Raw genomic sequence first — 134,354 nt, 5'->3', positions numbered from 1 at the left:
GGGGCAGCCCTGGTTCCCGCCCACCCCGCAGGAGCAGGCAACAGCGTGGGCGCCGGGAGGGCTCCGTCCTCAGGAGCGGGACGAGCCTGGTGTGGCAGAGGAGACGATGCCTGCCCACGCCGGGTGGCCACGTAGGCGTGCTCCCCGCCCCGGGGCAGGTCAGTGTCCCTGCCACGATGCCCGCGCAGTCACGTGGCTCAGGGAAGAGGGGACAAGCCAGGCAGGGGTGCTGTGTCTTCTTGTCGGCCCCCTCCTGCTGCCCTGGCCAGTGGGACCAGAGCCGTGATGGGCCAGGCAGGTAGAGGGGAGCCACGGCCCAGGCAGCCCCACAGGAACCTCTGCCCCTAACAGAGGAGCCTCTCCTGGATCCATCTGCGAGGCAGCATGCAAACTGTCAACTCACAGCAGCCTGGGGGAGGGGGGAGGGGGGAGGGCAGGGGCCTGTGCACCTGTAGTCCCAGCAGCCTGGGGGAGTGGGGAGTGGGGAGGAGGGCAGGGGCCTGTGTACCTGTAGTCCCAGCAGCCTGGGTGATGGGGGAGGGGGGAGGAGGGCAGGGGCCTGTGCACCTGTAGTCCCAGCAGCCTGGGTGATGGGGGAGGGGGGGAAGGGCAGGGGCCTGTGCACCTGTAGTCCCAGCAGCCTGGGTGACAGGGAGGGGGGAGGAGGGCAGGGCCCTGTGCACCTGTAGTCCCAGCAGCCTGGGTGATGGGGGGAGGGGTGGGGAGGGCAGGAGCCTGTGCACCTGTAGTCCCAGCAGCCTGGGTATGGCAGGGGTGGGGAGGGCAGGGCCCTGTGCACCTGTAGTCCCAGCAGCCTGGGTATGGCAGGGATGGGGAGGGCAGGGGCCTGTGCACCTGTTGCTGCTTCCTTTGCTGTAAGTTGGTCCCTTGGCCCTGTGGTCAGGGCTGGGCAGTAGGGAGCAAGTTCGCCAATCATTGACGGTCTTGGCACAAAGCAGACAGGTTGCATCCGGAATAAGTGTGTTACCATGGGGACAGCCCCCAGCAGTGGGGCCCAGTAGGACCAACCTGCCTTGGGGGCTTGTGTCCCCCTCCCGTAAAGAGCGCCATACTGGGGGCTAAGCCCTGGGCCCTGTGACCACCACATCGGCCCAGGTCACTGGTGTTGGCCGGTTCTGCATGGCTGACCCCTGGGCCCCACGCGTCCTCCCATGCAGCTCTGGGAATTGTTCCACAAAGGAGGTGCAGCCGGCCGGGGCAAGGAGTGGCCAGCGTCCACGGGGTCCCCGGTACGTGTGACGTGTAACCCCAGTGAAACGTGGGAGAAGGAGACCACACTTAGGCAACCTTCGGGACAACGCCTAGTTATCTGTCACCTGTGACTCAGCAGGGAGGGGCCGTGAAAGCGACAGCGCAGCGCCCAGGATTTTTCTAAATCTCCAATCTCGGGCACCGAAAGGCCCGGAAACAGCAGAGGAAACACGACAAAACAGGGCAAGGCCCGCGAGAGTGGATGCGGGGAGACGGATGGGGGTGGGGACGGAGGGCAGCACTCACGCGAGCACTCTGCCGGGAGGAACTTTCCAGAAACAGGAGGGCGGCCACGGGCTCTGCGTGAAGGGCCGATGTGATTTCAAGGCCTCCCCTGGGCATCGGAAGCCCCCAGAGGAAACAAAAGCGAAGAGGCAGAATTCTAACATACAGGAAAGCAGCGAGAGGAAAGCAAAGGTCGGATCGTCCACATCGCGAGCGAAGTGGCCAACTCTGACCGCGCTCGCCATGCATCCCACGTCCACTGGGAGCCGGCGCCTGGGCCGTGGTTCAAGTCCTGGCGCCCTGGGAGGCAGCAGGTGTGGCCCCTATGTGTTCGCGTCCGCCACTCCACGGGAAACCCGTGACGTCTGGATCCAGTGGCTCCCGGGCTGCAGAAGGGTACAAGCACAGCGGCGTCTCCCTCCGTCCACAGAAGCCTGCTGTGCTGCCCGGCGCCACTCGGAGCCAGCGGGCGGCCCTGAGCACGAAGGGTCCTGAGGCAGGAGCCGCAGAGGGAGAGCCGCAGCAGGCGCAGGTGGACCAAGGCGCAGACCCGCTGTGCGGGCCGCGGGGCTCCTCACACGGGGCAGGGCCGGCGTCTGAAGGAGGAGCCGCGCAGCCTGCTCTGCGGAGCCACCGTGGAGCGAGCGACTTGGCAGAAGCAGCAGGGAGGAGGCGACACCGCGACAGCCCCCACCCCGGTGCTGAGAACCGCGCTGGAGAGGAACCCGACGCCACCGGCACCGGCACCGGCACAGGCGGGAAGCAGCGGCTGCTCGCAGCAACGGTGCAGGCCTCCGCCCAGACGCCCCTGCCCAGCAAGAACAGCTTTTTGCCGGCGCCGTGGCTCCACAGGCTAATCCTCCGCCTTGCGGCGCCGGCACACCGGGTTCTAGTCCCGGTCAGGGCACCGATCCTGTCCCGGTTGCCCCTCTTCCAGGCCAGCTCTCTGCTGTGGCCAGGGAGTGCAGTGGAGGATGGCCCAAGTCCTTGGGCTCTGCACCCCATGGGAGACCAGGAGAAGCACCTGGCTCCTGCCATCGGAACAGCGCGGTGCGCCGGCCGCAGCGCGCTACCGCGGCGGCCATTGGAGGGTGAACCAACGGCAAAAGGAAGACCTTTCTCTCTGTCTCTCTCTCACTGTCCACTCTGCCTGTCAAAAAAAAAAAAAAAAAAAAAAAAAGAACAGCTTTTTAAAGATTGATTTTCAGAGTTACAGGGAGAGGGAGAGGAAGAGGGGGAGGTCTTCCCTCTGCTGGTTCACTCCCGAAAGATGGCCGCAATGGCCAGGGCTGGGCCAGGCCGGAGCCAGGAGCTTCTTCCAGGTCTCCCATGCGGGTGCAGGGGCCCAAGCACTTGGGCCATCCTCCACTGCTTTCCCAGGCCACAGCAGAGAGCTGGATAGGAAGTGGAGCAGCCAGGACTCGAACCGGCGCCCTCAGGGGATGCCAAGCTGCAGGCCGTGGCTTCGCCCACTCCGCCACAGCGCCCACCCAGGAATGTGTTTCAGATGGCAAAACGCAGGCGTTTTCAGAGACGGAAGCTGACAGAATGAGTCCGCCATGCAGGTGGTGCTGGCCCCGCTCCCGCAGAGGTCGGCGACACCGGCACACACCTGGATCCCAGACCTGGCAGAGGGGACTGTGGACCCGAAGCAAAGCAATGGCGCCTCCCGGGGCTGCGAAAGCCCAGACAGCTACGCGGTCAAGTTCTCAGGCCGCGTGAGGGCCAGTGTCCTGTAAAGGCAGACGGACAAGCTGGGCACGCAGGCTACACACTAAGGCAGCCATGAGACAGCCTGCCAAACCCAGCAAAGCAGGGGGCAGTGGCATAAAATGGAGACCCCTCAACCGGGAGATGTCGGGGCACGGGGACAGCACGCAGTGGACAAGCGGACGGCACGCAGCGCACCGGGGACGGTCCCGGCACCCCGGTCACGAAGCGGAGATCGTCAGCGTGGCCACAAGGCGGGGCCCAGCCACGCCGGTGCCTGTGCAGACCCAGCCGGGCCAGGCGGGGAGGCTCACGGGGCAGAGGAGGCCCAGCGACTGCTCCGTGTCTGAGCGGACCGCGAGCCCGTCGCACAAGGTCATCTCCTGACGAGGGAGCCGGCTCACCAGCGCGGGGACAAAGCAGGCCAAATATTCATGTGCCCAAAACGGAGCTTCCAAATGCATCCAGCAAAGGCAGGCAGGATTGCAAGCGCAAACAGAGCAGGCCGCGCGATCGCACCGCGGGACTTAAGCACTCTTCCCCGGCAGCAGGGCAAATACGCAGGGGCCCCCAGGGACGCAGCCGGCGGGCAAAGCCGGCTGCAGGCGCGGCTGCTGGGTGTTTGCACAGCGGCGCTGCCAATAATAGCCGAGCACACGAGGTTTGCCGGGACGGTGGACGCTCTGCGCAGATCGCAAGCCGCAGTGAATTTTAAGCGATTCAAGTGCTATAAACTCGGCTCGCTAATAAAGGCAAACAAATCTGATATCAATACAAGCTATGTATCTGAAAAAAATAAGGAAGCATTCATATGTTCAGAAAAATCCTCAAATATTTGGAAGCTAATTGCATATCTAAATAACAGTAGGTCAAAGAAAATATCAAAAGGGAAATTGAGAAGTGTTTTGCATGCAATGAAAATGAGAACGCGAGGGGCAGGCGCTGCGCTGCGCGCCGACTCCGGCCCCGGCCGCTCCGCTTCCAGGGCAGCTCCCTGCTACCGCACCGGGAAGCAGGCGGCGGCTCCCTGCTTGGGCCCCGTCACCCCTGCCCCTGCGGGAGACCTGGACGGGGCTCCCGGCCCCTGGCTCCGGCTCGGCCCAGCTCTGACTGTGCAGCCGTCTGGGGAGTGACCAGCAGATGGGAGAGCCATCTCTGTCCCTGTCTCTCTGACTTTCAATTAAAATATAAAAAAAAAGGATCTTTAAATAAAAATTTGATATATCCAACTCCGTGAGACGCAGCTAAGGCAGAACTCGGGGAAAGGAGCCTCCGGCACCGAGTGCGGGCGGCAGCAGCCCCCCCCCCCGACAAACCCAGGACAAACCCCGCAGGCACTCGGGCGCGGAGGGCCCAGACGGCCAGGACAGCTGGGAGGGGACAAAGCTTGTGACTGACGGTTGCCGGGACCCACAGGCAGGGGGCTGCCGAGGGCCTCCTCCTGCTCTCCGCCGGCCGCCTCCCCGTCCCACAAGGCCACAGTCCTATCATACTGGGGCTCCCCTGAGGACCCCACGCAGCCCCAGTCGGCCCCGGCGGCCCCTGGGGTGAGGGCTCAGGCTGTGATGGGGGGAGGGGCACAGTTCCATCCATGGTCTCGGCATCAGAATCAATGAGGCCAGAAGTCCACGGTGCGTGCGGCCCAGCCGGCTTTTCCAGAAGTGCCGAGCGAGTGGGGGGAGGGGACCCTCAGCAGGCAGCGCTGGGACACCTGGGCCCGCAGGTGGGAAAACGAACTTGGCCACACGTCTCACCTCGTGGCTTTAAAACAGACAGCACACGCTAATGTGTAATCTACACTCCTGGAAATTTTAGAGAAAAATTGTGATATTCAGGTAGGTAAAGTTTTTTGTTTTTTTTTTTTTTTTGTTTTTTTTTAAAGATTTGTTTGAAGGCAGAGTTACAGAGAGAGAGAAGGAGAGAGAGGTCTTCTGTCTGCTGGTTCACTCCCCAAATGGCCACAACAGCTGGAGCTGGGCCAGGCTGAAGCCAGGAGCCAGGAGCCAGGAGCTTCTTCCAGGTCTCCCACGCAGGTGCAGGGCCCCAAGCACTTGGGCCATCCTCCACTGCTGTCCCAGGCCATTAGCAGGGAGCTGGATGGGAAGTGGAGTAGCCAGGACTCGAACCTGCGCCCATATGGTATGCCGGCATCATAGGCAGTGGCTTTACCTGCTACGTCACAGCGCCGGCCCCAGGAAGGATTTCTTCAATGCAACACTAAAGGTAGGGTCTATAAAAAGAAACATTGATATACCAGACTTTATCAAAATTCACAACTCCTGCTCCTCAAAACACCACCTACCGGGGGCGGGAGTGTGGTGCAGTGGGTAAGCCGGCACGAGGGACACCTGCGTCCCGTGCCAGGAAGTCTGGCTCTAGTCCTGGTCCACTGCGGAGCTCAGCTTCCTGCTGGTGCACACCCGGGGGCAGGGGGGCCTGATGGTTCAAGTACTTGGGACCCTGCTGTGCACACGGGAGACCCCACCAGCCCTGGGCTCCTGGCTTTGGGCTGGCCCAGCCCTGGCTGTTAGATGGATTTGGAGAACGAACCAGTGGATGGAAAAATCTCTCCCATGCCTTAAATAATTTTTTTAAAGAAAAGAAAAATAGGGGCCAGTGTTGTGGCACAGTGGGTTAAGCTGCCACCTGCAGTGCCAGCATCCCATATGGGCACCGGTTCTAGTCCCAGCTGCTCCTCTTCCGATCCAGCTCTCTGCTATGGCCTGGGAAAGCAGCAGAAGATGGCCCAAGGCCTTGGGCCCCTGCACCCACGTGGGAGACCTGGAGGAAGCTCCTGGCTCCTGGCTTCAGATCGGCGCAGCTCCAGCTGTTGCGGCCATCTGGGGAGTGAACCAGCGGATGAAGGATCTCTCTCTGTCTCTGTCTCTACTTCACTCTGTAACTCTGTCTTTCAAATAAATAAAATAAATCTTGAAAAAAAAAAAAATCCCAGATCCGGGGAAGGAACCAGGAGTCAGGAGGCGAGTGCAGCCTGGCTTTTGTTGTCCGTGGCCTCCGGGCATTGCTGTTGGGAGCAGGGAGATAGATCCGAAGTGGGGCGGTGCTGCAGTCCTGGGGCCCCTGCAGCCGCCTGGGAGACCCCGGCGGAGCTCCAGGCTCCTGGCCTGGGCCTGGACCATCCTGGTTGTTGCGGCCATTTGGGGAGTGACCCATCAAATGGAAGCACCGGCTCTCTCCCTCCCTCCCTCTCCCTCTCCATAACTCTGCCTTTCAAGTAAACAAATAAACCTTTAAAAAATATCAGCCACGGATTCAGCTGGTGAGCGCTGCAGCTACACAGGGTCCCTGACCCCAGGAGCTGGCGCACCTGCTCACTTGCCCACCCCCCGCCCATGGGTGTGGCTGGAGGGGCCGAGGTCCTGAGACCCCCAGGCAGCCCCTGAGGAGGGAGGCGCCTGCGCTGGGTCGTTGTGCCCAGGACGTGCGGGGCCTCTCGCAGCGCGGCTGCGGGCCACCCTGCGGCCGCTAGGTCGGGCGCCCGGGCCGCCGCGGACAGAATCTGCAGCTGGGACCGCCCCGGCGGGTCTCCAGGGAGCCGTTGGGAACGCGGGTTCTCAGCCCTCGGGACCCCCCAGGTGAGGCCGGGTCCCACAGAGATCCCAGAGCACCTGGGACGGCCCGGGTCCCGGCGAGCCCCCCGCGCGCACCCTGGGCCGAGACCCGGTCTCGCAGAGACCCCTGCGCATGCAGGGCCTGGCCCGGGTCCCGCACTTGCGGACACGGAATTGATTTCGGCGAGTGTTCAGAGCCGCTCTGGGTCCTGGCGGCCGCAGACCCTCCCTGCCCCGTGCCCGGGACGAGCGGGAAGATGCCACGTTCCAGAACCTTCCTTCCTATCCGCGGTCTCGCGCTCTGTGCCCTCCTAGACCTGGGACCGGCGTGGCGTCGGCGAGCCTAGACCTGGGACCGGCGTGGCGTCGGCGAGGCCACTGTTTTCTCCTTCCCCAGCTCTCCAGGGTCTGACGCGAGCACCTGGGACGTCGCAGTGCAGAGACCAAGCCAGGGGTGGGGGTGGAGGCGGTGCAGGCCCAGGGGACCAGGCGGCGGGGACGGCTCGTGGGGGGGGGGGGCTGGAGTCCTGGGGGCCGCCACGCGGGAAGGGACAGCAGCTCCCCGCCCCTGGCTGGGCAGTCGGGCACCGGCGCCTGCGCCCCGGCAGCTGAGACCCCCCCTGCCCCTCTGGAGAGGCCCAGGCGCGCCCCAGCCCCCAGGACCTCAGTGCGCGCCCCGCCGCCTCGCCCCTCCTCCGCTCGCCGGCCCGCAGGGCATTTTGCTGGGCAGTCGTGGTCCTGAGGGCTTGGCTGGGCAGTCGCGGTCCTGAGGGCTTGGCTGGGCAGTCGCGGTCCTGAGGGCTTGGCTGGGCAGTCGCGGTCCTGAGGGCTTGGCTGGGCAGTCGCGGTCCTGAGGGCTTGGCTGGGCGCTGCGGGCCTGGGTTCTGGCAGATGCTGAGCGGACGCTGAGCCGCATTCCAGACTGGGGACACAATGCGGAGTGACCTCGCTGAGCCCCTGGCTGTACCGGGTGGCTCTGAAAGGCCTGGAATTAGCGCGGCTTGGCCTCCGTGTCTGGTGTCCCCGCCGGCCCCTGGGGTGGCCCTCCCAAAGTGTGCCCTGGCCAGGTCGGTGTGTGCACTCCCGCAGGGCAGCTGATGCACAACCAGCGCCAAACAGCGAGACCGACGATGGCTCTCCTGGTCTGTGCATAGGAAAGCAGCCAGGGAGAAAACAGGCAATCGTTAAAGAAAAGCATATCCTGGAGTCTGGTGTTGAGGAGCCTGGGTTCAGCTACTGCTTGCGAAGCCAGCATCCCACACCCCACACCCGAGCCCAGAGCCAGCATCCCACACCCCACACCCGAGCCCGGAGCCAGCATCCCACACCCCACACCCGAGCCCGGAGCCAGCATCCCACACCCCACACCCGAGCCCGGAGCCAGCATCCCACACCCCACACCGGAGCCCGGAGCCAGCATCCCACACCCCACACCCGAGCCCGGAGCCAGCATCCCACACCCCACACCCGAGCCCGGAGCCAGCATCCCACACCTGAGCCTGGAGCCAGCATCCCACACCAGAGCCCGGAGCCAGCATCCCACACCGGAGCCCAGAGCCAGCATCCCACACCCCACACCAGAGCCCGGAGCCAGCATCCCACACCGGAGCCCAGAGCCAGCATCCCACACCCCACACCGGAGCCCGGAGCCAGCATCCCACACCCCACACCGGAGCCCGGAGCCAGCATCCCACACCCCACACCGGAGCCCGGAGCCAGCATCCCACACCCCACACCGGAGCCAGCATCCCACACCCCACACCGGAGCCCAGAGCCAGCATCCCACATCTCACACCGGAGCCCGGAGCCAGCATCCCACACCCCACACCTGAGCCCGGAGCCAGCATCCCACACCCCACACCTGAGCCCGGAGCCAGCATCCCACACCCCACACCGGAGCCCGGAGCCAGCATCCCACACCGGAGCCCGCACTCTGCTTCCGTCCAGCTTCCTGTGAAGGGCCTGGGTAAGCAGAGGAAGGTGACCCAGGTGCTCGGGTCTTTGTCACCCACGTGGGAGATGTGGATGGAGCCCCTGGCTTCTGACTTCAGCCTGGCCCAGCCCCAGCTGTTGGAGCATTTGGGGAGAGAACCAGCGAATAGCAGACCTCTCTCTCTCTCTCTCTCTCTCTCTCTCTCCCTTTCAAATAAATGAAAACAAATGAAAATAAGTAACAGAGATCTTGCCTGGATCGGAAGCTCCGGGTGCATCAGAGACGAGGGATCTCAGCGTGGCTGCAGGGTTGAAGCCACTTGGAGGTCTGGCGGCAGAAGCAGTGGAGGCGAGGCATGGCTAGATCACAGGGCGGGGGTCCCGGCTCTGCCCCCTCAGCTCCCCAGGCTCCTGGACAAAAGGCGTTCCTCCCTCCTCCCCTGTGGGTTTGGGCACTGCTGTGGGGATGTGGTGTCGGCATCAACCCAGCAGACAGGACCGATGGCAGGGCAGATCCCGAGGGCTTGCAGCCGGTCTGCGGGGTGGGAGGAGTGCACCCACAGCCCTGGGCCCCACCCTCCTGCGGCCTCTGCCTCACCGCCCCCCGCAGAGCCGGTGGGGGACCACACCAGCCAGCAGAAGAACCAGGACGGGAGCAGCCTGCCCTTACAGGGTCAGGAGGGAGCCCAGGGCCTCCTGGGGGTAGGCGCGGGAGGGCACAGGAGCCCAGCACTGCCCACTGCGGCCGGCCCTGTCCCCACACTCCCGGCCCGGCGCTGACCCATCACCCTGTGTCCGTCCTCACCTCCACAGTCCCTGCACCCCAGGACAGAAGCCACCCTTACCTGCAGGCCTAGGGTGGGCTGACCACGTGAGGCCAGAGGGGCCAGCTCCAGGGCAGCCCGGATCGCCCTGACCATGCCATGTTGCCTGGCCACACCACTGAGCAGTCAGGGTCGGAGCCCCCTCCCACCGTCCTGTGATGGCACAGGCAGGGGGCGGCTGGGGGAGCTTTCTGACAACCACGCCCCCAAACCGCCTGACCCCAAACACAGCTTCTGGGGGCTCACGCAGAACCTGCGCTACTGCCCCCAGCCTCAGCCTCCGGGGGGGTTCTGCAGCTGAGGCCTGACCCCAGCACACAGCCCCCATCCTCTGGAAGGTGGGGGGAGCACACGGGCCTCCCAGTGGGCGGTGCCCAGCGTGGGGCCCCCACACAGCAGCAGCCGGCAGCCACAGGCTGTCCATCCGCGGCTCTGGGCCAACACGGCCAGGCAGCAGTGCCCGGGATACGGCTGGCTTGGCATTTAGGCCCAAGTTCCCGGCAAGCAGAGGTCGGCCGTCCAGTCAGCTTTAATCAGCTCACAGCCACCCTGGATCCGCCTGAGCAGGCCCAGGGAGGGTCCCGTGCTGGGAGGACGGAGACCCAGGGGTCTGGGGCTCTGTGTCTGTCACCTGGAGGCCCTGCGGCCATCCGAGAATGCCCACGGCTCCTTCGCCCTGGGAAAGGGGCCGGCAGAAGTCAGGGTGGCGGCGGGCGGTCCCCTCTGGCCTGCCAGCTGCAGGAGCGGGGTCATGCGTGGCATGCCTGGCCGGCGCACTGCCTGCCTGCGTGTTGCACGTGTGTCCCTTCCCCCCTCAGCCCTGCCCTGCACTCCTGCTCGGCTCCCAGCCCCTCTGCGCGCCTTTTTTTCGCAGAAGTACAGCCACCAGCCCTCGCCCCCCATCGGAACGAGTGCCGAGCCACCCGCAGGCCTTTCCCTTGGCCGATGCTGTTGCGGGCTCCTGGCGGCCTCACTCCATGCCAGTGGGCGCCTTTCAGAGTCCAGGGCACGTGGTCATAGACCCACCTATGACAGCCGCCCCACGTGACAGCGTCAGGAGGTAGGCGCTCGGGGCCACGGACGCAGGAAGCTCCCGGAAGCTGCCCCTCAGCGCGCACGGAATCTTGCGCCTTGGACCTCGGGCTGCAGACGGTGAGAACCAAACGCGGTCTTAGCCCCGGTGCGTGTTTCATGGCGGCCCGGTGGACGGAGAGGCCCCGTGACCACCCCCTCCTTTCTGCTCCTTCTCAGCCTGAGCAGCTCCGGGGTTTAGGCAGCGGCCAGCCCTGGGCAGCAGCCGGGACGTGGGCACCGGCGGGAGGAGCAGGGAGGCCACGGGGGCGGGGCACAGCGGGAGTGGGGAGTCCGAGGCCCTGGCGCCAGGAGCGTGAAGGGACACTTTCCCTGCTTGTTGCACAGGGGTGCAGGCCGGGCTGACGGCCGCGGGGCCAGGGATCCTTCCAGCCTCGAGGGCCCACGGGCAGTGGGAAAGCAAAGGGTATGGGGTGGCGGAGGGCAGGTGGCTGCGTGGGTTTGCTCACCTCCCCAGCGGCTGCGCTGGACCTGGGCTTCCTGCGTCTTGCCTGGGTCTCCACCCAGGGAGGTGCGCGTCCCCTTGGCCTCCCACCCGCAGCCCCTTGGCTCCCAGCGGTGCACACCGGAGGTGGCCACGGACAGTGGGGCCCGCAGTCCCTTGGCTCCCAGCGGTGCACACCGGAGGTGGCCACGGACGGGGGGCTCGCTCCTCACCCTGACGCTGTGGAGGCCCCGGCCCTACCCGCGGGCCTGCGCACCACCAGGTACCCACGTCTCTGCAGTCAGCGTGCCTGCGGACAGCGGGTACCTGGTGACCCTGAGACCCCGGGCGCCTGACAAGAGGCATGGCGGAACAGTGGGGTCCAGAGACCCGGGTCGCAGCCACAGGGCTGGGGTGCGGCCGGGACACCACTGCTGTCCCCCGGCGCGGCCCGCCGGCAGGGGTGGAGTGGAGGGATATTGTCCTGTGTGCGAGGCGGCTGCAGGGAAGGGAACGGCGGGGGAAGGGGTCGGTGCAGCCGCGGGGACAGCGAGGAGGGTGACCGGCTGGGGCTCTGCCCGGCGGGATCCGGCGCCGTTCCCCGCGCTCCCTACGGGGTCTCCAAGTCCCGGGCTTTGCTCGGACGCTTGCGCCCTGGACCCCCCGAAGGCCAGAGCCTGTGTGCCGGGCGGAGGTGGTGGAGACCCAGACTGTTCCCGCCTGGAAAGCGCCCAGCTCGGCCGTGAGGGTCCGGACGCAGGGGCCACCGCAGCCTCCCAGCGCTCCGGGTGCCCGGAGCGGGTTGCGGGGCGCGGCCCGGGGCGGGGCGGAGGCGGAGCCAGGGCGGAGGGGCGCCCCCGACGGCGGGCGGGGCGGACCCCGCGACCTGATAAGAGCCCAAGCGGCGACCGCGCAGCCCGGTCGAGCCAGAGCCAGCGGAGGCTTCGCGGAGCTCAGCGCCTGCAGCGTCGCGGTCGGGCGGGCAGGTAAAGCCGGGCGCTCCCTCCGAGGTCTCCGTGCCTCGCCGCCCCCTCGCAGACCCGGGCTAAGGCTGAGGCGCCCCGGGTGGGGGCTGCAGCCGTCGGAGGCGCAGTCTCCGAAAGTCGTCGGGAGTCGGGGTGCGCGGGGCCGACCGCAGCCGAGGTCGGCGCCCGAGCGAGGGTGCAGCGCGGGCCCTCGGCCGCCGCCGCCGCTGTCGGCGAGCCCGGCCGCTCCTTGCCGGACCCGGCGCGGCTGGGGAGCGCCCCAGATGCGGCCGGGATGATTTTCCCTCTGAGGGGTTTCACGTCCGGTGTTGAGCAAGCGCGGGGCGCGGTGGTGGGCTCAGCGCTTCCAGGCTCGAGGCGAGGAGGGGCGAGGAGGGTCCCGGGCCAACGCCCGCGCCGCCTTCTGCACCTGCTCAGGCGCCTGGGGCGCGTGGGGTGAGCGGGGCACGCCTTGGAGGGCCAAGCGGTGGGGGAAGCCTGGGGTTTGCCGCTCCTTCCTCCCCCGGACCCCGCAGACCGGCCCCAGCGCTGCCGTGAGAACTTGGGGTCGCCACTAGCGGTGAACAGGCAAGAGAGCTGTGAGGCCGAGGGAAGGGACCCGTGCGAGCTGCTGCTTCCCATGGGGTGTGTGCGTGTGTGTGCACACCTGTGTGCACATGTGTGTGCGCGTAGCAAGAACAGCGCTGCTGGAGTCCAAAGCCGCCATTCTGTAAATCCACCTGCTGCTTTCCCCGCCCCCACACTGTGCTGCCCCGGCGTCGTGACAGTGACCCGGAAGCAGGTGGCCTGCTCGGGTGGCCAGTGCAGGAGGCGGCCTGTGCCGCAGGTGAGCGCCTGCCACAGTGCTGCATCCACGCCCGCAGGTGGGCCCCTGGGCTGCGGGGATGTGATTGTACGGGCGTTCTTTGAAGAGAGCGTTGTGACGGTCGTTTGTATAGACTGTCAAGGCGGCTGGGTTTGGTTCTGCAACGTGGCTCTCATTCCTGAGTGTGGAGAGACCTGAGCCCGCGGTCCAGCCTCGCGAGCGCGGCTCCTTGAGCGCAAAGCCACACCCTGGAAGCGCCATCTGCGGTCATTGCCGAGCAAGCATCGCAGGGTGTGGGGTGAGGGCGCCGGGCTCCGTGGGCCATCCCAGCCCCCATGAGAACTGGCGTCTCCGGCTGCCCTTGGCCCTGGCTCTGAGTCCCAGGAACAGTTTCTTCCCCACAGGGGAAGGAAGTGCCGGGGCCTCTGCTCCTGGCGCAGCACCGAGGGCCGGGCTGCTAAGGCTCTGCTTTCTCTGTTTCTTTCCCGCGTGGGCTGCCGACCAAGAGGGAAGAGCTGTGGAATCCTGGGACCGCAGGTCGGCCATGAGTAAGAGCAAGTGCTCCGTGGCACCGGTGTCAGCCGCGGTGGCCCCAGCTAAGGAGCCCAATGCCACGGGCCCTCGGGGCGTGGAGCTCACACTTGTCAAGGAGCGCAATGGGGTGCAGCTCACCAACTCCACCCTCATCGGGCCGCCGCGCATGGAGGCTCCGGAGCGCGAGACCTGGAGCAAGAAGATCGACTTCCTCCTCTCCGTCATCGGCTTCGCCGTGGACTTGGCCAACGTCTGGCGGTTTCCCTACCTGTGCTACAAAAACGGCGGAGGTGAGTGCCCCTGGACCCCAGGTGTGCGGCGGCGGGGCTGGGCAGCTGTCCCCGCGTGGGCGTCCTGGTTCTGGGCCTGCATTATAGCCAGGTTGGGAGCCAGGAAGCCGGGACACGTGGGTGCGGGCAGAGGCGCCCCAGCTCCCCTGTTTCCAGAGCTGCTCCCACTTTGGAAGGAAAATTCTCAGGGAACGGTGGCCCCCGGGGCCCCAGTTTGCACAGGGTGCCAGCTGCCTGGGACTGCGCCGCTGCCCGGCCCCCGCCCCTGCCGGAGCTCAGCCAGTTCTGCAGCTGTGGCTGCGCTGGGGCCGAAAGCTGAGGTGACGGGCAGCGTCCCCTGAAGAGCTCCGTCCGTCCGGAAGCCATGTGAATGGGAGCTCATTTCCCGCCTCACCTGGGTCCTCCCATCCCCCGCCCGGTCCCCGCAGTCACCCAGGGGATCCCAGCGGAGAGAGGAGACTGAGGCCTCCGTGCCCAAAGAGAGCTGAGGGGTCTCCATGCCTCCCCTCCCCACCCCAGAACAGAGGTGTGTCTGTCCAGTTAGGGGGATTCGGAGACTGAACACAGAGACCCCCAGCTGTGCCGGGGGAGGGGCAGGAATAAGAGGAGCAGAGCCCCCCCCCCGCCCCCCCCCCGCAGCAGCCACTGCCAGCGAACAGCTCCTGCCGTGGGGGCTGCTCTGCAGGCTGAGACCTGGGGAGTGGGGGCCAGGCTGCCCCCATCACAGACCCGGGGGATACGGAGGGAGGGCAGCCCCCGGGGCCAGGCCGAGGGGCGGGGCGTCCATGCGTCCTCACTGGGGTGTCAGGAGGAACACGGGGCCCTGCCGTGGGGGCTGCGCACCCAGCCTGGGCTCCTGCTGGAGGGTGGCAGCTGGGCCCGAGCCACGTGAGGAGAGGCAGCCCCTGAGCGCCGGGCGCTGCTGTGCCCACAGGTGCCTTCCTGGTGCCCTACCTGCTGTTCATGGTGATCGCCGGGACGCCGCTGTTTTACATGGAGCTGGCCCTGGGGCAGTTCAACAGGGAAGGGGCTGCTGGCGTCTGGAAGATCTGCCCCCTTCTGAAAGGTAACCTGGCAGGGATGTGGCCCCCAGGCCTCGGGCGCCGGCCGCGACCTCCCCACGCTGCTGCCCGGGGCCCTCCCTAGTGGCCTGCAGAGTCCAGGACTGGGGCACACTGCCCCGCCCCCAGGTGAGGCCGTCCCGAGGCTCACCTGTGGTGCTGCCTTGTCGGGGAGTCCAAGCGCTGGATGAGGTAGCGTTCCATCTGTCCGTCAGTCTGGGATCCGTCCGTCACCTGTCCATCATCCATCCGTCTGTGTGCCTTGTCTTTCTGCCCATCCATCACCTGCCTGTCACTCGTGTCTCTGTCACCATCCATGTATACGTTATCTACCATCTGTCATCCACCCATCAGCTGTCAGTCACTCGTCCATCTTACTAGTTATTCATTGAGCCCTCGAGGCCACTAATGCCAGGCAGCGGCACTGGAGAGCCCAGGTGCCCGCCTAGCACTGACCCCTTCCAGGTGTTCTCCCTCCGTCCTCACGGGGGCCTGGGAGCGCCATGTGCCATCTCTGTTGAGGGCCCAGCCCCGGGGGTGTCAGGGCCCAAGCAAGCCACCTGGCAGGGAGCACAGTGGGCTTGGATCCCAGAGCTCGGCATCTGCCCCTGAGCCAACACCGCGCCCTGGAGGCAATGGCTCAGGGTCCTGGGCGGGACCCACCCGACAACCAGCACTCAGTGAGATGACCCTGGGGCCCGCCCAGATCTCCCCAGAGCCCTAGACAGTCATTGTGGTGTCTGGAATAGAGTGCGTGTCCAGTGGTCTCCCCAGATGTGGTCAGTGTCAGTGCTGGGAGGGGCAACGCTGCCCAGAGAAGGGCGTCCTGGAGCCGGGGGGGCCTGGCTCTGCTCGCTGGCCTGCTGGGCAGGGCTGAGGCTCGGGCAGAGTCCAGGGGGCCACATTGTGCTGGGGGAGGTCAGTGCTCGAGGACTCGCCTGGACGCTGTGCCAGTCGCTCATCCCAGCACAGAGAGCCGTGGTCGTTAAAGGCGCTGGGGTCTCTGGTCGCCGGTGCCAGACCAGATGCGTCACCTCTCCTTGCATGCGGCTCTGGCTCGGCCACACGAACCTAGCTCGCTGTTGGAGACACGGATACATAAGCCGTGTCCTCTCGGCTCTGCCTGCGGGCCCCAACTCATTCTGGAAGTCGCTGCTGCGAGAGCTTTGACCAGGGCTGTGGTCGGGGTGGCCACGGGGGCTCGGACCCTGCGGTGAGGAGCGGACGGGGAGGGGGTAGGAGAGGAATGGCCCTGTGGTAGCCCCAGCCATGGCGACGCCTCCTGCATGTGGCCCCTGGCCCGCTCTGGAGCCCTGCGTCTCGCCTGACTCGGCCCCACGCCCAGCCCCAGGATGTGGACCTCTCCAAGCAGGGACTGGGCTGGGGCCGGCAGGAGGGAGGGGGACACGGGGAGCCCAGCGCGCCGTCCGGCTGTCCCCAAGCCGCCAGGTGCCGACGGAGTCCCTGGGTGAACCAGGGGCACGACGTTACTGCCCGGCCTGCAGGCAGTGGGCAGCTGTGAGGGGCCTCGGCTCCAGTCCGAGACGGGTCTGTGTGTGGGGGCCAGCATGGGGCCCCCAGGGCGGAATCTGGTCAGAGCCGCCCAGGCTGCTCCGCGTCGGTCAGTGAGCGGCCAGCAGAGCCAAGAGAAGCCACCAGGAGGCCGGGTTCGCCCTCTGTGTCTGTGTGGACGGGGCCGCGATTCCTGGATGACGGCTTCCTGCCTGGTGCGGTTCTGTGTCGTCTGCGTGATGCTGATTTCCAGGGAGACTGTGCGTGAGGCGGGCGGGCCCTTGGCCTGGCAGCTGCGTCCCACACTGGGGTGCCTGCGTCCAATCCCAGCGCCCCGCGATGACGGCTGAGCATTTGGGCCCCTGCCACCCACGGGAAGACCTGATGGAGCTCCTGGCCCAGCATCTGGGGAGTGAGCCAGCAGGCGGGAGTGCTCTGTCTGTCCACAGCTCTTCTTCCTTACTGTCTCTGGTTTGAGTGCACACACACACGCACACGCACGCACACACGCACGCACAGTCCAGGCAGGCACCAAGGACGCCCACACCAGCAGGGGAGGAATTCTCTCCTGCCCTTCGCGGGGACCAGAAGGGCTGCTCCACGGGGGCCGCCCTGGGTGCTGCTGTGTGGACGGCAGAGGGGGCCGCGGAGCACATGGCTTGGCAGGACTTCCTCCCTAGGCGGTTTCATGGCCAAAGACGAGCTGCGTGTTCCGTGTGCGCTGTGGGCGCCACCGCCTGTCGCGTTGCATGAAAAGCAGTTACGATGTTTTGCAGGTTTGTAGATGTTTGGCGTGGTCTGGGACACTCTCCTTCCTACAAAGGTGACTTAGACACACACAGGACCAGCACGAAGAAACAGAGCGTGCCGCGTGCCGCTCTGAGCTTCCTGGGAAGCAGGCGAGGAGAGACATTCCGTTTGTCACTAATGTTAGCTTCAAATTTTGTGGAGTTGAGAGACAGATCTTCCATCTGCTGGTTCACTGCCCAAATGCCTCCAACATCCAGAGCTGGGCCCGGCCAAAGCTGGAGCCCAGAACTCACTCTGTCCAGGTCTCCCGCGTGGGTGGCCCTCACCTGCTGCCTCCCAGGGAGCGGGAAGCTGAGGTCGGGCCGAGATGGGACCTGCACCCAGGCACTCTCGTAGGGGACGCCGGGGTCCCACGTGGCGTCTTCTCCCCTGCACCCAGTGCCACTCCCGTGCCCGGTATCACAGGAAACAGGGGAGTTGGCTTCCTGCACCCCGTGTTGCAGCAGGTGTCGGGGAGCTCTGTGGGGCGCGCCCGTGCTGTGATGAGCAGAGACCATGTGACGGATAGGAAGCTGGCCTGCGGGGCTGGGTCTCGCGGTGTCGCAGGAGCTCCCATGGACAGTGCGTGTCGGGCTCCAGAGCAGGTGCGGGCGGCCAGGGCCAGCTGCAGCAGGGGTGTGGCAGGTGCCACACCTTCGCCGACCGTGGCTGGGCTGGAACTTGGGTGACTGCATCCTGCACGGCCCCTACCTGGACAGGCTCACCCCTGGTTCACATGTCAGGCTGGAGAGTGGCCCTAGGCAGGCTGATGGGCGGTGGCTTCCCGTGAGTGAGACCCCACGCACGTCGCTGGGGTTTGCGGCCATGCCAGAGGACGCCGGCGGGGCTCCTGAGGGGCCAGTCCAGCAGCTTCTGAGGCCCTGGAGAGCCCAGGACCCCACAAATGAGACGCTCGCAGCCACCCTGCCGGGGAGCCCTCTCCTCACCAGGCACACGGGCAGCATCACGGGGAGGGGCCTCGGCCCCACCTCGGAGCCACGGTGGCTCTGCTGGGGAGGAGGCAAAGCCTGGCCCGGCTGCGGACACAGCACAGGGTCCAGGGGGACCAGCGCAAAGCCCGCCGCTCCTCCCGGAGCCGGGTCCAGGCCGCCGGCATCCCATCAGAACTCCCGAGAGGCTGAGCACGCGCACACAAAGCTTTCCCACGGGCCGCCGTGGTCAGCCCGAGGCTTCCCTCGACACCCAGGGACTCTGGAGAGTCACCACGCGTGGTCGTTCCCGGCTGGCTGCTGGCAGGTCCCCCACGGCGCCGGGGCTGTCCCCCCGGCATCTTCTCCAAGGCCGGGCACCTGCACTCCTGGTCCCCTGGTCTGACACGAACACCGTGCAGCACCCCCTCGCCCTCAGGGTGGAAAATGGCTTCTCCGAAGCTCGAAGAGCAAGAAGACCCACCTGACCCCGCCCTCCCCCACCCTTCCCTACCTGACCCTGCTCACCCCTCCCCTCCCCTCCCCTCCCCCACCCTCCCACACCCTCCCCACCTGACCCGTCTGACCCTGCCTGCCCCCGCCCACCCCCACCCTCCCCACATGACCCTGCTCACCCCCACCTGACCCCACCTGACCCTGCCCGCCCCTGCCCTCCCCCACCTAACCCTGCCCGCCTCCACCCTACCCCACCTGACCCTGCCCGCCCCGTCCTCCCCCACCTGACCCTGCTCATCCCCACTCTCCCACCTGACCCTGCCCACTCCCACCCTCCCCACATGACCCTGCCCACCTCCACCCTCCTTCACCCACCTCCACCCTCCCTCACCCACCTCCACCTGATCCTGCCCACCCCCACCTGACCCCACCTGACCTCACCTGACCCTGCCCGCCCCCACCCACCCCTACCCACCCCCACCTGACCCTGCCCACCCCCAACCTCCCTCCCCCACCTGACCCTGTTCAATCTCACCCACTCCCACCTGACCCCACCTGACCCTGCCCACCCCCACCTGACCCCAGCTAACCCTGCTCACCTCCAGCCTCTCCCACCCTCCCCCACCTGACCCTGCTTGCCCCACCCAAGCCCAGCACTCACTACAGGATCTGTGCCTAACAGCCTGTCGTAACCAAACTCCTGCCCAAACTCCCACCTCCGCTGTGGTGGTCTTATGTGGCCCTGGGAGTCCTAGATGCTTGGGTGTGGTTGGGGTGGCCTTGAGTGCCATGAGTGGCCCCAGATGGTGCTGTTGCTGTGGCCTTGGGGGCGTGGCAACAGATGGTGCTGTTGCCTGTGTGTCCTTGGGAGCATGGCGACAGATGTGCTGTTGCCTGTGTGTCCTTGGGGGCGTGGTGACAGATGGTGCTGTTGTCTGTGGTCCTGGGGCGTGGCTACAGAGGGTACTGTTGCCTGTGTGGTTCTGGGACGTGGCGACAGATGGTGCTGTTGCCTGTGTGGTCCTGGGGCGTGGCGACAGATGGTGCTGTTGCCTGTGTGGTCCTGGGGCGTGGTGACAGATGGTGCTGTTGCCTGTGTGGTCCTGGGGCGTGGTGACAGATGGTGCTGTTGCCTGTGTGGTCCTGGGGCGTGGGTACAGATGGTGCTGTTGTCTGTGGACCTGGGGCGTGGCGACAGAGGGTGCTGTTGCTGTGGCCTTGGGGGCGTGGTGACAGATGGTGCTGTTGCCTGTGTGGTCCTGGGGCGTGGTGACAGAGGGTGCTGTTGCTGTGGCCTTGGGGGCGTGGTGACAGATGGTGCTGTTGCCTGTGTGGACCTGGGGTGTGGTGACAGATGGTACTGTTGCCTGTGTGGTCCTGGGGGCGTGGTGACAGATGGTGCCGTTGCTGTGGTCCTGGGGGCGTGGTGACAGATGGTGCTGTTGCCTGTGTGTCCTTGGGAGCATGGTGACAGATGGTGCTGTTGCCTGTGTGGTCTTGGGGCGTGGCGACAGATGGTGCTGTTGCTGTGGCCTTGGGGGCGTGGTGACAGATGGTGCCGTTGCTGTGGTCCTGGGGGCGTGGGCAGCTACAGAGGGCCATGATGGCCCCAGCGTCTCTGGGTGGCACAGGTGGCCTGGGCAGTCACAGTGGCTTTTTCTGGGTCTCGTGGTTTTGCCTGGGCCCAGTCGTCCCTGACCGCCTGGGTTAGGTCATCCTGGGGGGCCCACAACACCCCCAAGTGACTTGACCTGGCGGAGCCTCCGTGGCTGCGTTGGCAGTGGTGACCTTGGCGTCCCTGGGTGACCCCGGTGCACAGGCGGCCCCTCAGAGGTGCCCTGCAGCCTCGGGGAAGGGGCGGGGGCCCCTCCCCTGAGCGGCCCCTCTCGCCCCAGGCGTGGGCTTCACGGTGATCCTGATCTCGCTGTACGTGGGCTTCTTCTACAACGTCATCATCGCCTGGGCGCTACACTACCTCTTCTCCTCCTTCGCGGCCGAGCTGCCCTGGACCCACTGCAACAACACCTGGAACAGCCCCAGCTGCTCCGACGCCCGCCACGGCAGCGCTGGCCACGGCAATGCCAGCCACGGCAGTGCCGGCCACGACGCCAGCCTCAACCACACCTTTGGGACCACGCCTGCGGCCGAGTACTTCGAGTAAGTTGGCCTGGGGGCCGGGCCTGTGGTCAGCACCCTCCCCCGCTGCCCCGGGCCCTGTCTCTCCCCTGTTTCTCTCTTCTCGTTCCCTCTTGGGAGCTAAGCTGAAGCGTCGTGTTGTCTAAATTATCGGTGACTGCCCACGACACGCGTCCTTAGCTTGTCCTTGTCACAGGCGGCCGCCGAGTGCCGCCAGAGCTCCAGGCAGAGTGCTGACGGCCGCGCGGCCCCCCCTGTGCTGCTGTGGAGTCTGTGCCCCCCCAGCACAGGCCCCGAGCTGCTGCCGCTGTTTTTGCCACAAGTAGAAACGGGGTCCTCAACAGCAGTGGCGCTGGGCTGGCCGGGTCACCGTCTTAGGCGCTCCCCGAGCCTCTGCCGCCTGCTGTCGCTTCTCTTCCAACCCAAGACTTTCCTTGCGGTCTAGCCCTGCCTCTGTTTCCTCCCTATTGTGCCTTTGGGGACATTTTTACTGTGGTAAGCACAGGGGACGTGGGGTCGACTGAGCCATTTACAAGGGCCGAGTCAGGGCATCAGTGCGGCCACGCTGGGGAGCAGCCCTCACCACCACTCCCAGAGTGCTCGCATGGCGCTGCCTGAGCCGACCTTGGTCCTGTGGCAGTGCCCGTCCGCACCCTGGCGCCCGACCCTGCCCCGGAGCCCATCCCCCGCCCACAGTGCCTGTGCCCTTGACTGCTCGCGGCTCCTGCTCAGCCTCCCCTCGCCGTGTCACCTGTGTCCGGTTCCTCTTTGGCGCCCCCACCTTGTGGATTGCGCGCCCTGAGCGCGTCCCCTCGCCGTTTGCTGTGCGCTTGCCCCACGCCTGTGGGACATCCGGCCAGGGCTCCGGCTCCCAGGCAGCCCTTACGTCTCCACCGGGGGCTTTCTGGTACACAGCAGCCCCCCCCACCGCCACACTGCCTGGCCTGCATCCCCCGGCCGCGGCCTGGCGTCCAGCAGGCTCCGTGTTCTCACCCAGGGGACAGGGTCCTCACAGTCCTGCCCCTGCTCACCACGACTCGGGCCCGGGAAGTCCAGGTGGGGAGGTCGGGCTCAGCAGGTGTTGGTCCAGGGAGACCTTTCTGTCATTGGTGGAAAGAAGCCCCAGGTGGCCGGGACTGGCCAGGAGAGCAGAGCGTGGGCCAGGTGCGAGGCGAGAAGGGGAGACCCAGGCGGTGGGACGGGGGGGCACGCAGGGACGCCCTGCCTGCCACCCCACACCTTGCCTCTGTGAGAGCAACTTGTGCTCAAAAGGACGAGGGTGGTGGTGATGGCTTCATGTGGGAGTTGCCTGCCCGGCCAGGCTGTGGCTGGCGCCTGGGACCCTGCCCGACCCCTCTCCAGGCAGCAGGTGGCCGGCAGGGCCTCTGGTGCTGGAGTCTGGAGAGACCCAGGCCCCTCCAGGCCCTTCGCTGCCTGGGACTGTTGTGGAAGGAGGTGGTGGTTGTCTCCAGGGCCCCCGGCTGACCCACGATCAGCAAACTTGGGTGCCAGGACCCCTTTCTTGTTCTGCTTCTTAAGGTTTATTTATTTTGAAAGAGTTAGGGAGCAAGAGAGCAAGCCTCCATCCACTGGCTCACTCCCCCGTGGCTGCAATGGCTGAGGCTCGCCAGGCCAAAGCCAGGAGCTTCTCCCAGGTCTCCCACGTGGGTGCAGGGACCGAAGCTCTTGGGCCGTCTTCTACTGCTTTCCCAGGCCGTTAGCAGGGAGCTGGATCAGAAGAGGAGCAGCCGGGACTAGAACCAGTGCCCAGATGGGATGGCGGCACCGCAGGCTGTAGCTTTCCCTGCTACACCACAGCGCCACCCCAACACCTACGCTCCAGGGCAGAGCATGGCCTTCACGGTCAGCCTGGCTCCAGGTCCATCCTGCGATGTGACAGGCGTCTGTCAGTCACCCCACTTCCTCCAGGCCACCAGAGCTCGGCTGCTGCTGTCAGCTGCACGCCCTCCGTACTTTGCGTCCTGTTCTGCCCTGGAGGGTGGACCCCTCAGACCGAGAGCAGGGGCCGCCCGTGGCTCCCCTTGGGAGCCAGGACAGAGCCTGGGCCCACAGTGTAGCCCTCCGTGTGGCTGAGCTGGGCCTCAGTGTGCAGGAGTGCAGGCACCTGTGTGCCTGCCATGCTGCTCGGAGCCAGCCCCACCTGCCTGCCAGGGCTCCCGGCTCTGCCCCTGGGTCTGCCATGCTGCTCGGAGCCAGCCCCACATGCCTGCCAGGGCTCCCGGCTCTGCCCCTCGGCGGCAGGTGCCCAGAGCTGGGCAGCTTCCACCAGACCTCTCCACGCAAGACCCAGGGTGCCCATTCGTGCTGTGTGCAAGGGCAGGGGCCGGGGCCGGGCTTTCTGTGGGGCCCGGCAGGCCACAGCTGGCTTCTCTGCCCATCCCCCGGGCAGCCCTACGTCTCCACCGGGGGCTTCCTGGAGCGGCCGGGCGGGAGCTCCCTCTCCAGAGTCCCCCCGCCCTCTCGGCAGGCGCGGGGTGCTGCACCTGCACCAGAGCCACGGCATCGACGACCTGGGCCCCCCGCGCTGGGAGCTCACGGCCTGCCTGGTGCTGGTCATCGCGCTGCTCTACTTCAGCCTGTGGAAGGGCGTGAAGACCTCGGGGAAGGTGAGTGCGGGCTGCCCGGCGGACACCTGCTCTGTCGGGGGGTGGGGTGAGCCTGCGGGTCACGGTGGGGTCGTGCAGTGGACCCATGGCCACGGCTGGGCTGGAGGGGGCCGTGGGGGCAGGGCGTCCAGAGGCAGGAAGACCTGCACAGCGTGGCTTTTTGCTGAGAGTGTTGTTAAATGCTCGCCAAGGCCACTCTGACCGGGACGGGTCCCCCACGTGTGTGGCCGGGTGGTGCGCGCCTGCAGGGCGGTGCCTCCTCTCCCAGACCCCATGGTCAAGGGCACCTTTGCGTCGGCGTAGATTCCCTTGTGATTCACGCCAGAGAGCAGCTTCCAGTCGGCTTCATACGAAATACAGAAAAGGATCTCGTTCCTCCCATTTTAATTCCCGAGAGGGGGCCTGGGAGGGCAGGCACGTCACGGGTCACTCCTGTGAGACCCTGGGCTGCTGGGGTGCTGGCGCCCTGGTCAGAGCCCCCAAGTCCCTGCCGCCATTGCCTGTGCTGGCCGGTGACGCTGCCCCCCCACAGGTTGTGTGGATCACAGCCACCATGCCCTATGTGGTCCTCACGGCCCTGCTCCTGCGTGGCCTCACCCTGCCCGGAGCCCTGGACGGCATCAGAGCGTACCTGAGCGTGGACTTCCGTCGGCTGTGCGAGGCGTCCGTGAGTACACGGCCGTGTCCCCGGGGCGGAGGCCACAGGGACAGCAGCATGGCAGGAACTTGTTCTCCCCTTCGAACACAGCCCGGCCCCTGCCCCTGCTCAGTGGGGAGCCCGAGTGGACAGAGTGAGGCCCCTCCGCAGGCAGGCAGCGGGCAGTCTGAGCACCCCCCTCGGCCGCCCTGAGCCCATCCCTCCCGGAGGGGTGCACCTGCATCCCTCAGAGAAGTGCCCCGGGCCTGGCCAGTGTGTGCCGTGAGTGTGCTGTGTGGCGCTCTGCCCGCTGCCCAGGGGTGACGATCCGGGCTCCCGAGTGCCCCCGGCCACGTGAGAGTGGCCGAAACCAGACCGCGCCGGCGCCTCGCGTGCGGTGAGCTACAGGTCTCCTCGGCCCAGGGAGGGCGACGCTGGGCCACAGGGCTGGAGAAAGCCTGGCCAGGAGAGGCGCCGGGCTGGCTGTGGGAGACGGCCCCCAGGGAGGGCACAGCAGTCTCGGGCCACCTCTGGAAAGCGGCCCAGGGTGCAGGTGGCCCCGGGGGGGGGGGCCGCGGGGGAAGCAGCAGTGTTCAGCCAGAGTGACTGCTGTCCAGGCACTGGGCCTCCCGGGGAGGCCGGGGTGGGGTGGGGAGCTCGGTGGGTCGGGTCTGGGAGCGGAGGGGGCTTGGAAGGCTCTGACCCCCGGCCCGGCTCCCTTTGAACACCCTGTTCCCAGCACTTGAGTGACCTGAGGCACTGGGCTTGCGGCCCAGGACACACAGGTGTGTGCAGCCGAAGGCTCCTGCAGCCTGGGGCCACGGCCCCCCACCCCGTGCCTCCAGCCTCCTGGCATGAGCTTCTGGTGGCACTGCCTTGGCATCCTGGACACACAGGGTCAGCCGGGCGGCAGGTGCAGCTCCAAGGGCTCCCCAGCTGGCCCCTCTCACAGGACAGCATGGGGGCGCTGCCTGGGCTCCAGCAGGCTGGGCCGACTTGGAAGGGTTGGGTTGGGCTGTTGGCCACACCCCTCACGTGTCCAGGGCGGCCTGCCCATCACCAGTGTCCAGCACAAGACAGGAAGCAGGGTTTGTGAGAGTGGGTGTGGCCGAGGCAGGCACCAGGGGGCCTTGGTAAGCAGTGCCCTTCGGGGGCCTCCCCTCCCCCCCACCTAGGTCTGGATAGACGCGGCCACCCAGGTGTGCTTCTCCCTGGGCGTGGGGTTCGGGGTGCTGATCGCCTTCTCCAGCTACAATAAGTTCACCAACAACTGCTACAGGTAGGCCCTGAGCCCCGGCGCCGCAGAGGGTGGGAGAACCAGTGTGGACTCGGGGGCAGGGAAGCCGGGCGCCCGCAGAGCCGTTCGGCAATGAGCACCTTCAGTACCGCGCTGTCTACTGGCTGGGGAGGACAGAGGCCTTCCGCCTGCGGCTTCCCGGCCCAGGTGCCCGCACCAGCCGGGGCTGGGCCGGCTGAAGCCCGGAGCAGGAACTCCCCTGCCTCCCACGTGGGTGGCAGGGGCCCAAGCACGGGAGCCAGGACTGCCACCAGTGCGTGCTCTGGCAGGAAGCTGGAGGCGGGAGCCAGAGCCAGGCCTTGACCGCAGGTGCTGATGTGGGACGCGTGCCCCCCCCCCCCCCGGGGCTGCTCAAACAGGAATCCAGTGGGGCAGCTGGCAGCAGGCACAGACTCACAGGCTGTGTGTGTCACCTTCCGAGGGAACCTTCTAGACTGGACATGCAGCCACATGCCCCCCGCCCAGGGCCTCTGGACGGCAACACGGAGCCCCTCCCCCAGGACAGCCCCTCCTCCCACCCTGGCACGCTGCCTGCCTGCCCCTGGGTCAGGGTCTCTGCACTCCCGAGACCCCGCCTCGGGGAACTTCCTGGGCGCTCCCCCTGCCCTGAGCGAGACCTGGCTGGGCTCCCAGGGCCCCAGACCTCCTAGAAACAGGAGCAGCGTTTAGCCTGAGGCCCTCTGACGCTGCAGCGGTTTGCTGTCACACCAGGGGGTCAAAATGTGGTGAACACAGGCAGCAGTGCAGCAAGTAGCCAGAGAGACCTCGGCGGCCCCGCTGGCCCCTCCCAGAGCCCTCCACAGGCCAGCACGCGGGCCCTTCCACCGGCTCTGCCCCCGACTCCTCAGTGCCCACTCTGGGGCCCCTGGCCCACCTCCCCACGCCCCAAAGGGGTCACGGGGAAGGCAGCACCAGGGCCCCCCAGAACCTGCCTGGTGATGAGGCCCCGGGAGCCCAGCCTGGTGCACACCACACGGTCGGTCGCCTGTGCCTCCCACCTCCCACACAGCAGCCAGAGCCTGGCTCAGCCAGGGGCAGAGGGAGCCCCTCCCCAGACACAGGAAATTGCGAATAATGGCTGGAAATTGCAGCTGCGGCTCGGCCGGCGCTGGCACAGCTCGTCTCGTTCCCGCAGGGACGCGCTCGTCACCACCGCCATCAACTCCCTCACCAGCTTCTCCTCCGGCTTCGTGGTCTTCTCCTTCCTGGGGTACATGGCGCAGAAGCACAGCGTGCCCATCCGGGACGTGGCCAAGGACGGTGAGTGCCCTCCCGCCAGGCCACACGTGGTGTCACGCGTCGCCCACAGCAGGAGGGAAGGGCACGTGGATGTGTGTGCTGCCAGCCATGGCCAGAGCCAGCGTCTGTTCCGGGGAAGGAAGGACTGAGCCGTCCCCCGAGCATGGCTGCAGGCCCACGGCTCTGCACCCCACGTGGCCTTCTGGGAAGGCACCAGCAGCCTGACTCTCCCCAGCAGAGATGTGACATGCTGAGAGGGGAGAGGGGGTCTGAGTGACAGTCCCAGAGCCCCTGGGGTTTCCAACCCTGGTCTCCCATGGCTCACCTGCACACCTGGGAGCTTCGTGGGGGGGTGGGGTGGGAAACAGCTGTGTGGAGGGGGCTGCTGTCACAGCGACCAGCCCAGGCCCGTGAGCTCCCACTCGCTCCCTGGGGACCTGATCAGTCTCGGGAGACTCTAGCCCTTCCCCAGGGCAGAGCCCCCGCACCTCTCCCAGCCATCACCCTGGCCGCTGAGCATGGATCTAGGCAGCGACAGGCCACAGCACATGGGCGGCCTTCAGCCTCGGGGGGCAGTGTTGGACATGGGTGGGGGTGCCGCGGGACGAGGCCTGGGGTGCCGTGCCTGCGTCCCCAGCTCTGGTCTTGGGTCAGCCCAGAGCTGCAGGTCCCCTGGGAGTTATGGGCATCCTGCCGTCCATGGAGCCCCTCGCCTGCCTTCAGCCATGGGGCAGCCCCGGGTCAGGGCAGGCTCCGTCCTGGGTCCAGTCCTGGCCTCCTCCAGACCTCTCCTCCTGGGGCAGTGACCGCTGCCCCTCTCACTCAGGCTCTCACTCGGGGTTCAGCGTCGCCTGTGTCCCCAGCTCCTTGCCGCTCGGCCTCCATGGCACCAGCAGTTCTTGGAGAGCGGCTCCTCCCTGGGACCTAAGGGCCGCTCATAGCAAGAAGCAAGGGGGCTATGGGCGAGCTGCCACCCAGCCCTGCTCTTTCCGGGGTGCAGGAGGAGCTCAGAGCAAACACGTGGGCGCGAGCGGCTTCTGTTGCATTCACGCCCCCTCCTCTCTCTGCCCTCAGCTGCAATAGACGGCAGTGTCTGGGACACGCCACTGGCCCCGGGTGAAGTCCCCGTGCCTTTCGTGGCAGCAAAGCAAACGCCTCCCATCACTGCTCAGCTCCGGGGAGCTCGGGGAGCCGTCAGCTCGGGCGGATGCTGCCTCTGCGTCCCCCAGGCCGTGACCGCTCCCCCGCCGTGCTGACACAGGGCCCCAGGAGACTTCTGGGAGATGGGCCTTCTCTGGTCCTTCACGCTTTCAGACTGCCGGTACCGGTGCTCCAGGGTGGAGCCGCAGGCGTCTGCCGAAGACGGGCACCAGGACCACGGCCAGCTCCGTGTCCACGGCTCAGGGCCACAGCAGTGGGTGGAGGAACTCTTCCTTTTTTTTTTAAGATTTATTTTTATTTATTTGAAAGACAGAATTACAGAGAGAGAGGTAGAGAGAGAGAAAAAAAGGAGGTTTTCCATCCGCTGGTTCACTCCCCAAATGGCCACCACGGCCAGAGCTGAGCCAGTCTGAAGCCAGGAGCTTCTTCCAGGTCTCCCACACGAGTGCAGGGGCCCAAGGACTTGGGCCATCTTCTACTGCTTTCCCAAGCCATTACCAGGGAACTGGATCAGAAGTGGAGCAGCCAGGACTTGAACCAGTGCCTATATGGGATGCTGGCACTGCAGGCCAGGGCGTTAACCCACTGCGCCACAGCGCCAGTCCCGGAGCTCCTCTTTGAAAGTAGCTCAGAAGCCACCGACTGTCACCGGGGAGATGGTGTGTTTTGGCATCGTTTAAGACCCAGTTTGGTTGAGTCTTGGTTGAGTGCTAGGTCTTAGCTTGTGGTGGGCCGGGCTGCTGCAGGGCGACAGGTGAGTGATGGGTTTGCGTCTTGATGTTGAGCTGGGCTGGGCTGGGCTGGGCCGATTGTGCTGTAGACAACCCACTGCCTCGGTGCCTTAGAGCCATGGAGGCCTGTGTCTGTCTGTCTGTCTGTCTGTCTGCCTGTCGTGCCCGGATGCCCCGAGCCTGTCGGATGGGTGCTCTGCTCCCGGGAGCCCCTCAGGGCCCTGCTGGCTGGGCCATCTCCATGTGGGCCTCCAGGAGCCCTGTTGCAGGGGCAGTGGGTGGTGTGCGCCCCACACCCACCTAGGAAGGGTCCCCCTGGGGGCGGGGCTCACCTGACCTCAAGGGGGGAGGGTCCAGTCTTAGGGTCTCCGCGGAGGTCAGAAGTGCATTCCTGTGTGGAGCTGTTTCGGGATTGGGCTGCCACGTGTGCCTGTGCGTGTTCAGGGGCACGTGCTCCGTGCATCACCTGATCTGCACAGGGAGAAGCCAGCCAGGCGGGCAGGCAGGGATGAAGGCGGGGTTGGCGCTGGGGCCCTCCCTGCCCCCTCCTGGTTTTGCTCCCTTCCCCTCCCCGAGACCCTGCAGCTGACATGCACTGAGTGAGGCGGGCACCGGTGCCGGGTTGTGGGGTGGACGCCGCCGTCCTGTGGGCTCTGGGTTCCTGTAGGATCCTGGGCCCGGGGTCACTGAGGAGTGAGGAAGTGGGGCCCCAGGCCTGGACGGGGCTCACGTGCCCCTGGCGGGCAGGTGAGCGTGGTGCGCTGTGGTTCCAGGGCCGGGGCTCATCTTCATCATCTACCCGGAGGCCATCGCCACGCTGCCGCTCTCCTCGGCCTGGGCCGTGCTGTTCTTCACCATGCTGCTGGCCCTGGGCATCGACAGTGCCGTGAGTGACCGGGGCCCTGAGCCCCACGGGCTCTGCACAGCCTTTCCTGGGGGCTCCTCAGGTTCCGATCCCACACCCGGCAGCCCCGAGCGTGGCTGAGAGCCAGGGGGTGGTGGGGCCCTGGGGAGCACAGAGGGTCCCCCCAGTCCGTGGCCCCATCTGACCCCTTCACTCCACCACAAGGAATGGAGATGATGCTGGTGTGGACAATGGGAAACAGCCCAGGCCTGGGTGAGCCCGGTGCCCTGGGTGAGCCCGGAGCCCTGGGTGAGCCCGGAGCCCTGGGTGCGCCCAGTGCCCTGGGTGAGCCCGGAGCCCTGGAGCCCTGGGTGAGCCCAGTGCCCTGGGTGAGCCCGGAGCCCTGGGTGCGCCTGGTGCCCTGGGTGCGCCCGGTGCCCTGGGTGAGCCCAGTGCCCTGGGTGAGCCCGGAGCCCTGGGTGAGCCTGGAGCCCTGGGTGCGCCCGGTGCCCTGGGTGAGCCCGGAGCCCTGGGTGAGCCCGGAGCCCTGGGTGCGCCTGGTGCCCTGGGTGCGCCCGGAGCCCTGGGTGAGCCCGGTGCCCTGGGTGAGCCTGGAGCCCTGGGTGAGCCCGGAGCCCTGGGTGCGCCTGGTGCCCTGGGTGCGCCCGGAGCCCTGGGTGAGCCCGGTGCCCTGGGTGCGCCCGGAGCCCTGGGTGAGCCTGGGTGACCCCAGGTGCCCAGTGCATCATGGTCCTAAGCCTGTAGCAGTTTCCCAGGCTCTGCTTTTCCCATCGGCTGCTGAGACCCGGGGGCACCGAGTTGGCTGGGGGTACCTTGTCCGTCACCCCGTGCCACCTGCCCACCCTCACAGAGCTTGGCACACTCTCCCTGAGAAGCACATTGACCTGAGGGTCCCTTCCTGCTATACACGGATCATGTGCCACCACCGCTCCGTGTCTCCCCCCAGCCATGTCTCCTCCCGCCCACCCAGCCTCCCCCTGCCCGCCCATGTCCCCCATCCATCCCTCCCCCCCAACCTGGGTCTCCTCCCAGCTCGGTCGCAGGCCACTGGGTACACTGTGGGCCTCATGTCCCTGCCCGTGTGTCCATGGTGGGAGGAGGTGGTCGCCACCAGGCAGGGATCTGCTATGCTCGTGGGGGACATTTGCGTAGGAGGGCCTGGCCCCGCCGAGCCTGCTTCCTGTTCACCCGTCCCCCCCCACCCACCGCGTGGCAGGGGACTGTACAGGCCCTCCTGCAGGCCCCTTGAGGGTCACAAGAGAAGCCCCACCCCCAGGGCTGTCTGTCTTCCGGGGGAGTCCTGCACTCAGGACTGCCACCTGGGTCCCTATTCCGTGAGCACCCCCGGGCGCTGTGTGAGCCCTGAGCGACAGCAGGTCCCAGGGCAGGCGCCGAGCGTCCTGTGCTCTGTCGGTGCAGATGGGGGGGATGGAGTCGGTGATCACCGGGCTGGTCGACGAGTTCCGGCTGCTGCACAGGCACCGAGAGCTCTTCACTCTCTTCATCGTCCTGGCCACCTTCCTGCTCTCCCTCTTCTGTGTCACCAACGTACGTACAGCAGCTCTCAGCTCTGCCGGGAGGGGCCTGTTACACCCCGGGCGGCGCCGGCAGGCCCACGGCAGCCCAGAACTCTGAGGAGCCGCTCCCACCCCAGCCCAGGCAGCCGCCAGAGCTGCTTCAGCACCTGGACAGCTCCCCGGGAGCGCCTCCCCGGAGTGGGCGGGCACTCGTTCTCGGCCACTTCCCACTGCACCTGCAGCCCAGGGCGGGAAGGGAGAGTGTTCTGGCTTCTGCCTGAGACAAGAGGCCTGGGTCTGGTGACCGTGGTTGGACGTGGAGCCTCCACAGCAACACCGGGGCCGGGTTTACCTGCGGGAGGAGGCTCTCGGTGGCCAGGCAGGCACAGCCTGAGCGCGGCTGCACTCCCGTCTTCCAGGGCGGCATCTACGTCTTCACGCTGCTGGACCACTTCGCGGCTGGCACGTCCATCCTCTTTGGGGTGCTCATCGAGGCCATCGGGGTGGCCTGGTTCTACGGTGAGTCCAGGCGGGCACCAGGCACTGTGCCATCCTTGACAGCCCAGTCCCGCCTCCCCCTGTCCTCTGCTTCCTTCATGGCAAAGCTGCCTTGAGGAGAGGTGGGTTTGAGCTTTGGGAAGTCTGCGATGCAGTTGCCATGGCGACGGTGCATCCCTGGCTCCGTGGAGACAGTGGGCTTACCGATGAGCAGAGGCCATGGGCATGTGCCAAGTGCAGGCTCTCGCCCCCAGCGGGGCCCTCGAAGCTGCTGAGACCATTAGCTTCCCCCAGGCAGGGAAAGCGGCCAGGTCGTCCCCCCGGGCACACGGCCAGATAACGCTGCCGGCTTAGGCACACGAGGCGATGGTTGTGTTCAGAAGGTGTCATGGGTGGGACTGGGCCCTCAGACACACCAGAGGCTGACTCATGAATCAGCTGTGGGTCCTGGAAGGTGACAGGTGGCCCACAGCTGACGTACTGCTCCTGAGGGTGTGGACCGCTGTGTCCAGGGATGTCCAACTGGAGTCTAAACAGCAGCAGGATAGCCAAGGTCGGACCCCTCCCTGCCTCCTGGCCAGGCCGGGTCAAGCCCCTACTTTCTCTTCTGTGAAATGGAGCCACAGGGCCAGCTCAGCTCACCTGGCCAGGTTTCTTTAAGGAAATTAGTGGCACGGATTGGGAAAAGCATTTGTCTGCACAGTGCCAGTTTGGGGAGCACCTGGCTCACCTGCAGCCGAGGGGTCACATTCTCTGCCCCCGAACCCAGAAATCAGCCCTTGGGAGAGCCCCCTGGCACTGAGGCTGAGGCTGGCGGCGGCTCCCAGCCCGAGGGCACTGCCCTGCTAAGAGGGGGAGGGGAGGCTCCGGGACCCTCGCGTTGTCACTTTACATGGCAGGGGCTCACTGGGAAGCGGCGACGGTGACGCCAACACCCCCCACAGCCAGCCGTGCTCATGGGAGGCCACGTCCCCGGGGCCTCAGGGGACAGCCCCACCCCCGCTGCCTTTGGCCCCCACCCCATTCCCTTTCCCCTTGCCCCAAGTGCCCCTCTGTAGGCCCAGGTCCTGATGAGGGGTCCTGGGGGCTCCCGGTAGCGCACTGGGAGCTGATCGCCTCACTGTGCTGTGCCCGTCAGGCACCAGGCCAGGCTGGGCTGGGGCAGGTGATGGCCATGAAGGGGACGGCGGGCGGGGAGGTCACCTCTATGTGAGGCACGGTTTGCCCCCCGTGTTTGAAAAGTGACCCCAGACTGCCAATGGTCACAGAGAGGAGATGGGGACCCGCGCTGGGAGGTGTCCAGGGCAGGGCCCTGGGCGAGGTGGGCGGGACACGGTGGGCGGGCAGCGCTGGAGGCCACCTTGGCTCCCACTTGCTGCCTCTTCAGGCCTGAGCTAGCACACAGGCCCCTGAGTGGTGGGGGAGGGGCCTGGCCACCTCTGCGGGGGGCTGGGTGTGCTGGGGCCCCTGGGGCGGGACCCGGCACACTTCCGGCCTCAGAGGAACGTGCCAGGCCTGACGGGGCCTGTGGCCACTGCTTCCGCCCGCAGGCGTGGGACAGTTCAGCGATGACATCAAGCAGATGACCGGGCAGCGCCCCAGCCTGTACTGGCGGCTGTGCTGGAAGCTGGTCAGCCCCTGCTTCCTCCTGGTAAGGGACAGTGGGGCTGCGTGCCCCCCCCCCGTGCCCTGCCCCCACCGTGCAGCCGCAGCTGGGAGTGGGACGGGCCCCTGGACACCCCCAGGGCAGGCGGGCTGCACTGCGCCGGTGGTCTCTGGCTTGGCCTTGACGTGGGCAGGGTCAGGAGAGCTGATTCGGCTCCCAGGGGTCTTCCACCTCCCCTTCTAGACCCCCGAGAACCTCGCGGGTGACCCCAGCTGGCCTTGGAGCCCTGTGAGTCCTGCCCTGGGGCTGCAGCGGTGTGTTAGGGCAGAGGCTGAGCCAGATGCCCGCCTGGGGGCACAGAGGGGTCAGAGGACACTGAGCCCCCAGGAGCAGGAGTGACCCGGCCTCCAGGCCGCTTCAGACTCGGGTCCTGCGCCGCAGCTGCGCGTGGCCTGGTTCTGTTGGAACGTGGCTGCACCGACCGTGGGTTGGCCAAGGCTGCTTCCTCGCCGTGTGGCAGATAGGGAGACGGCACCAAAGCTGTGGCTGCAGCCTGGCAGCCACTGTCCCCACAAGGGCCATGCACCCCTGCGTCCAGAGGTCACGAGGGCAGGTGTGCCGGGCGTGGGCAGGGGGCCGGTGTGTGTGTAGACCCCTCGTCATCCACACCCGGCGGGCACAGGTGGAGAGGTCGCCTGGGTCTGGGAAGCAGGGAGAGGCAGTGGCCCCTCAGCCTGTGTCCAGGTCAGGGGTGTGGCCGCGTGGATGAAGGAGCCTGGGCCCTCAGGGCAGCCCCCAAAGGGGCCTCACGACACCAGGCCCTGGGCGTCAGCTGCCCCGTGCGCCCTGGTCCCAGGCCACCCCGGCCGCCCATCCCTCGCCCCAGTCTGAATCTGAAGCTGCTTCCCCCACCAGCGGCCCCTCCCCCTGCTCTCCGGAGGCGCAGGTTTCCGTGGGTAATGAGCCAAACGCTGGGCACGTCACAGGGAACCGTGCCCGTGGACAGGAACTACCCCGCGCTGAGCGCACTCCCCCCGCCACCGTGCTGGGCGCGATGGCTGCGCCGCTGGGCTCCATCTCACACTTGACCTGGAGCCCGTCTCCCAGGGAGCTGGCCTGGAGCAGGAAGCCCGTCCCACGCCACCTCGCTCTCCGCGGCGCAGAGCGGCGCTGCCCTCGGCCGTGGACGCCCGCGGCGTGTTCTCCTGACTTCAGTGCTTACGAGTCCGTTCACTCCAGACCCCACTGACGGAGAGCGGGCGCTGGCAGACGCTCCTACGTGGTTTCTAGCTAGCAGCGGAGAGCACAGGGAAACACCCCCCGTGTCACGTGTCACGTGTCACGTGTCCAGAACTGACACACCAGGGAAGCCTGGCTTTGAGACCGCACCCAGGCAGCTGTGTCCAGGGGCCTCCTGCCACTTGCTTGGTCCGGGAGCCTCCCAGCCCCCTCTCCTCCTGGGCCCCATGCCCAGAGTTCACACAACGTGCATAGCAGGAGCTGTTGCGTGAGACACGCGAAGACTTGTGTGTCCGAGGACGCCTTCTCAGACGGGCACAGGAATGCTGTGTGTGACCGTCTGCTTTTCCAGCATGAACCACACCCGTGCGGCTTAACCATCCCCCTGGGAGGCACCCGGTCAGCCAGCCACAAACACGTGTACGTGTGCAGTATACCTGCAGGTACACGGTAGGCGTGCAGGGACACAGGACGCATGTGGGAATGCAGCATACACAAGGTGCACAATGCATGTTGAGAAATACGGGACGAGTTTGTTGAATGAATGAATGAATGGATGGATGAACTGTAAGAAGAGAACTCTCCAGAGACTGGGAAACTGTCCCCCCCCCCCACCGTGTGCAGTTCACGTGTGAGAGGAGGATCTGAGGAGTCACCGTGTGAGAGGGGTCCGGGGGGTGTGAGGGCCCCCGGGGGGTGAGGTCTGGGGTGTGCGAGGGTGGCCATTGGGTGAGGTCCGGGGTGTTTTTGGGTGGCCATGGGGTGAGGTCTGGGGTGTGTGAGGGTGGCCATGGGCTGAGGTCCGGGATGTGCGAGGGTGGCGTGGGCTGAGGTCTGGGGTGTGCGAGGGTGGCGTGGGGTGAGGTCTGGGGTGTGCGAGGGTGGCGTGGGGTGAGGTCTGGGGTGTGTGAGGGCGGCCATGGGGTGAGGTCTGGGGTGTGCGAGGGTGGCGTGGGGTGAGGCCCGGGGTGTGCGAGGGCGGCCGTGGGCTAAGGTCCGGGATGTGCGAGGGTGGCGTGGGGTGAAGTCTGGGGTGTGCGAGGGTGGCGTGGGGTGAGGTCTGGGGTGTGTGAGGGCGGCCATGGGGTGAGGCCCGGGGTGTGCGAGGGCGGCCGTGGGCTAAGGTCCGGGATGTGCAAGGGTGGCGTGGGGTGAGGTCTGGGGTGTGCAAGGGTGGCCGTGGGCTGAGGTCTGGGGTGTGCGAGGGTGGCGTTGGGTGAGGTCTGGGGTGTGTGAGGGTGGCGTGGGGTGAGGTCTGGGGTGTGCGAGGGTGGCCGTAGGCTGAGGTCCGGGGTGTGCGAGGGCGGCTGTGGGCTGTGGTCTGGGGTGTGTGAGGGTGGCGTGGGGTGAGGTCTGGGGTGTGCAAGGGTGGCCGTGGGCTGAGGTCTGGGGTGTGCGAGGGCGGCCGTGGGGTGAGGTCTGGGGTGTGCGAGGGTGGTGTGGGGTGAGGTCTGGGGTGTGTGAGGGTGGCGTGGGGTGAGGTCTGGGGTGTGCGAGGGTGGCCGTAGGCTGAGGTCCGGGGTGTGCGAGGGCGGCCGTGGGCTGAGGTCTGGGGTGTGTGAGGGTGGCGTGGGGTGAGGTCTGGGGTGTGCGAGGGTGGCCGTGGGGTGAGGTCTGGGGTGTGCGAGGGCGGCTGTGGGCTGAGGTCCGGGATGTGCGAGGGCGGCCGTGGGGTGAGGTCTGGGGTGTGCGAGGGCGGCCATGGGCAGGTGTGTGAAGGGTCACTGTGAGAGACCGGTCAGAGTCAGGCCCCTGAGTTTCACCTTGTCCAGGAATGGGGACCGTCAGACCACGCCAGTGCGCACAGGGTGGCTCCGGAGTGTGGTCCATGGGAGCTGAGTGCTGCCAGCTCCGGTTTGTTTTGTTTTTGAAAAAAGAGCAGAGCAGGGGCCAGCGCTGTGGCGTAGCAGGTAAAACCCCGGCCTGCAGTGCCGGCATCCCATATGGGCACCGGTTCAGGACCCGGCTGCTCCACTTCTGATCCAGCTCTCTGCTGTGGCCTGGGAAAGCAGTGGAGGATGGCCCAGGTCCTTGGACCCCTCCACCCACATGGGAGACCTGGAGGAAGCTCCTGGCTCCTGGCTTCAGATCGGCGCAGCTTTGGCCATTGCAGCCATTTGGGGAGTGAACCAGCAGATGGAAGACCTCCCCTCTCTCTCTCTCTCTCTCTCTCTATATATATATATATATATATATATATATATGGACTATGGACTGTGGTCAGGCAGCAAGGCAGCAGGTCCCTGCCCCAGCCGCCCATCACTGATGCGCTCCGCCATGAATCGCTCGTGGTCTCCCACTTTGTCCCCGCACCTCACTTGCCATTGACTTCCCTGTGTCTGTTGGTTTCAGTTTGTGGTTGTGGTCAGCATCGTGACCTTCAGGCCGCCCCGCTACGGAGCCTACATCTTCCCTGACTGGGCCAACGTGCTGGGCTGGGCCATTGCCATGTCCTCCATGGCGATGGTGCCCATCTACGCGGCCTACAAGTTCTGCAGCCTGCCTGGATCCTTCCGAGAGGTGGGTATGGGCCCAGGGCCCCCTCATCCTGATGGGGAAAGGCTTGGGGGGGGGTCCACAGCCCAGTTCTGCTCCTGCCTGGCTCATCTGTGACCACAGGGGGTGGTGACCACCACAAAGACAAGGAGGGTGGTGACCGTGGCGTGTGCTAGAGAAAGAGGTGTGTGTCTGCGGGCCTGGGTGTATGTGAGCATGTTCATGTGTGTCCGTGGGCCTCTGTGTCTGTGTGTGCCCAGGCATGTCCTTGTGCATCCACAGCCCTGGTGTGTCTGTGTGCACTCATGTGTGTGTGAGCATGTTCATGTGTGTCCGTGGGCCTGTGTGTGTGTGCACTCATGTGTGTGTGAGCATGTTCATGTGTGTCCGTGGGCCTCTGTGTGTGTGTGCCCAGGCATGTCCTTGTGCATCCACAGCCCTGGTGTGTCTGTGTGCCCCCTGGAGCGTCTGGGCACGCCACAGGCCTGTGCGTGTCTGTGCGTGTCCGTGGGCCTGTGTGTCTCTGTGTCTCAGTCTGTCCACCTGCCGTAACAATACACCTGGTCTGTGTGGCGACCACCAGCAGCATCCGTTGCTCAGGGTTCTGGATAGATAAGGCCAAGGCACCCACGGAGCCTGTGTCTGATGAGGGCTGGGTCCCAGACAGCGCCTTGTCCCTGCGTCCTCACACAGAGGAAGGGACGAGGGGCTTCCTGGGGTCCCTGGGACGAGGCCCTTGACCCCTCAAGAGGGCCCTGCCCTAATGACCTGATCGCCTACGCTCATGGAGATACAAACATGTGGGGCGCTGCTGCAGCCTGTGTCTGTGCACGTGTGTCTGCGTGTGATTTGTGTGCCTATGCGTGTGTCACAGTGTCTGCGCCCAGGTGTCTCTGTATGTGCACCTGTGGGTGCCGCGTGCACCACAGATGTGGTGAGGATGGAAAGAGAAGTGTCCAGGCATGGGGGGTGAGGGGGCCAGCCCCCAGGGGATTCCAGCCCCTTGGCCGGGCAGGGGTCCTCCTCTCTGCCTGGGTTCTGAGGGGGAGGCAGGTGAGTGGGCCAGGGCTCCTGCTTAAGCTCCTGCGGTGACTCCTGGGAGGGGTGAGGCCCAGTCCTGCCCAGGAGGGGCATCCGTGCCCAAGGCTTGCTGGGCCTTCTCAGAGTCTCTGTCCCTGGGTCTTGGGTACTGTGGTGTGCCCCCAAGGTTGGCACCCAGACAGGGGTGGCAGTGTGGCCAGGCCAGGCCTGGGGCAGGCCGTGCACAGCATGAGGGAGGGACACAGAGCCCTGGGCGCCCGCCCTGCAGTGGGCCTGGCAGAAGTCTTCAGGCCTCCTGCAAAGCAGCAGGTTCCCTACCCTCGCCGGCGGCCCTGGTCTGACCACAAAGGCTCAGTGTGACAGTGGACCGGGCAGCACCCAGGCCCAGGAGGGGTGAGTCAGAGACCGCAGGCTCCCCCCAGAGGTCACCTGCCCCAGGGGACTTGCGACGTCCAGCTCTGCGAGCCCTGCGGGAAGCCGAACGGCTGCTCTCCCGGGAGCCCTGGCCTCTGCCCACCGGGCTGTCCAGGGGTCACCTGGATGCAGAACCCCTCCAGCCAGCATCGTGCTCCTTGTGGGGGGTTGGGCCCCTGTGGCCTTGCCCTAGAGTTTCGGAGTCTAAGGGGCAGCAGCTTCCAAGCCACCACGCGTCAGCGGGTAGTGGTCTCGTTCCCTTGTAGAAACTGGCCCACGCCATCGCGCCCGAGAAGGACCGTGCGCTCGTGGACAGAGGGGAGGTGCGCCAGTTCACGGTGAGTCTGCTGCCCCGCGGGGCCCTCAGGCCAAGGCTGAGGGTGGTGCCAAGAGCCGTGTCCTACAGAAGCCACAGGTTGAACACAAAACAGCGCTTGTTGTACACACGTGCCCTGCAGGCACCAGGGGCTGCCACGTACCAGGTATGGCCAGAGATCTCTCTGAGGCCGTGCTCTGGGGACAGGGCAGCCAGTGGGATGTCAGGGGAGGCGAGCGGAGCAGACCTAGGGGTGACATGTGCCGGCGTGCCTGCATGGGGTGTGTGGGGGTGTGGGTGTGTGGGTGTGGGTGTAGGTGTGTGGATGTGTGTGTGTAGGTGTGTGTGTATGGTGTGTGTGTGTGGATGTGTGGGTGTGTGTGTGTGGGTATGTGGGTGTGTGTGGCTGTGTGTGGGGTGTGTGTGTGTATGTGGGTGTATGTGTGTAGGTATGTGGGTGTGGGGGGTGTGAGTGTGTGGATGTGTGTGTAGGTGTGTGTGGGTGTGGGGTGTGTATGTATGTGTGGATGTGTGTAGGTGTGTGTGTGGGGTGTGTGTGTGTGGATGTGTGGATGTGTATGTAGGTATGTGCGTGTGTGGGGGTGTGTGGGGTGTGTGTGTTTGTATGTGTGTGGGGGTGTGTGTGGGTGTGTGTGGATGTGGGTGTGTGTGTAGGTGTGTGTATGTGTGTGGGGGTGTGTGGATGTGGGTGTGTAGGTATGTGGGTGTGGGGTGTGTGTGGGTGTGGGTGGGTGTGGGTGTGGGTGTGGATGTGTGTGTAGGTGTGGGGGGTGGGTGTGGGTGGGTGTGTGGGTGTGTGTGTGTGGATGTGGGTGTGGGTGTGTGTGTAGGTATGTGTGTGTGGTGTGTATGTGTGTGGGTGTGTTTGTGTGTATGTGGGTGTGTGTAGGTATGTGGGTGTGGGGTGTGTGTGTGTGTTTGTATGTGTGTGTAGGTGTGTGTGGGGGGTGGGTGTGTGTGTAGGTGTGTGTGTGGATGTGTGTGTAGGTGTGTGAGGGGTGTGTGTGTATGTGTGGGGGTGTGGGTGGGTGTGGGTGGGTGTGGATGTGTGGGTGTGGGTGTGGATGTGTGTGTGTGGGTGGGTGTGGGTGTGTGTGGGTGGGTGTGGGTGTGTGTATATGTGTGGGTGTGTGTGGATGTGGGTGTGGGTGTGTGTATAGGTATGTGTGTATGTGGTGTGTATGTGTGTGGGTGTGTTTGTATGTGTGTGTGTGAGGTGTGGGTGCACACACACACTAAGCCCTGGTCTGTTGCAGCCCAGGCACAGTGGGTGTGGCACAGCGGTTGTGGGCGTGGTAGTGTGGGATCAGCGAGGGGCCTGCCTGCTTCATGGGGACAATCAGGAGAAGCTGCCTGATACTTCGAGGGCCTGGGGCAACTGGGGGTGGGGCAGGAGGCCAAGGCTGGGGATAGGGGGGCAATGGAGGGTCTGGAACCAGAGCAGACAGGGGCTAGCAGGGAGACTGGGGTCCCAGAGAGGGCTCCAGGTGAGAGGGCGGCCACGTGTGAGAGAGGAGCGTGTGTGAGAGGGCGGCCACGTGTGAGAGAGGAGCGTGTGTGAGAGGGCGGCCACGTGTGAGAGAGGAGCGTGTGTGAGAGGGCGGCCACGTGGGAGAGAGGAGCGTGTGTGAGAGGGCGGCCACGTGGGAGAGAGGAGCGTGTGTGAGAGGGCGGCCACGTGGGAGAGAGGAGCGTGTGTGAGAGGGCGGCCACGTGTGAGAGAGGAGCGTGTGTGAGAGGGCGGCCACATGTGAGAGAGGAGCGTGTGTGAGAGGGCGGCCACGTGGGAGAGAGGAGCGTGTGTGAGAGGGCGGCCACGTGTGAGAGAGGAGCATGTGTGAGAGGGTGGCCACGTGTGAGAGAGGAGCGTGTGTGAGAGGGCCACGTGGGAGAGAAGAGCGTGTGTGAGAGGGCGGCCACGTGGGAGAGAGGAGCGTGTGTGAGAGGGTGGCCACATGTGAGAGAGGAGCGTGTGTGAGAGGGCCACGTGTGAGAGAGGAGCGTGTGTGAGAGGGGCCACGTGTGAGAGAGGAGCGTGTGTGAGAGGGCGGCCACATGTGAGAGAGGAGCGTGTGTGAGAGGGGCCACGTGTGAGAGAGGAGCATGTGTGAGAGGGCGGCCACATGTGAGAGAGGAGCGTGTGTGAGAGGGCCACGTGGGAGAGAGGAGCGTGTGTGAGAGGGCCACGTGGGAGAGAGGAGCGTGTGTGAGAGGGCGGCCACGTGGGAGAGAGGAGCGTGTGTGAGAGGGCGGCCACGTGGGAGAGAGGAGCGTGTGTGAGAGGGCCACGTGGGAGAGAGGAGCGTGTGTGAGAGGGCAGCCACGTGGGAGAGAGGAGCGTGTGTGAGAGGGCCACGTGTGAGAGAGGAGCGTGTGTGAGAGGGCGGCCACGTGTGAGAGAGGAGCATGTGTGAGAGGGCCACGTGTGAGAGAAGAGCGTGTGTGAGAGGGCCACGTGTGAGTGAGGAGCGTGTGTGAGAGGGCCACGTGGGAGAGAGGAGTGTGTGTGAGAGGGCCACGTGTGAGAGAGGAGCGTGTGTGAGAGGGCGGCCACGTGGGAGAGAGGAGTGTGTGTGAGAGGGCGGCCACGTGTGAGAGAGGAGCGTGTGTGAGAGGGCGGCCACGTGGGAGAGAGGAGCATGTGTGAGAGGGCGGCTCTGTGAGGCCTCCAGCAATTTCGCCCTCTCACATGCCTTTGGAACCATCACATACGTGTGCACACGCGTGTTGATCATGTACGTGGAACAGGTGCACTGTGACGTGTTAGAACCCCACGGCCTTAGAGGGAGGTCTGTCTGCCCCTCTTCAAAGGGAGGCCCTGAGGTCGTAAGGCCGCACAGCCTGCCGGTGGTCACGGCAGCCTCGCGCTGGGTGGCCGAATCGTCCCTGGGACTCACGGTGTCTCACGGTCACGATTTCAGGCGGGGGTGGGGAGGCGCATGGGACCAAGAACTTCCTTCCAGAGCCCAGCTCAGGGCAGAGGGGAGAGCAGCCGGGTGGGTCTGCCCTCCTGCAGCCACGGCCCATGCCTGGCGTCCTCCTCTGCACGGCGCGGACCACGGAAGCAGCCCGAGTGGGGCTGGTGAGCTCATGGATGTTGGGTGCAAGGTGGACCTGCGTGTGGTGCTGGGGGCCGGAGGCACGGGGGAGGCGGGGGAGGGGCTCTGTGCCTGGGGAGGCCTGAGGAGCTGGCACGGCTTTCCCTCGTCTTCCCCCCCATTCAGGCTGGGTGGGGTTGGGGTTGGGGTTGGGGTTGGGGTTGGGGTTAGGTTGGGGTTAGGGTTATGTTAGGGTTAGCGTTAGGGTTGGGGTGGAGGGTATGAGTTAGGGTTAGGGTTGGGTTAGGGTTAGGGTTAGGGTTAAAGCCAGGGTTGGGGTTAGGGCCCGGGTTAGGGTTAGGGTTACGTTAGGGGTTAGGTTAGGGTTGGTGTGGAGGTTATGAGTTAGGGTTAGGATTGGGTTAGGGTTAGGGTTGGGGTCAGGGCCTGGGTTAAGGCCATTGTTGGGGTTAGGGCCTGGGTTAAGGTTGGGTTAGGGTTGGGGTTAGGGCCCGGGTTAGGGTTAGGGTTACGTTAGGGGTTAGGTTAGGGTTGGGGTGGAGGTTATGAGTTGGGTTAGGGTTAGGGTTAGGGTTAGGGTTAGGGCCTGGATTAAGGCCAGGGTTAGGGCTGCCTGCTCAGTGACTGGAGTTTGGTTTTAATTCTGTTGTTGGTGTGGAGTCCTGCATTGCTGGGTGTTGAGGGTCTGTGTTTCTTTAGCTCTTCCTGACTGCTCTTGGTGGTTTGTAGAAACAGTTTGATGTTTGGGGTCTGCAGAGTAGCTATCGGACGACAAGGGAGGCCTCTGTGAGACCCGCCCACTGCTCTGCGCGGTTCAGGGCTGAGCTGGCTCCTGGCCCCGGGAGCTCCAGGGGAGGTCCTGCCTGCTCTCCCACCTCCCCTCGTTTGCTGGGAAGTGCAGTGCCCTGGAGCCACCTGCGTGTGGCCCCCTGGTCCCCCACTCAGGGAGCCTGCGTCTGCCCGGCGGCTCTGCCTGCCTGCTCTCTCCCAGGGAATCCTGGGTCTTAGCATCTTGGAAACCATTGGAGCCTGGACCTGTTGGTCCTGGGGTTGTTCGGATGTCAGGGAAACTTTAGCCCATGTCCTCCCTGGACCAGAACTGCTCTGGTTTTTTCCCAGGCCACCGTGTGGCGCCCTGGTGTGCACACACACACCACGCCCCCCTTGCCCATCCTCCGTGTCCCTTCTCTATTGGCTCACTTGGTCTCTGGCATTGGGCGTGCTCTGCCTGCCTCCTGGTTATGCGCCTGCACCTCTGCCTCTCCCGTCCAGGCCTATCACAGGAGGCCGCCCTGCGTCCGACCATGGGGCCTGGCTGCTCCCCGGGGATCTAAGCCGAAGTCCTGGTCTCTGCCAATGCCCTGCATGGGCTGCTTGCTTTGCCTGAGCTTCTGGTGACCTCCATCTGTGGGAATCTGGGGACCCAGGGAGGGGGACCCGGGGTTGGGGCTCAGAGCTGGGGGGTTGTCCCTGGACCCGCAGTGGCAGGGCCTGGCCAGGCCTCACGTTACGCAGACAGCTCCTGAGCTGGCTGGCATCACCTGTGGCTGCCCTGGGCCTGCAGCAGGCCGTGTCCCGACCAGGGCTAGAGGGTCCCCGGCCACCTCGTCCTATCTCTGCCGCACCAGCAGCAAGCCTGCATCTCTGGTTCCGGGGATGTTTGAGATCACGGTTCTCGCCGCTTCATGTGAGCTTGTGCTCCGACACGGCTGCACCGGCGCTGTGTGAAGGGGCCGGGACGCTGCTGGCCGGCTGCTCTGCCCTGTGAGACCAGCAGACAAGACGGGGCTGCTGGCCGCGGCCCTTCGCTCCCATGGGACTGGGGCTCCAGGGCGGTGAGAGGTGCAGAGTGCAGGGGCCTTGCTAGGTCGCAAACAGTGAGCAAGGGACACTGGAACCAGCCCCAAGGGCCCACTGTGGCCGCCACTGCCCAGCCCCAGCCACACTATCATGCCTTTATCAAGTGGCAGTTTCTCCAGGGGGCGGCACTGGTCCAGCGCCCTCGGGAGCTCCTGGTGGGCAAGGGGCGACTCTCAGGGGCGGAGGACGCGACCCAGACTCCCCGGCACCTGAGCCTGGCCCCACTGTCTTTGCAGCTGCGTCACTGGCTCGTGGTGTAGAGGCCGCGGGCATGGAGGCTGAAGACCGCAGGAGGGCGACCCCTGCACAAGGAGGGAAGGAGGGAACCCCAGGTTTGCAGAGAGAGGAGGGCCACTCGCTCCGTCACCTCGGCCGAGAAGACGGCGAGGCACCAGGCTCCCGCCTTCTGTGTCCACCCTGTCTGTGCCGCGGAGGATCGCCCACCCGTGTGCCGTGACCCCAGCTCAGGTCTGCACAGAGGCCGGCCGGCCCTGTCCCCGGCCCCCCACCCCACCCCTGGTCCTGTGTGTGTGACGCTGCTCCCCTCCCTCCCGCGGCCGCCATAACTGTAGATAATGCCGGCGAGAAGCTGCATGCTCACGGCAGCTCCCTGGCCATTTCTTCTGCTCGTGTTTAAATAACCAAGACTCCTGCTTTGTCTGGTTGTGTGACGGTGAAAGGGAAGAAATTGCATCCCGTGAGGTCCCTCCCAGGTGCCCGCTCCGTGGCCACAGGGCACAGGCGCGACCCCGGGACGTGGTCTGCTCCTTTCTTTGTAGCCGAGAGAAATAAAACTCCATGCAGGGGAGGGGGCTGCCGCCACCCCGCCCACCATGGACCGCGGTCAGCACGAGCTGGCCTCTCCGTGGGCTCCCAGGCCACGGGAGGACATGTGAGCAGGGCTGGCCATCTGCAGGCACCCACGGGCCAAGGCCCAAGGCAGCTGTGTCCTGCTCGGCCCTGGGCAAGACCTCCCGGAGCGACCCCTCTGGAGTGTTAATTCTCTCGGGCACTGTCCCGGTAGTGACACTGTTTCCCCGGGAGCCAGGACTCGCACTCACGTTCCTGCTGGTCCGCTTGTGGATGGGCTCGTGTTGCTGACAATAATTAGCAATGCCAGCCGAAGCCTGGTGGTCAAGGACGGCACACGGACACCTGCTCCCGAGGGAGGCGTGGACACCCGGTCCTGAGTCCGCACCGCAAGTGTGGCGCCTGCTCTTCCACACGGGCGTGCCCGGCCCCGAGCAGTCGCGCTGTGTGCCGTCCCCTGCAGGCGCTCGTGGTGCCGGGGCCGGGGGCTGGGGGCCAGACGCTTGGTGGGAAGCGTCAGCCGGCTGCCCGTGGGAGGAACTCCCAAGGGGACCTGGGTTTGCCGTCTGCTTCCAGAGCGGCGTGTGGAGCCGGGTGCCGTCACGTCTGTTTTGTGTCTGCGTCTTCCGTGGGTCGCTATGAACAATAAAGAAGTTCGTGTGGGAGAACCGCTCAGCTGCGTTTTCCTGTGGCGCTGACCTGGGCGCAGGCCCCGCCCACCATGCACACCTCTTCCTGGGTGCTCTCAGTCCCTCTGCACATGGGGCCCCCAGCCGGGTGTGACCTGACCCCACCCCAGGTCCATATCCCCACCTCTTCCTGGGCGCTCTCAGTCCCTCTGCACATGGGGCCCCCAGCCGGGTGTGACCTGACCCCACCCCAGGTCCATATCCCCACCTCTTCCTGGGCGCTCTCAGTCCCTCTGCACATGGGGCCCCCAGCCGGGTGTGACCTGACCCCACCCCAGGTCCATATCCCCGCAGATTTCCACGGCACCTGCTCTACACTGCGCCTCTCGGGGAGGGGGCCCGGTCCACTCTCAGGGACTGGTCCTCTCATCAGTGTCCCCGCGGGGCCCACTGTCCAGCCCAAGACCCTCCTCCAGGCCGCTGGCCTCCGAGGGTTCCTTGTAGACACAGCTCAGGCCACGCCCAGAGGAGCCCTCTGTGGTTTCTCTTGGTTGAAGGAAACAGCCGTGCCCCTAACGTGGCCCAAGGTAGGACAGCAGTCACACCAGCGGGCACAGCCGGCACCCAGCCCTCGTGCTCCCACCCCAGTGATGACACCTGCCCCAGGTGTCACAGGAATTCCGGTCTTAGCCCACAGAGGGACGATGCCACAGAACTTCTTGACCCCAAACCTGCCGGGCCAGCAAGGGCCCTGCGGTGCTGAGGCCGCTGCCCAGCCCCCACACCACACTTGCTGCGAACAAACAAGAGGGCTTGAGAGCTTGAGAGGGTCCCCGCCGGCCGCACCCCAAGACCAAGGTAGCTGCTGCGCCCCCCACTCCCACTGGCCACGTGCCAGCTTGTGAGCGAGGCAGGCAGCCTGGAACACGAGGGGCACGCCAACACTGCGGCCCACCCAGGGGAGCAGGTCAGGGAGGCGGCTCAGGCCCGGGATGTGGGGAGAGTACATACAAGAGAAGATGGCGCGGAGCAGTGGGCACGGGCCAGGGTGCCAGCCTCATCCGCTGCCATGGAAACGCAGGGGCAGCCCTGGGCGAGGCCACCTCACACCCGCCACAGCTAAGCCGGAAGCCTGTGTCCCCCGGGAGTGAGCATGTGGAGCCGTGACTGACACGAGTCACAGGATGCGTGTGGAGTGCACGCATGACAGTGGTCCCACAAGATACACCCAGGGACACAGTGTGCTGGCAGTGTAGACGCTGCTCACAGGGATACAGGCGAGCTGGCAATGTAGACACTGTTGACAGGGACATGGGCGAGCCAGCGGTATAGACGCTCACAGGGACATGGGTGTGCTGGTGGTGTAGACTCAGGGGTGGATCCTTGGGTGGGTGGAGGCGTGGACGGACTCAGGTGGATCCTTGGGCGGGTGGAGGTGTGGACGGACTGGGGTGGATCCTTGGGCGGGTGGAGGTGTGGACGGACTCAGGGGTGGATCCTTGGGTGGATGGAGGTGTGGACGGACTCAGGGGTGGATCCTTGGGTGGATGGAGGTGTGGACGGACTCGGGTGGATCCTTGGGCGGGTGGAGGTGTGGACGGACTGGGGTGGATCCTTGGGCGGGTGGAGGTGTGGACGGACTGGGGTGGATCCTTGGGTGGATGGAGGTGTGGACGGACTGGGGTGGATCCTTGGGTGGATGGAGGTGTGGACAGACTCAGGGGTGGATTCTTGGGTGGATGGAGGTGTGGACGGACTCGGGTGGATCCTTGGGCGGGTGGAGGTGTGGACGGACTGGGGTGGATCCTTGGGTGGATGGAGGTGTGGACGGACTGGGGTGGATTCTTGGGCGGGTGGAGGTGTGGACGGACTGGGGTGGATCCTTGGGTGGATGGAGGTGTGGACGGACTCGGGTGGATCCTTGGGCGGGTGGAGGTGTGGACGGACTGGGGTGGATCCTTGGGTGGATGGAGGTGTGGACGGACTCAGGGGTGGATTCTTGGGCGGGTGGAGGTGTAGACGGACTCGGGTGGATCCTTGGGCGGGTGGAGGTGTGGACGGACTGGGGTGGATCCTTGGGCGGGTGGAGGTGTGGACGGACTCAGGGGTGGATTCTTGGGCGGGTGGAGGTGTAGACGGACTCGGGTGGATCCTTGGGCGGGTGGAGGTGTGGACGGACTGGGGTGGATCCTTGGGCGGGTGGAGGTGTGGACGGACTGGGGTGGATCCTTGGGCGGGTGGAGGTGTGGACGGACTGGGGTGGATCCTTGGGTGGATGGAGGCGTGGACGGACTCGGGTGGATTCTTGGGTGGGTGGAGGTGTGGACGGACTCGGGTGGATTCTTGGGTGGATGGAGGTGTGGACGGACTCGGGTGGATCCTTGGGTGGGTGGAGGTGTGGACGGATTGGTGCCCGGATGCAGTCCCACGTGCATGGGTTTAGTGGGTGGGTGGATGGACACAGGATAGATGCCTGTGTGCATGGATGCCAGTGTGGATGTGTGGATGAATGGGCAAGTAGGGGACGTGCAGATGGGTGGGGGGAGATCGGCCCTGAGTCAGCCGTTCTGGTCCAACCTCAGATCCCCTGTGGGGCCGGACATGGCGGTGCCATATTTGGCGCCTGCTCTCCGGGCAGAGGCTGGGTTCTTTAGCAAGTGAAGGCTTTGCTCTCTCTTCCTGCACTGTTTGTGGGGGGGGGGGGGGGGCCCACCGCCCGCCCGCCCTGCACCTCACCTCCATCTCCTGCTCTTTGCCAAGTGACCTTTAGACACAGAGCCCAAGCGGAAGAGCCAGGGAACGCCACGTGGCTCCCCCGCGAGAGGAGCGTTTTAATAAAGGTTCCGCCGCAGTGAAATCCGAGTTGTAAAGGGTAAGCGGATCCCTCTGTGTTTGGCTATTTTTTGCTTTTACTCCACAATCCTCTAATCTCCATAGATTCATCCGTCCAGCCCAAAGGTCACGGCCTTTACAACAGGAGAGAAGGGGGCCTTTTCTGGAATGGCTGATGGCAAGCCCTGTGCTTCTGGAACCCCAAACTTGATCAGACCCACCTGCCATCCTCCTGCTGAGACACGGCCGGGGGCACTGCCGCCAGGACCGGGAGGAACCTGACCCCTCCCACCTGCACCGTCACTCAGGGGCCAGGGAAAGAGAAGCAAAGCTCAGAGCCTCACCCTGGCCCCCGCCCCACCCCAGCAGCCCCCCCAACCCCAGCAGCCAGGACTGGGCCAGGCCTGACCGGCAGCTTCCGGCTGCACAGGGCAGCCACGGGTGAGAGCCACGGCGGAAGTCCTAAGTGAACAGCAGGTTCTGTGGTGAGGCTGAGGGGGGTGGTAGAGGGGGAGGCAGAGACACAGAGAATTCTGCAAGATGCGAGCAGGTCAGGCCTAAGAATTGTGTGTCCTCCTCCAGGTGGTGACCGGTCAGCCCGCTGTGCCCGGGGCCAGAGGAGTTCCTGGAACTCAGGACTCAGGGGACACTGGTCAGACCTCAGCCTGGCCGGTCCTGCTCTGCCCTGATCAGGGAGGAGGCCCAGACGGGGCCCTGTGGGCACAGAGGTGGCTGTGGGGAGACTGGAGGGCGAGGCGTGCAGGGTGCACCGATGGCGGGAAGGGTGCCCTGTGGGTAGGGTCTGGCTCCCAACCTCATGCAGCTCATTTCATCCCAGGTCCCAGGGTGGTGGTGCTGGGCAGGGCCATCAGGTGGTGTCCGGGGGGTGGGCCTGCAGGGAGCCCTGGGGTCCCTGGGGTGGCGCCCACAGGCCGTTCTCGCAGGAGGTGGTCTGTCAGCCCAGGCGGGGCCCTGGATCCCTGTGACCTGTGCTGAGTTCTCACCCCACCACGGCGTTGTGTGGCCTGGGCAGGTGGACAAACCCAGGGGGCTGCCTTCTCCCCGACTTGAGCCTGTGAATCTGATGTGAAATCCAGCTCCTGCCGTGGTCAGCGTGTGCCGGGGCTCCTGCGCCAACTCCCCACGGCCCCCGCAGGCTCTGCACAGCTTTGCACACAGCGTGCACGGCGCAAATGCAGAGGGACCAGGAGTGCAGGTCACAGAACCAGCTCAGACCGGCCAGGTGTGGACAGGGACAGCTGTGCAAACCAGCCCCAGTGTGGGCAAGCTGTGGAGGCACCGGGCAGGCGGGCAGGCCTCGGGGCCAGGGGTCCTGTGGGCACCTTGCTGTCCTTCATCTGGTGGGGGACCCTGCGGCACACGGGGCCGTGTTGCCCGGGTTGAGTCTGGCTCGGGGACGTAGCAGGGTAAGCAGACGTGCTGCTCACATTCCCAGACCACGTCCAGGCTCCAAAATGTCCACTCACGTGGTCCAACTACAGCATCGCACTTTGTGTTCCGTCCCCGCCCGGCCTTGCTCCTGGCCAAGGGCTTTAAACTCAGCAAGGGAAACCGGGACACCGGAGCCCCCTCCAGCAGCAGCCCTGCCCCTGGGTGCCCAGGAGCGGCTGGCCCACCGAGGGCAGCGGCCACGCAGGTGCTCTGATCACAGGTGTCAGACAGGGAGGTGCACGGTGGTGGCCCGGCGGTGGACGGGAAACTGGCAAACTGCACATGGCTGTCCTGGGCGGCCAGCAGGCTCCTGCTTACGTAACTGAGCCCCCGAGTGGAGCCAGTGCTGAGGCCGCGCTGTGTTTGCCTAGAGTCTGAATAACTCCGCCTCGTCCCTGCACCCCTCTCCACCAGTCTGTTTGCTGTGATTAGAACCTGGCCGGGGTGCATATTTGCACAGCATTAGTGGTTCAGAAAGACCCCTCGTGAGCGGCCGGTGCGGCCCTGGGCCCCGGGTTAAGCCCACTCCCGTTTGGAATCAGAGGTTAATATTTGGAGTAGCTTTCCGGTGTGTGCATTCCGAGGTGGCGCGCTGCCCCGCGGCGATTAGAGCTGCTCATCTCCTGTGAGCCTTCCTCACACAGGGAAGCCGCACCCGAAAGCTAAACAGCTCCTGGCCTGCAGCATGCACATCTCAGGGCTCAGGAGCGGGGGCAAGCTCGCCTGTGGCTCTGTCCCTCGAGCTCTGCTCCGAGTCCACCCTGGCCTCTGGCCTCGGGACGCGGGCCCTACGCGGGGCGACGTCCTACCTCCGCTCTGTCCCGTCCATCCCGTCAGCTGTTCTGGGACGCGGGCCCTACGTGGGGCGACGTCCTACCTCCGCTCTGTCCCGCCCCACCCGTCAGCTGTTCTGGTCACTTTGGCAGGACTCGGGGCCGGACCACTTGGGCACTGTCCCCTCCAAGCCGGTTCCCAGCTGCCTGTGCCTCGGCGTACTCCCCTTCAGCAGCCTGGGATGTGGTCAGAACCCCTGGGCAGGTAAAGCCGAAAGGGCCTGGTGCATGGGCGCAGCTGGGAGTCCAGTGCTGCTCCGTCAGCTGTTGCAACGCCTCGGTTAAAAAACTCCATCAGCACTCGGCTTCCTACCAGACCCGGCGAGCGGCGGCAGCTTCCACAGAAGACGTTTTCCCGAGACTTGGGGCCGCGCCTGCCCGTGCACATCGTGGCCGCACTGTCCCTGTCCCCCTCTGCCTGTCCAACCAGGCACCAGCTGCTGGGGACAAGCTGCGTGGCTGTCGGTGCCTCAGACGGTGCACAAGGAGCCAGGTGATGACGGCAAGTGCCACAGAAGGCGCAGGACACCTGCTGCCCACGCGGAGGTCAGCACCAGCCAGGGGGGCCCTGGAACGTCCACACGTTCCTTCTGAGCGGAGGCTCCCTGCTGCCAGGACGCTCACGCCACCGCCACCCGTGGTCACTGAGTGGGGCCGGCGCCCATGTCTCCCTGTCGCGGTCACGACTCCCTGCTTGGGGCACAGACTCGAGGGCCTCTGCCCGGTGTCCCGGCTGCCTGGAGCCGCAGCACCCAGTGGCGGGGATGCAGGAGCAGGACCCGGCCACTTCGCCACTGCCCCTGCTGCCTGTGACCCTGGGGAAGCAAACGGTGGGCGCAGAGCTGCAGGCCCTCTGGAAGCTTGAGGAGGCCCCAGGCCAGCAGGAACCCAACCCTGCCAATAAGTGAGGCGCCTGGACAGGGGTCCTTCCCCGCTGAGCCCCAGCCCCGGGGTGTGGGGTACCCCAGGTGTGGGTATACATGTGTGCACAGGTGTGGGGTATACACAGGTGTGGGGTGTGCACGAGTGGGCGTGCATGTGTGTAGAGCTGTGGGGTGTACACATGAGTGGGTGTGCCCAGGTGTGGGTGTGCATGTGTGTAGAGCTGTGGGGTGTACACGAGTGGGTGTGCCCAGGTGTGGGTGTGCATGTGTGTACAGCTGTGGGATGTGCTCAGGTGTGGGTATACACAGGTGTGGGTGTGCCCAGGTGTGGGGTATACGTAGGTGTGGGTGTGCCCAGGTGTGGGGTATACGTAGGTGTGGTTGTTCCCAGGTGTGGGGTGCACAGGTGTGGGTGTGCCCAGGTGTGGGTGTTCCCAGGTGTGGGGTATACACAGGTGTGGGTGTTCCCAGGTGTGGGGTGCACACAGGTGTGGGTGTGCCCAGGTGTAGGATCCTGTCACCACAGCGGGCACTCCCAACTCGGTCACTTCCTACTGCCACTGCCTTGGGTCTCAGCGTGAGACTCGGGGTGACAGGAAGCTGCGAGCCATGAATCTACAGGATGAGCTAACGGGACGGGACAGTGTGTCCAGGCCTTGCTGGTGACAAGGGCGCCCGCCACAGTCAGGAGCTGAGGCTCCAGGGCCAGCCTGGGAGGGGGGCCCTCCAGAGGCTGTGTGTCACTCACACCGCACCCAGGAGGCTCTGCCACAGCCCTCTGCGATCCCGCACAGCCGGATACACACGACCCAACCCTGCTCAGCTCAGGTTCCTGCCCCGCCGTGCTCCCAAGGCCCCCAACCTTAACCGGGTGCCTGTGTGAGGGGAGGACGCCGGGCAGGACACTCCTCATCCCAGCCCACCCTCCTCCTCCTCCTTCCAGGGACTCCGAGGACCATGGGGCGCTGGCGGCTGGGCCTCCTGGGGCCTTGCTGTGTCCTGCCCCTCCCCGCGATGGCCATGGCAGTGCCCCTCGCACCCCCCAAATCAACCAGTGCCTGGCGTCAGCCGGGCAAAAGGATGCAGGGCGAAGCGCCCCCCACTGTGGAGGTGGGGTGGGGGTGGGGAGTCAGCAGCTACCGACCCCGCGCCCAGGCCAGGCGGGCTGCCAGGCAGAGCCAGGAGGTGGCAATTCTGAAATTGCTCTGTGCTTTTGAGAGCGGCGGGAAGGCATTTGTGGGTAATCAGCGGGGTAACTGAGTGCAGAGACCCCGCCCAACAGGCAGCAAGGCCGCGGCCGCCCCGAGGCCACCCCGAGGCCACCCCTCAACCCCCTCCGGGGACAGGGACTGGTGCGACGGCCTCAGGGTGTCCCGGTCTAAGGACCGAGGGGCCGGCCTCTGCCCGCACAGCACAGCCGCTGCCCGCACGCTGGGCACAGATCAGGGGTCCAGCTCCTTCCTCCGGCGGGAGGTTGGGGGCTCCCCGCCGGGCAAAGCCCCTGCTGAGCCCCGGGCACCCCGCGGGCCGCAGGAAGGCGTGGGTGCGGCGCATCCCAGGACCTGGAGCCAACCCCGGGCTGGAGCAGCAGCTCTGGGCCCCGTGGAGGTGGACGCGGGGGCCGGGGGGCTGGGCGCGGTGGACGAAGGGAAGGCATCCTGCCCCCCCCCCCCAGCCCAGCGCAGCAGGCCGCCCGGGCGGGCCCCAGCGCTGACCTAGGGGACGCCCTGTCTTCCTCCCCCTCCGCTCCACCGCCACACCGCCCAGGCGGCCGCCCAGGGGCCGCGGGCGCCCGGCTCCGGGGCTGGGTCCGCTGTGTCCAGACCCAGGTCTCCGGGGGCTCCGGGGACTGCGCGCCCCTCAGAGAGCAGCGGGGTGCGTGCCGGCCGGTGACGTCACGCGCTCGGCGGGGGCGGGGTCGAAGGTCGGCGTGCCCGGGCTGACCAGGCGGCGGGGCGGCGGGGCCGGAGCCCCACGCCCGTGGACACTGCGGCCGCGGCTCCCGCCCTCCGCCCCCCGCCTCGAGGCCCTGACAGGACCGGCTGGCGACCCTCAGGCGCCCCCCCTCAGGCGCCCCCTCCTCAGGTGCCGCCCCAGGTGCCGCCTCCCCCAGGTGCCCCCTCCTCAGGTGCCCCCTCCTCAGGTGCCGCCCCAGGTGCCGCCTCCCCCAGGTGCCGCCCCCCCCAGGTGCCCTCTCCTCCTCAGGTGCCCCCTCCTCGTGTGTCCCCCCTCCTCAGGTGCCGCCCCCCTCCTCAGGCGCCCCCTCCTCAGGCGCCCCCCCTCAGGCGCCCCCTCCTCAGGTGCCCCCTCCTCAGGTGCCCCCCCAGGTGCCGCCCCCCCCAGGTGCCCTCTCCTCCTCAGGTGCCCCCTCCTCCTCAGGTGCCCCCTCCTCCTCAGGTGCCCCCTCCTCAGGTGCCCCCTCCTCGTGTGCCCCCACTCCTCAGGTGCCCCCCCCCTCAGGTGCCCCCTCCTCCTCAGGTGCCCCCCCTCCTCAGGCGCCCCCTCCTCAGGCGCCCCCTCCTCGTGTGCCCCCCCCTCAGGCGCCCCCTCCTCGTGTGCCCCCACCTCAGGCGCCCCCCCCTCAGGCGCCCCCTCCTCAGGTGCCCCCTCCTCGTGTGCCCCCTCCTCAGGTGACGCCCCTCCCCCTCAGGTGCCCCCTCCTCAGGTGCCCCCCCTCAGGTGCCGCCCCCCCATGCCGCCCCCTCCTCAGGTGCCCCCCCTCAGGTGCCGCCCCCCCATGCCGCCCCCCTCCTCAGGTGCCCCCCCTCAGGTGCCGCCACCCTCCTAGGTGCCCCCCCTCAGGGTGCTGCCTTCTCAGGTGCCGCCCCCTCAGGTGCACCGGGGACGGCCCACGGGGAGAGGCGGGGACTCGCACGGGGATGGCCCGAGGGGAGAGACCGGGGAGTGGGGCCGCGGGCAGAACCAACCAGGCCAGCGCGGGATCTGTGGTCCCGCCCCCAGGGCCGGCGAACGGTGGCTGCCCCACGGGCGCCCGAGGGACCAGGCAGCCACGCAGCACCGCACCGCCAGACCCGTGTCCTGGTGACCTCAAGGCTGACCTTGGGCTGCTCCTCTGTGCACAGGTTGAGGTTTTTTTTAAGATTTATTTATTTGAAAGGCAGGGTTAACAGAGAGGCCGAGAGAGAGAGAGAGAGAGAGAGAGAGAGAGAGAGAGAGAGAGAGAGAGGTCTTCCATCCGCTGGTTCACTCTCCAGTTGGCCACAACGGCCAGAGATGCGCTGATCCGAAGCCAGGAGCCAGGAGCTTCCTCCAGGTCTCCCACGCAGGTGCAGGGGCCCAAGGACCTGGGCCATCCTCCACTGCCTTCCCGGGCCACAGCAGAGAGCTGGATGGGAAGTGGAGCAGCTGGGACAGAACCGGCGCCCATATGGGATGCGGGCACTGCAGGCTGCGGCGTTACCTGCTATGCCACAGCACCGGCCCCAATGGCTTTTTTTTTATTATTATTTTTTAAGATTTATTTATTTTGAAAGAGTTACAGAGAGAGGAGACACAGAGAATCTTCCATCCGCTGGTTCACTCCCCAGATGGCCTCAACAGCCAGGGCTGGGCCAGGCTGAAGCCAGGAGCCAGGGACTTCTTCCAGGTCTCCCACGTGGGCGCAGGGGCCCAAACACGTGGGCCACCTTCCGCTGCTTCTCCCAGCTTTCGCAGGGAGCTGGGCAGGACTTTGGCTTTTTAATCACTCTTCTGCACAGGTCTTCAAACAGGTGTATTGCTGGCTTCACAAAGGACAGCACTGACGCCATGCACGTCACTGGGGGCTGGGGCTGGCGGGGCGCTGGCTGCAGGGGCTGGGCGGGGCGGGGCGCTGGCTGCAGGGGCTGGGGCAGGGCGGGGCGCTGGCTGCAGGGGGCTGGGGCTGGGGGGCGCTGGCTGCCGGGGCTGGGGTTGGCGGGGCGCTGGCTGCAGGGGCTGGGGATGGCGGGGCGCTGACTGCAGGGGCTGGGGTTGGTGGGGCGCTGGCTGCAGGGGCTGGCGGGGCGCTGGCTGCAGGGGGCTGGGGCTGCGGGGCGCTGGCTGCAGGGGCTGGGGTTGGTGGGGCGCTGGCTGCAGGGGCTGGCGGGGCGCTGGCTGCAGGGGGCTGGGGCTGGGGGGCGCTGGCTGCAGGGGCTGGGGCTGGGGGGCGCTGGCTGCAGGGGCTGGCGGGGCGGGGCGCTGGCTGCAGGGGCTGGGGCTGGCGGGGCGCTGGCTGCAGGGGCTGGCGGGGCGGGGCGCTGGCTGCAGGGGCTGGGGATGGCGGGGCGCTGACTGCAGGGGCTGGGTTGGTGGGGCGCTGGCTGCAGGGGCTGGCGGGGCGCTGGCTGCAGGCGGCTGGGGCTGGCGGGGCGCTGGCTGCAGGGGCTGGGGTTGGTGGGGCGCTGGCTGCAGGGGCTGGCAGGGCGCTGGCTGCAGGTGGCTGGGGCTGGCGGGCGCTGGCTGCAGGGCTGGCGGGGTGGGGCGCTGGCTGCAGGGGCTGGGGCTGGCGGGGCGCTGGCTGCAGGGGCTGGGGCTGGCGGGGCGCTGACTGCAGGGGCTGGGGCTGGCGGGGCGCTGGCTGCAGGGGCTGGGGCTGGCGGGGCGCTGACTGCAGGGGCTGGGGCTGGCGGGGCGCTGGCTGCAGGGGGCTGGGGCTGGCGGGGCGCTGGCTGCAGGGGGCTGGGGATGGCGGGGCGCTGGCTGCAGGGGCTGGGACTGGCGGGGCGCTGGCTGCAGGGGGCTGGGGTTGGCGGGGCGCTGGCTGCAGGGGCTGGGGCTGGCGGGGCGCTGGCTGCAGGGGCTGGGGCTGGCGGGGCGCTGGCTGCAGGGGGCTGGGGTTGGCGGGGCGCTGGCTGCAGGGGCTGGGGCTGGCGGGGCGCTGGCTGCAGGGGCTGGGGATGGCGGGGCGCTGGCTGCAGGGGGCTGGGGTTGGCGGGGCGCTGGCTGCAGGGGCTGGGGATGGCGGGGCGCTGGCTGCAGGGGGCTGGGGTTGGCGGGGCGCTGGCTGCAGGGGCTGGGCTGCGGGCGCTGGCTGCAGGGGCTGGGGATGGCGGGGCGCTGGCTGCAGGGGGCTGGGGTTGGCGGGGCGCTGGCTGCAGGGGCTGGCGGGGTGGGGCGCTGGCTGCAGGGGCTGGGGATGGCGGGGCGCTGGCTGCAGGGGCTGGGCTGGCGGGGCGCTGGCTGCAGGGGCTGGGACTGGCGGGGCGCTGGCTGCAGGGGGCTGGGGTTGGCGGGGCGCTGGCTGCAGGGGCTGGGGCTGGCGGGGCGCTGGCTGCAGGGGCTGGGGCTGGCGGGGCGCTGGCTGCAGGGGGCTGGGGTTGGCGGGGCGCTGGCTGCAGGGGCTGGGGCTGGCGGGGCGCTGGCTGCAGGGGCTGGGGATGGCGGGGCGCTGGCTGCAGGGGGCTGGGGTTGGCGGGGCGCTGGCTGCAGGGGCTGGGGCTGGCGGGGCGCTGGCTGCAGGGGCTGGGGATGGCGGGGCGCTGGCTGCAGGGGGCTGGGGTTGGCGGGGCGCTGGCTGCAGGGGCTGGGGCGCTGGCTGCAGGGGCTGGGGCTGGCGGGGCGCTGCTGCAGGGGCTGGGGATGGCGGGGCGCTGGCTGCAGGGGCTGGGGCCGGCGGGGCGCTGGCTGCAGGGGGCTGGGGTTGGCGGGGTGCTGGCTGCAGGGGCTGGGGCTGGCGGGGCGCTGGCTGCAGGGGCTGGCGGGGTGGGGCGCTGGCTGCAGGGGCTGGGACTGGCGGGGCGCTGGCTGCAGGGGGGCTGGGCTGGCGGGGCGCTGGCTGCAGGGGCTGGGGCTGGGGGGGGCGCTGGCTGCAGGGGCTGGGGCTGGCGGGGCGCTGGCTGCAGTGGCTGGGGATGGCGGGGGCGCTGGCTGCAGGGGCTGGGGCCGGCGGGGGCGCTGGCTGCAGGGGGCTGGGGTTGGTGGGGCGCTGGCTGCAGGGGCTGGGGCTGGCGAGGCGCTGGCTGCAGGGGCTGGCGGGGTGGGGCGCTGGCTGCAGGGGCTGGGACTGGCGGGGCGCTGGCTGCAGGGGGCTGGGGCTGGCGGGGCGCTGGCTGCAGGGGCTGGGGCTGGGGGGGCGCTGGCTGCAGGGGCTGGGACTGGCGGGGGCGCTGGCTGCAGGGGGCTGGGGCTGGCGGGGCGCTGGCTGCAGGGGCTGGGGCTGGGGGGGCGCTGGCTGCAGGGGCTGGCGGGGCGCTGGCTGCAGGGGGCTGGGGGCTGGCGGGGGCGCTGGCTGCAGGGGCTGGCGGGGCGCTGGCTGCAGGCGGCTGGGGCTGGCGGGGCGCTGGCTGCAGGGGCTGGGGCTGGCGGGGCGCTGGCTGCAGGGGCTGGCGGGGCGCTGGCTGCAGGCGGCTGGGGCTGGCGGGGCGCTGGCTGCAGGGGCTGGGGCTGGGAGGGCGCTGGCTGCAGGGGCTGGGCTGGGGGGGCGCTGGCTGCAGGGGCTGGGGCTGGCGGGGGCGCTGGCTGCAGGGGCTGGCGGGGGCGCTGGCTGCAGGCGGCTGGGGTTGGCGGGGCGCTGGCTGCAGGGGCTGGGCTGGGGGGGGCGCTGGCTGCAGGGGCTGGGCTGGGGGGGCGCTGGCTGCAGGGGCTGGGGCTGGCGGGGCGCTGGCTGCAGGGGACTTCCCGGGCCACTGCCCCTGCGCGCTCTCCAGTCAACACGGAAGCACCAGCGCGCAGGATGCAGACAGCGACCTCGCTCCCCCGCGCCTGGCCCCGTGCTTGTTCTTCCTCACGTCTGTCCCTAGGTGGCGCCAAAGCGACATCTTCCAAACTCCTAAAGCCACAGCTTGACTAAGCAGGAGCTCGTGTTTCCCGCAGCGTGCCCCCAGCTCCGGAGGCGCGTGCGAGGAACAGCAGCTTCCCAGGACCGCAGACGCGGGGGCCACCTGCGTCCCACGCTGGAGTTCCGGCCCTCTACCCCTGCTCCAGCTCCCCGCTGAGCCCCCTGAGGAAGCCAGGAGGGACGGCCAAGTGCTTGGGGCCCTGGATGGCGTCAGCCTGACCCAGCCCTAGCTAGTGGGGACATTTAGGGAGTGGACCCCTGGACGGAAGACACCTGTCTGTCTCTCCCTGCCTTTCAAGTAGACAAAAATAAATGGGAACTACTCTGAGATGCACTTCCTCATCTTCTGACTGGAAAGGCTCTGCCAGCAGGGCCGAGGGCCTGGCCGGGTCACACATTCCCGGGGACCCCGAAGGGGAGGGAGCCACAGGGGAGTGCATTTGCATTTACCACTGGAACTAGAATCACTTCGCTACCCCAAAGACACACTCAGGACAAGAGAAAACTATGTTCAGGTGTGTTCAGTGCCGCCCTGCTGATAAGGCCAGGCCTGGAGACAGCCCAGATGTGGGAAGGCTGGGGAGACCGGGGCCTCCGGGAATGGGGCCGCACAGCCGGAGTCCCAGGAGCATCCCTACCGCGGGCAGCTGTCTCGAGCACAGACCCTTGGCAGGAAGAGAGATGCAGAGAACTGAATGGAACTTTCCAGATGAGATACAACACCTGAACCGGAAAGTTCACAGGAAGAATCTAAGAGCAATCTGGGGAGTGCAGAAATATGCCAGCGAGCCTGAACACGTAGGCCTGGGAGCTCTCCACCAGCAGGAGCTTGGGGACGCCGGGCCAGGCAGAGGAAGACGCAAGCAGTAAACGTGATGAAGCCTTGGCAGGCACGCCTTCCGCCTGATGAGTCCCCCAAGCTGGACGAGCTGCAGGCGCCTCTGGCCGGGCAGAGGGGGCAGCCATGCGCCTGCATCTGCTGCCCAAATCGCTGAACTGACTTTGTAAAGTCCTTACGGCGCCCAGAGGAGGAGACCAGGGCGACGAAGGCAGCGCCACCTGCAGGCCGCCCGTCAGCAGCCCGTCAGCAGACTGGAACACCATCCGTTGACGCCCGTCGCCCAGAACTGTAATTAGTGGGAACACCTTCCACAAGACTGAAGCAAATTAAAAATGCTTTCATGCAAGGGACGGCTGGTGGAGCCCACCCCCAGCCGATCTGTAAAGCAAGAGCCACTGACGGAGGACGCCTGGGTCTACACAGAGGGATGGGGAGGGCAGAATGGACCCGTGTATGCACTGAGTGCAAAATATATTTTTGCCCATTTTTACGTGGTTTAAAAGAGAACGGCTGTGTGGAGTGGAAGTCACCATGTATCATGAAGTCAATGGCAAACATGAAAGGGAAATGCAGACGACAACAGAGATGGGCAGAGACCTTCGAATGCTCAAGGCAGATTGACAACTGTACAGAAAACACTGAGTAACTAAAAAAGACTCGCTCAGAAAGCAATAAAGATTATATTGAGGGGCTGGCTCTGTGGCAGAGCGGGCAAAGCCACCGCCTATGACAGCGCATCCCCTATAGGCAGCAGTTCAAGTCCCGGCTGCTCCACTTCCAATCCAGCTCTCTGCTATGGCCTGAGAAAGTAGTAGAAGATGGCTCAAGTCCTTGGGCCCCTGTCCCCTGCACCTGCTCCAGGCTTCTGGCTTCAGATCAGCCCAGCTCCAGCCATGGCGGCCATTTGGGAAGTGAATTAGTGGATGGAAGACCTCTTCCTCTCTCTGCCTCTGCTTCTCTGTAACTCTGCCTTTCAAAAAAATAAATCTTTAAAAAAATGAATGTAGTGAAAGTATAAAACTAATTTTTAAAAAGAAGGCAGAACCGGCCGGCCGTGGCTCAACAGGCTAATCCTCCGCCTTGCGGCACCGGCACACTGGGTTCTAGTCCCGGTTGGGGCACCGGATTCTATCCTGGTTGCCCCTCTTCCAGGCCAGCTCTCTGCTGTGGCCCGGGAAGGCAGTGGAGGATGGCCCAAGTGCTTGGGCCCTGCACCCGCATGGGAGACCGGGAGAAGCACCTGGCTCCTGGCTTCGGATCAGCACGATGTGCCGGCCGCAGCGGCCATTGGAGGATGAACCGATGGCAAAAAAGGAAGATCTTTCTCTCTCTCACTATCCACTTTGCCTGTCAAAAAATAAAAATAAAAATAAAAAGAAGGCAGAAGCAAGAAGAGAACGAAGACCTGCTGTGCCCTGGAGAAAACCACGTTGAGCACTGCACTCACTTACACGGCATAAGACCCAGTAAACGGCAGAGCTCGCCGCTGAAGGAGCACGGGGCAGCCACCTCCCAGGTCCCTGTGGGAAACACATTTCAAAGACGGGCACAATAAAGACAGAAAAGGAGCAGCCAGCCCAACAGTAGCAACAAAAAGCCAGAGCAGACTGAGCTATGCGCCCCAGGATGTTATGCGTGCTGGCTGTGTGGCCCAGCGGGTCTATCTCTGGGGATTAGGCCAGGAGAGACTCTGCAGCCTCAAAGGGCTGGTCCTGCATTGCTGGGGGCAGCCCAGGAGAGACTCTGCAGCCTCAAAGGGCTGGTCCTGCATTGCTGGGGGCAGCCCCATTCACACAGCAGCCCAGGCGGGCACAGAGCTGCTGCCCCCACCACAAAGGTGAATCCCACAGTGCAGTGCTGCGCTCAGGAAGCGCAGCCAGACGCAGAGGCCGAAGGACTCTGTGCTGTGCCATCTGGGACAGAGTTAACCCTCACAGTGGCAGAAAGCAGCGACCACAGCGGGCAGAGCACCGGACACCTTCCACATCTGTGCCCATGACAGGCGCCTGCGTGGGCAACCGGACTCCTACAACTGCACGCTGAATGGCTTTGGTAAAGTCATTGCACAGTAAAGGGTGAGGAGGCTAGCGGTGACAACCAGAGTAGTCTAAATGACAGCAGGCCATGAGGCCACGTGGGGGGACTGGCGTGCTGCTCCCCCGGTGGGCATCACGCACAGGGAGAGCTGGATCCCCTGCTCTCCCCTCTGCCGTCAGCCCACACACAGCTCATCTCAGCAACTGCAACGAGTCCAGCCGGTGACTTATTCTTGGAGGCCAAAAACCAAGGCAAAAGGTTTGGGACCACACCAAGCATCCTTCCAGCCCCGGGCTCCCTCAGGAGGGGCAGGCAGCGTGGGTCCTAGGAGAAAGTGCTGGGGTCCCTGTGCTCTGGACAGTGGCAGAAACATGGCAAGGGCAGTGCAGTGCTGTTATGTGGCCTGTGCAGAGCACGGCAGTACATGTGCCTTCCAAGCTCGCCCTGAGCCCTTGCTCCCAGGGCGGGGGAATGGTCAGCTAATGAGGGCCCCTAAACAGACCCACATCTTCAGAGGTGACCTCACGAGCCAGCACCGGGAGGGCTGCTCAGGAGACTTGTCGGTGATGGAGAGTTTTCCTGGTGGCCTAGGAAATCCTGCAAGGGCAGTATCCATGGCCAAGTGTCGGTGGAGGTGGGTGGGGTAGGTTCTTGCCTCTGAGCAAGAAAGAATTCAGACGTGAGACAGCGAGGTAGCAAGGTTTATTGGGGCAGGGCCTCTGCCAGAGAGGGAGGGAGCGCCCAGTCACTCAGAGCAGAGAAAGCAAGGTTGCGTGGGCCAGGAGGAGAGAGTGCACCTGGCAGGCCAGGTGGGCCGCTCAGCGGAGAGCGGAGTGCTGAGTGCGCAGTCGGAGTTCAGACTGGGCTGTATAAGGGAAAGGGGCCCAGTTCTTCCTGCCGCCTCCTCCCCCAGGACCCAGAGTTTGCTAAGTGTGCAATTCTTCCCAGGTTTCACGACTCAGTGCTGTCCAGACTGGAGCCCCACCTGGCAGGGCAGAGGGGCTTCTCCTGGGCTGCCCGCCTTGGAGGAAGGACACGATGGTTTTACTGCTCCATGTTACCAGGCCGACTGGTGCCCCCTTTGGTTATGAGCACAGAGGATTCTCCTGGGGGGGGGGGGCCTGAGCCCACCTGGAAAGTTATCAGGACCTAGCAGTGGGCAGTACTGGGCTGCCTCCTGAGGCTGTTACATTCCTCTCTGAAGAAATGGTTTTCCTCTGGCCCCTCTCTCACACATGGACTAATTTCCAACTTCCTGCCTAACACGAGGTGAGCCAGGCGCTGGGCAGCCCAGGACCGGACACTGCGGCTCAAGCCAGGAGCCTCCCTCACGAGCGAGCCGGGACGGAGCTGCCCCCAAAGCACTCCCCAGTATGGCTACCGTGGGCTTCGCTGCAAGGCACCAGCGTGGGACCAGGTGCTTGCCCCTTGCTTGCCCAGAGATACCTGCAAAGCCAGAGCTGAGCAGGAGGGTCTGGGGACAGGTGGCCCGGCAGGGCACAGGGGTCTGCTAACCACCGCCAGCTCCGGGCTTGTGCAGCCACTTTGGTGAGCCCTGAAGAGGTCAGAGCGCATGGGGAGAGAAGCCCAGCAGGGTAAGGAAAATGGGGCTCCATCCAGCTGCTCCTGGTGCGGGGACAGGCTGCCTCTGAGGCGCCCCTGGCCCAGGAGCCCTCCCCTTCCGTGGCTGAACCCTGTGCTGCCCAGGAGGTTCATGGTGTGGGGGTGCCGGTCCTGCCCCTCCATCGCCTGACCAAGGACTTCACACAGACGGGTCTATGGCGCCTGCAGCTCCCGCCATCGGGACTCCGAGGAATGCGAGCCAGGCGCAGCCGTTCCATCTGTGTTCTGGAAACTTCTGGTTCCGAGTACACAGCCTCCTTTGCCCAAGGCCCGCACGCGATGGGCTGACACAGCACTTCCAAGTTAACACGTTACCCATTAACCAGAAGCTGAGTCGGTGCAGGCCGATGCCCAGGCCCAGGGAGAGACCCCGAGTCCCTGCTTCTTCAGGGATGGGTGGCCCTGGAGCGGCGCCCCGCCGTGCAGGGGACAAGGGACAGGCGGTGCCACCGCTCCCTGGCCTTTACCACAACCACTGCCCAGTGCCCAGACAGGTAACACGGCACGCACCCTGGCTGTATGGGAACAGCACGGGGAGTAGCTCCTGGGAATCGAGAGCCAGCCACCATGCGGGGGGCTCTGGGAGGCACAGGAACACACACAACCCGACACGGTCCACACCTGCACCAGTGCACGGGGCCCTGGTCAGCGCCGTGAGCACAGTAGGACGCCCTCTGGGCCCCTTTCCCATGCCTGGATGCTCCTGTCACCCTCCGCCTACAGCCTCTCCCCTGGCAGAGCCTCGGAGCGGCTCCCACGCAAGGCTGCGTGTGGGCCTGGAGTCTGCCAGCAGCCCCACCTCCAAGGCCTCTCAGGGGACTTCTCCTTCATTCTGGGGCCCCGGATCCACCGCAGCTCTCTCTGGCACGCTTCTCGGCTGGGGTCTGGCCAGGGTGGGGCTGGCCACCCTGCAGCAGGGTCCCCCAGGCCCAGGCTGTGAGCTCGCCTCAGAGGGCAAATGTCCTGCACCACTGCCATCACCTCTGTGACCGCTGTTAATGGCGTGAGGGGTGGACATTGGCCCACGGGGCACCAATGATTCCAGCTCACAGCACTGGCCTGGAGCCCGGCAGGGAAAGGAGGCCACGGCCCAGAGCTCCTCCCCCGGCCTTTGGACTCCCCGCTGGACGGCCTGCCAACCCCCCATGCTCAAGCGGCTGGAGACCCCCGGCTTGTGGCCTTCGCGCACCTGCTGTCTGTGCTGGACAGGAAGCTAGAGTCAGCCTGGGGGGAAGGTCCGAGGAAAACCAGTTTCTTGGGAGAGGAATGTGACCGGCTCAGCAGCACGCCTGGGGGCAGCTGTCACACTGCGAAGTGCTGCCCACACCCCCAGGAACTGCACAGCCTCCGGAGGACCCTGGGGAAGCGCCCTCTGCCGGGCGCCAGGGGGCCTCCCGGCCTGGCGGCTCGGGCAGGGAAGCCCTGGGAGTTCTTCCTCATGCACACTCGGCAAACCCTTCGTCCTGGAGGGGGGGGAGAACCGAGCCCCTGGCAGCCCGCCCGAACAGACGGCGCTCAGGCCTCAGCGCGCTCCGGAGCCGCCGCCTGGCCTGCCTTCTCTCCACTACACCGCGTGCCGTCGCTTGCCCAGGCTGAGTGAGGCGCGCCCACCCGTCCGACGGGCCCGACCCCATCGCCCCCTGGGCTGCCTGCTCCCGGCTGCTCGGTCTCACGCCCGAATTCTTCCCTGCACGGAGGCCAGGCCTGCCCCACCCATCTCCGCTGGCTGCAGCGCCCAGTGGAGCCCGCAGCGGCCCGGGCCTGGGGGGACTTGACCGAGGCCGCAGGGCCAGCGCCCGGACGGCAGGGGCGACCGAGGGGGCCGGCCCAGCCCCGGGCCCACGGCCTCCCCTGTCCGGAGGCCAACTTCTCTGACTTGCCCCGAGCGGCCAGGACGCCAGCGACGCCCGTCCGTCACGGAGAAGCCAGCAGAGCGCCGGCCGGCGGGTCCCCGACTCCGAGGTCGTGACGGAGCTGGGTGCCCCCCGGCGACTCCGCTGCCCCCGGGCCAGAGGACGAGACCAGGGCCCGGGGCCACTTAGTCCGGGGATGCCGTGGCCGCTCTCCTAACGGCACCGCCGGGACACGCGGGAGCAGGTCTGGGTCCGCGTGCGCCGGGCTCTGCCCGCCTCCTTCCTTTTTATTCCCGCACAACCCGGCCGAGAAGGGCTGCGCGGGACCGCGGCCTCGGCCTCCCGCGTACCCCTCCTCTACCCGGCCTGCGGAGCCGGAGAGGAGCCCCGGGGCACGCCGGGAGGACGGCGCGGAAGGCTGACGTCACACCTGCGCCCCCGGCCTAGGCGCGCGTGCGCGGCTCCAGCTGCCCCGCTTCCCATGGGGCCGCGCGGCGCGCCCACTTCCGGCAAGCGCGGGCCCGGAAGCGAGAGTCCACGGCGCCGGCGGAGGTGGAGGGCTATGCCGGGCGGCCCGCAGCCGGCCCTCCCGCGGCGGTGGCTGCAGTCCGCGGCGGCTCTCCCGTGACCGGTGGCCCGCGCTGATCGGCGGGGCGGCGGGCGCCATGTGGAGCGGCCGCAGCTCCTTCACCAGCCTGGTGGTGGGCGTGTTCGTGGTGTACGTGGTGCACACCTGCTGGGTCATGTACGGCATCGTCTACACCCGCCCGTGCGCCGGCACCAGCAACTGCATCCAGCCCTACCTTGCGCGGCGGCCCAAGCTGCAGGTGGGCGACGGGGCCGGGGCTGGGTGAGGGGTCGGGGGGCTCCCCTTCCTCTCCCGCGAGACCCCCGGGCCTCGTCACCTGCCCAGGAGGCCCCAGACCCTGCTCGCCGCTACCTTGGCCTCCAGCCTGCGCGCTCGGGAGGGGCGTGCCGTGCCGGGGCGCGGCTGACCGTGCGCCCCCTCCCCAGCTGAGCGTGTACACGACCACGCGGTCTAACCTGGGTGCCGAGAACAACGTCGACCTGGTCTTGAACGTGGAGGACTTCGACGTGGAGTCCAAATTCGAGAGGTAGGGAGGACGGGGCGCCGGCGACAGGGGCGGGCAGAGGAGCCGTGGGTCCCGGGGGCCGGGGACAGGGCCGGGCAGAGGAGCCGTGGGTCCCGGGCGCCAGGGACAGGGCCGGGCAGAGGAGCTGTGGGTCCCGGGCGCCTGAGCGTTGGCCCGAAGGCAGCCGATGCCGTGGAAGCAGCAGGTGCCCGGCTGGCGGGGCCGGAAGCCGCTCCTGTCCGAGGTCTGCCCCCTCGGGGAGCTCGAGTCGCTGAGTGACGTGGCCGCCGTGGGTCAGTGTCCAGACGCTCACAGGAGCTTCGCTCATGGTTTTGGGAAGTGCAGTGCAGTCCTCAGAGTGCGTTCCCGAGCGTGTGACGGACATGTGGTGCTGGACTCGGTCCCTTTCCGCCTGGCCATGTCGGCCTGTGTCTGGCAGGTTACGGCCGGGCCGCCCGAGGTGGAGGCGGGACCTGCTGGCCTGTCCGTGTTCTGTCGTGGCTGCGTGCTTCGGAGGCTTTCGGGACGCAGCCGTGTGGGGCTTCCTTTCCCAGCCGCCTCCATCCCAGCCCTGTGCCCGTTCCCTGGACGGGCAGGCCGTACGGTGTCATTCCCGCAGATCTCCACGGCCCTAGGCGGGGCTCTGTGCAGGCCCAAAGCCCGCACCTGCCCGAGAGCAGAGCTGCTCGCACACCTGGTGATGCTGGCCGTGCAGCCGCACTTGCTCAGAACCTCGGCTGTGGAGTTTGTAGGAGAGGAGCAGGGAGACCAGGTGACCTGTGGACGGGGAGAGGTGGGAGACCAGGTGACCTGTGGACAGTGGGGAGGTGGGAGACCAGGTGACCTGTGGACAGGTGGGAGCAGGGGGACCAGGTGACCTGTGGACAGGGGGGAGGTGGGAGACCAGGTGACCTGTGGACAGGGGGGAGGTGGGAGACCAGGTGACCTGTGGACAGGGGGGGAGGTGGGAGACCAGGTGACCTGTGGACAGGGGGGAGGTGGGAGACCAGGTGACCTGTGGACAGGTGGGAGGTGGGAGACCAGGTGACCTGTAGACAGGGGGGAGGTGGGAGACCAGGTGACCTGTGGACAGGGGGAGGTGGGAGACCAGGTGACCTGTGGACAGGGGGGGAGGTGGGAGACCAGGTGACCTGTGGACAGGGGGAGGTGGGAGACCAGGTGACCTGTGGACAGGGGGGGAGGTGGGAGACCAGGTGACCTGTGGACAGGGGGAGGTGGGAGACCAGGTGACCTGTGGACAGGGGGGGAGGTGGGAGACCAGGTGACCTGTGGACAGGGGGAGGTGGGAGACCAGGTGACCTGTGGACGGGGGGAGGTTGGAGACCGGGTGACCTGTGGACAGGGGGAGGTGGGAGACCGGGTGACCTGTGGACAGGGGGAGGTGGGAGACCGGGTGACCTGTGGACAGGGGGGAGCAGGGAGACCAGGTGACCTGTGGACAGGGGGGAGCAGGGGGACCAGGTGACCTGTGGACAGGTGGGAGGTGGGAGACCAGGTGACCTGTGGACAGGGGGAGGTGGGAGACCAGGTGACCTGTGGACAGGTGGGAGTAGGGGGACCAGGTGACCTGTGGACAGGTGGGTACTATGAGCAGGAACCTGAGCTCTGTGGACAGCTGGGAATCGGCTTCCTGGGATGGAGCCGAGTGTGTGCCAGGCCAACGCCGTGAGAAGTGTGGCTGCAGACTCCGCTGGGTTTGACCCTGGGACGTGGCACAGTCTGTGCCCTGCGAAGGCCTGACGCTGGCCTTTGCGGCCGGAAACTGGCCATCTTTTGTACCCTCACGGAACATCGGTGAGTCTGGGGCAGCGTGCGGCTCTGTGGTGTGCCGTGGAAGCCAGCCGCTGTCTGCCAGGCCAGGCCCGGGCACTCGTGATGAGCGACTCTGAGCAGGGTGCAGTGGAGGCAGGACCGCGGGCTGGTCTCGGGCAGCTGGGTTTCGATTTTAGTGTCTCTGAGCTAAAATTAGCTGGCCTGCGTGTGAAGTATTTGAATAGCCTCCCGTGCACAAGCAGGACTGGAGACGCGTGCGCTCAAAGTGACCGTTTGTTGCGTCTTAGGACAGTCAACGTTTCTGTTCCAAAGAAGACGAGGAACAACGGCACGCTCTACGCCTACATCTTCCTGCATCACGCAGGGGTCCTGCCCTGGCACGACGGCAAGGAGGTGCACCTGGTCAGCTCCCTGACCACCTACATGGTGCCCAGGCCGGAGGAAGTCAGTCTGCTCACCGGGGAGCCTGCCGCCCAGGTCAGGGACTGCGTGGCCTTACGGGAAAGAGAGGCGTTTTGCCTGCCGCTGTCACACGTACTGTCTCCGTCTGGGCAGTGCCCATGGGTTGCATTTTACATTACAGATTGTCCGTCAGGTTGGGCGTGCAGGTCAGTTGACCTCTGTGGTCAGCACCTAGAGCTGGGCTCACACTGCGTAGTGTACGTAGTAGTCTTGGGTTTTTCTTTCTTTTTCTTTTTTTTTCTAGTAGATGTATTTATTTGAGAGGGAAAGAAAAGGACCTTCTTTTTTTTTTTTTTTTTTTTTTTTTTTTGACAGGCAGAGTGGACAGTGAGAGAGAGAGAGACAGAGAGAAAGGTCTTCCTTTTTGCCGTTGGTTCACCCTCCAATGGCCGCCGCGGTAGGCGCACTGTGGCCGGCGCACCGCGCTGATCCGATGGCAGGAGCCACGTGCTTCTCCTGGTCTCCCATGGGGTGCAGGGCCCAAGGACTTGGGCCATCCTCCACTGCACTCCCTGGCCACAGCAGAGAGCTGGCCTGGAAGAGGGGCAACCGGGACAAGATCGGTGCCCTGACCAGGACTAGAACCCGGTGTGCCGGCGCCGCAAGGCGGAGGATTAGCCTAGTGAGCCGCGGCGCCGGCCGAAAAGGACCTTCTATGTATTTCTCCCCCAAACGACCACACAGTTAGGGTTGAGCCAGGCTGCGGCCAGGAGCCAGGAAATCCATCAGGGTTCCCCACGTGGGTGCAGGGGCCCAAGCTGCTGCCTTCCCAGGCACATGGCAGGGAACTGGGTAAGAAGTGGAGTAGCTGGGACTCAGTCTGGTACGGGAGGTGGGTGACGCACGCAGCAGCTTAACCAGCCATGTCACAGCACTCGCCCCGGCCTGGGTTTATGGGAAGTCTCACGGACAGGCTGTGTATTCTCCATCTGTAGAAAGAGAGAAACAGAGCCCCCGAGTGGTCACTCACGGGCCGCAGGGGAAACACGAGGACTCCCACGTCTGTGTGGGGTCAGGGGGAGTTACAGCACAAGGGCGGGGGCAGCGTGTCCGGCACTCCAGGCACAGAGGGGCAGTGTCCCCGCGTGAGCGGCAGGTTAGCCTCCTGCAGTGTGTGCTCCCCTGTCTGCTGTGGCCCCTCTTTCCCCGGGCCCCGCGTCCTCGTAGGCACCCAGAGGGTCAGGGAGCAGTGGTGTGTAGCATGTGAGGCCATCTGAGGGAGAGCTGTGGGAAAACCATTTCTGATGTCAGTTATCGTAGCTACGTCGTATCCTTAGAAAGTAAACAGATGGCCGGCGCCGTGGCTCCACAAGCTAATCCTCCGCCTTGCGGCGCCGGCACACCGGGTTCTAGTCCTGGTTGGGGCACCGGATTCTGTCCCGGTTGCCCCTCTTCCAGGCCAGCTATCTGCTGTGGCCAGGGAGTGCAGTGGAGGATGGCCCAAGTGCTTGGGCCCTGCACCCGCATGGGAGACCGGGAGAAGCACCAGGCTCCTGGCTTCGGATCAGCGTGGTGCGGCGGCCATTGGAGGGTGAACCAACGGCAAAGGAAGACCTTTCTCTCTGTCTCTCTTTCTCTCACTGTCCACTCTGCCTGTCAAAAATAAAAAAAAAAATTTAAAAAGAAAGTAAACACACAGCCTTGGAACTTACCAGTTAGATCTGAGGCGCCGTATGGTTTCCCAGCAATCGGAGTTCCTGTGCTGAGTTTGGGCCCCTTTGGGCTGGATGCCGGGTCCTTGGCCATCTTCCTTCTGTGCGTGCACGGGGAGCTGACCCTTGCAGTGTCCTCACAGCTGCGGGGCTGTGTCACCTCCAGTCCAGGTCTGCCTGTCTGTCCCCGGGTCGCATGGCCGAATTTCTGGCATCCGTGAGCGTTTATTGTGGGCAGCCTCCGCTGGCCTTCTGTGAGAAGGAAGGGGGTGTGGCCAGTCTAGGGACACAGGCTGGGTCCCTGAGGCCCCAGCACAGCCCCGCTCCCCAGTCATAGCCAAGGGCAGCCGGTGTGTTGGCAGGTGCAGGTGCCGGCCGTCCTCCCAGCACCGGCCTCTGTGTCCCTCACTTGTTTATTTATTTAAGAGGCAGAGTTAGAGAGAGAGAGGTCTTCCATCTGCTGGTTCACTTCCCAAATGGCTGCAACAGCCAGAGCTGTGCTGATCCGAAGCCAGGAGCTTCTTCAGGGTCTCCCACGTGGGTGCAGGGGCCCAAGCACGTGGGCCACCTTCTGCTGCTTCCCCAGGCCACAGCAGGGAGCTGGATGGCAGTGCAGCGGCCGGGCCAGGAACCGGCACCGCAGGCGGAGGCCGAGCCCGCTGCGCCACAGCGCTGGCCCCTGTCCCTCGTTCAGCAGGTGGAGGCGGAGCAGAAGCCATCGAGTGCCCTGGACGAGCCGGTGTCTCACTGGAGGCCCAGGCTGACCCTGAACGTGATGGTGGAGGACTTCGTCTTCGACGGGTCCGCGCTGCCTGCCGACGTGCACCGCTACATGAAGATGTAAGTGCGCCCACTCTGCCCCTGGGGTACACGGCAAAGGGGTGACCCCAGTGACCTGCCAGCTCCTCCTAGCCGCCTCTCAGGGTCGCCCCAGAGGACCCAAGTGAGGGCTGAGGGTCCCTCGGTGCTCCTCACTGTTGGCTCTCACAGAGGCTTTGCCGCCGATGAGACCAGCTTGCCAGGTGCTGCCGGCGGTCTCACCGTCCGCTGCCTCTGCTGTGGCCTCCGGGCGTCGTTACCCAAGGTCCATCTAGCACCTGGCTCAGTCTCCTTTGCTGGTGCTGGTCCCCTGTGGGCCCTGTGTCTCCCTTGGCCTGGGGTGGGAGCTGGGCCCTGGCGTCCTTCAGGGAGGCACTGTAAGTGACCCCTCCCGTGTGTGGCCCCCGAGCCGCTGTAAACCTCGTGTTTGAAGCCGCAGCACGCACGCTGCTCCTAGTGCGAGGAGGCCCCTCCCTGAGCTGCAGGGCTCTGGGCCTCTTCCCCGTCCCCCCGTGGCATGGGCTCACTGCCGTCCCTTGGCCTCTGTGTGGCTGTAACTTCGGGGTCCGCTCCACCGCAGAGGTGCCCCGGGCTTAGGTGACGAGAAGGGGCCGTGGACTTCCGTGAGGGGACCTGCTTCCTGGGTGTGTGTAGCCCCTGCAAGGCCGCAGGCTTCACCTGGCCACCGCTCCCCCTAGGGTCCAGCTGGGGAAGACGGTACATTACCTGCCCATCCTGTTCATCGACCAGCTCAGCAGCCGCGTGAAGGACCTCATGGTGAGTGGTACCGCCCCGCTCACCTGGGCGCTGCCGCACTCAGCCCGCGCGAGACGGAGACCGAGGAGGCTGTGTCTGCCGCGGGGCTCGGAGCGGTGTGCGGGGGCTGTGGGTGAGTCTCGGCACTCGGTCCTGCTCCGATGCAGGCAGCTGCGGGGCCTCCCGAGCCCCCGCCCCCCGAGCTACCGCTCCCTCCCGAGACGATGGAGTCACTCAGGTCGGAGGGCAGGCGCTCAGCTGCAGGCCAGAAGCCTCTGCGTGGTTGTTGCTGGTGTGCGTGTGGGGCAGCTGACCGCACCTAAGCTCGCTCCCACTGCCTGGGCCGGTCAGGCCCTGCCTGGGAGCCACAGCCCTGCGCGGCGAGGAGGTGGTTCACATGGGATGCCACCTGCTGCCCCCTGGCGCAGGTTTCTGCAGCCCAGGCTGTGCCAGCCCTGTTCTTGGCCTCGTCCCGCAGGCGAGGTGTCTTAGGGTCAGAAGTCGAACTCTGGCTGGGGTCGCGCGTTGGCCGGCCTGCGCTGCCCCTCCGGGGAGCCGTAGGTTTCACTTCCAAGCGCTCACTGGGCGCCTGGCCGGGGCTTCCTTGCTTAGGCTCTCAGTAAGTCTGAGGAGGACCCTCCCCACTCTGTAGACCAGAGACTGAGGCCGGAGGGGCGGTGCCCACGGCGCAGGCTGATCGTCTTCCAGGCGGTGCTCACGCAGGCCCAAGCAGCTCCCGCCGTCCGGGCGCCACGTGGCAGCCGGCAGGCCTGGCTGCTCCCAACCTGCACTTGGGCTCTCGCTGTGTCACAGTGCGTGGTGCTGCCCGCACCCCAGGCTCTGCCGGCGCTCACCGCGGACGGGGGTGAGTGGCTGGCTGACCGCAGGGCTCCCCGGCGAGGGCTCTGGGCAGCACCTGCAGGCACGCGTCCTGGCAAGGGCGTGCCTCTCGGCAGTGTGTGTGGCTGCTCCCGCACGTGAGCTGCGCTCGGGGATTGTTCCCGCATCCCACCGAGAGCAGCCGGGTGCACTGGTGCCGCCGACAGTGGGCTCTGGGCCTACGTGGTCCAGTGGTGCGGGCAATGCTGGTGGAGCCCTTGGACAAGAAGGGCCCAGATGCCCATACCTCCCACACCTGGACCTGTGTCTGACAGCAGCAGCCAAGCCCAGGACGCCCACGTGTGTGGCACGCGGCAGTGGTGGCCGAGCCCAGGACACCTGTGTGTGATGTCAGCAGTGGCCGAGCCCAGGGCACCTGTGTGTGACGCCAGCAGCGGCCGAGCCCAGGGCACCTGTGTGTGATGTCAGCAGTGGCCGAGCCCAGGGCACCTGGGCCTACTCCGGCAGTTTCTGGTTGCCAGCTCCACTGGGTCCACAACGCCCTCCTCAGGGTCAGGTGGGAGTGAGGGCACTTGACATTGCAGCCGTGGGGACAGGATGGTTACTGCCCTGTGTGCTGTAGGGCCCGGACTCCGTCCGTGGGCTTTGTTCTGTCTTCTCACAAAGGCCCTGGCTGCTGCTGGCCTGAGCTCTGTCCCTTCAGTGTCCCTCACCACCCCCAACCCCCTGTGTCCTGTGAGCCTGGCCCAAGGGCTGCCCCGTCCACGCCTTGGGTTCTGCGCTTGCCCCAAGCCGTCTCAGTTCTCTGAGGTCTGGTCAGGAGGGAGGCTGGGTGCTGGCCGTGCTGTGCCGAGCCCAGGAGCTCAGGTGTGAGAGGAGGAAGAGAGCGCGCTGCTCAGAGAGCAGGGAACCTGCCTGTGCTCTGCAGGGGGCTGCAGCCTGGCTGCTGAGGGGCCTGCAATGCCGGACGAGTGTCGAACAGGCCCTGGCCAGGTGGGGCCAGGTGGAACCTCTGCCCCTGCACCAGGAGAGGCAGACGTGGCTGCAGGACGCGGTGCGGCGTCCACGCGTGGGACGAGGCTGCAGGACGCGGTGCGGCGTCCACGCGTGGGACGTGGCTGCAGGACGCGGTGCGGCGTCCACGCGTGGGACGAGGCTGCAGGACGCGGTGCGGCGTCCACGCGTGGGACGTGGCTGGGGCTGCCCAGGATCAAGAGGAGGCTGTGGCTGCCTGCTGGAAACCTCGCACGCGTATGGGCCTCACTGGTTCTTGTGCCACAGGTCATAAACCGCTCCACCACGGAGCTGCCGCTCACCGTGTGCTACGAGAAGATCTCGCTGGGCCGGCTGCGCTTCTGGATCCACATGCAGGACGCCGTGTACTCCCTGCAGCAGTTCGGTGGGTGCTGCTGGGCCCGGGCTCACAGGTGCACGGGCTTGGCTCCGGTGGCTTGCCGAGGGGCTGTCGGTGTCGGGCACCTACGTCTGCCCTGGGCAGCCCCACCACAGCCGGAGGCTCCCTGGAGCTGTGTCTGTCTGCTTGCCTGGCTGCCGCGCTATGCAGGGTGTCCCTCGGCGCTGGCCACAGGGTCCCCCTCCACCACGCCCTGTGGGTCGGCGCAGGCTGGCACTGCCGCTCAGGGCGTGGCTTTCTCGCGCCACCACAGGGTTCTCCGAGAAGGACGCTGACGAGGTGAAGGGGATCTTTGTGGACACCAACCTGTACTTCCTGGCACTGACCTTCCTCGTGGCCGCCTTCCACGTGAGTAGCCGTGCGTCACAGGAGTGAGGGGAGCACGCGGGGCTGCGGGCTGCTCAGGCACTGGCGGCCCCGGCTGGGCCAGCTGAGCCAGGGCCCCAGGCCTTCAGTGCCTGGCCCTGTTGCCTGGCAGCCAGCACCCCTGAGACTCGGCCTGTGGGCCTGGTCCCGAGGGGGTCCGCAGGGGCTGTTTGTCCCACCCCAGGACGGGAGGGGCACAGCACCTCTGACTGCAGCCCAGGCCCTGGTCTGCTGCCTGTGGCAGTGGATCTGAGAGAGTGCAGAGCGCCTGGAGCAGCGTGCGCACGCAGGAGGCACGGGCAGGACTGCTGGGTCAGCCCTGGGGGGTCACGCACGCTGGTCGTGCATCCTGAGGGTCAGCCCTGGGGGGTCACGCACGCTGGTCGTGCATCCTGAGGGTCAGCCCTGGGGGGTCACGCATGCTGGTCGTGCATCCTGAGGGTCAGCCCTGGGGGGTCACGCACGCTGGTCGTGCATCCTGAGGGTCAGCCCTGGGGGGTCACGCACGCTGGTCGTGCATCCTGAGGGTCAGCCCTGGGGGGTCACGCACGCTGGTCGTGCATCCTGAGGGTCAGCCCTGAGGGGTCACGCACGCTGGTCGTGCATCCTGGGTCAGCCCTGGGGGGTCACGCACGCTGGTCGTGCATCCTGGGTCAGCCCTGGGGGGTCACGCACGCTGGTTGTGCATCCTGAGGGTCAGCCCTGGGGGGTCACGCACGCTGGTCATGCATCCTGAGGGTCAGCCCTGGGGGGTCACGCACGCTGGTCATGCATCCTGAGGGTCAGCCCTGGGGGGTCACGCATGCTGGTCGTGCATCCTGGGTCAGCCCTGGGGGGTCACGCACGCTGGTCATGCATCCTGGGGGTCAGCCCTGGGGGTCACGCACGCTGGTCGTGCATCCTGGGGGGTCACGCTCTGTGCCTGCAGACCTCGAGCTGCAGGGAAGCCTAGGGAGGGGCAGGAAGTGCCCAGCTGTGCTGGTGTGCTGCGCAGACCTCCATCTGGCCGGAACTTTCCAGGCAGTCCCTGGTGGGGTTTCTCGAAAGCTCAGTGCCTGGTGGGCGAGCCCTGGTGGTTTTGCTGCAGTGCGAGGAAAGCTGGGGGCAGGCGAGGAGCGGAGCCCACTGTGTGTGCCTTGGCACGCACGGTGCTGCGCGGCGAGTGTCCTCTCGCCTTGCCCCTGAGCACCCCGGCCTGGGGGCGGAGGTGGCGATGGGGACGACGGGAGTGCGGACCCTGTTCTTCTGTTCTTCTCAGCTGCTGTTTGACTTCCTGGCGTTTAAAAACGACATCAGCTTCTGGAAGAAGAAGAAGAGCATGATCGGGACGTCCACCAAAGCAGGTGGGTGCCCGCACACGTGTCCCTGCACGCCTGTCGGGGGCTCTGACCTCCCCGGGTGTGGGCCGCGCTCGAGCAGCCTCCCCGGGCTGGCACCCGTGCCCCAGGCGCTGTCCCGTGGTTGGGCTGAGCACCGTTCTTCCAAGGGTACAGAGCTGCTGGGGCCATGGACCCTTGGTGTGTGGGGGGTCTGGTCCTGGGCTGGTGGAGACCGGGAGCCCTGGCCCTGGGCAGCCATGCTGGTCACCCGTGGGTGCTCTGCCTTGGCCCCTCATCTCACCCGTGTGGCCTGGCCCAAGTCCCCTTTTGTAGGTCTTGGGGCGGTGAGCAGGTGGGTGAGGGTGTAGGTGGCTGACCAAGAGGAGGGTGGGGCCCTCTGAGTCCAGCGTGGTTGTGGAGGCGGGGAGAATCTCTCGAGTGGTGGACGTGGGTGCCAGTCTTCCCTCCCGTGTTGGGTGGGAGCTGGATTCGACCCGAGCAAGTGCCTCTTAGGAGACGAGTGGAGGAGATCTGCCCCGTGAGGGGCCCCAGGCAGCTGCCGGGCTCTGCACCGAGTCTGCCGCTCCCTGCGCCATGCACGTGCGGAGGCCACATCACTGCGGAGGCACGAAAGGAGGCGCACGCCTGTCAGGGTCAGCTGGTGCCGGATGCGCGGGTGTGCCGTGAGGCCTCGGAGGGCAGCCACGGCACCCGGGGCCTGCAGGGGTCTCCATCAGCGGCCTCTGTGGCCACCTCGGCCCGCGGTTCTTTCTCGGGTGGGGTGACCTGGACTGGGCGTGGTGGCTGCAGGCAGCTGTGAGGGTGTGTGCGTGCCGCCCTCAGCGTGGCGTCCGCTCCACAGTGCTCTGGCGCTGCTTCAGCACCGTGGTCATCTTCCTCTTCCTGCTGGACGAGCAGACGAGCCTGCTGGTGCTGGTCCCTGCGGGTGTCGGAGCCGCCATCGAGGTGAGCCCTGGGCCGCCAGTGCCGGCCGAGTGACGAGGTGGGTGAGGCCAGAGGCGTCAGCACCTGGTCAGCGGCCCCGAGCCCCGGCACCTTGGCCTGCAGGCCGTGCCCTGCTCCTGAGGGGAGATGGGTGCCCGGGCATCTCTGTGTCCAGGACTGCTGTCGGTGGAGGCAGCTGTGGGGAGGTGCTGGGAGGGGGGTTTCCGGGGGCGCTGCCCACCAGGCTGTGGCCCTCAGGCACAATGGTGAGTCATGGAGAGGGAAGCAGGCCGTCCACCGGCCTCTGAGAAGCCCTGCTGTCCGCCCCGGGTGCCAGGACTGGTGGGGAGGGCAGGCCAGGACCATCCGTCCCGTGAAAGAGCCCGCCGATGGTGCCTGTCAAAGAGGAGGGGTCTCGGTGACATGATGGAAAACGACCCCAGGCAGCGGCGTGTCACGCCAGCCGCAGGATGGGTCCAGCTGAGGGCACAGTGGGGCCAGAGACACAGGCTCCGCCCCCGGAAGGAGTGGTCAGCAGCGGGCTGACGGCTGGGCTCGTCGGTCGGCCACACAGTGACCACCAAGCAGCTCCTGAGCACGGGGCGGAGGCCAGGGGTGAGGGAGAGCAGTGGGCAGGGGGGCCCGTGCCGGTCTGCAGCCGAGCACCCACTCTGGCCTCCCGTGCTTCCTCCCGCAGCTGTGGAAGGTGAAGAAGGCGTTGAAGATGACCGTGGTGTGCAGAGGCCTGTGGCCTGTGTTTCAGGTGAGTGCGCCCTGCCCTGTTCTCTAGGGCCCTCCGGGCAGGCGAGCTCTCGGCCACTGGGCCCCCTTGGTGGAGCAGACGCCTGAGCACAGTGGGTTTTTCATGATCACCTGTGAGTCCCCCAGGAGACGGCTGCCACGACTGTGCCGAGCGGCCCTGTGGAGAGGAGGGCCGTCTCGGCCGGGCGCCTGGTGTTGGCACCTGCCTGGCCCGCAGCCGGAGGGATGTATCCAGCCGGGAACTGACAAGGCTCCTGAGCCGATGGGGCTGGATCAAGCCCTGGAGACGGCTTGACACAGAACCGTCCGTCTCTGGCGGGTGCTGTGCCCCCACTGGATCCTTCGTTAGGTGGCCTGGATCCACCTGTGCCGAGTGTGGAGCAGCGGCTGGCTTCTGCCCACGCGGCGTCCATTGTGGCCTGCAGGACCCAGGGCCGCGCCAGGCAGGAACAGCCCTGCACAGACTCCCCCGAGTGCCCTCCCTGTTCTGAGAGCAGCTGAGGGGCCTCCTGTGGTGCCGTAGCCAGGCTGCTAGCCGGGCCTGCCGGGCGGCGACGAGCTTCCCGGCTGCGTCCCTTAACGTCGCCACGCTGTTTCCCGCAGTTCGGCACTTACAGCGAGTCTGAGAGGAGGACGGAGCAGTACGACACTGAGGTGAGCAGTGGGCAGCGGCCTGCGGTGCCCTCGCGGGTCCTGGGAGGTGGCCTCCTAGGAGGTGGGAGACTGGGACTCACAGAGGCCCTCGTGCCCCCAGGCCTCGTGGGTAAAGCGGCCCGTGCCGACGGGCACGTGTTTGTGTTCTGAGGTCACACCTGCCCGAGGGCCGTGTCCAGGACGATGTATTTCCGTGTCTGAGCAGTGACCGTCCCACGCAGGAGCAGCTGCCACGTCTTTGGCTTAATGCTCACCCGCTTCTGTTTGTTAGTGTCGCTGGGGTTAGGCCCAAGCTCGAGGCACAGTGCAGTTAGTCACATGGCCAGAGGAGTCGGTGCTTCCTGCGGGGACCCGGAGCTCACTGCAGGGTCTCACCGTGGGGTCTCACTGTGGGGTCTCACCGTGGGGTCAGAGCTCACCGTGGGGTCTCAGTGCTCACCGCGGGGTCTCAGTGCTCACCGCGGGGTCTCAGTGCTCACCGCGGGGTCTCAGAGCTCACCGCGGGGTCTCAGAGCTCACCGCGGGGTCTCACCGTGGGGTCTCAGTGCTCACCGTGGGATCTCAGAGCTCACTGCGGGGTCTCAGAGCTCACCGCGGGGTCTCAGAGCTCACCGCGGGGTCTCTGGATTTTCCTGTTGGCTGTTGATCTGGTGCAGGGGGTTGGAACCACGTTAGCACTTCCTGTGGACTGATGCTGTAGCTGGTGCTTAGGATCCTTTGCTGTTCCCGCGCCCCACGGCGTGTGTCACCAGCCCGCGTGTGGCAGGCTGCTGTGCGGGTACCGTTGTGGGTTAAGTCCAGGACAGACAGTTGCTGGGAACACTGACCTGGAAATCCCCATTGCTCCTCGACAGGCCATGAAGTACTTGTCCTACCTGCTGTACCCCCTGTGTGTCGGGGGAGCCATCTACTCCCTCCTGAACATCAAGTATAAGAGGTAGGCTGCACCCTCGCCCCGGCACCTTCCCTCCCCAGGATCCGCGGTGCCTCTGCGCTCACAGACCCGGCCTGGAGGCGAGCTCGGGCCAGTGGTGGGGGCCTGGCTCTGCCCCTGCTCCGCTGGGACCCCGTGCCTTGGCCGCCTCGCTGTGGTGTGGAGAACAGAGCACCTCCAGCCCCTGAGGGTCGAGAGAGCTCACGAGGAGTGGACCTTGGGGCCGGGCCCAGGCCTGTCAGGTCCCTCGGCCTCCCCCTGGCCTCCCCGTGCCCGTGCAGTGGTGCCTGGGTGCCGAGGAGCGCGGGTGGAGGCTGGGAGTTTGAAACACGAACGCTCACGCAGACAACACAGCCGCCCTGGATGAGAGACCCCTGGACACGGGCCTTCCCGGGTCAGGATCACCCCTGGCGTTCATGGGGGTCTCCGTGAGGTGGGTCTTGTTGGGTGAGGAGGGCATCCGTCTTCTCTCTTGCAGTTGGTACTCCTGGCTGATCAACAGCTTTGTCAACGGTGAGTCCACGTGTTTCCCAGCTGCTGCTCGCCCCTGGCTGCACGGAGGCCGATGCCCACCCCTCCCAGCCCAGGCTGCCGCCTCTGGTTGGCCCAAGCGTCAAACCCAGGGCCTGCGTTAGACTCGAGCCGGGAGCAGACCGTCTGCTTTGCCCTGGAAGCAGCAGCGCCCACAGAGCAGGACTGCGTCCCCACGCAGACGCCCGAGCACAAGCTGGGCGTGGCCTCTGCCCCTGCCCCGTGAGGTGGCTGTCACCACGCTCCCCATATGTGTGAAAGGCTGGGGGAGCGGGCGGCTCCTGCACCCCACGCTCCCTGGTGTGACACGGGAGCTGGCCCAGCCTCCCCCACCCCCCGGGGCAGGAGTGAGCGGCGCTCGCGCGGCCCCCACGGGCGGGCCTGGCCCAGGGTCAGCCCCGGGCGCTCACGCTGCCTCTGTTCCCCCGCAGGGGTCTACGCCTTCGGCTTCCTCTTCATGCTGCCGCAGCTCTTCGTGAACTACAAGGTGAGGCGCGGGCGGGCTCTGCCGGGCCGTGGTCGTGTGGCCCACCTGACTGGCCCTCTCTCTCTTGTCAGATGAAGTCGGTGGCGCACCTGCCCTGGAAGGCCTTCACCTACAAGGTAGGTGGTGTCCGTGCCGGGCGGGGCCAGCCTCCCCGGCTCTGCCAGGCGGGCGGCCGGCCTCAGGCTGCGGTGACTTCCTGCCTCTTGTCACCTGTCAGAAGCAGGCCCCCTCCCTCACCCCCAGCCCAGTAACTCGGGGTCTGGGGCTGGTGCAGGTGCCCAGCGAGAGCAGGGGCCGGGGTGTGGCCTGGAGAGAGAGTAGCGCGAGGTAGCCCTGCTCTTAGCGTGTGCTGTGCAACAGCCTTGCTGAGTTCCTAGCTGGGAGAACCCAGTGCCCCTCAGTGTAGACAGAGCACAGCCCCTCAGTGTAGACAGAGCACAGCCCCTCAGTGTAGACAGAGCACAGTTCCTCAGTGTAGACAGAGCACAGCCCCTCAGTGTAGACAGAGCACAGCCCCTCAGTGTAGACAGAGCACAGCCCCTCAGTGTAGACAGAGCACAGCTCCTCAGTGTAGACAGAACACAGCTCCTCAGTGTAGACAGAGCACAGCCCCTCAGTGTAGACAGGGAGAACACGGCCCCCTCAGTGTAGACAGAGCACAGCTCCTCAGTGTAGACAGAACACAGCTCCTCAGTGTAGACAGAGCACAGCCCCTCAGTGTAGACAGGGAGAGCACAGCCCCTCAGTGTAGACAGAGCACAGCTCCTCAGTGTAGACAGAACACAGCTCCTCAGTGTAGACAGAGCACAGCCCCTCAGTGTAGACAGAGCACAGCCCCTCAGTGTAGACAGAGCACAGCTCCTCAGTGTAGACAGAGCACAGCCCCTCAGTGTAGACAGAGCACAGCCCCTCAGTGTAGACAGGGAGAGCACGGCCCCCTCAGTGTAGACAGAGCACAGCCCCTCAGTGTAGACAGAGCACAGCCCCTCAGTGTAGACAGGGAGAGCACGGCCCCCTCAGTGTAGACAGGGCACAGCTCCTCAGTGTAGACAGAGCACAGCCCCTCAGTGTAGACAGAGCACAGCCCCTCAGTGTAGACAGAGCACAGCTCCTCAGTGTAGACAGAGCACAGCCCCTCAGTGTAGACAGAGCACAGCCCCTCAGTGTAGACAGGGAGAGCACGGCCCCCTCAGTGTAGACAGAGCACGGCCCCCTCAGTGTAGACAGAGCACAGCCCCTCAGTGTAGACAGGGAGAGCACGGCCCCCTCAGTGTAGACAGGGCACAGCTCCTCAGTGTAGACAGAGCACAGCCCCTCAGTGTAGACAGAGCACAGCCCCTCAGTGTAGACGGAGCACAGCCCCTCAGTGTAGACAGAGCACAGCCCCTCAGTGTAGACAGAGCACAGCCCCTCAGTGTAGACAGGGAGAGCACAGCCCCTCAGTGTAGACAGAGCACAGCCCCTCAGTGTAGACGGAGCACAGCCCCTCAGTGTAGACAGGAGAGCACGGCCCCCTCAGTGTAGACGGAGCACAGCCCCTCAGTGTAGACGGAGCACAGCCCCTCGGTGTAGACAGGGAGAGCACAGCCCCTCGGTGTAGACAGAGCACAGCCCCTCGGTGTAGACGGAGCACAGCCCCTCAGTGTAGACGGAGCACAGCTCCCTCAGTGTAGACGGAGCACAGCCCCTCAGTGTAGACGGAGCACAGCCCCTCAGTGTAGACAGGAGAGCACGGCCCCTCAGTGTAGACGGAGCACAGCCCCTCAGTGTAGACGGAGCACAGCCCCTCAGTGTAGACGGAACACAGCCCCTCAGTGTAGGGAGAGCACAGCCCCTCAGTGTAGACAGAGCACAGCCCCTCAGTGTAGACGGAGCACAGCCCCTCAGTGTAGACAGAACACAGCCCCTCAGTGTAGGGAGAGCACAGCCCCTCAGTGTAGACAGGGCACAGCCCCTCAGTATAGACAGGGAGAGTACGGCCCCTCAGTGTAGACGGAGCACAGCCCCTCAGTGTAGACGGAACACAGCCCCTCAGTGTAGGGAGAGCACAGCCCCTCAGTGTAGACAGAGCACAGCTCCCTCAGTGTAGACAGAGCACAGCCCCTCAGTATAGACAGGGAGAGTACGGCCCCTCAGTGTAGACGGAGCACAGCCCCTCAGTGTAGACAGGGAGAGCACGGCCCCCTCAGTGTAGACAGAGCACAGCCCCTCAGTGTAGACAGAGCACAGCTCCTCAGTGTAGACAGGGAGAGCACGGCCCCCTCAGAGTAGACGGAGCACAGCCCCTCAGTGTAGACAGAGCACAGCTCCCTCAGTGTAGACAGGGAGAGCACAGCCCCTCAGTGTAGACAGAGCACAGCTCCTCAGTGTAGACAGAGCACAGCTCCTCAGTGTAGACAGAGCACAGCCCCTCAGTGTAGACAGAGCACAGCCCCTCAGTGTAGACGGAGCACGGCCCCCTCAGTGTAGACAGAGCACAGCCCCTCAGTGTAGACAGGGCACAGCCCCTCAGTGTAAACAGAGCACAGCCCCTCAGTGTAGACAGAGCACAGCCCCTCAGTGTAGACAGGGAGAGCACGGCCCCCTCAGTGTAGACAGAGCACAGCCCCTCAGTGTAGACAGAGCACAGCCCCTCAGTGTAGACAGAGCACAGCCCCTCAGTGTAGACAGAGCACAGCCCCTCAGTGTAGACAGGGAGAGCACGGCCCCCTCAGTGTAGACAGAGCACAGCCCCTCAGTGTAGACAGAGCACAGCCCCTCAGTGTAGACAGAGCACAGCCCCTCAGTGTAGACGGAGCACAGCCCCTCAGTGTAGACAGAGCACAGCCCCTCAGTGTAGACAGAGCACAGCCCCTCAGTGTAGACAGAGCACAGCCCCTCAGTGTAGACGGAGCACAGCCCCTCAGTGTAGACGGAGCACAGCCCCTCAGTGTAGACAGAGCACAGCTCCCTCAGTGTAGACAGGGCACAGCCCCTCAGTGTAGACAGGGAGAGCACAGCCCCTCAGTGTAGACAGAGCACAGCCCCTCAGTGTAGACAGAGCACAGCCCCTCAGTGTAGACAGAGCACAGCCCCTCAGTGTAGACAGAGCACAGCCCCTCAGTGTAGACAGAGCACAGCCCCTCAGTGTAGACGGAGCACAGCCCCTCAGTGTAGACGGAGCACAGCCCCTCAGTGTAGACAGAGCACAGCTCCCTCAGTGTAGACAGGGCACAGCCCCTCAGTGTAGACAGGGAGAGCACAGCCCCTCAGTGTAGACAGAGCACAGCCCCTCAGTGTAGACGGAGCACGGCCCCCTCAGTGTAGACAGAGCACAGCCCCTCAGTGTAGACGGAGCACAGCCCCTCAGTGTAGACAGAGCACAGCCCCTCAGTGTAGACAGAGCACGGCCCCCTCAGTGTAGACAGAGCACAGCCCCTCAGTGTAGACAGGGAGAGCACGGCCCCCTCAGTGTAGACGGAGCACAGCCCCTCAGTGTAGACGGAGCACAGCCCCTCGGTGTAGACAGGGAGAGCACAGCCCCTCGGTGTAGACAGAGCACAGCTCCCTCAGTGTAGACAGAGCACAGCCCCTCAGTGTAGACGGAGCACAGCCCCTCGGTGTAGACGGAGCACAGCCCCTCGGTGTAGACAGGGAGAGCACGGCCCCCTCAGTGTAGACAGAGCACAGCCCCTCAGTGTAGACAGAGCACAGCCCCTCAGTGTAGACAGAGCACAGCTCCCTCAGTGTAGACAGGGAGAGCACGGCCCCCTCAGTGTAGACGGAGCACAGCCCCTCAGTGTAGACAGAGCACAGCCCCTCAGTATAGACAGGGAGAGTACGGCCCCTCAGTGTAGACGGAGCACAGCCCCTCAGTGTAGACAGGGAGAGCACGGCCCCCTCAGTGTAGACGGAGCACAGCTCCCTCAGTGTAGACAGAGCACAGCTCCCTCAGTGTAGACGAAGCACAGCTCCTCAGTGTAGACAGAGCACAGCCCCTCAGTGTAGACGAAGCACAGCTCCTCAGTGTAGACAGAGCACAGCCCCTCAGTGTAGACAGGTAGAGCACGGCCCCCTCAGTGTAGACGGAGCACAGCCCCTCAGTGTAGACAGGTAGAGCACGGCCCCCTCAGTGTAGACAGAGCACAGCCCCTCAGTGTAGACGGAGCACAGCTCCTCAGTGTAGACAGAGCACAGCCCCTCAGTGTAGACAGAGCACAGCTCCTCAGTGTAGACGGAGCACAGCCCCTCAGTGTAGACGGAGCACAGCCCCTCAGTGTAGACAGAGCACAGCTCCCTCAGTGTAGACAGAGCACAGCTCCTCAGTGTAGACAGAGCACAGCCCCTCAGTGTAGACAGAGCACAGCCCCTCAGTGTAGACAGGGAGAGCACGGCCCCCTCAGTGTAGACAGAGCACAGCCCCTCAGTGTAGACAGAGCACAGCCCCTCAGTGTAGACAGGGAGAGCACGGCCCCCTCAGTGTAGACAGGGCACAGCTCCTCAGTGTAGACAGAGCACAGCCCCTCAGTGTAGACAGAGCACAGCCCCTCAGTGTAGACAGAGCACAGCTCCTCAGTGTAGACAGAGCACAGCCCCTCAGTGTAGACAGAGCACAGCCCCTCAGTGTAGACAGGGAGAGCACGGCCCCCTCAGTGTAGACAGAGCACGGCCCCCTCAGTGTAGACAGAGCACAGCCCCTCAGTGTAGACAGGGAGAGCACGGCCCCCTCAGTGTAGACAGGGCACAGCTCCTCAGTGTAGACAGAGCACAGCCCCTCAGTGTAGACAGAGCACAGCCCCTCAGTGTAGACGGAGCACAGCCCCTCAGTGTAGACAGAGCACAGCCCCTCAGTGTAGACAGAGCACAGCCCCTCAGTGTAGACAGGGAGAGCACAGCCCCTCAGTGTAGACAGAGCACAGCCCCTCAGTGTAGACGGAGCACAGCCCCTCAGTGTAGACAGGAGAGCACGGCCCCCTCAGTGTAGACGGAGCACAGCCCCTCAGTGTAGACGGAGCACAGCCCCTCGGTGTAGACAGGGAGAGCACAGCCCCTCGGTGTAGACAGAGCACAGCCCCTCGGTGTAGACGGAGCACAGCCCCTCAGTGTAGACGGAGCACAGCTCCCTCAGTGTAGACGGAGCACAGCCCCTCAGTGTAGACGGAGCACAGCCCCTCAGTGTAGACAGGAGAGCACGGCCCCTCAGTGTAGACGGAGCACAGCCCCTCAGTGTAGACGGAGCACAGCCCCTCAGTGTAGACGGAACACAGCCCCTCAGTGTAGGGAGAGCACAGCCCCTCAGTGTAGACAGAGCACAGCCCCTCAGTGTAGACGGAGCACAGCCCCTCAGTGTAGACAGAACACAGCCCCTCAGTGTAGGGAGAGCACAGCCCCTCAGTGTAGACAGGGCACAGCCCCTCAGTATAGACAGGGAGAGTACGGCCCCTCAGTGTAGACGGAGCACAGCCCCTCAGTGTAGACGGAACACAGCCCCTCAGTGTAGGGAGAGCACAGCCCCTCAGTGTAGACAGAGCACAGCTCCCTCAGTGTAGACAGAGCACAGCCCCTCAGTATAGACAGGGAGAGTACGGCCCCTCAGTGTAGACGGAGCACAGCCCCTCAGTGTAGACAGGGAGAGCACGGCCCCCTCAGTGTAGACAGAGCACAGCCCCTCAGTGTAGACAGAGCACAGCTCCTCAGTGTAGACAGGGAGAGCACGGCCCCCTCAGAGTAGACGGAGCACAGCCCCTCAGTGTAGACAGAGCACAGCTCCCTCAGTGTAGACAGGGAGAGCACAGCCCCTCAGTGTAGACAGAGCACAGCTCCTCAGTGTAGACAGAGCACAGCTCCTCAGTGTAGACAGAGCACAGCCCCTCAGTGTAGACAGAGCACAGCCCCTCAGTGTAGACGGAGCACGGCCCCCTCAGTGTAGACAGAGCACAGCCCCTCAGTGTAGACAGGGCACAGCCCCTCAGTGTAAACAGAGCACAGCCCCTCAGTGTAGACAGAGCACAGCCCCTCAGTGTAGACAGGGAGAGCACGGCCCCCTCAGTGTAGACAGAGCACAGCCCCTCAGTGTAGACAGAGCACAGCCCCTCAGTGTAGACAGAGCACAGCCCCTCAGTGTAGACAGAGCACAGCCCCTCAGTGTAGACAGGGAGAGCACGGCCCCCTCAGTGTAGACAGAGCACAGCCCCTCAGTGTAGACAGAGCACAGCCCCTCAGTGTAGACAGAGCACAGCCCCTCAGTGTAGACGGAGCACAGCCCCTCAGTGTAGACAGAGCACAGCCCCTCAGTGTAGACAGAGCACAGCCCCTCAGTGTAGACAGAGCACAGCCCCTCAGTGTAGACGGAGCACAGCCCCTCAGTGTAGACGGAGCACAGCCCCTCAGTGTAGACAGAGCACAGCTCCCTCAGTGTAGACAGGGCACAGCCCCTCAGTGTAGACAGGGAGAGCACAGCCCCTCAGTGTAGACAGAGCACAGCCCCTCAGTGTAGACAGAGCACAGCCCCTCAGTGTAGACAGAGCACAGCCCCTCAGTGTAGACAGAGCACAGCCCCTCAGTGTAGACAGAGCACAGCCCCTCAGTGTAGACGGAGCACAGCCCCTCAGTGTAGACGGAGCACAGCCCCTCAGTGTAGACAGAGCACAGCTCCCTCAGTGTAGACAGGGCACAGCCCCTCAGTGTAGACAGGGAGAGCACAGCCCCTCAGTGTAGACAGAGCACAGCCCCTCAGTGTAGACGGAGCACGGCCCCCTCAGTGTAGACAGAGCACAGCCCCTCAGTGTAGACGGAGCACAGCCCCTCAGTGTAGACAGAGCACAGCCCCTCAGTGTAGACAGAGCACGGCCCCCTCAGTGTAGACAGAGCACAGCCCCTCAGTGTAGACAGGGAGAGCACGGCCCCCTCAGTGTAGACGGAGCACAGCCCCTCAGTGTAGACGGAGCACAGCCCCTCGGTGTAGACAGGGAGAGCACAGCCCCTCGGTGTAGACAGAGCACAGCTCCCTCAGTGTAGACAGAGCACAGCCCCTCAGTGTAGACGGAGCACAGCCCCTCGGTGTAGACGGAGCACAGCCCCTCGGTGTAGACAGGGAGAGCACGGCCCCCTCAGTGTAGACAGAGCACAGCCCCTCAGTGTAGACAGAGCACAGCCCCTCAGTGTAGACAGAGCACAGCTCCCTCAGTGTAGACAGGGAGAGCACGGCCCCCTCAGTGTAGACGGAGCACAGCCCCTCAGTGTAGACAGAGCACAGCCCCTCAGTATAGACAGGGAGAGTACGGCCCCTCAGTGTAGACGGAGCACAGCCCCTCAGTGTAGACAGGGAGAGCACGGCCCCCTCAGTGTAGACGGAGCACAGCTCCCTCAGTGTAGACAGAGCACAGCTCCCTCAGTGTAGACGAAGCACAGCTCCTCAGTGTAGACAGAGCACAGCCCCTCAGTGTAGACGAAGCACAGCTCCTCAGTGTAGACAGAGCACAGCCCCTCAGTGTAGACAGGTAGAGCACGGCCCCCTCAGTGTAGACGGAGCACAGCCCCTCAGTGTAGACAGGTAGAGCACGGCCCCCTCAGTGTAGACAGAGCACAGCCCCTCAGTGTAGACGGAGCACAGCTCCTCAGTGTAGACAGAGCACAGCCCCTCAGTGTAGACAGAGCACAGCCCCTCAGTGTAGACAGAGCACAGCCCCTCAGTGTAGACAGGGAGAGCACGGCCCCCTCAGTGTAGACAGAGCACAGCCCCTCAGTGTAGACGGAGCACAGCTCCTCAGTGTAGACAGAGCACAGCCCCTCAGTGTAGACAGAGCACAGCCCCTCAGTGTAGACAGGGAGAGCACGGCCCCCTCAGTGTAGACAGAGCACAGCCCCTCAGTGTAGACAGAGCACAGCTCCCTCAGTGTAGACAGGGAGAGCGTGGCCCCCTGGTGTAGACGGGGAGAGCACCATGCCTCCCTGGCTGCTCTGGCGGGAGCCCCGGGCCCAGGTGGGCGGGGTGCAGAGCCGTCTCCCGCCCGCCCCACAGGCCTTCAACACCTTCATCGACGACGTCTTCGCCTTCATCATCACCATGCCCACGTCCCACCGGCTGGCGTGCTTCCGGGATGACGTGGTCTTCCTGGTCTACCTGTACCAGCGATGGTGAGTGTCGGCTGCCGCCGTGGGCCCTCGTGTGGCGCCCGCGGGGAGAGGCCGTCTGCCGCTGGGCCTCTCCCGTGTTGCCAGTGCGGCGGGAGCTCCTGCCGGCGCGGCTGGTCCCTGCTGAGCTGCTGATCCGCCACAGGCGGGGGTCTCCTGAGTGCGCCCCAGCTGTCCTCCCTCCACTCCCGCCTGGGCCCCCGTGGCCGCCTCCTGGGGGGCTGGCTGCGGGGGTGGGCAGTAGCCTTGCTGGAGGCTCGCTCCCCTGCGCTGGCGGTGCTGCCCCGAGACCGCACGGCTCCGTCCTCCGTCGGGGGTGGGAAACGGCAGACCCCAACCCAGGCTTCCCCGGGCCCTGCACCTGTGAGGGCGCCCAGCCTCCGGCCGTGCCTGCAGCAAGGGCCTCGCCTCCCACGCCCCCCTCCTGGGTTTGGGGGAGGTGTCTCCTTGGAGTGAGCGTCGTGTGCTGCTAGGCCGTGTCCTTTCTCCCCCAAGACCCCGAAGTCCCTGCATCACTCACCCACAGCGGCCACCATGCTGTCTGCACCCTGCCCCGGCCAGCGTCTTCCCAGGGGAGGGGAGGGGCCTTTCTCCCCCCAGCCTGGCCTATGTGCCGGACCCACAGCCCACCTCCCACCCGAGCCAGGCGGCGTCCGAGTGGCCTCGCCGTGTTGGTGTTACCCCGTCACCGTGTCACGTCACAGGGTGCAGGGCACTGCCCACACCAGGCTGCGAGACAGGATCCGTGGCTCCGGCCTCCCCGCTACGCCTGGTGTGTCCGCGTGTCTGCACCCACGTGCGGTCCCCGGCTGCTGCAGGTGGCGCCGCAGGCCGGTGGGGCCTGCTGTGGTTCTCCCGGGGGTGTCAGGCCAGAGGGGGCTCCCTGCCGCTCTCCAGGCCCCGCCCCCCACTCCAGTCCTGGCGATGGTGCTTGGCCCCCAGGGCGCCTGGTGGGAAAGTGAGACTGAAAACTGGCGCCAGGAGTTTTGGCGGCCGGTGCCATGCTCCTGCCTGCGTCCCCACCTCTCACCGGGGTGACGTTGGCCAGCCCAGGCGGCCGTTCTCGGGCCTGGAGGAAGTGACCGCTGCCCCTCCACAGTAGGGGCTGCCCGCCCCCTCCTGCGCCTGCTGCCTCGCAGGACGGCAGGAGAGTGGTGGTTGACGTTAGTCCCTCGCTCGCCTGCTGCGGCGGCCACTGGGGAACCAGAGTTGTCTAGTCCTAGCACCTGTGCTGGCCAGGGGCGCCCCGCCCACAGGGGACAGTGCCCCGCCCACTCGGGGTTGAGGGCCCCCCAGGCCTGTCGGCCCCGCCCACAGGGGAGAGTGCCCCGCCCATAGGGTGGTGAGTGCCCCGCCCACAGGCGTGTCAGCCCCACCCAGCGGTCGCGCTTGCTTGCAGGCTGTATCCCGTGGATAAGAGCAGGGTGAACGAGTTCGGGGAGTCGTACGAGGAGAAGCCCCGGCGGAAGTCCCACGCAGACTGAGCCGCCCGAGCCGCTGGGAGGCTCGAGCGGAACTTCCCAGACTGCATCTTCTGCGTTGCCAAAACCCCGAGAACGCGCCCCAGCGCCCCACAGCCCCCGCCGGTGACGCCCGCCGGGCCGGCCCGGTTCTCCCTGTGTGAAGTGCTCCTTACGGGAACTCAAGCCTGTGGGAGCGCGCTGCACGTGGACTCTGGGATCAGCGCTCCTTCCCCATTTGGTTAATTTTGTTTTAAAGAGGAATGTATGTATGTTTCTATTTTAAAGTAAACTTCTCTGACTGTGACGTTGTCTTGTCCTGGTGACGCGGGAGGCATTGCAGGCCCCGCACCTCTTCCCGGGGCTCGCGGGGGCGGGGCGGGGTCCGGGAGCCGCCTTAGGGCTTTGCCCGGAGAAAACACGATTCAGGGGGAGGGCTCTCCGGCACGGGCGGAGGGCGCCGGACCTGCGGGGGTTCCAGTGGTGGAGACCAAGCGGCCGGTGCACGGGACCAGACCCCAAAACGCCACGTGCCCGCCTTAGCTGTGGTAGTGACAGTGCGGAGGGGAGCATCGTGTCCTTAGGAACTACGCTAAATGAACCCCCCCACGGCTCCCTCGCCGTACACGCGGTGCGAGAAGCCCCCCACGGCTCCCTCGCCGTACACGCGGTGTGAGAACCCCCCCACGGCTCCCTCGCCGTACACGCGGTGCGAGAAGCCCCCCACGGCTCCCTCGCCGTACACGCGGTGTGAGAACCCCCCCACGGCTCCCTCGCCGTACACGCGGTGTGAGAAGCCCCCCACGACTCCCTCGCCGTACACGCGGTGTGAGAAGCCCCCCCCACACACACACAGCTCCCTTGACGTACGGGCTCTGAATGAAGCCCCCCCCCCCATGGCTCCCTCGCCATGCGCGCTCTCGAGGTTTCTGAACGGCGTCCTCCAAGTGGGTCATGGGGGATCTCGCCGTGGGCATCGGTGCTCACACACAGCGGAGACGCCCATGACCTGCCATGAGCGCCGGGGGAGGACGGCTGAGGGGAGTCCTGTGCCAGGGACCCTGAGCTGCCCCGGTGTTGGCCTCCAGCGCCCAGGAATGGTCACACCTGCGGACGGAACGTTCTGGGAGCCCGCCCCCTCGGAAGCCGTGGGAGTAAGCCCTGGACCACGTGGCTTCGTGGGGGGGGGGGGTTCCTGCCGGCATTCAGGAAAGGAGCAGTGTGAGTGTGGAGGGGGCCCCCCAGCAACGCCCGGAGACCACGGAGGCAGCAGGGAGCAGCCCCAGGCACCCTCGCTGGGCTCTTCCCTCTCCCCCCCACCCTCATCCTGTGCACGGGCACCTGGCCCCTTCTCTTCCTTAACACGGGGACCCTGCTTCCCGGAGCCCTCCACGGCAAGTGGCTCCCGGCGGCAGCGGCCCAGGGCTTCCTGCTGGCCCCTCCGTGCCTGCCGTCAGCCCAGCCGGCGTCGCCGGCCCTGGTGGGGGTTTCCGCGCTGTGTGAGTTCGTGATCTCTTTCCTGTCACCTGTGCGGTGCTGGTTCTGTCGTGTGCTAGTTAAGATGTATGTGTTTGGAAGGCGGAGTGACAGAGGTGTCCCGTCCACTGGATCACTCCCCAGCAGCGCAACGGCCGGGGCTCCCACCGGGCGCAGGGGCCCAAGCACTCGGCCTCCCAGGAGCACCAGCAGGGAGCTGGCTGGGCAGGAGGCGGACCGCGGTGCGGGATGCGCTGTGGCTGCTGGCTATGCCTGCCCGCGCCCTGCTCGGCGCTGCTTCCACTCGTTCCCGGGGCTGCCATGTGTTTGGAGGCCCGGGGCCACGTGTCCACGTGTCCATTCTGGCTGACACCAGTCCGTGTGGACCCTGGGCCCACAGCATGGGTCTGCCTTCCAGGAAGGATGTGCACTCCGGCAGGACCGGCCGCTCAGGGGCCCCGGGCAGTCGCTGCTCCTGTCCACACATCTCAGGGCCACCGTGGACACCCCTGGTGCAGGCGGCGGGCAGGCATGGAGGGGTCAGCTAGCGGCTGCAGGCCCCGGGCAGGAAGAGGCGTGGGGGTGGCCGGAGGGGGCTTCCTCTCTTCACCTTAGCAATGACTGGGTTTGGGGCAGCGCAGTCAGGGTCAAGACCCAGCCACAGCCACGGCGCCCCAGCTCCGCGGCACGGCGGGATGGAGACTTGTGTGTGCCCCGAAACCCTCCCAGCCTGGGCGCCGACAGCTTTACCGTTTCTTTAAACTTCACCGATCACCTTCAAGCGGGCAGAGATCCCGACACAGGGCTGAACCACCACGCGCACAGGGGTTTTGCCCCAGTGCCTCTGACGGTTTTCCTAAGGTGGTTTCAGGTGGAGAGCACACGGGGAAGTGGCCTGGGGGTGGACTACACCCAGCCTGCTGGGCCCCTGGCAGCCGCTCCCTGGCCTGGGACTGTCCCCGCCCCCGCACTGCCTTCCTGGGCCGCCCCTGGGTGTGCAGGAAATCAGCGGCCCCACAGCCCACACAGAACCTGCAGCTGCCCGCTCACCGCCCCAGGCTGCAAAGACTGCACAGGAAATCCCAGTGTAAATAAAACCATCACTCACCGACCACAGACACCTGTTCCGGCAGCGTCTCCAGACCTCACAAACCACAGGTGGCAAACTCAGGCTCCCGGGGACAGAACCAAGCCGCCCCTGGCAGACAGAACTGGGAGTCCCAGGACCCAGGGCGGCCCCCACCTCCTGGGGACAGCCATCAGCCTGGCCTCCCGTGGTGTGGCTGGCCCTGGGACGCTGGCTGGGCCCTCCCCCTTCGCCCCAGCCGGCCAAGCGCTCGCCGTTTCTCTGCACGTGGCTCACTGTCCCCTCCCCTCCCTCATGGCAAAGGGAACAGGGCCTGCCAGCCCCTAACCTGCTGGGCTCTGAGCCTGAGCCTGGCCCGGTCCACACGCAGCTCCTGGTGTGGGGCCGTGGCCTGGGCCATCCTCCAGGCGCTGCCTCCCGCTTACACCACAGCGGCCACGGGAAAGCACGGTGACCCGCCCCCGGGGAACCGTGGGGATTCTCACTCTGCACCCAGCAGGGCGGTGGAAACTGGCTGCCGTGGACGCCGGGAACCAGGGCCAAGTCCAGTTTCATTCATGAGTTCCATGGTGGGAAAACTCCAATCCCTCGTGACGAGCTGGGTAGATGAACCGGTACGGCCACACCACAGTCAGCTGCTGACCACAGAACCAACTGGCCACGGAGCCAGCCACTGACCACAGAGCCAGCCACTGACCACAGTGCCCATGACTGACTGGACAGTGTTAAAGGAACTCCACGGAGCAAAACTGTCGCTCTGACCTCAAAGGCCCACGTGACATCTCATTTATTCAACATGGAAGGTCACAACCCCTGGCCAGTTAGGCTGTGGGGGGTGCAGGGCAGCCCCTGAGGTGTTGACTGGGGGCAGTCCACGGGCCACACGTGGCGAAGTGTCGTGGAAACGCACATAAACCTTCCAGGGACACCAGCCCGAGTATCGTGACCAACAGGGCACACGCACGCGGGGGCGGGGCAGAGCTGCGTGTCCTGGGCAGAATGATGTCCCCAGCGACGCCTGCCTCCTGACCCCAGCACTGTGACCCGCACCGCAGCTGGAGTTGTTCTGGGTTCTCCTGAGGGAGGCAGGGAGCGGCGGGCCCCGCCCCAACTCCCCCCAGGCGAGCCTGGCTCCCACCTGCGTTTGTGGGCAGTGACGGTGGGAAACCAGCACAGGGCGAGTTGACCGTCTCACAGCAAAGGTTCAAGAACTCGCCAAGGACGGGCGTGCGAGCAGGGCGGGCACGGGGCTGGGACCCCCACCCCGCCCCCGTCAGCTGTCACAGAAACAAGGGCTCCGGGTGGCCTAAGCGCTGAGACCTGCTGACTCCCCAGCCTGCCCCGCGCCCGCCGTGTCCCCTCCCCTCGCCTGGATGAGGCCCCTGTGCAGGTGTGGCTGTGCCCTGCTGCCACCGGGACGTGGCCTCCACTCCTGAGCCCCAGGACTACCAGCAACGGGAGGAGGGTCTGGCCTGCAGCCCCTGCCCGCTGCCCACGACGGGACCCAGGGAGGGACACGCACAGCTCTGCCAGGCACACACAGGACCCCCCTCGGGGCCGCTGTGTCCACTGCTGACGGCCGTGGCTCCCAGGGCCGGCGTGGCCCCTCGGCACAGGCCACACTTCGCGCCCATCACACCGCTCTGGAGGAGGACGGCGGCGCGGTGGGGCCAGGAACCCCGATCAGGTGCTCCTGACTTTACTCTAACTCCACAATGTAAATGTTTCCTAAGACATTTTTCACGTTTAATGTGATGATGTAAGGTCATCCCCCGGGCCGGCAATGGCACAGCAGAGGTTAAGCTGCCCTTGGGACACCTGCAGCCACTGGTTTTTGTGTTTTAAGATTTGCTTATTTGAAAGGCAGAGACAGGGAGGGGGAGGGGAGAGGGAGAGATGGATTGATGGATTTCCGTCGCTGGCTCACCAGCAGACTGAAGCCAGGAGGCGAAATCCTACGCAGGCGTTGGATGTGGGTGCAGGGCCCAAGCCCTGGGGCATCTTCCAGGGCTGTCCCAGGCGCGTCAGCAGCAGTGTCCTGGAACCAGCGCTCCCAGCGGGTGCAGGGCCCCCACACGCCACTCTCCAACGCCTGCCGTGCTGTCCATCCCAGCTCCCTGCTAACGCCCACCCCAATGCAGCAGGCGAGGCCTCAAACCCTTCACCGGCAAAGCCAGATGGCACTCCTGGCAGCCCCGCCCAGCCCCGGCTGCTGCAGGCACCTGGGGAGTGAGCAGTTTTGAAAAGACCGCCATCGCGGTCTGAGCACAGGCGTCCCGCGGTCCTCGGGTTGGGGAGGCCTCGTGGCCCCCGTCCCTGTAAGTGCCGCCCAGCATCTCCCCGAAAACGCACGTCCTCTAGGGACGCGACCGCGGGAGAGGACACGGCTCCCAAGGCCGCGGGAGCCACAGGTGAGGGAAGAGGCGCACCTGGGGGAGAGGCCGCCGGGGGACGGCGGGCACCTGGGGGAGAGGCCGTCGGGGGACGGCGGGCACCTGGGGGAGAGGCCCTCGGGGGACGGCGGGCACCTGGGGGAGAGGCCGTCGGGGGACGGCGGGCACCTGGGGGAGAGGCCCTCGGGGGACGGCGGGCACCTGGGGGAGAGGCCCTCGGGGGACGGCGGGCACCTGGGGGAGAGGCCCTCGGGGGACGGCGGGCACCTGGGGGAGAGGCCGTCGGGGGACGGCGGGCACCTGGGGGAGAGGCCGTCGGGGGACGGCGGGCACCTGGGGGAGAGGCCGTCGGGGGACGGCGGGCACCTGGGGGAGAGGCCGTCGGGGGACGGCGGGCACCTGGGGGAGAGGCCGTCGGGGGACGGCGGGCACCTGGGGGAGAGGCCGTCGGGGGACGGCGGGCACCTGGGGGAGAGGCCGTCGGGGGACGGCGGGCACCTGGGGGAGAGGCCCTCGGGGGCCTGGGAGAAGCGGGAAGCGCCGGCAAGGGCGGCCCCGGGTGCAGGCGCCAGCCACCGCCACCTGCAATCCCGGCCGGCGAGGGCGAGTTTATGAGCACTCAGTGTTTGCACACCCAGCGCGGCGAGGCCTCGGAGCCCCACGTGTCTCCGCTTCCCAGATTCAAACTCCAACAGCCCGCGGGCCACGCTGCGCTCCGCGACCACCCTCAGCCGCCTGCAGGTGTCCCGGCTGAGCGCGGGCTTGGCGCTCCCGCCCCTCGCTGGGACGACCCCGTGGTGCTCCCGGGCACCGAGGCGGGCGGGGGTCCCAGACCCACCGCGGTGAGTCACGGCCTGGAGCCGGGGGGGCCCGTCCACGCCCTCCCGAACTCGCTCGGCCCCGGCGCATCTGGGAAGGTGCGGAGCGGGGTAGGACCCAGACGCCCGCCAGGGCCCTCGCCTCGTGGTCGCTGACCCCAGAGCCGCGGGAAACGCAGCGCCTGAGCTCCAGAGGGCGAGCGGCCTCCAGCGCGCCCCTCGCCGACCACGCGGCCCGGCGCGCAGCGCAGGGAGGGCGGTGGGCGGAGCGCGGGCGCCGGCTCAGGACCCCGCTCTGCGACCCCGGCCCCCGCCCAGCAGGGCCCCGCCCCTTCCTCTCCGCGCCCCGCCTCCTCCACGCGGACCCCGCCCGGGCCCGCCTCCTCCGCGCACTGCGCTGGCGCACGGGCGGGAGCCTGGCCGCCCCGCGTGCGCGCGCCACTCGGCAGGGTCCTGGCACGTGGGGCACTAACAGCCCGCGCACAGCTCGCCAGAGCCCCCGCGCGGGCGGCCGGATCTCCAGGCCGGGCTGCGGCCCCGCGATGCCGCGCGCGCCCCGGTGCCGAGCCGTGCGCGCGCTCCTGCGCAGTCGCTACCGCGAGGTGCTGCCGCTGTCCACGTTCGTGCGGCGCCTGGGTCCCGAGGGCCGACGGCTCGTGCGGCGCCGGGACCCGGCGGCCTTCCGCGCCCTGGTGGCCCAGTGCCTGGTGTGCGTGCCCTGGGACGCGCAGCCGCCCCCCGCCGCCCTCTCCTTCCGCCAGGTGGGCCGCCCAGGGGAGCCGCTTCGGGGAGGGGGAGGCGGAGCGGCGCCCGGGACTCAGGCCCCTTCCCTGCAGGTGTCCTCGCTGAAGGAGCTGGTGGCCAGGGTCGTGCAGAGGCTCTGCGAGCGCGGCGCGAGGAACGTGCTGGCCTTCGGCTTCGCGCTGCTGGACGGCGCCCGCGGCGGCCCGCCCTGGGCCTTCACCACCTGCGTGCGCAGCTACCTGCCCAACACGGTGACCGAGACGCTGCGCGGCAGCGGCGCGTGGGGGCTGCTGCTGCGCCGCGTGGGCGACGACGTGCTCCTGCACCTGCTGGTGCGCTGCGCGCTCTACCTGCTGGTGGCCCCGAGCTGCGCCTACCAGGTGTGCGGGCCGCCGCTGTACGAGCTCGGCGCCGTCGCCGAGGCCCGGCCCCCAGCACCGCGCGCGCGTGGGGCCCAGACGGGCCCCGCGGCCACGCGATGGGTTCGGAACAGTAGCGGTGGCGAGGCCGGGGCGCCCCTGGGCTCGCCCGCCTGCGCTTCGGGGCGCGGGCCTGCCGCGGCCTGCGCGGTGACACCTGCCAAGTGTTCGGAGACCACGCGCTCCAGGGCCTCCGCGGGAGTGGACCGCAAGCGGGAGCCCGGCCGCTCCGCCGCCCGGCGGTCACCGCGTCCGCAGGCCCAGGTGTACGTGGAGACCAAGCGCTTCCTCTACTGCGCGGGCGACGGCGAGCGGCTGAGCGCGGCCTTCCCACTCAGCTCCCTGCGGCCCAGCCTGGCGGGCGCGCGGAGGCTGCTGGAGGCCATCTTCCTGGGCTGGACGCCGAGGCCCGGGAGGAGCCGCAGGCCGCGCCGGCTGCCCCCACGCTACTGGGGGATGCGGCCCCTGTTCCGGAAGCTGCTGGCGAACCACGCGCGGTGCCCCTACGGCGCGCTCCTCCGGACGCACTGCCCGCTGCGGGGGCCGGCCTCGCAGGTGCGCTCCGCGCAGCCGGCCGCCGACCCCCGGGAGGACGCGGGCTCCCGGCGCCTGGTGCGGCTCCTGCGGCAGCACAGCAGCCCCTGGCAGGTGCACGCGTTCCTGCGGGCCTGCCTGCGCCGCCTGGTGCCCCCCGGCCTCTGGGGCTCCAGGCACAACGAGCGCCGCTTCCAGAGCAACACCAAGAAGTTCATCTCGCTGGGGAAGCACGCCAAGCTCTCGCTGCGGGAGCTGACCTGGAAGGTGAGGGTGCGGGACTGCACCTGGCTGAGCGCGAGCCCAGGTGAGCGGGCGTCGGCCAGCGCCAAGCCGGGCGCTGAGGGGGTGGTGGGTGAGGCCGCCCCACCCCTGGACTGGAAGGTCCCTGCTGACGGGGTGGGGTGGGGGATGTCGGGGTCAGGTGCTGGGCAGGGGAGAGGAGCGGGCATAGACTTCCTGTGAGTGCTGCCCGGCAGGAGGGGATGGGGCTCCTGCCCCGGCTCCCCGGGTGGCTGAGCCAGCACCCCCGTCAGGTGTTTCCCACTTGAGCTCCAGGGGAGGGTGGCAGTGTGTCTGCCAGCGCAGGTCCTCCCCTCCCCGATGGGTGGGGCTTGAGTCAGCTGGCCGCCTCCCTAGGGACCCGATGGGGCGGGCTTGTTGGGGTGGATGCCCTGCCAGGCTCCCCAGCTCTGTCCCTGTGTCGTGGAAATGCCCCCACAGCGGGAGGCGCGACGTCGGCCCGGGCACCCCAGCGCTGCTCCGTGCGCCCTGCGGACGTTGTGTGGTCAGGCAGTGGCCACTCTGCCGCCTTCGCGGAGGGAGCAGGGCTGCCGGGGTTGGGGATCTGCCCCCTGCCGGGCCAGCTGGCCTCCTGCTGCACGGGGCAGGCCGCCGGCCTTCCCGCAGGTGTGCCCTGGCCGTGGGCTGCGCACAGAGAGGTGGCGCTGCTGGTGCTGCGCTGTTTCTGGTCCCTCCCTCGCTCTGCCCGCGGCGTTGGCCCAATGGCTTCCTGTCGTCCTGTATGAACTCTGGCTGGACGTGTGGCTACACATGAGCCTCTCAGTCCTGCTGTGGCTGCGCCTCCTGTTGTGACACGCGGTTATTTTGAAATCAGTCGCTTTTCAAAGGATTTTATTTACTTTAAAAGAGAGGAAAAGAGAGAGAGAGCTTTCATTTGCTGGTTCACTGCCCAGATGGCTGCAACCGCCCCGGCTGGGCCAGGCTGAAGCCGGGAGCCAGGAGCTTCCTCCAGGCCTCCCACGTGGGTGCAGGGACCCGAGCACTGGGGCCATCTTCCTCTGCTCTCCCAGGAACATCAGTGGGGCGGTGCAACAGCCAGGACTGGCGCCCGGCTCTCACCTGGGATGCCAGTGTTGCACGTGGTCCTTAACCTGCAGCTCCACAGCACCGGTCCCTCTGTGGTGACTCCTGGTGGCGGAGCCTGCACGGGGCGACGGTTGAACCGTGAGGCCTGGGTGGTGTCCTACGGCTCCTGTGCCGGGCTCCCGAGGGTCGGCTCTGCGTCCTGGAGCCGTCAGCTGAGCCAGGAGGTGGGTGGGCATAGGAGATGGCCCCTGGGGCCGAGGGTCCCACCACGCGCCTGCGCGGAGACAGAACTCGCCACCCCACGTCGCCCTGCAGCCGTCCTCGGGTGTTTTCCCATGGTGCTCTTTGCTCCTGGGTTTGACTCTGCCGGGTCCCTTGGCTTGGCTGCGGCTCAGCCACGCACACGGGTGAGGTTTCCATTACTTCCAGCCCGCGGGTGGCGTGTAGGGGAGGCCGGCCTGGGTGTGCTTCTCATCCCCTTGGGAGGCAGAGAGACAGGCGACAGCGCCCGTCCTCGGGCTCACCGCTGAAACGCCTGCAGCGGCCCCCAGAGCCAGGAGCCAGGAGCGGCCTCCAGGTCCCCGGCGCCGTCACCGCTGCCTCCCTGGCGTCCCCGTTCCCTGGGCTTTGCCGTCTTCTGCCTTCGGGTCCTTGGGCAGCAGAGGGCATTAAACCTGGCCCGGTGCCGTTGGCTCTCCTGAGCAGGGACCCGGACTCTGGCCGCTGTCCCGGCTTGCTCAGCTGCCGTCCCCATGGTCAGGGTCTTCCCCGCCCCGTCCCCTGCCCGGTTTATCTTGAGCGGGTTATTGGTGGGCCCTGAGTGGGCGTCTGATGCCAGGGCCCCCAGGGCTCCAGCCGTGCAGCCACGCTGTATGTCCAAGCCGCTGGGCCTGGCCGGAGGCTGTGAGTTTGACGCCGCACCTGGGAGCCCTTTCCACATTGTCTGCTCTTCGTGCCAGCCCAAGCGTTGCCCGTGAGCGACGTGGGGGTGCCAGGGGCCGGCACACGTGCAGCGACATGCTCACCAAAGCCGGGGCAGCCAGCTCGGAACCGCGGGGCCCCCCATGCCCTGCACTCCGGCTGTGGCTGCCCCGTGAGGGTGCACGTGCGGGGTCTGCCTCCTTCCAGGGCGTGGCCACGTCCCGGCCGCAGAGCACCGACTCAGGGAGGGGATCCTGGCCAGGTTCCTGTTCTGGCTGCTGGACGCCTGCGTGGTGGGGCTGCTCAGGTCCTTCTTCTACGTCACGGAGACCACGTTCCAGAAGAACCGGCTCCTCTTCTACCGCAAGAGCGTCTGGAGCAGGCTGCAAAGCGTGGGCATCAGGTACCGTGTGTGGCTTCCCCGTCCCTGCTCCCCACAGCCTGTGCTGGCCCGCAGAGGGGGGGGCCCGTACTGGCCCGCAGAGGGGAGGTCCTGTGCTGGCCCATGGCCCTGTGCTGGCCTGCGGTGGCCCCATGCTGGCCTGCGGAGGGGGGGCCCGTGCTGGGCCATGGCCCTGTGCTGGCCTGCGGTGGCCCCGTGCTGGTCCGCGGAGGGGGGGCCCGTGCTGGCCCATGGCCCTGTGCTGGCCCACAGAGGGGAGGCCCCGTGCTGGCCCATGGCCCTGTGCTGGCCTGCGGTGGCCCCGTGCTGGCCCGCGGAGGGGGGGCCCATGCTGGGCCATGGCCCTGTGCTGGCCCACAGAGGGGAAGCCCCGTGCTGGCCCACAGAGGGGAGGCCCCGTGCTGGCCCGCAGAGACCCTGTGCTGGCCCGCGGTGGCCCTGTGCTGGTCCATGGAGGGGGGGCCCGTGCTGGCCCATGGCCCTGTACTGGCCCGTGGAGGGGAGGCCCCGTGCTGGTCCGCGGAGGGGGGCCCAGTGCTGGCCCATGGCCCTGTGCTGGCCCACAGAGGGGAGGCCCCGTGCTGGCCCGCAGAGACCCTGTGCTGGCCCTCGGTGGCCCTGTGCTGGTCCATGGAGGGGGGGCCCGTGCTGGCCCATGGCCCTGTACTGGCCCGTGGAGGGGAGGCCCCGTGCTGGTCCGCGGAGGGGGGCCCAGTGCTGGCCCATGGCCCTGTGCTGGCCTGCGGTGGCCCCGTGCTGGCCCGCGGAGGGGGGGCCCATGCTGGGCCATGGCCCTGTGCTGGCCCACAGAGGGGAGGCCCCGTGCTGGCCCGCAGAGACCCTGTGCTGGCCCGCGGTGGCCTTGTGCTGGTCCATGGAGGGGGGGCCCGTGCTGGCCCATGGCCCTGTACTGGCCCGTGGAGGGGAGGCCCCGTGCTGGTCCGCGGAGGGGGGCCCAGTGCTGGCCCATGGCCCTGTGCTGGCCCACAGAGGGGAGGCCCCGTGCTGGCCCGCAGAGACCCTGTGCTGGCCCTCGGTGGCCCTGTGCTGGTCCATGGAGGGGGGGCCCGTGCTGGCCCATGGCCCTGTACTGGCCCGTGGAGGGGAGGCCCCGTGCTGGTCCGCGGAGGGGGGCCCAGTGCTGGCCCATGGCCCTGTGCTGGCCCACAGAGGGGAGGCCCCGTGCTGGCCCATGGCCCTGTGCTGGCCCACAGAGGGGAGGCCCCGTGCTGGCCCATGGCCCTATGCTGGCCTGCAGTGGCCCCATGCTGGCCCGCAGAGACCCTGTGCTGGCCCACGGCGGCCCTGTATGCTCCCGCTTGGGCTCAGTCCCCTCAGGGCGCTTCCGAGGGACTCGGGTCACGAGTCTCAGAGACCCCTCCTGCAGGGACACCTGGGGTACAGGGTCCCCTCTGGACGACAGCCGGGGGGGTGGCATCGGGGGATGGGGCCCGAGTGGCGGAGATGCCGGCTCCCGGTCCTGCTGGTCAGACTGAGGGATCAGGGCTGGTTACGCCGAGTCATGCCGGGTGTGGGATGGCAGCCCCGGGCCCCGTGTGGGGGTCCCTGGGAGGTGTCTGGTGGGCTTGGGCGTCCGTGGCCTCGGCCCTACCCCGCAGCGTGTGCTGTGTCCACGGGGACTGAGGTGCCCTGACCCCGGCCCCGGCGTGTTGCAGGCAGCACCTGGAGCGGGTGCAGCTGCGGGAGCTGTCGGGCGCGGAGGCCCAGCAGCGGGCCAGGTCGGCCCTGCCCACGGCCAGGCTGCGCTTCATCCCCAAGCCCAGCGGGCTGCGGCCCATCGTGAACGCGGACTCCGTGGTGGCAGCCAGAGCGTTCCGCAGGGAGAAGGTGACCCGGCCCCCGCCTCGCCCCACACGAAAGCTCATGGGCTCGCGCCTGTGTGCCCAGAGACGGGTCCTGCCGTGAGTGGACGAGGAGCCGGCCTGGGGGCCCACAGGGGGCAGCTGGCCAGGGCCCTCGGAATCCTGCCGTGGCGCCACGCGGAGGGGCGGGAAGAACAGCAGTCTCTGTCCCCTGAGGACACAGGACTCGTCCTGTGGCTCCCCTGCCCCCGTGACTCGACCCGTGGCTCCCCTGCCCCCCGTGGCTCGACCCGTGGCTCCCCTGCCCCCGTGGCTCGTCCCGTGGCTCCCCTGCCCCCCCGTGGCTTGTCCTGTGGCTCCCCTGCCCCCGTGACTCGACCCGTGGCTCCCCTGCCCCCTGTGGCTCGTCCCGTGGCTCCCCTGCCCCCTGTGGCTCCCCTGCCCCCCGTGGCTCAACCCGTGGCTCCCCTGCCCCCCGTGACTCGTCCCGTGGCTCCCCTGCCCCCCCCGTGGCTCGTCCCGTGGCTTCCCTGCCCCCCGTGGCTTGTCCTGTGGCTCCCCTGCCCCCCATGGCTCGTCCCATGGCTCCCCTGCCCCCCGTGGCTCTTTCTGTGGCTTTGCCCCCGTGGCTGCTGGTGCCTCTGCCACAGTGGGGTGATTTTGTCATCGGTTAATGTTCTTGTGGTCCAAGGACCTGGCCTCTGTGGGTGGGGGTGCCGTGAACCCCAGCCCCAGGCAGCTGCTCAGGTGGAGGTGGGTGGGTGCCCAGCGTCCCTGAGGGTCACGTGTGTTGCCGGGTGGGGGTTCCTGGGGTGCAGCGACAGGAACCCCGAGGCGCCCGGCCGGTGGGCTGAGGGCCGGCTCTGTGTTGGGCTCTCCCAGGACCTTGGGAAGCTGGGGGGGTGTGGGGCTGCCCGCCCCTCTGCAGCCCCCCTGAGGCTGCGTCCCGTGTGCCCCAGGCCCATCCCTGGACCTCGCGCGTCAGGACGCTGTTCAGCGTGCTCAACTACGAGCGGGAGCAGCGGCCCGGCCTGCTGGGCGCCTCCGTGCTGGGCCTGGGCGACGTCCACCGGGCCTGGCGGGCCTTTGTGCTACGCATGCGGGCTGGGGCCCCCGCGCCCAGGCTGTACTTCGTCAAGGTGGGGCCACCCCTCCCCCTCACGCCCCGCCCACTCCTGGAGCCCCATCCCCTCCCCCTCACACCCCGCCCACTCCTGGAGCCCCATCCCCTCCCCCTCACACCCCGCCCACTCCTGGAGCCCCATCCCCTCCCCCTCACGCCCCGCCCACTCCTGGAGCCCCATCCCCTCCCCCTCACACCCCGCCCACTCCTGGCGCCCCATCCCCTCCCCCTCACGCCCCACCCACTCCTGGAGCCCCATCCCGTCCCCCTCATGCCCCGCCCACTCCTGGCGTCCCATCCCCTCCCCCTCATGCCCCGCCCACTCCTGGAGCCCCATCCCCTCCCCCTCACACCCCACCCACTCCTGGCGTCCCATCCCTTCCCCCTCATGCCCCGCCCACTCCCTCCTGGCCTCCCTGCTACCCCGCCCCCGATGCCTGCTGCTGGCCAGGTTTCCCAGCTGAGTGTCCCAGGCACCCTGCAGGGACACCTGGTAGCCCAGAGGGCAGAACCCCTGGGATGCCCCGGTCCCTGGAGGCTGGCCCTGGTCAAGGAGGGACCTGAGCCAGGCTCAGCCACCAGCTCCTGGGCACCCTGGTCACCTGCTGAGGGCCCAGCCATTCTCGACACGTGGGGCTTGGAGGCCTCCACCTCAGGGTCAGGGTGGGGTCGGGACGGCAGGTGCACAGGGTCCCCGGTGTCTCCTGCAGGTGGACGTGACGGGGGCCTTCGACGCCATACCCCAGGACAGGCTGGTGGCGGTGATCGGGGGCATCATCGGGCACCCGGAGAGGACCTACTGCGTGCGCCGTTTCGCTGTGGTGCGCCGAGCTGCGCGTGGGCACGTGCACAAGTCCTTCAAGACGCACGTAAGGGCGGGTGTGTCGACCCAGGCGTATCCAGGGCGTGTCTGGCACAGGCATGAGACGTGTACGGCCCGGGCGGGCATGTGCTGTGTGTGAGTTGACCCAGGTGTGTCTGGGATGTGTCCGTAGCACAGGTGTATCTGTGGCAAGCATGCGACGTGACTTGGTGTCATGACACACGTGTGACCGAATACCAGCCTCTGGGGGCGAGTCTGGCGTGCGCTGGGCAGCACCTGCCTCCCTGCACAGGCGCTGAGTGGGGCTTCCTCGGCCGGGAGCCACCGTCCTCACACGCGTGTGTTCCTTTGACTTGGGGTCCTCTCTCCCCCTGGCCTGGGCTGGGTTCAGAGGTGGGCAGGGGCAGCAGGTTCTGGAGTGTCCCAGGGTCTCCGTCCCCATGGTGGCTGCAGGAGCTCCTGGGCTGTGACCCTCGGTGGTGGTTGGTTGCTGGGGTGGGGCGTGGCCGTGAGCACCTGCTCGCCCCCAGTGCCCGCTTGGGAGCTGCCAGGGGACACTCCTGGCTCGTAGGGGCCTCGGTGCCTGCTGGGCAGGTCCTGGCTGGAGAACCACGTGCCCAGTGCACGGCCTCACGCCCGCGCCTTGTTGCCGCAGGTGTCCACCCTGGAGGACCTCCAGCCGTACATGGGACAGTTTGTGGCGCACCTGCAGGAGACGAGAGCCCTGAGGGACGCTGTCATCATTGAGCAGGTGCCCCACTGCCCCGGGGAGGGGGCTCAGCTGCACCCCGGGAGGGGCACGGCGAGGCTGGGAGGACGTCCCCACTGCCCCACTGCCCCATTGCCCCACTGCCCCGGGGAGGGGGCTCAGCTGCACCCCGGGAGGGGCACGGCGAGGCTGGGAGGAAGCCCCATGCCAGAGCCAGGTTCCCACAGTTCTGTGTGTGTGTGTGACGCACGCCAGGCTCTACTGTGCTGGGTTCTGTGTGCACGTGTGTGTATGTGCTGTGCACGTGTGTGCACGTGTGTGCTTGCCTGTGCCAGGCCTTGCTGTGCCTTCGGGGCCTTGCTCCGTGTGCAGGTTTCAGGACGTGTGCTGAGGCCTTGGGGTTGTCCCTTCAGCTCCCGGGACCCGCCGTGGCCCTGGCCTGCAGCACAGCCTCTCGCTCCTTGGGAAGCTGTCCCGGCTGGGATGTCCGGCAACTGTCCATGGCCACGGCTGCTCCCCCCCATGCCACGGCCACCCCGCCCTGCCCCGTTCCATGGCCATGGCCACCCCCCACTCCGTTCCATGGCCATGGCCACCCCCCCACTCCGTTCCATGGCCATGGCCGCCCCCCCCCCCCCGTTCCATGGCCATGGCCGCCCCCCCCCCCCGTTCCATGGCCGTGGCCGCCCCCCCCTCCGTTCCATGGCCATGGCCACCCCCCCCTCCGTTCCATGGCCATGGCCACCCCCCCCCGTTCCGTGGCCATGGCCACCCCCCCCATTCCATGGCCATGGCCACCCCCCCCCCTCCGTTCCATGGCCATGGCCACCCCCCCCCCCGTTCCATGGCCATGGCCACCCCCCCCCTCCGTTCCATGGCCATGGCCGCGGCCGCTCCGCCCCATTCCACAGCCATGGCCACGGCCACCCCTCTCTGCAGAGCTCCTCTCTGAACGAGACCAGCAGTGACCTCTTCGACTTCTTCCTGCGCTTCATGCACCACAGTGTCATTCGCGTCGGGGGCAGGTGGGTGCAGGGCACCCCGGCCCCAGGCCGGCTCCGCGCCTGTCGGCGGGTGGGGAGGGCCCAGGGCCGGCCCGCAGCCGTCAGCCTGGGAGAGGCAGACGCGGCAGGCGCCCCTCTGTCCCTGCGCCCCTCAGGTCCTACGTGCAGTGCCGGGGCATCCCGCAGGGCTCCATGCTGTCCACGCTGCTCTGCAGCCTGTGCTACGGAGACATGGAGAACAGGCTGTTCCCCGGCGTCCAGCAGGACGGGTGAGCGTGCCACGCGGCAGCCCAGCCGGTCCCACGTGCGCACTGACGGGGGTGCGTGTGGTCCCGTGTGCGCACTGATCGGGGTGCGTGTGCGTGTGCGTGCGTGTGGCTGCTCCATGGGCGGGGCCGGGATCCAGGAGGGTGCTGTGCCTGGCTGTCACTGTTGCCCTCACCGTCACCGGTCTGGCTCTCGGTTGCGTCTCCTGGAGCAGGGCTCCGAGCCAGGCCTGGTTGTGAAGTTCTGCTGTTGGTGCCAAATCCCACCAACCTGTGCGGCTGACACAGAGGCCCGGTGGGGGCAGGACGCAGGCGCGAGGGCCCCCTGTGCACGCCCTCCCGGCCCCTGCGCAGGTGCTGCCAGGGAACTAAAGTGAGCCTGTCCCCCAGGGTGCTCCTGCGCCTGGTCGACGACTTCCTGCTGGTTACGCCGCACCTGGCCCGGGCGAGAGCCTTCCTCAGGTGAGGAGGGCTTGCACCTGCCAGCCGGGGTGCTCTGGGGGCTGCCGAGCTGTGGGTACCTAGGACACAGGTACCCATGACACAGGAGCCCACCATAGACATGCCACAGACACACACCACACAGACACCCCACACAGACCACACGCCACAGACGTGCACGCCACAGGCACCGACAACACAGTGCCCTCCACACGCCCTCCACACAGACGCCCCATGCCCATCACGTGGCGATGAGGCCAGGACCAGCCGTGTGTGTTCTGAAGCTGCTCTGTGTGGAGCCGCTGCCGCTGGTGGTTCCCATGTCCCAGAGCTAAGGACCCCAGAGGGACGGAGCCGGGGCTTCCAAGGCCTGGGACGCCCCCCCACCCCCCGCCAGGCTGCTCCTGCCGGCCGGGAGCTGGGCCCGCTCGAGGGGCTGCCTCGGGAGTCCCTTTGCTCCGTGGGTCTCCTGGGAGGGCGGGGAATGCAGGTGCACACCAGGGCTGTGGCTGCGGGGCTGCCAGGCCTCCCCCGGAGCCTCCCCCGCAGCACCCAGGGAGCGTGGGAGCTGGGCACAGCAGCCTCGGGGCCCCTGCTGTGCCGGCCCCAAGCCTGTCCCGTGCACAGCTCCCGCCCATGTGCCAGCTCGTGTCTGCAGACTGACTCCTCCCGCTTCAGGGCCCTGGTTAGAGGCGTCCCCGAGTACGGCTGCCGCATCAACCTGGAGAAGACGGTCGTGAACTTCCCCGTGGGGGACGTGGCCCTGGGCGGCCCAGCCCCGCTCCAGCTGCCCGCCCACTGCCTGTTCCCCTGGTGCGGGCTGCTGTTCGACACGCGCACCCTGGAGGTCTCCTGTGACTACTCCAGGTGAGGGCGCGGGCCTGGTCGGTGGGGGACACCACGGAGCCCCAGCCGAGAGCCGGCCGCAGTGCGGCCACCGTGGCATGGGAGGCTCGCCAGGCATGTTTTCCCGGCGCTTTGGTGCGGGCGGCGGAGTGCAGAAGCAGCCTGGGCCCCAGGGTCTCCGGCAGAACACGCATGGTCTGGTAGCCGGGCTGTTGCGTGTGTCCCACGCTGAGAGCTCACAGCCTGGCCTCAGGCTCGGCACAGACACGAAGGGACTCGGGACGGCACAGCTGTGAGTGACCGGCGACGGGGAGGCGGTGTTTCCATCTTCGTGTGCAGGCGATGCCCATTACTCTGCAGTTAGCTGTCCGGGTCTGGACAGAGCCCCGTTCCCAGAGTGCTCGTGGGGCACCTGCTGCATGGGGGTGGGGCCGACCCTGTCCCCCCCGCAACCCCGTGTCCTGTCCACCTGGGGCGCCCCCAGCCTGCCCCGGCTCTGGGTGGTTTGTCCTCGTCCTTGGGACTCGGATCAGGTGGTCCAGGGCTTCTTGCCGTCCCCCGCCCCGGCAGCCATGTGGGCCCGCCGCCTCCACCACGCCCTCCAGCCGTGAGCCCTCGCCCACGTACTTGGCTCCCTTGAGGACAGGCGCCCCCACTCCCCGCCTCCGGCACAGCCTTGGTGACTGCTGCCGAGCTGTGGATGACGCCGTCAGGAGACGTGCTCCTCGGGACACACTAGCAAAGCCAGGGAGCCTGACGGCGGGCGCCGGCCGGGGAAGCGGGTGTGTAGTGGTGCTGGGACAGCCGGGGTCCCGGCGCCCTGGGGCTGTCGGTGGCCGCTTCAGAAGTGGCTCCAGAGCTGTTCCGGCGCTCAGGATGCACCCGGGTGTCCGGCGCATGTGGCTGAGGGCTTCAGGCCATGGCTGGAAGGAGACTGGATAACTGCGGGGTGCCAAGGCAGGACCGGCCAGGTTTAGTGCCACCCCAGCCGCAGCCACGGTGACGTAGTGGCGCGCCACAGAGGAGGCCATCTCTGCCCAGCGAATGCGTTAACCCCGCGAGGAGCAGGTGAGGGGCCCGAGGCGGTCCCCGAGGGAGCGGCAAGAGACGTGACCGACACCCACTCACCTCACGAGACGTGCGGAGAAACGCTGGTTCAGGAGTTCAGTGTGGGTACAGGCGGAAAACACCTCCAGGGGAGCAGCTGGACGTCTGTGGCCGTGGCGGCCGCGAGGCAGAGGCCTCTCCCCACACGTGGGTGCTGGGTGCCCACGCTCCTCACACTCGGTTCTCGGGGCACACGGGGCGGCAGGTGAGGGCACAGGCCCGGCAGGTGCTCAGTGGCGGCTCCTCCAGGTCCCGCCCAGGCTTGGAGCAAGCTGCAGACCATGGCGTTGGGTGCGCCGGAGCTGGGGCCAGGTCGGGGAGGCCCGCACTGGAGACCCGGATGCTTCCAGGGAGCCCTGGCCGACCCGGCATGTTGGCGGTGTGACTTGGCGCAGCCTGGACAAGTGGCTTAGCGGCCACGTGGCCACAGGGAGAGGCCTGTTCTAGAACGTTGATGACACTGAAGTTCATTGCCACCACTGCCATGGGGCACGGGGTGGGGGAGGCCTCTGCTTCCTGCCCCGGGCGCTGCCTTCAGCCAGGGCCACAGAGGCGCGGGCCGAGGTGATCCTGTGCCGCGCCCAGGGACGGGATATCGCCCACCGGGTGTCGGGTATGGGGCACCGTTGGCGTCCAGGCTCCTGGCCATGTGGTTTGCCGGGCGCCTCCTTCCTGGTGAAGCCTGCCCGGGTCTCCCCAGGGCTCATCGTCTGTCGCTGATGAGCAAACCCAAGTCCTGGGTGACCGTCACCCTGCAGGCCACGTCCCAGGCTCTGCGGAGACGGATTCTCAGAGCCAGGTGGGCAGGCATCTCCATCAGTGACACCCGGGCCAGGATGGGGACGGATTCTCAGGGCCACACGGGCAGGGCAGGCCCCAGGCTCGGCAGGGCTGGGTGTGCAGTGTGCCCTTGTGTCAGCTTCGCAGGGACGTCCGTCAGGGCCAGCCTCACCTTCAACCCTGGGGTCCAGGCCGGGAGGGGCCTGCGTCGCAAGCTCTTGGCGGTCCTGCGGCTGAAGTGTCACGGGCTGTTTCTGGACCTGCAGGTAAGAGGCAGCGGCCGAGACCTGAGCGACTCGGGTGTGGCTAGCACGAGTGTGTGCGTGCACTGGGAACACGTGCCTGATGGTGTGTGTGTCCGTGTGAGGAGCAGGTGCACGTGTGCGTGAGTGCGGGCATCTGTACCTATGTGAAGGGCACGTGGGCTTGTGGGTGTGCATGCGTGGGGCTGGTCACCACCCTCCCGACCCCAGGCCCTGCCTGGCCTCAGCTCGCTCAAGGTGAGGCTCCCTGCTGGGCAGCCCCCCCCCCCCCCCCCGCCGCCTGGCCAGGGCTTGGCTGACTCCCCGGGGACAGGGGCTCCCAGCGTGTGCCTGTGACGCCCGCTGCCCCTGCCATGCAGGTGAACAGCCTCCATACGGTCTACGTGAACCTGTACAAGATCCTCCTGCTGCAGGCCTACAGGTGAGTCCCGGCCTCCGCCTCGGGCAACTCCACGCCCACCTGTGGGAGGGGACAGTGGCCCACGTACCTGGGGTGGGGAGTTGGGCTCAGAGGCAGTTAGCAGCCGGCTGGGCAGGGGCCAGGGGACGCAGGGCGCGGTCGGGTACAGAGCGGAGGGTGGCAGTGGCTCCAAGCACGTTGCCAGCCCGGCGTCCACACACGGGCTCCTGCCCATGCCTGATGGTGTTTCTGGAACATTCCCTGTTCTTTGCTGATCCTGGGGACGAGGGTGGACAGGCAGCTGGGCGGAGTCGCCCATGCCTCTCCCTGGTGGAAGAGCAGCTCCCCTGCAGGCCGTGTCCTCCAGGCTCGGGCGCTGTGCCCTTAGCCTGGCTGTGCCCGTGCCTCAGCCTCTCTGCTCCGGGGACTTTGCTCCTGAGGTTTCCAGGAAGCCACCGCCCCCTGCAGCTCGGGCGGGAGCTGACCTCCAGCCACCCTGTCTCCAGGGACACGCAGAAGCCGCTGGCTCTCAGCCTGCAGTCGGCAGATGGCCGTCACCTGCCACCCGCCCGGCCACCGAAGAAGCAGAAGTCCTCGTGGTGTTCCCCGGGACTGGGCCACACACACAGGGTCACTGTCCACAGGGATCGGCCACAGGTCACGAGTCAGCCACGGCAGCCGTTCTAACCACGGGTCTGAGCTCGCATTCAGGCCCCGAGGGCTGTGCCACAGCCACATGTGGCTCCCTCCCTGGCAGGACCAGGGGCTCCAGTGGGAGGAGCAGGCCCGGCTCAGGCTTCCGCCCCCCCTCTCTGTACTCGGGCTTTCTCATCTGTGTGTTCCTAGCACGTGGCGTGTCCGTGTAGGTGCCCGTGACACACAGCTGAAGGCAGGGGCGCTGTGACAGTGAATTTAGTTCAGAACCTGGGGTCTGCTCGGGGCTCCCAGGCAGGGTCTGGGCGCCTCCCCTGGCCACCCCAGATGCCCCTGGTGGCCGTGTGCCCGATGGGCCCTGGGCAGCCCTGTGACAGACGGGGCACTGTGCCCCCATCCCTGTCCACGGGGCAGAAAGGCTGGTGCTGCTGCGTTGTGGGCACACAGATGTCCTGGGCACTTGGATCCCTGGAGGCGGGCGTGGGGAGAGTGGAGCTGGAATGTGACATCACGGGTGGGTGTGTTCCACACGTGTCCACCTGTGTCCCAGCAGCTGACTTGAGCCCACAGGCTGAGTCCAGCAGGCCTGGCACGGGGTCCTGCGGGCAGAGGTCTCCCGTGGGCTCCCACAGAGCACCCTGACTTCGAGCCGACCACCGGGGCCAAGGCCCTGTCCCCACCCAGTGTGTCCCCCCTCAGGCGGCAGGGTGGCCCTCGGTGGTGCGGCTGGGGCAGGGCACTGGCCGAGTGGGCAGCACAGCAGGCTGTGGTAGTCAGGGGGGCCCTGTCATCGTGCACACGTGAGCACACGTGTGCCCCTGCACGCACACAGGTGGACAAGCAGGCATGCGTGCACACGTGCACCGGTCTGCACACACACGAGCACGCCCTGGTAGGGGGACCGCGTCCTCTGACGCCTGCGCCCTCCCCCAGGTTCCACGCGTGTGTGCTGCGGCTTCCGTCTAACCAGCATGTTCGTAGGAACCCCTCCTTCTTCCTGCGGGTCATCTCCGACACCGCGTCCTGCTGCTACTCCATGCTGAGAGCCAAGAACCCAGGTGCCCGGGGCCGGGGCCGCGCTGCCATGGGGTCGCGGTGGGTGGAGCGCGCTGCCATGTGTTCGTGGGTAGGCGGCACGCCGTGGGGTCGCAGGTGGGCAGGGCGTGGTGCCATCGGGGATTGCGGGGAGCCTGAGGGGCTGGCAGGGTGTGGATGCTTGGGAGCAAGTGCGTGTGCCTGCACTGCAGGGACCCCAGGCGAGCCAGGCTGCCGCTGAGGGCGCTTGGTCTCCAGGGGGAAGGCAGGAGCTTGGGGGCCTGGGGGTCACCAGCCATGCTCTGCCCCCCAGGGATGTCGCTGGGGGCCAAGGGCGCCTCGGGCCCGTTCCCTGCGGAAGCCGCGCGGTGGCTCTGCTATTGCGCGTTCACACGCCGGCTGGGCCAGTACCGAGCCAGCTACAAGTGCCTGCTGCGGGCGCTCAGGACAGGTAAGCGGGGGGCAGAGCTGACCCCGACCCTGCTGGGTGTGCGGGGCCACGAGCCCTCGCTGGCCGCCCCGGGGCGTCCAGGCCAAGTTCCGTGCTTCCTCCTGGACCCCGGCCTGTGTCCCGCCCCAGGGACTGACCAAAGGGAGCCTGACTGCTCGACTTCTGCAGCCCAGGCGCAGCTGCATGGGAAGCTGCCCGAGGCCACGATGGCTGCCCTGGAGGCCGCGGCTGACCCGGCCCTGACCGCAGACTTCAAGACCATCCTGGACTGAGGCCAGAGGAGCCGGCACGTCGCTGTCGGGGGAGGGGCAGGGCCTGTCCTTGGGGGCTCCTTCCTTCAGGTCAGTCCCCTCCCTGCTGTCCTCAGGGGAACAGAGCTCACCACCGAGACCTCTCATGACGCCGGCCACAGATGGCCAGGAGGCAGTGGGAGACCTGCCCGTGGGCTGTGGGCCTGTAAGCGTGTGCCCCACCCCAGGCCCGCTCATCACCCCTGCGTGGTCCAAGGCTGCCGAGGGAAGCCCTGTGCTGTGTGCTTGGTTAAGCTGCCCAGCTTGAGTGAGGGGAGGCCCCAGGGCACTGACCCACACGTACCTGGGAGCAGCAAGCCATCCACCCCCTCATCCAAAGTCCAGGCTGAGCGTCCCCGAGCCAAGGTGTCCGCTGTGCAGCCCCGCCCAGGCCTCCCCTCGCCCCGCCCCTGCCCCGCCCCTGCAGTGGCCCTCGGGAGCCAGTGTCTGGCACAGTGCGTGGACTCCCTTCCCGTCCTCGGATGCCAGGGCCGGTGGACGCACGGCCGCCGTGGGGGAGTCTTGTTCACGTGTATCTGGCGGGCAGCATGGGGCCGCCTAGTGCCCGGCGAGGACGAGTGGGGAGCCCCCTTCTCCAGGCCCCAGCGTACAGGGGACCGGACATGTCCTGAGGACCCTACTGAGAGCAGGAAGGGCAGCGTTGGGGGGGGGATCTTGGTGAAGGAGTGGCCCCCGCCTAAGGGCCAGCTTGGGCAGCCTGAAGCCTGGCCGAGCTGGCACCTGTGTGACGTGTCAGCTGCCGTGAGCAATTCCAGAACCTTCCAGGATGTCACAGATGGGGCGTGGACATGGACCTTGGACAGGGCTCCTGGCGCCTCGTGCCGGATTTTACGGCACGGGATGTGCCCCTTTGCTGCTCATCTGAAAGACGTCCTGGTGACTAAGCCGACGTGCCCAGGGGACCCCAGACCATCCTGGTGACTAAGCTGACGTGCCCGGGGGACCCCGGACCGTTCTGTAACTGAGCCGACATGCCCACAGGGACCCCAGACCCTGGTGACTGAGCCGACGTGCCCGCGGGGACCCCAGACCATCCTGGTGACCGAGCCGATGTGTCCAGGGGACCCCAGGCCCTGATGACCGAACCGATGTGCCCGCGGGGACCCCAGATCGTCCTGGTGACCAGGCCGATGTGCCCATGGGGACCCCAGACCGTCCTGGTGACCGAACCGACGTGCCCGCAGGGACCCCAGACTGTCCTGGTGACCAGGCCGATGTGCCCGCGAGGACCCCAGACCGTCCTGGTGACCAGGCCGATGTGCCCATGGGAACCCTAGACCGTCCTGGTGACTGAGCTGATGTGTCCAGGAGACCCCAGACCGTCCTGGTGACCAGGCTGATGTGCCCATGGGAACCCTAGACCGTCCTGGTGACCAGGCCGATGTGCCTGCGGGGACCCCAGACCTTCCTGGTGACTGAGCTGATGTGTCCAGGGGACCCCAGGCCCTGGTGACCGAACCGACGTGCCCGCGGGGACCCCAGACCCTGCTCTGCTGTCACTCAGGTTCTCGGGCTTCACCGAGTGCCGAACCTTGGAAAAGCCGAGCTTTCATAATTCACAGATTTATTGGTTCATTTGAGAGCAACAGGGAGGGGGAGAGAGCTTCCATCCACCGGCTCCCCTGGGGGCTGCCATGGCCAACGCTGAAGTCCGGAGCTCCATCCAGGTCTCCCACAGGGGTGGCAGGGGCCCAGATGCTTGGGCATCCTCTGCTGCCTCTAGGGCCATTAGGGAGCTGGGTGGGAGCAGGGTGGCCAGGACTCTGGCCAGTGCCTAAGGGGATACTGTGTCGAGTGGCCGCTTTGTGGCCGTGGATCCCCACAGGTGAAGACGTCAGCCTCTTTGCTGCCCGAGCTCTGCCTTCGCACGAGCGCTCCTGACGGGGGGGGGGGAGGGGCAGGGGCAGAACCCCCCGGGGGCGGGTGTCACTGTTGTCACCTGTGGGAGCTGCTGTGACTGACGGATAGCGCCCCCCCAAAACAAGATGCCTGTGCCCTGCTCCCCAGCGCCCCCTGCTGGTCGTGTTAACTGTAGTCCCCCATCGGCTGACTGTGGCGGCGGTGGCCCTGTCTGCCCCTGGGGGCTGTTGCCCGTGGACACGGCGCCCAGGAGGGAGGGGCCCTCTTTGGACTCCTCTGTTCCGGCCACATCTGGCCACATGAGGGCAGCATCTGCTCCCGTGCCAGCCCCTGCCAGTCAGGGATGTCACATCGAGGGCTTGTGCCCGTGGGGGTGTCACGTGGGTCGGCCATTGCCCTCTGCAGCCCCTGGGCCATGTCCACGTTCACGTGAGTGTCCATCTGTCCGCACATCCATGTCAGTTTTCTGGAGGCTGGGTGTCCACTGGGTCTCTGTCCCCACGCCCCACCCCTTCCTGCTTGGCCGCTGAACCAGGGCTCTGACACTACCACCGCCAGCCCCCGAGGGCCCCTCCAGGCCAAGCTCCTGGGCACGGGGTGGCCAGGTGAGGTGTGGACAGGGCAGCCCCGGAGCCGTTCAGGGTAGTGGTAGGGTTTGCAGGCCACGTGGCAGTGTCGAGACAGCGTTGCCCTCACTTCCCAGCCCTGTGGGGGCCCTGCCTGCACTGTCCACCGTGCAGAGGGCAGGTCGTGGACCACGAGGTCTCTACAGCGTGTGAGGGGAGGGCCGGCCGAAGGGACACCGCGGGGCAGAGCTGAGGGTGGGCAGACGCCTGTGGGTCCCGCGAGCTCAGAGCTGCTGTCAACAGTGATGTCCAAGTGAGCAGGATGGGGCTGAGCCCTGGGACGCCCCTCGTGCCGTGGGCTCCCCCGTGTGACACCCCATGCTCACCGCCACCTGTCTCAGCATGGCGTGGGGAGGGGGTGTCACGATGGAGGGCTAAGAGCCAGCCTCCCCCACTGTGGGCGCAGACATGTGCGAGGCGCTGGGGCTGAGGGGGTGTTTAGCTCAGCTGCTCTGCAGGTGGGGCTTGGTCACACCCGTGGCGGCGAGAGCTGCTCCCAGCACAGATGCCCGTTGGGCGATAGTACTACATGCCTTGTTGGGTGCTGCAGGGGTGTGGCCAGCCGTGTGTTTCTGCACCAGGGAAGGGCGGGGGGCTCTGTGGGTGCTGGTCTGGCAGCCTGAGGCCGGGGTCCGTGGTCAGAAGGAAGCGGGGGTGGGGTGGGCAGGTGGGGGCTGACTGCCTGGGTGCTTGGTGGGGGAGGGCGGCTGGTGACCAGGAGGGAGTGGCCGAGAGGCCCCACGGTAGGAGCTCTGACTTCAGCAGCCTCTGCCCTCGAGCACGGGCGCTGACACTGGCGGTGTCTCCCAGCGTCCTCCCTGGCTGGGCTCTCAGCACCCGTGTGTCCCCCTCACACATGTGCAGATGACCCCTGTACCCCGTCCTGAGCTGGACTTGCCGTCAGCCTGGGGCTGGATTCCCAGCAGGGAGGCTGTGCAGGGCCTGGCCTGCTGTCGGCGCGCCTGCCCTTTGTCCATTCCCGCAGCTTGTGTGGGCGGTGCCCTTCGGGGGCTGTGGGCGGCACTGACGCAGAGGGCCTCCCATGGCAGCCAGCACCTGGGGGTGCCCCTGGGTGGACTCTGCCTCCCATTTGAGGGTGGGCAGACGCCTGTGGATCCCGCGAGCGCCTGTCGCCTTGGCTGTCTGCTCAGAGCTGCTGTCAGCGTGACGTCCCGGATAGAGTGAGCCCCAGATAGAGCAGGCCCAAGACGTGGGGAGCCAAGCGTCCTGCAGAGTCGGCAGGAGGGCGTGATGAGGTCACCCACGGCCATCCCTGCCCCTCAGTGGGCCCTGCTGTCTTGCAGCCTCAGGCTCCTGTCCAGCCATGCGTCCTGCTGCTGCCTCCTGCACCTGGCCACCAGCCGGGCCAGTGCGACGCCCGGGACCCACAGAGCGGGCAGCAGGGACAGGAGCACGCAGATGGCTTGCACCCAGCCAGGGTAGAGTTTCTCCTGCCTGGAGGGGAACTGCTCCTGCAGGGGGCGCGCAAGAGAGAGAGAGAGCTCAGCCTGGAGGGGGCAGACCCCAGGCCTTGGGCAGCGCGAGGCTGACCCGACCACCTGTGCACGGAGGCAGCCCCAGCTCCTCCCTGGGACTACAGGAGGGCAGCATCCTGGGTGGGTGCTCAGGGATGAGGGAGCTGGGGCTTGAGGCTCCCTCTGGGTAGAAGCCCTCAGGGCAGGCAGGGGCACGTGGTCCCCACCCACTGGCCTCCAACACTGTGGACAGGTGAGGTGTGGTCTGAGACCCCAGAGATAAAGCAGAAAATCCTCACTTCCCCCAGGCAGACCCTGAGGGGCTCCGGTGCTCACTCAGGGAGGGGCGGCCCAGGCCAGGTGTTTTATGGCCCCCTGTGAGGAGCGGGCAGGGAGCGACCTCCAGTCTGCTTCCCGACCCCTCCCAGACACTGGAATGGTCACTTCCCTGGCTGCCTGTCCCCACAGCACGTGGAAAGTGTGGGCTGGAAAGACCGATGTCCCCAGGGTTTGGACACTGCTCTGAGGCCCTCACTCGAGGGGCTCCGGTCCTACCTGGGTCGCCCTGCGGGTCACTGTGGCCCCTTGATCCCCGTGGGAGGACCTACGTGCTGGGGGTTCCAGGCCCGGTAGCTCGGCGGCCTCTGGGCCAGCAGGACGAGGTAGGCCAGGAAGACACTCAGGAGGAGCAGAGGGCTGGCCACGAGCCACGCCGCCCGCCAGTAGAGGCCTGGCCGCCGCCCCGTCATCCACGCGATGTCGTCACAGAACCTGCACGGACACGGGGCTCAGCGGTGCTGTGGGGCCCTCCCCACCCCCCAGGCTCCCCGTGGCCCTCAGCTCACCGCCGCAGGCCGTAGACGTAGATGACCCCCACCACCTCGAAGAAGGCGAAGACGATAAGGTTGAGGGAGGCCGCGTAGCTGTCGAAGATCTCGAGCCAGTAGCTTCCGGACTGCAGCGTGAAGCAGGTGGCCGAGAGCAGGCAGGCCAGGCAGGCCAGCCCTGGGGTGCAGGGGGCCGGGTGGGAGGCCTGCACCCGCCCTTCTCCCCACCCCGCCCTGCCTGCCGGAGGTGGGCAAGGGCTTGGCCTCAGCGGGCCACGGTCAGGGCAGGTTCACCCGTGTCCTGCCTGGAGCCACTGGGCTGTCCTTGGGGAGTGGGCTGGCCCCGGTGCCCCTGAGCTCTGTAGGGGAGACAGGCATCCCTGTGGCTGAGCTGTGCACTCACCCGTGAGGGCCTCCTTGGGGAACCCCGTGGGGACGACCCCCATGTCCAGGAGCGGCGTGATGATCCCCTCCATGTTGCCGAACATGGACGAGAGCCCCAGGGTGAAGAGCATCCCGAAGAAGAGCACGGCCCACACGGGCGCCCCCGGCATGTGCAGCACGGCCTCCGTGAAGACGATGAAGGCCAGGCCGGGGCCCGAGGCGCTCTGCAACCGGGAGCCGCGGTGGGCCACGGCACGGGCCATGGGTGCGCTTGCATGGAGGCCACGTCTACCGCCCCCCGGAAGGCTCCAGGTGCCAGGGACCTGGTTCTGTGCCCGGCTACCCATTAGCCCGGCCCTGAACCCACTCCACTGGACTCTGGCAGGCTCGCAGCCCTGTGGCCTGGCCTGACGCCTGGGGCTCCCGGGGTGCCCCGGCCGCCCCGCGTGCACTACCTTGTCCAGGAAGTCCTGCAGGCAGCAGACCCTCAGGGGCAGCCGGGCCAGCCTCTCCGGCTGTGTGGCGTTGAGCTGCGCGAGGACGGCCTTGTAGCTGGCCCTGGAGATGCTCTGCTCCGGGAGGTCGAACTCGTCGATGAGGCCCAGGATGTTTCTGTGGGGACACGGGGTGGGGCTGTGGGGCCTGTGCTGCCACCCACTGCCCAGGCCAGCAGACGCGTCCAGGCACAGGGCCCACCCACGCCTCTGCTCCTGCGGGCGACCCGCGTGCACTCCTGCTCGGGGGTGGGGGGGCCGGCCTCATCCTGCAGGTCCCGGGCTGGCACAGGGGTGTTGGCTTCTGCAGCTCAGCTGAGGGGCCCAGCCGCCCCACCTTCAGGACTCGAGGCTGGGGACCCCCACCCCGTGGCCTGAAAGCCCCCGTCTGCCAACCCCCAGCGTCGCGCAGCTCCCGAGGTCGGCCTTGGGGCTCGCTGTCCACACAGCTGCTCCTGTCGCCCTCCTGCACAATGCCCTGCTCTGGGCATTGAGGCTCCTGGCTGGGGGCCCAGCCGAGCCCAGCCCTCCCGTGTCAGCTTCCTGGGTCACTCAGGCGCCGTGTCTTCCGCGGGTTTGCTGTGTTCTGTCGGCAGCCGGTGGGGCTGCTCAGAAGGCCCCGTGTCCGGTGTCCTAAGTGCGGGAGGCCGGGACGTGCCTCATGGAGGAAGCCGCGTGGCAGGTGGGCGCCAGGCGTGAGTGACAGCGCTGTTGACCACGCTCAGTGCGGGGGCGTCAGGGCCTCGTATGAAGCAGGGCCAAGTGCAGCCGGGGGAGGAAGCACGACCTCATCCTGATGCGCCAGGCGCCCAGCCCAGCCCAGCGCCCCCTCCCCCAGAGCTGGCAGAGACCCCGGGAGTGGGGGCCCTGGGACAGAGAAGCAGCTGTGCACGGTGCAGCGTGGCCGCCACTTGCCGTGCTCCATGGCACCCGGGAGCCCGGCCAGGACCTGACAGGACCCTGTCCTTGGGGTCTGGGTGGAGGAGCTGGAGAAGCTCCTGCGCTGGTGAGGGTGGCGCTGAGGTGAGGTGCACGTGAAGCGCACACACACACGTGAGGTATGCACACACATGTGCACACACATATGAGGCACACATACACTCGTGAGGCACACAAGAGGCACGCACACGTGAGGTGCACACATGAGGCGCACGAACACATGAGGCACACACACGAGGCACACATACATGATGCACACACGATGCGCACATACACATATGAGGCACACATACACTCGTGAGGCACACAAGAGGCATGCACACGTGAGGCGCACACATACATGAGGCACACACACTCACAGTGTTCCCCGGGCACTAGCTGTGGCTGGCCTGTCCTCTGCCGCCTCCCTCTGAGTGGTGTGAAGTCGGCACAGGCGCCACCCATTGGCTCTGCACGGGGGGGCCGTCCCGGGTGCCGACGGGTTCAGCAGGACCCCTGCCCCGCCCCGGGTGCCTGGAGCCCCCTCTGGGGATGCGAACTCTGTGGGGGCAGAGCTCCCCGTGCCAGGGGCTGCAGCCCACCCGACGCCCCGAATGAGATGTGTCCCGACGGCCGGGCGGGGGCCTCAGGGTCGCTGGGGCCGTGCACTGTGCACGTCTGAGCGGAGGAGGCCGCCTGTGATCCTGGAGGCCCCGGGCACGCGGGGTCGGGTGGCAGCCCCCCAGAGGCTCCAGGGGCACCCCTCCTGCCCCCGGTGGCTGTCCCCGACTCGGGGCCCAGTCCCCCAGGGCGACCTCAGCTCCTTCCACACCTGAGTTTCCTTGGGAACGCCGGCGTGCCTGCCCCGCCCCTGCCCCCGGTGTGGCCCAGCCTCACCTGTCCAGGCACTGCCCGTGGTCTGTGGTGGCCTTGAAGCCCATGACGGAGAAGATGGCGACAGAGGCGTACAGGGAGGTCATGCTGTTCACCAGGGAGATGACCACGGCGTCCTTCTCACAGTTGTTCCTGCACACGGGGGCACTGAGGGCCTTGGGAGGACCCCGCCCACCAAGCCTGGGCCCCTCACATGGGGCTGTACTCAGGGACCCCCGCCCACCGAGCCTGGGCCCCGCACACCGGGCTGTACTCAGGGCCCCCCTGCCCACTGAGCCTGGGCCCCTCACACGGGGCTGTACCGCCCACCGAGCCTGGGCCTCTCCCCACTGCCTCACTCCACTCCTTGACCATTTGTGGAAAGGCTCAGAGCTGCACTCAGCACCCTGTGGGCCCCAGACCTGCCCCAGGCCACAGTCAGGCTGGCCACACACAACAGCTCCTGGAACGGACAAGCCAGGTGGAGCCCACCCCAGGCCAGCAGGTCCTCTAGCACTGTCCCCAGCTCAGCCCTGGCTGGCTGGCACCGCATCACCAGGGTGCCAAGCAAGCTGGGGCAGCTGCCCACCTGGGCGGGTTGTAGCTGGCAAAGGCGATGTGTCCACCGAAGGCCAGGGACAGGGAGAAGAAGATCTGGGTGGCTGCGTCCAGCCACACCCGTGGGTTCTGGAGAATCTGCATCTGGAACGTGAACACAGCAGATGCTGTTCCAGAACGTTCCCTGGCCCTTTTGGGTCACACCATAACCAGGTGTGACCTATACAGATTCCAAGAACCGTTCAGGACTTTGTGCCCGGAGGGAGCTTGCTTGGCATGGCAGCTGACACTGCTCCCCTGTTCTGTGATGTGGCCAACAAGCTGTGGCTTTGTCAGACCCATGGCAGAGCGTGGCTGGCACTCGGTGTTGGGGCCTAGAACCAGATCTGAGCTGACTCCGACCTGGGCACCCACTGCCCCATTTGCCCACTGCTGGGCGTCTGGGCAGACGGCCTCATGCCTGGGTGTGCAGCCGACTCCTGGTGGTGGTCAGCAGCCCTGGAAACCCCCTTGGGATCCTGGACCAGTGGAATGGTCTAGAAATGCTGTAGGCTCCGAGGAGAAGCCCCTTGGTCCTGTGTGCCGCACCTGCTGGATGTTTCTGCCCCAGGTGACAGCTGATCCCTGCCAGCCCCTCCCCCACAGCCCCACTTCGTCGGCACCTGGACTTCCTGCAGGTGCACCAGTCCACACCCCCAGACCAAAGTCCCTGCCCCGACCCTGCTGGGACCCCAAGGCCCTCCTCCCTTGCCCGCTGGGTGCCCCCTGCCCCCCTCCACTTACGTTGGGGGTGAACAGGTAGCGGAGCCCGTGCATGGCCCCGGGCAGCGTCAGGCCTCTGACGAGGAAGATGGTCAGCACCAGGTAAGGGAACAGGGCCGTGAAGTAGATGGCCTGGGGGAGACGCTGGGTCAGACGCACAGCGGCCCTGCAGGAGCAGGGGAGGGGCCACGCCCCATTGCGGCCGCTCATGTGGCCCAGGGTGACCACACACAGGCACAGCGCTTTGGGTCAAGTTCTGAAGGTGGACGGTCACATGGGCCCCGTGGGTCAGCTTAGGTGGGCACCGGCACTCGGGACAGGCAGGCCCCCTCCCCCCACCCCAGGCTGCCCCTCCTGTACACACCTCAGGCTCTCAGCCCAGCCCCCTCTTTCCCCTGTCCTGGTGGCTCCCAGTCCGCCGTGGGCCAGGGCCGGCCCCACTTCCCCACACAGACCAAAGCCACAGGGCCTCCCCAGCGAGTTCCTAACAGGATGATCTGTGAGAGCCGCAGGGTCTGGTCGCCGGCTCCGTCCTCTGAGGCTTGTGGGAAAAGGCTCGGGCCGGCGGCTGCTGGATTGCGTGGGCCGCCTCAGAGCAGGGGGCGTGAGGAACCCTGGCCGTGCTACGAGTGTTCCAGACCCCCACCCGTGTGCCCCAGCGGCCCCGAGGGAAGGCCCTGAGAAGCCGGTCGCCTGTGAGGGAAACCTCAGTGTCTGCTCTTTATCACGTGTTGTAAGTAAGTGTACGAACACGGCCCAAGGCTTGGAGAGGAGTGGAAGGGAAGGGGGGGTGTACCTGGAGGACAGCACATACAGGCCACGTGGGGCACACGTGTTGCCTGAAGACGGCCTGTGCCAGGCCCTGAGATCCGGTACCAGCCAGTGGGCACATGGCCATAGCCAGGGGATTCGGGTGCAGACCCCACCCATTGGTGGCGTGGCCGGGCCTCGAGGGGCGGTTCCGGTGGGAGCACAGGTTCTGCGAGCTGTGAGCCCCCTGTGTCTCTGCCCCCGGGGTGGTCCCTCGCCACCCTGCAGCCGCCCGCTGCCTGAACCGAAGGCGCTGCCCATCTCGGAGCCCGAACCTCCAGACCGTGAGCCACACGTGCCCTGCTCCCTGGTGCTGCTCTGGGATCCAGCGAGAGTCAGAAGCCTGATGGTGCCTCCGCCACACAGGAGGCAGAGTGCAGGCAGAAAGAACGGAGGAGGACCAGATGGAGAACGGCCAGGAGGCAGAGGCAAACCCGAGCTGCCGGGGACGCGCTGGCTCTGAGTGGGGGCTCCTCAGGCCGGACCCAGTGGAGCGGTGGCTACGAGAGGCACTGTCCACTGAGATGGAGGGGCAGGGAGACGCCATGGTGGCCGCCGGAAGAGAGCCGGCATGGCCACCTTGGCACAGAGTGCGGTTCAGGGCAGACTGTCGCCAGGATGAGAAGCCGCCCGTGGGGCCCCGAGTGCGCCTCCCCCCCCCATGCCGAGCCAACACTGGCAGCGCGGGGAGGGGCCTCGGAGCTGGAGGAAGCTGCTCTCACCTTCCCAGTGGTCTCGATGCCTCTGATGACGCACAGGTACACCACGGCCCAGCAGGTGACCAAGCAGACGAGCAGCCGCCACTGGACAGTGCCACTGTCGCTGATGTCGGCAGTGATGTTCAGTGTCTGCCGGTACCAGAAGTAGCTCACGGCGCTGCTGCCCTGGCACTCCGCCACGAACCCTGCAGCCAGCGGTCCCGTCACGGACTGGCCACGGGACCCAGTGCACGCCCTGCCCCGAGAGCCAGCAAGGCCACGGGCGCCAGCACGGCTGACCCTGCGCTGGAGCAGCCCCCACCCTCCGGCCCAGCCATGCTCTCTCGCCTCCCTCTGAGGCTGAGACTGGGAAGGGAGGCCCAGGCCTGGTGTGTGAGCGGATGGGGATCTGGGTGGCCCCTGGGTCCAGCGGGGACCGGTGACCAGGAGAGGTCGCCTGTCCACACTGGCCACGCCCTCACCTGTCCTGTTGCCGTCCAGCGGGCAGCTGCTCCAGGGCAGCGGGTCCTGGAAGGAGTTGAGGAAGTACCACAGCACCCAGGTGAGGATGGTGTTGTAGTACAGGCTGACCAGGAAGGACACCGTGAAGCAGCCCAGCCCTGTGGACAGCGAAGACAAAGCGTCACACGGCAGGGGAGGGGCGGTGCCGCCCACGTGCAGAGCAGGTCCTCCTGGGGAGCCCAGCAGGGGGCAGCCTACCTACACCGCCCAGGTAGGGGGAGATGGCCGTCCACACCCCAATGCTGCCCCTGCGCAGGCGCTGGCCGATGGCGAGCTCGATGTGGAAGAGCGGGATCCCCTCGAAGACCAGGGCGATGAAGTAGGGGATGAGGAAGGCCCCTGCGGGGACACGGGGGTCAGGGGCGGCCACCCTAGCTCCCCGTCGGGGTGCCTGGCGTGCTGCCAGCGGCCGGCCCAGGTTCTGGCCGGGTGTGGTTGGCATAGCCACCGGCTGCATACTCAGCCTCCTGGGAGAATAACCCAGCGGGCAGCACTGAGGGGCAGACTCAGAGGCCGTCTGTGCGGCCAGTGTGGACAGGCAGAGTGGGCACGGCCAGTGTAGACAGGAGTGTGCACAGCCAGTGTGGACAGTGTGTAAGTGGCTAGTATGGACAGGCAGAGTAAGCACAGCCAGTGTGGACAGGCGGAGTGTGTGCAGCCAGTGTGGACAGGTGGAGTGTGTGTGGCCAGTGTGGACAGGTGGAGTGGGCATGGCTAGTGTGGACAGGTGGAGTATGTGCAGCCAGTGTGGACAGGTGGAGTGGGCATGGCTAGTGTGGACAGGTGGAGTATGTGCAGCCAGTGTGGACAGGCGGAGTGGACACGGCCAGTGTGGACAGGTGGAGTATGTGCAGCCAGTGTGGACAGGCAGAGTGGGCACGGCCAGTGTGGACAGGCAGAGTAAGCACAGCCAGTGTGGACAGATAGAGTGGGTACGGCCAGTGTGGACAGGCGGAGTGGGCACGGCCAGTGTGGACAGTGTGTAAGTGGCTAGTATGGACAGGCAGAGTAAGCACAGCCAGTGTGGACAGGCGGAGTGTGTGCAGCCAGTGTGGACAGGTGGAGTGTGTGTGGCCAGTGTGGACAGGTGGAGTGGGCATGGCTAGTGTGGACAGGCGGAGTATGTACAGCCAGTGTGGACAGGCGGAGTGGACACGGCCAGTGTGGACAGGTGGAGTATGTGCAGCCAGTGTGGACAGGTGGAGTGGGCATGGCCAGTGTGGACAGGCAGAGTAAGCACAGCCAGTGTGGACAGGTAGAGTGGGTACGGCCAGTGTGGACAGGCGGAGTGGGCACGGCCAGTGTGGGCAGTGTGTAAGTGGCTAGTATGGACAGGCAGAGTAAGCACAGCCAGTGTGGACAGGTAGAGTGGGCACGGCCAGTGTGGACAGGCGGAGTGGGCACAGCCAGTGTGGACAGGTGGAGTGTGTGTGGCCAGTGTGGACAGGCGGAGTGGGCACAGCCAGTGTGGACAGGTGGAGCGGGCAGACACCCGGAGCAGGAGCTGGCGTGAGGACGAGGAAGGGCCACCGGCTCAGAAGACCCCGGAGCTGCCCAGGAGCGAGGAGGGTGAGTGCAGCTGTGCGAGATGTGGGGGCACTCTTTACAAAATCCCGAGGGACGGGCGACGGGCGCTGAGTGGCTGGGGTGAGACCGCCCCTTAGCGCAGCCCCGGGGGGCAACGGGGAGTAAGAGGACAGAATGTTCCGGCATGTTCGGCCATGCTTGCTGCATCTGGAAACAGGCGCCATAGCAGAGTGTCGGGGCGACCACTCCTCCCTCGCCTGCATCCCTGATGAGAGGCCCCCTCCCCCGACCTCTGCGTCCCCGAGGCCCTGGCCCCTGGGGGATCTCCCCAGGTTCCTCACTGGGAGGGTCAGGCATCCCAGGCCTGCCCGTCACACGGGGGCACTCGGGCGACAACAGCCCTGAGCAGCAGCCCCTGGCCGGTGCACACGTGTGGCCGCACAGGTGCATCCGTGTGCTGTGACTGCTGGTGAGCCTGGGGCTCCTGTCACCCTGCAAGGAGCCTTGGGGGACACCAGCCCCCACGAACGTGGACACCAGGTGATCGCCCCCTGGAGACTGGCTCCACACCGAGGGGCATAGCCGCTGGGAACGGAGCTGCATGCTGGCCTGGGACCCCATGTGCAGACCCTTGAAGTCCCCGGGGCTCAGATGCCAAGGCCAGGCTCTTCCTGGGGCCCCGCGTGTCTGGCTTCCTGGGACAGTGGCACTGCCCAGGGGTCAGGGGTGGGAAAGGCCACCCTTGGGTACCCAGGTATGGCTGGTGGGCTCACCTCCGCCGTGGGTCTGGCACAGGTATGGGAACCTCCAGATGTTCCCCAGCCCCACAGCAAACCCCACGCAGCTGAGCAGGTACTGGAGCTTGTTGTCCCACCGGGGCCTCTCGTCCTCCCGCGCGTCCATGGCTGGGTCTGGGCCAAGGTCCTGGGCCATAGCGGTCCAGTGGCTCTGGGAGCGTCCAGGCCACTCCACACCTGCACCCTCTGCTGGCCTGGAGCCCGAGTGTCCCCTCTGTCGCGTCTTCTGGTTTATTTACAGGAAAGCTGTTAGAGCCCGGTTAATTGGTAACCTGGGGCCTGGCCATGCCCGCATCCCCGGCCCCTCTCCCACAAGTGTGTCCAATGCCAGCTGCAGGCTGGTGCCGCCTCGGAGAGAGCTGTCCCCTGTGGGGACGCTCGGGCACGGTGAGTTGGCGTTTAGTTATTCATCTGTAACGAGTGTTTGGACGTTGAGGTAATGCAGACTCAGGCTCCTCGGGGACAGGGCCAGAGGTCCCCGCTCCCCTCCCCCACCCTCGGTTTGCCAAGGTGGCCTGTGAAGCTGAGTCAAGGATGTGGACACCTCAAGACCCAGAACATCCATCACCAGGGGCCCGCACCCTCCACCCAGGACCCTGGCAGCCCCTGACCTCCCCATGCCACGCAGTTCCCGACAGGGTCAGCAGATAAAGGCTGCTGCCCGGCCACGTGTGGCTGTGGTGGCTGTGGTGGCCATGGCTTCCCTGCTTCTGGGGCAGCACAGGAGGGGGCTTAGTCCTCAGGCCACACCTATCTCCTGACACCTCGGGGTCTGAATGTGGCTTCCGGGCCAGTCCTATGTGGCCTGTGCCAGGGGCTGCACCTGCTCCCTAGCCCAGCCTGGGGGCCTCAGAGTGGAGCCCACACCCTCCCCAGAGCTACAGGAGTCCCTGGGGTGACCCCCACTGAGCACAGCAGGGACAGGGCCTTTGGGAGGGAGGCAGACAGTCCTGCCCAAGGCCCAGCCTGTCCCGGCCACAGCACACGGCCTTGTGGACAGCGTCCTGATTGCAGCCCATGGGGGAGTGGAGCTGACCGCCAGCCACACTGTCCCTGGGGACACACTCGCCCGTCTGGACGCACACAGAGAACAGCAGATGCAGCGGTTTATTTAGACGGGGACACTTGATGTCCATGAACCTGCCTGTCTGTCACATTGACAAGGATGCCAAGCGGCAGCACTGTGCTCCGGAGGTGACACACGGCCGCCAGCCTCCTGGATGGCACACCGGGCCAGGGGCACCGCAGGGCGGCGGAGGGGTGAGTGCTAAGCGGTCAGAACGTGTCCCAGCTCCGCCCTGCTCCGTGTCTGTGGTGGGCCGGGTGGTTGGAACCGCAGGACTGGAGTTTGTGGCCGGGTCTGGGAGGAAGGGGACCCCCCAGCATCCCAGCCCAACTGTGAGAATTCTAGAAAGTCCGCTTGAAGGGAAGCACCCAGGTTTTTCTGTGGAACGTGGAGGTGGCCGTTTGTAGAAGCAGATGCCATAGGCCCAGCTCGTGTGGGGCTGAGGTTGGTGCCAAGTCCCAGGGCCGTCCACCCCGACAGCCCTGGGCTCCAGGGGGCCAGATGGCACGCAGCATCCTTGGTGGCAGGGAGCCAGGGCCAAGTTACCCTGTAACCCTCTCTCCCAACATCTGGCTAAAAATTCACAGTTAACGTTCCCGTAAGAAAACGTGGTGTCTCTCCGGCTGGGCCGCGCTGAGCTGCACCAGGGCGTCTGTCCGTGGCAGGCAGAAGCAATGATTAAATGGTGAGTATTCATTAAGCCGGGGCGGCGGGGCCAGGGCGTGGGGTGGGGTGGCCACGTCGCCAGGCTCGACAGGCTTCTGGCAAAAGGGCCGCAGCCCTGACCTCGGGGGTCCCTAGGTCAAGGGTCTGTAGCTAGGGGGAGGGCACAGGGTGGGGGCTGGGAAACGGGAATGGCTGTAGGGGCCGAGGCAGCCGCCCACACTCCAGGCTCCACGGCCATCCATGACAACCTGGGGTGCAGCAGGTGCAGCCTCCCCACCCCTCAGCTCTTGACTTTGGGGGACGTACCCAGGGCTGTGTGGCATGCTGCACTGTGTCCATGACAAGGAGACTGGGCCCACATGGTGGACGTGTGTGCCATGAACGTGTAAACACGGATGCACGTGTGTATGTGAACACGCGTGCACATGGAGACGCACACACATGTACGTGCATACAAGCAGTGTGCCTATACGTGTGAGCACGATGCACATGTCCACACGTGCACAAAACATACAGCTACATATGTACAGACGCAAGCACACACATAGTGCATATTACATGTGCACAGACACACGCCCATCAAACATGCACACAATACACACATATCCAGGCATACACGCAATGCTGCCATGAACTCACATGCGCACACACGTGTGCACAGACATACATGCGTATGGAGAAACATCACATACACACATGCACAACATACGTGTCTACACACCCAGGCTAGTGCACACACGTATGCAGTGCTCACACATACACACGAATGTGCGCATACATGCTCGTGTGCACTCACACGCAGACACACGCAGCCTGGGGCTGGGCCCCTCAGTACTTGAGGTCCCCATTCACGGAGGCCGTGGACTGCGTGCTGACCAGGCCCTGCTGGTCCCCTGGCCACCGGCAGCAGCCCCTGATGAACTTGTAGACGGCGAAGCATGGGATGACGAGGCTGGGCACGCCGGCCACGACCACCACCACCGCGTACACCCAGGGCGGGTACCCGACCTGCTGGGATTTGGGGAACTCCTCCTGGGGGAGAAGCAGGCTGGGGGTGAGCACACGCAGGGCCTCCGCCCGACCTGCGACCCTGTGACCCTGTGACCCCGACCTGTGACCCTCCCCTGAGCACACGCACGGCCTCCACCCCAACCTGCAACCCTGTGACCCTGTGACTCCGACCTGCGACCCTGCCCTGAGCACACACACGCATGGCCTCCGCCCCGACCTGCGACCCTCCCCGGCGTGGGCAGCCCCGGGCACTCACGTAGCTGGGGTCCCAGACGCTGTAGGTCAGCTCCTTGCTGACTTCGACCACGAAGTAGAAGAGGAAGATGACCAGCATGATCAGGGGGCTGACCACCCGCCACATGATCTGCCAGAAGATGTTGGGCTTGTGCCCGATCATGAACTCAATGTCCTTGTTGAACCTGGAGGTGGAGGCCGGGACGGTGTCGACTGACCTGGGCGAGACGCTGGCCGCCTGCCTCACTCTGCACTCTGGGCCTTTCACAGATGGACGTGTGGGCACGCACAGTGCCAGGCACGGCTGCACAACTGTGGGGCCAGGCGCACGGCCAAACCCGCCCTGCATGATGTCACCAGAGCATGGCCAACCCTGTGTACCTCAGCTGCACACCTGTACCTCCACACACCTGTGCCTGCACACACCTGTACCTGTACACCTGTACCTGTACACACCTGTGCCTGTACACACCTGTGCCTGTACACCTGTACCTGTACACCTGTGCCTGTACACCTCTACCTGTACACCTGTGCCTGTACACACCTGTACCTGTACACCTGTGCCTGTACACCTGTACCTGTACACACCTGTGCCTGTACACACCTGTGCCTGTACACCTGTACCTGTACACACCTGTACCTGTACACACCTGTGCCTGCACACACCTGTACCTGCACACACCTGTACCTGTATACCTGTGCCTGTACACACCTGTGCCTGCACACACCTGTACCTGTACACCTGTACCTGTACACCTGTGCCTGTACACACCTGTACCTGTACACCTGTGCCTGCACACCTGTGCCTGTACACCTGTACCTGTACACACCTGTGCCTGTACACACCTGTGCCTGTACACCTCTACCTGTACACCTGTACCTGTACACCTCTACCTGTACACCTGTGCCTGTACACCTGTGCCTGTACACACCTGTGCCTGTACACCTCTACCTGTACACCTGTACCTGCACACACCTGTACCTGTACACACCTGTACCTGTACACCTGTACCTGTACACACCTGTGCCTGTACACCTGTACCTGTACACCTGTGCCTGTACACCTGTGCCTGTACACACCTGTGCCTGTACACCTGTACCTGTACACACCTGTACCTGTACACACCTGTGCCTGCACACACCTGTACCTGCACACACCTGTACCTGTATACCTGTGCCTGTACACACCTGTGCCTGCACACACCTGTACCTGTACACCTGTACCTGTACACCTGTGCCTGTACACACCTGTACCTGTACACCTGTACCTGTACACCTGTACCTGTACACCTGTGCCTGTACACCTGTACCTGTACACACCTGTGCCTGTACACACCTGTGCCTGTACACCTCTACCTGTACACCTGTACCTGTACACCTCTACCTGTACACCTGTGCCTGTACACCTGTGCCTGTACACACCTGTGCCTGTACACCTCTACCTGTACACCTGTACCTGCACACACCTGTACCTGTACACACCTGTACCTGTACACCTGTACCTGTACACACCTGTGCCTGTACACCTGTACCTGTACACCTGTGCCTGTACACCTGTGCCTGTACACACCTGTGCCTGTACACCTGTGCCTGTACACCTGTACCTGTACACACCTGTGCCTGTACACACCTGTGCCTGTACACCTGTACCTGTACACACCTGTGCCTGTACACCTCTACCTGTACACCTGTACCTGCACACACCTGTACCTGTACACACCTGTACCTGTACACCTGTACCTGTACACCTGTGCCTGTACACCTGTACCTGTACACACCTGTGCCTGTACACCTGTACCTGTACACACCTGTACCTGTACACACCTGTGCCTGTACACACCTGTACCTGTACACACCTGTACCTGTACACCTGTACCTGTACACCTGTGCCTGCACACACCTGTGCCTGTACACCTGTGCCTGCACACACCTGTGTCTGCACACCTGGTCTCAGAAGCAGCTCACCTTGATAGCCTCTCAGGCTGCTCTGGTGCCCGCCCCACCCAGCAAGGTGAGTGCCCAGATGTCTGGCCAGTGGGGGCTGAAGGCCTCCCTCTGGAAAGGCCTGGAGCTCCAGGGAGATAACAGCCCCCCACTACAACATAGGTACCCCAGGCCGAGGGCCCCAGCCCCACTGCCCACCCACCCTCATTCCTCTGCTGGCCTGCACCCAGCCTGCTGTGGGCACCCAGACGGAGGCTCCTGCTCGGCTGCATGGCAGAGGGCCTGCTCTCGCCGTGGCCTCCTTGCTCACACACCCCAAGTCTGGGTGGTCTCCCAACACTGCCGTCAGCACTCGTCTGCACAGCTAGGGGTAGGAGAGTCCGGAAGCCGGGGGGCATGGACTGCTCCTGGGGGGCCCTGTGGAGCCCCCTCCCAGGACTCGAGGCTGCTGCTCTGCTGTCTGCCCTGCGCCCCCCGAGGCCGGCCCCGGCCCGGCTCCCCACCGCCTCCTCCTTCGTACCTGTCGATGCCGTACACGTAGACGATCCCGAACATCTCACAGAAGGCAATGATGAGCAGGGGGATGGAGCCCGCGTATCTGTCCAGCAGGGAGAGCCAGTACTGGCCCGAGTTCAGCGTGAAGATGAAGGCCAGGAGGTAGGTCCCCAGGCAGATGAGGCCTGCAGGGGAACAGAGCCGGGCGGGTCCCAACCTGCAGCCCGGCGGGAAGGGGACACAGCCGGGCCCCCGCGGCACACGCACCTGTGAGCAGCTCCTTAGGGCACTTGGCGGGGATGAGCTTGAGGTCCTGCAGCGGCACGACCACGCCCTCCATGTTCCCGAACATGGACGACAGGCCCAGGCAGAAGAGCATGAGGAAGAACAGCACGGACCACAGCGGCGACACCGGCATCTTGGTGATGGCCTCTGTGAAGACGATGAAGGCCAGGCCCGTGCCCTCCACGCCCTGCACGACGGCACCCAGTCACCCAGGGCCTGTCGGTCCCTGACGGCCACACCGGTCACCCTGTCAGCACATGGCCCACCGACCGAGCCACAGCAAGCAAGAATGGGGCCGATCCCAGGCCGCCTGTTGGCTCCAGACACACGGGTAAAGCAGAGCCGCGGGCCGGGAGGTGAGAGTGTGCGGGGCCCGGGCCCCTTCGGCAGGTGCACCCGGCCCCGGCAGAGCCAGGAGCAACCAAGGGCGCCTGGGCTGGGGTGGGCAACGCCAGCAGCCACCTGGGGCCCGGGAGGAGGTGACACACAGCTGACAATGGGTGACGCCACGTCCCGGCACCACGCTCAGCACTGTGGGAGCCGCCGGCCCAGAAGTGGTGACACCCCCACAACCTGGGGGCTCCCGAACAGAGGAGGCAGTGTGTGGGGAGCCGAGCAGCCGCAGGACGTGACACGGCCGGCGTCGTGGCGACCAAGGGGAAGTGGACGGCTGCCCCAGGGAGCGACCCGAGGGGGCGCCCCCGCCTCCCGCCCGCCGGGGTGCCGGGACCTGCCTCGGAGAGGAAGGAGTTCATGTCGCAGGTCTGGAACATGAGCTGGGCGTAGGCCGCGGGGTCCGTGGCGTTGCACCAGCGCTGCATCTCCGCGAAGTTCTCCTGGGTCACGTTGCCCTCCGGCAGGTCGAAGGCGTTCATGAGGGTCAGGATGTTCCTTGGAGCAGAGCCAGGATGACGCCGGGCGCGGGGCGCGGCGGGGGCGGGGCGCGGGGCGGGGGCGGGGCCACTCACGTGCTGAAGCAGTCGTCGTAGCGCTGGGTGGCGCGGAAGCCGATGATGGAGTAGATCACGGTGGCGGCGTACACGGACGTGAAGCCGTTGATGACGGAGATGATCACCGAGTCCATCTCGCAGTTGTTGCTGTGGCGAGAGCGGCGTCACCCACGGGGCAGAGGCCGGCAGAGGCACCACTGCCCGGCCCAGGGCCTGCTGGGAAGCGGGCTGGGCGGGAGCCCACCTGTGCCCCTCCGAGCAGGTGCGGGCGCCGAGGACTCAGACGGCCGGAGGGCTGTGCCCAGCGCGGGGACCCCTGGCCCTTGCCCTTCACGCCTCCCCCACCGCAACCTGCTGGCTCTGGGGCCCCCGGAGCAGCTGTCACCCCTGGTTCTGGAGCAGGCGAGCCCTGGGTTCAAGTCCCAGCTGGGCCTCAGGTGCCCCCGGACCTGCTGGGCATCAGTGCAGCGGACACACACGATGCCGTCGGCCATGGAGGCCCACCTGGACCCACAGCTCCGCTCCCAGGCACGCGCCTGGAGGTCGGGTCATTCCCAAGAGCCATGAGCCCCAGGCTCCCGGGGAAGCAGCCAAAGGGCCCTGCAGAGCTGGCAGGGCTGGGAGAGTGGGTCACGGGGTGGGGCTTGGGTAGTGGGGTAGGGAGAATGTTCTGGAACTGGATGGAGGGGGTGGAGACGGGGGAGCCACTGTCCTGCCAGCCGGATGGAGCCTCTGTAAGGGCCAGCACCCGGGAAGCCAGGCGCCACAGGGTCAGCAGGGTCGCCCTCCCGGTCTGATGGAGAAACCGAGGCGTGGCCCGCTCCCTGCGCCCCAGGACTCCTGCACCCCCGACTCACTGCACCGAGTTGTAGCTGGAGAAGGAGACGAGGCCGCCGAAGGCCAGCGAGAAGGAGTAGAAGACCTGCGCGCCCGCGTCCAGCCAGGTGACCGGGTTGGCCAGCTCGGTGACCTGCGCAGAGCGAGAGCGCGGCGTCAGCGGGCGGGGGCGGCAGCGGGCAGGGGGCAGCGGCGGGCGGCACTCACGTTGGGCGTGAAGAGGAAGGCGATGCCGGCGCCCGCGCCCTTCAGCGTCAGGCCGCGGATCAGGAAGATGGTGAGCACCAGGTAGGGCAGCGTGGAGGTCACGTACACGGCCTGCGGCGGGGCGGGGAGGCGAGGCGGGCTCAGGGCGGCCGGCGAGGGCGCGCCTGCACCCCAGCCCCGCAGCCGCGCGCGGCGCCGCCCCGCACCTTGCCCGAGGTCTCGATGCCTCGGATGACGCACACGTAGAGCACGCTCCAGGCGCACGTGAGGCACAGCAGGATCCACCACTGCACCGAGCCCGAGTCGCTGATGGACGTGGATATGTTGAGCGTCTCGCGGTACCAGAAGTAGTCCACGGAGGAGCTGCGCGCGCACTCATCCGTGTAGCCTGCGGGGCGCGGCCACGACGCGAGTCGGCGGGAGCGGCACAGTGCACGCACCCGCGCCGGGGCCCCTGCCGGCCTCCCTCTCCCTCGGCTGCCCTGGGGGGAGCGGGGCTCGGGGCTCCCCGCCCCCAAGCCCTCCAGGACCCTGGCTCCGGCCCCGGGCGCCGCTCACCTGTGAGGTTCTGGTCCAGCGGGCACTGGCTCCAGGGCAGCGGGTCCTGGAAGGAGTTGAAGAAGTACCACAGTATCCAGGCGATGATGGTGTTGTAGTACAGCCCGACCATGAAGGACGCCAGCATGGAGGTGATGCCTGCGGGGGGGGGGGGGTTCAGGGGAGTTTCCACGCGTGGGGAGGGGGCAGGGGCTCCTGCAGGCGCTCGCCCCTAACAGAACCAAGCATGAGGGGCCCAGGAGAGGCAGCCGGGGGAGGCCTGGATCGTGGGCTGCAGGGCAGGGGCCTCCTGCCCCAGGATCTCTGATCAGTGGACCCTGCCCCCTGCCCTGGCCGGAGGTCTGAGGGAGCCAGTGCCCCGGCCACAGAGCTGGTCAATGAGTGACCCCTGAGGCTGGCAGGGTGTGGGAGTGGATGGAGGCCGCCTGAGCAGGTGGCCAGCGCCCCCTGCTGGGCCCTTGCTCTGGGCAGGCAGGCTGTGCCCCTCCACTCTGTGCCGACACTGCCCACGCCCCCCAGGTGCCCAGGGAGGGGCCTACCTACGCCCTTGAGGGCCGGGTGCACGGCGCTCCACACGCCCACGGGCCCCTTGCGCAGCCTCTGCCCGATGGCGAACTCCAGGTACAGCAGGGGGATGCCCTCCAGGACCAGCAGGATGAGGAAGGGGATCATGAAGGCCCCTGGGGAGGCAGCACCGGTCAGGGCAGGTCCCCTTCCAGGGGGGCCGCGTAGGGGCTGCACAGTGCCAGCCTGGCGGCCCTGCCAGCCCGCGGCTGCCCAGGAGCCCCAGCGGCCGCCTTGCTGCTGAGTGACCGATCCATCACAGACCGGCTGCTGGCCCTGGAGCCGCCCCCTGGGGCTCCCAGTAAGCTCGGCCCGGATGTAGGAGTTCCGTCGTCCATGTCCAGCTCCAGACCTGGCAGAACCGTGCACACGTGTGTGCGCACGCCTGTGTTGTGTGCATGTATGCACACATATGCTCGTGTGTATTGTGTGTACGTGCGTGCTTGCATGCGTGTGCACACGTGTACGTGTGCCTGTGTGTACTGCCGAACTTGGCCCTCAGTGTCTGTCAGAGCCCCTGTGTGTGCCCCGTGAGAACCGCATCGATGGGAATTTTTCGCAGTCCAAAGACAACACCAAGGTGGTTGTTTGGCCCCGGAGTGAGGGGCCCACAGCCCACTCTGCAGGGCCTGGGTTCGAGTCCCAGCTCCACCCTCAGTCCCAGCCTCCTGCTGACAGCCCCCCGGGGAGGTGGCTCAAGACCTGGCTCCCCGGTGCCCACATGGGAGACCTGGCTCGAGGCTTGGCGTTCAGGGAGTAAACCAGCAGGTGGCGCTGTCTTTCAAGTAAGTTAATAAACACGCAGCACCGGGGACAGCGGCAACCTGTGGCCGGCGAGGAAATGCTGGTGCGTTCTGACCTCAGGGATTCTCACCCAGGAACCCAGAGAGCAGCCGGACTCCACTCCAGACATCACCATCATCAGATCCAGAGCAGTGAGGGCCACGTCTCAGCAGCCGAGGGCCAGCAGAGTGCCCGCCCCAGAGCCAAGCCCAGGTCTCCCCGAGACCCGGCCCCCACCCTGCCCCCGATGGACGGACAGATGGACAGAGGAGCGGAGGAGTCCCCGTGCTCGGTGAGTGACATCAGTGGATGCCAAAGGACGCCTGTAGCCCTCACTCGCAGGGGGACCCCAGAGAGACAGGAAGCAGAGCAGGGCTGCCTGGGGCGGGGCCTGGGGCGGGGCCTGGGGCGGGGCCTGGGAGTCACTGACAGGTGGGCACCCAGCCTCTGGCTGGGGAGATAGAGCCCTGGGCTCTATCAACTGCGCACGGCCCCACCCGCTGCCCCTGCTGCACACGGCACCGTCTGCGGCAGCTCTGCCTCCCCACGGCCGAGGACCCCCGTCTCGGGTTCCTCTTCCCCCACCCTCCTCACCCTAAGGGGACGCTCCCGGCCGTCCCTGGGGCTCTGGCCTGAGACTTCTGGGAGGTGACCTCTGAGTGTGGCTGACATTGACCTCATTCTGAAGTTGCAGGAATTCGGGGCTGGGCAGGAGCCCGGGCCGACCAGAAAGTTTAGTTTGTTGGTTGTTTTGCGAGAGATGAGGAGAGAGATGCGAACTCGAAGGAGAAGCACCCCCTCGCGCGAGTCGGCCTCAGGCCGTCACGGCTCACATGCGTCCAGTGGGCTGCGAGACCAGCCTGCACAGGTGAGCCCCCACCTGGAACCCACAGGCGCCTCCCAGGCCCCGGGCGGGCCGAGGTGGCTCCCTTCCAGCTGGGGGCGTGGCCGGCACCTGCGCCCTAAGGTGCAGAGGACCAGAGGTGGTGTGTGGGGGGTCTCCAGGAGAGGCCGGCCGGGGTGTCCACCCGGTCAGCTCTTCCCTGTGGCCCAGAGAGCACACCACGGGTTCAGAGGAGCTAGCAGGGGCTCTGGGTGTCTGCCTGGGGCCACAGCAGGGACCCCAGGACAGGGTCAGAGCCAGCCCAGTGACAGGGACGCCCCATGCAACCCCATGCGACAGCCCAGCGGGGACCTCTGCAGCCTTAGGGGCCCCTCAGGGCATGGGCGGCGCAGGCGGAAGAGCCGGAGGCCTTCCATGGCCGCCAAACGTGGACGAGAAAACGGGCAATAAGAATTCAGATCAGGACCCTGCTGGAGAGCTGGGGGGACCACCGA

General features: G+C 66.5%; 6 protein-coding genes across 7 annotated transcripts in view; 4 read left to right on the top strand and 2 right to left on the bottom strand.

Annotated features, from left to right (window-relative positions):
* Window positions 1-13,386: 13,386 nt before the first annotated feature.
* SLC6A3 (solute carrier family 6 member 3) lies at window positions 13,387-43,433 on the top strand. Its single transcript, XM_062211913.1, has 14 exons — window positions 13,387-13,666; window positions 14,601-14,732; window positions 20,309-20,570; window positions 23,038-23,176; window positions 23,709-23,843; window positions 24,989-25,092; window positions 26,246-26,370; window positions 29,015-29,127; window positions 30,526-30,654; window positions 31,043-31,142; window positions 32,672-32,772; window positions 36,319-36,486; window positions 38,184-38,255; window positions 43,410-43,433. The coding sequence occupies exons 1-14, from the start codon at window positions 13,387-13,389 to the stop codon at window positions 43,431-43,433; spliced, it is 1,884 nt and encodes a 627-aa protein (XP_062067897.1).
* Window positions 43,434-50,493: 7,060 nt separating this feature from the next.
* Window positions 50,494-64,369, top strand: LOC133774706 (proline-rich protein HaeIII subfamily 1-like). The gene is made up of 8 exons (XM_062212616.1): window positions 50,494-50,633; window positions 51,960-52,156; window positions 52,381-52,537; window positions 52,699-52,768; window positions 52,851-52,928; window positions 52,975-53,025; window positions 53,109-53,243; window positions 64,172-64,369. The coding sequence occupies exons 1-8, from the start codon at window positions 50,494-50,496 to the stop codon at window positions 64,367-64,369; spliced, it is 1,026 nt and encodes a 341-aa protein (XP_062068600.1).
* Window positions 64,261-88,432, top strand: CLPTM1L (CLPTM1 like). Of its 2 annotated transcripts, none has more exons than XM_062211799.1 (17): window positions 64,261-64,551; window positions 64,739-64,839; window positions 66,900-67,089; window positions 69,424-69,566; window positions 70,244-70,322; window positions 72,423-72,540; window positions 72,809-72,903; window positions 74,180-74,264; window positions 75,103-75,206; window positions 75,883-75,948; window positions 76,551-76,601; window positions 77,456-77,538; window positions 78,014-78,048; window positions 78,498-78,553; window positions 78,625-78,669; window positions 86,553-86,668; window positions 88,065-88,432. In XM_062211799.1, the coding sequence occupies exons 1-17, from the start codon at window positions 64,390-64,392 to the stop codon at window positions 88,147-88,149; spliced, it is 1,614 nt and encodes a 537-aa protein (XP_062067783.1). In that variant the 5' UTR covers window positions 64,261-64,389; the 3' UTR covers window positions 88,150-88,432. The 2 variants fall into 2 exon arrangements, with proteins under 2 accessions (XP_062067783.1, XP_062067782.1); XM_062211798.1 differs by having other exon boundaries at window positions 69,421-69,566.
* Window positions 88,433-94,441: 6,009 nt separating this feature from the next.
* Window positions 94,442-110,246, top strand: TERT (telomerase reverse transcriptase). Its single transcript, XM_062211982.1, has 16 exons — window positions 94,442-94,660; window positions 94,736-95,903; window positions 98,054-98,249; window positions 99,926-100,097; window positions 101,032-101,211; window positions 101,906-102,064; window positions 102,674-102,769; window positions 103,667-103,752; window positions 103,887-104,000; window positions 104,388-104,459; window positions 105,117-105,305; window positions 107,311-107,437; window positions 107,794-107,855; window positions 109,422-109,546; window positions 109,837-109,974; window positions 110,143-110,246. Exons 1-16 carry the CDS (start codon window positions 94,442-94,444, stop codon window positions 110,244-110,246), a joined length of 3,207 nt encoding a protein of 1,068 aa, XP_062067966.1.
* Window positions 110,247-114,051: 3,805 nt separating this feature from the next.
* SLC6A18 (solute carrier family 6 member 18) lies at window positions 114,052-123,552 on the bottom strand. Its single transcript, XM_062212615.1, has 12 exons — window positions 123,393-123,552; window positions 121,291-121,431; window positions 121,053-121,190; window positions 120,595-120,776; window positions 119,084-119,194; window positions 118,332-118,444; window positions 117,767-117,895; window positions 115,913-116,069; window positions 115,477-115,681; window positions 115,092-115,251; window positions 114,855-115,017; window positions 114,052-114,243 (listed from the first exon to the last, which is right to left on the bottom strand). Exons 1-12 carry the CDS (start codon window positions 123,550-123,552, stop codon window positions 114,052-114,054), a joined length of 1,851 nt encoding a protein of 616 aa, XP_062068599.1.
* A 2,424-nt stretch (window positions 123,553-125,976) lies between these two features.
* The window catches only part of SLC6A19 (solute carrier family 6 member 19), an 11,476-nt gene continuing 3,098 nt past the window's right edge, over window positions 125,977-134,354 (bottom strand). Inside the window, exons 2-12 of the mRNA XM_062212320.1 lie at window positions 132,209-132,349; window positions 131,670-131,807; window positions 131,318-131,499; window positions 131,112-131,222; window positions 130,925-131,037; window positions 130,086-130,214; window positions 129,852-130,008; window positions 129,100-129,304; window positions 128,858-129,017; window positions 126,416-126,578; window positions 125,977-126,180 (exon numbers count right to left, since the gene is read on the bottom strand). Coding sequence (XP_062068304.1) covers window positions 125,977-126,180; window positions 126,416-126,578; window positions 128,858-129,017; window positions 129,100-129,304; window positions 129,852-130,008; window positions 130,086-130,214; window positions 130,925-131,037; window positions 131,112-131,222; window positions 131,318-131,499; window positions 131,670-131,807; window positions 132,209-132,349 — 1,703 coding nt within the window. The remainder of the gene's footprint in view (window positions 126,181-126,415; window positions 126,579-128,857; window positions 129,018-129,099; window positions 129,305-129,851; window positions 130,009-130,085; window positions 130,215-130,924; window positions 131,038-131,111; window positions 131,223-131,317; window positions 131,500-131,669; window positions 131,808-132,208; window positions 132,350-134,354) is intronic.

Source organism: Lepus europaeus, chromosome 15 (genome assembly GCF_033115175.1).
Source record: "Lepus europaeus isolate LE1 chromosome 15, mLepTim1.pri, whole genome shotgun sequence".
Lineage (NCBI taxonomy): Eukaryota > Metazoa > Chordata > Mammalia > Lagomorpha > Leporidae > Lepus > Lepus europaeus.
Note: the sequence above shows the minus strand (reverse complement) of the source record. Positions and strands in the feature narration are given on the sequence as shown.

Bases quoted from the DNA above. Each gene is read 5' to 3' on its own strand.
- SLC6A3 (XM_062211913.1), top strand. From the start codon at position 13,387: ATGAGTAAGAGCAAGTGCTCCGTGGCACCGGTGTCAGCCGCGGTGGCC. The intron at 13,667-14,600 runs GTGAGTGCCCCT...CTGTGCCCACAG, and splicing joins GTGCTACAAAAACGGCGGAG to GTGCCTTCCTGGTGCCCTAC. The intron at 38,256-43,409 runs GTGAGTCTGCTG...CTGTCTTTGCAG, and splicing joins GGGAGGTGCGCCAGTTCACG to CTGCGTCACTGGCTCGTGGT.
- LOC133774706 (XM_062212616.1), top strand. From the start codon at position 50,494: ATGCAGGAGCAGGACCCGGCCACTTCGCCACTGCCCCTGCTGCCTGTG. The intron at 52,538-52,698 runs GTCGGCGTGCCC...CCCCCTCCTCAG, and splicing joins CGGCGGGGGCGGGGTCGAAG to GTGCCGCCCCAGGTGCCGCC. The intron at 53,026-53,108 runs GTGCCCCCTCCT...CCCCCTCCTCAG, and splicing joins CTCAGGTGCCCCCTCCTCAG to GCGCCCCCTCCTCAGGCGCC.
- CLPTM1L (XM_062211798.1), top strand. From the start codon at position 64,390: ATGTGGAGCGGCCGCAGCTCCTTCACCAGCCTGGTGGTGGGCGTGTTC. The intron at 72,541-72,808 runs GTGGGTGCTGCT...GCGCCACCACAG, and splicing joins GTACTCCCTGCAGCAGTTCG to GGTTCTCCGAGAAGGACGCT. The intron at 74,265-75,102 runs GTGGGTGCCCGC...TCCGCTCCACAG, and splicing joins CGGGACGTCCACCAAAGCAG to TGCTCTGGCGCTGCTTCAGC.
- TERT (XM_062211982.1), top strand. From the start codon at position 94,442: ATGCCGCGCGCGCCCCGGTGCCGAGCCGTGCGCGCGCTCCTGCGCAGT. The intron at 102,770-103,666 runs GTGCCCCACTGC...CCCTCTCTGCAG, and splicing joins ACGCTGTCATCATTGAGCAG to AGCTCCTCTCTGAACGAGAC. The intron at 109,975-110,142 runs GTAAGCGGGGGG...CGACTTCTGCAG, and splicing joins GCTGCGGGCGCTCAGGACAG to CCCAGGCGCAGCTGCATGGG.
- SLC6A18 (XM_062212615.1), bottom strand. From the start codon at position 123,552: ATGGCCCAGGACCTTGGCCCAGACCCAGCCATGGACGCGCGGGAGGAC. The intron at 115,252-115,476 runs GTGAGTGCACAG...CCTGCACCCCAG, and splicing joins CCCCAAGGAGGCCCTCACGG to GGCTGGCCTGCCTGGCCTGC. The intron at 114,244-114,854 runs GTAGGTCCTCCC...CGCCCCCTGCAG, and splicing joins GGGCCTGGAACCCCCAGCAC to GAGCAGTTCCCCTCCAGGCA.